Here is a 121,896-nt window from a genome sequence, read left to right on the forward strand (position 1 = left end):
TTGATCTCTATCATCTTAGTGGCATATCTGGGGCTGGAATCTGAGCAACACTCCAGTCCTCCTAGCTCAGAAGGCACTCATTACTTTCTAGAGAAGTCAGCAGTCAGGAGCAGCTGTATACTTCCTTTCATCTTATTTTGAAAAGCATTTTTAAGTCAGGCTTCCAGCCAGGTATTGGCACATAAAACAGATAATCTTTATTACAATCACTGACCAGAATTGTATACAGTTTTATAATAGGGATTACAGAGTTCAAACAGAAATACATTAAACAATCTGATTAAATTAAGAAAAAACAAAACATAGGCATAAAATACAAGTACTGAAGTGCTAAAAGGTTAAATACTGAAGATGAAATCACTAAATTATAAAACCACTTTGCAAAGATATAAAAGAAAATCTCTCCAGTCTCACTTATAGAGTAATGTACAATAAATTAATTAGATAAATTAGATAAATTGCCAGATCACATCATTTGTTTCTCATCAGATTGAACAATAATTGTCATGTTTCACTGTCTGCTTCCTAGTAATACAAGCTCTGAAACAAGATTTACAGTGATGCCAACTTTAAAGGTGAAATAACTGTTATGATCTGAAAGAAGAAATGAAATGTAGGATTGGTCTGGTCTGGATTGATCTACCAGGGAATTTACTTAGGAGTTAAGTAGAAGTGACAAACTGCATTATAAAATTGGCAGCATAACAAGACATGGCCCCAGTTCCAGCTACTCCAGAACAGCAGTGACAAAGGTTCTCTATGAAGTGAATATGTTGGTATTTTCCTTCAGGTAAGGCTTATGGCAGGGTGCTATAATGTGCTCGGGTAAAGGCCCCATAATAATTTGTCCTATAATACTTTTATAATATAAGATTGTATAGGTATTTAGCCAGGGCAGAAGGTTTACTTACATTCCCCTTCTCAAAGCAAGAGAAGTTCCTAGTGTTCTCTCTGAAAATCAGTATCCATCATTTGTGGTTTGGCAAATATTTTAGCTGTGACTAAACCCAAAGAATGCAGTACTGTTATAGAGGGACTAATATTTAATAATAATCGTTTAGACTACTGCAATGCGCTCTACATGGGGCTACCCTTGAAGAGTATCCGGAAGCTACAGCTGGTTCAAAATGCGGTTGCGTGGACAATCTTGGGTGCCCCAAGGATGGCACATATAACACCTTTACTGCAGGAGATGCACTGGGTCCCAGTCTGCTTCCGGGTCCAATTCAAGGTGTTGGTTATTACCTTTAAAGCCCTACATGGCATGGGTCCAGGCTACCTGAGGGACCGTCTCATCCCCATTACATCGTTCCATCCCACCAGGTCAGGCAGAGGGGGCATGTTATAGACCCCATCAGTGAGAGAATGTCGGCTGGTGGGGTCCAGGAAGAGAGCCTTCTCTGCCATTGCCCCTGCCCTTTGGAATATTCTCCCCCCAGAAGTGCGGCTAACCCCTTCCCTCCCAGCTTTCCGGAAAGAACTGAAGACCTGTTCTGCCAGTTTCTGTGGGGCAAGAAGAGCTTTAACCTACTCAGGGAGTGGCTGGTGCCTTGATGATATTCCCCAAGCCTTATAGTTTTAGTTACTGTCAATTATCTTGGAAGTTACTTAATATTTATTTAGGATAAATTATTAAATTCTTACATTGTATTTTAATTGGTATTTATTTTTTCTGTAAACCACCCAGATTCATTTTTTAACAAGATGGTGACAAATTTGATAAATAAATAAATAAGTAAGTAAGTAGGTAAATATTTGGTTGCTTCACCAATATTGATAGACTATTACGGATGCTTATGCCATGTTTTTACTTAAAAAAAATATTATCTTTTTCCCTAATAAAGCAGATTTATTCCAAAATCGATACATTTAGCATCAGTGTACCAAATGCCAATGCGTTCTGTGCCCTAGTTATGATTCTCCTATGATTTAAGTGGATTTAAACTATGAAACTCCTTCATCCTTTCCTTCCTACCATCTCCAGCAGGACTGATGGCAAGGGATTATGGGAATTCCCAAACTTCTGAAAGTTATCAGGTAGCCTCGGTCTCCTGAACAATGCAAGTAAACCCTGATGTTCCCTTCCGAGTCTGTCCCATTATGCAAGATAAGGTTTGACAGTCACACCATCTAAGGTCTTCTTCTACCTGTATTCCAAGATATGATACATTGGCCCATTCCCAGAGATTACCAGCAGAATCCCCCAACCTGCTGCTCTCCAAATGTACTGGAACAGCAACTTTTATTATAAATTCCAGACTGACTGTGCAATCCTGACATGAGTTCCAGTGAATCCGGAGGGCACCAAGTTTATTTCTTTTCTGTTCTGTGTAGTTTCTGTGTTGCTTTATTCCCAAAGGCTGTAAGCAACTTTCAGCAAAGTTGTGGAAAGTTGGTCTCATGACCTGGGAGATTACTAGCATCCTTACTCTGGGAGGCATGCTAGAAAAATGTGAACAGAGCCAGCTAGCTGACATCCCAACCCTAAGCCTGCTTGATCATTTAGTGAATATAACTGAGACTAGTTTTCTGAATGGATAAATGAACACAGATGTTTGGGGCATTAACATGCTTAACTTCAGTGCTATTTTCATAAGTAAGAGGTATTTTAATGACTCATTTAATCACTTCAATCACTACACCACTGTCCTAATCCAACTAGTAAAAAAGCATATAGCCATATAATTTACCACTGGGAGCTTGGAGTCCTCATTTCCAAAGGCCAGCTTTCAAACAGGCTGCCTGTGGTTGGTTGTGCAAGAGATGAAAGAACTGAGAAAAGAACTGTGAAATCTATGCAAATGTATATCGGAAGAAAGTAACTCAAACAGAAGACATGCAATGCCAGATTTCAATTGATTAAAACACACACACACACACACACACACACACACACACATAAAGCAATCACATAGTTATGTTTTGCATAGTGTCTCACAGATGGTAACATTTTTGATAAATGTTACAAAAAGTGCTGAACAGCTAAATTGGCACACTAAATTGGTGTGCGTGTGACACCCATTAGAATTGACAGAGTGAGGCTGACACTGAAAATATATCTTCCTCTTTCTCCTTCTACCTCTTTGGCACTGCCTGCAGCCCTCCTGCAAAGAAGAGGTCAAAGATGCCACCCAACAGATATGATCATCATTCCCAGTCTAGGCTGCTTTTTGTCACTGAGAGTGGGCTGGGCCAGCATCGTCTGAATCGCTCCCTCTGCCTCCCTTCCTGGTGATCTGTCCCTCCCACCTGCTCAGCGCTCCTTTTCCTTCAACATTTCAAATGCCTCCCACCCTCCAATCTCTGCCAAATTTTACCCAAATCTTCCCACTGTGGTGAGGGGAATGTCTGTACAACTGATTATGTCTCTGATTTTGCTTAATCTGTTGAAATGCAGAACCTGCCTGTAATTCTTCAGAGGTTGCATAAGACATATCCTACCCATTGGCACTCACAGCCTTGCTCCACCTGTACAGTGTAGGAGAATGAGTGATCAGGTCACCTGGGAAATGGCAGAGCCAAAAGAAGGGCTCTCCATCTAGTTCTCTGCTGGGTGATGATTAATTCCCCTTCCTGTCTGCATCAGGATCCACCTTCCAAGCACTACATTTAAAGAAAGCTGTCTTTGAGGATACTTTGATCACAGAGTCACTTGGCTAATGCAGCTCTCACTTAAGCCCTTTTGAAGTTCAGCTATTTCTTCTTCCTTGAAAAGCAAAAAAAACAAAAACAAAACCCAAACCTCAGCAGATATGTGAGGACAACTGCAAGCTCTTTTCTACCCAATTGCTCAGTAAGAAGTAAGCTTGTTCTTGATTTCCAGGGTTTAGGGCAGGGGACTTTAGGGGACTCCAAACGTTGCTGCACCACCCTTCTCCGCATCTCACCATGGGCCGTGCCTTAGAGAAATGTTGGGTTTTGTAATTCTGCAGAATCTAGACTGCCACAGGTTGCCTAATCCTGGATTAGGGTAGGGTAGGGACCATGAAAGCAGGGGGAAATGATAACTATGGACATATTCACATTTTTTATTAAAATGAAAACATACATTTAAATTACATTTATGTGGAATAGCTTCAAGCAGCTCCACATTCTGGTTTTGGGTGCTTGGCTATGATGTATCTGTTTTCATTGTTTGTAGTGGCGCCTCCTTTTGTGAACTTTTAGCATCACTCTAAGTCCTATCCTGCATAACAACATTTCTGGCTCCATGGTCTTCCTTTCCCTTCTGGTGAAGAACATTTGTCCAAAATCAGTGCCGGAAACTGACAAGTAGGTAGACAGCAACGCCAGGTATTGATTTGCGATTACTGAAAAGATCTCTCTTAGCCAGGATTGGAAGCAGGGGAAATCGAATAGGACTAATGGAAAAACAACAACAACACAATGGACATCCATTCAGAGTGTATCTGTCATTATTGGCAAGGATTTTATCAGGCCAAAACTCCCTTGTAAGACTTTGCCACTGTCCTTCTACTGACTTTTGAAAATCTTATTTGCATACAGTAGTAGCAAAGGAACAAGAGTCCAGACTTACTGTATATTTACGGGACCATATCTCCTTGGTGGTATCTACCCATCCTGTTAGATCTGGAAGAAAAGGCATGCTCTGGGTCTCATCCATCAGGGAGTGTCATCTGACAGGACCCAGGAAGACAGCATTTTCCAGTGTGGTGCCCGCCCTCTGGAACATCCTTCCCCAGGAGAACAGACTAACCACGATTCTGCTGGTCTTTTGCAAGGCCTTGAAGACTTGGTTGTGTCATTGAGCCTGGGGCTCTGGAAATGTGGGGGAGCCCATTGTATGGCTATATTAATTGTTGTGATAGGTTGGTTCTTTCCCGGCTGCTATTTTTGTTATTTATAATTTTGCTATATTGTTTTTATTTTGTTTTTAAGTATTGTTAGCCACCCTGAATCATGTATTTTGAGGTGGGCAGCCATATTAAATACATACATACATACATATATGCATACATACATACATACTATTTTCACTTCCCAATCCCTCAAAAGCAGACTGGAGATGATCCTTTATCACCTTCACTGCAGCTGACTTCAATACGTTTGCAGTGCTAAGAACAACAAGCAATAATTACTGCCCTGTCTTGATGCAGATCTTGGAGAAACAAAATTCTTTCACCTCCACCTCCACCTCTACCTCATATTGTGTGCATTTGGTCAAATGCAAAAAAAAAAAAGAAGAAGTTTTCTATGAAGAGAGCTGTGATTCCAACAAGCTTCTTTTCCTCTTGAAAGACTTGCTAAGGTGGTTGAAAGCCAGGAGCTGGGAGGAAAGTTGAGGAAAGCTCTACACAGCTGCAGTGGTTTTTTTTTAAGGTCTCATCTGGAAGTCCTTTCCCTGCACCTCCTTCTTAAGAATAAACATTTCATACTTTCAGATCCTAGAGGGTAGGAAGTTGTACTTTTGTAAGATAGGATCCTTATGAAAGTAGAATGGAGATTTAGTCATCAGATCAGCATTCCCCAACATGGTCCTTCCAGATTTTTGGGACAATACTTCCTGTCACTTCTGATGATTGATCATGCTAGCTGGGGATGATTGGAATAGTTGGCCAAAAAAATTGAAAAGGGCCCACATTGAGAAAGATTAATATAAAATAAAGAATTTTTTAAGATGTCACAATTGTCCATTTCTGTATGTCCAGGTATGAAAGAGCCTCTGTTGCTAAAGGGTGCAATTGCCTACTGTTGAAGAAATACCCAGAGAAATCACTCTAGTGCTGTTCTCCCCTTTCTGCCATCTGAATAGTGAGGTTCAGGACCATTCCTCTACTCAGTCAGGACATGGATTAAGAAGTTTCCAAAACCTTTTAAGAGTCTACAGACTCTTGGTCAGACATACAAGAACATGTTAACTCATGTTCCCAGGTGAAACTCCCCAAATACACATACAAGCAAGCTTATATAGTCAATTTCAAACGGTGCAGTGGTGTTGGTTAATCCACATTTGGTCATTCACACATTTCTAAACAAGTGGAAATTCCTCAAAAGTTTACCTTTGCACATGCATATCATAATAGTGGCATTTCCATAGCAACCTACTATAGAATTTGTCCCATTATCTATAGCAGCTGTTCTGAAAAGCACTCTTGCACCCATGTAAGATGAGCGGATGTATCAATCAAGCAAACAAGTAAACACACTTTACCTTCTGGTAACAGTATTGGGTGGAGCTGGGCTCACTGGTAGCCTCCTCCAAGTGATTCTCAAGCTGCTTCGGAACTGATGATTTCTAACAACACTAACCCATCTTAGGGCTATTAGATCTGGGTTGCAAAAATCTGGGCAACTAATCAGTGACAACAGAAAGGTAGTATTTGGCCCATCTCTTTGCTGTCATCTGGTTATGATTTGGGATTTTGCAACCCAGATAGTATGACCTGTTTCTTCCTTTTTTGATTTTGTCAGTCCATATATGAAAGTCTTCCAGAGAAGAACAATGTCACACACAGACCCCAACATTCTTCTTCCTGTTGCATCACTTTGTACCTCTCAGCTAGCTCCCTGCCAAACTTCCGTTTAAGAATATAGCCAAGGTTGTACTGTTCAAGGTGTCCTTGGAGTTAATGGAAGGTTGTGCTCACTGATTTCTAAGAGACATTCTCTGCTAACAGAAGACAGACTGGAGATTTTGAAATACTGGAAGCTTTTGCTCTTTTCTAGAAACCTCCAATAATTGTAATCAACAAACAGCCGCAGATGTCAGATCGGCCAAGATTTGAGTGTGGAAGAAACCTGTTGCTTTTTATTTCTCTGATTATGTCCTTTGTGAATGATAATAATGAACTTCAGATCTTGACTGGTTGGTAAAAATATGTTTTTAAACTAAGTTGGTTTGCTTTTTTAAAATAATCTTTTCTTATCTCCTCATCCCCCACTAAAGCCTTTGCTCTTTCAGTTAAATTACTAAGAAATAGTGCAATAATTTTCGGGGAGATCAATTGATTAGAGTATTTTTTCTACAACCTGATGCTCTCCAGATGTGTTGGATTATAAATATTAGTGCTGATAGGAGGCTGGAGAGCCTGGGATTAGGAAGTCTGGTTTAAAGGCTGGAAACCAGCAGAGAGATCTGCAACCCAAGCCTTTTCTAGTACTAGTACCTTATTGCAGTCATGGATCAGCAATAAGAAGAAAAAAAGAAAATAAATGGTAAGACAGCAAATAAAACCACAATAAAATTTGAAAATTATGACACTGGAATGGCCGAAGTATAGCATATTTTACAAACAGTAAAACAAAAGTTAGACACGTTGAGAGAAATAAAATCACAGTGGTTGGATAATAACTGTAAAGCAATTGCATCTGGGTGACTTGGAAATCTGACTAGATGGGGGATTATTAGCTGCAGCTTTATAATGAGAGCATTATAACAAAACGTGGGTTAATGTTTCAGGAACTCCTTCACCACAGAAGCAGTCTTTGTTCAAATGGGTTGCCTTGAAATTTCCCCTCAAGAACCTCTGTGGGGAGGGCATGAAATCTTGCCCAGATCAGGGCTGTTCTGACTTTGGAAACAGTTATTTGGCTTAGATATCTAGTCCGCTTGAAAAAAGATGAGTGACATGATGTTTAAGGGTGGCTGCTGCACCGTCATATCCCACCATCAGGACTGCATTAAATGAGAGTCCACAGCACTTCATGCAATGTTCTACCTCAAGATGAAACAAAACCATCACTTAAAATCAGAGGCGTCAAGCCCACAGGGAGAAAAAAATGAGTTTCAGTTTTGGTCACCCCAGCCTCATGGTATAAGACCACATTAGGAACACATTGTGTGATCTGAAATATGTTCCTTAAGTGCTTAGATTGCACCCTCTCTAAAAGGGTGAAGGAGCTGTACGGCCCAAAGTGGGCTCCAAGCAAAAGTTGTACCTGCACGCTAGCCGAAAATAACATTACTCAATAATGTACCTCTAATGTAATAAACCCCTTCATGGATCACTGCCTTGTCGTGGTGAAGGGGCTTGCGTAACTCAGTGAAGCCATGAGCTATACCGTGCAGGGCCACCCAAGACGGACAGGTCATGACAGAGAGTTCTGACAAAATGTGGTCCACTGGAGAAGAAAATGGCAACCCACTCCAGTATCCTTGCCAAGAAAACCCCATGGACAATGTTAAAAGGCTAAAAGATATGACGCCGGAAGATGAGCCCCTCAGGTCAGAAGGTGTCCAATATGCTACTGGGGAAGAGCGGAGGGCAATTCCAAGTAGCTCCAGAAAGAGTGAAGTGGCTGGGCCAAAGCCGAAAGGACGTTCAGCTGTGGATGTATCTGGAAGCGAAAAGAAGGTCCGATGCTGTAAAGAACAATATTGTATAGGTACCTGGAATGTAAGATCTATGAACCAAGGCAAGCTGGATGTGGTCAAACATGAGATGACAAGATTGAACATCGACATCTTGGGAATCAGCGAACTGAAATGGACGGGAATGGGTGAATTTAATTCGGGTGACCATTATATCTACTACTGTGGGCAAGAAACCCTTAGAAGAAATGGAGTTGCACTCATAGTCAATAAGAGAGTGGGAAAGGCAGTAATGGGGTACAACCTCAAAAACGACAGAATGATCTCACTGCGTATCCAAGGCAAACCATTCAATATCACAGTCATCCAAGTCTATGCCCCAACCACTGATGCTGAAGAAGCTGAAGTTGACCGCTTCTATGAAGACCTACAACACCTTCTAGAACTAGCACCAAAAAAAGATGTCCTTTTCATCATAGGGGATTGGAATGCTAAAGTAGGAAGTCAAGGAGTAATCGGAATAACAGGCAAGTTTGGCCTTGGAGTACAAAATGAAGCAGGGCAAAGGCTAATAGAGTTCTGTCAAGAGAACAAGCTAGTCATAGCAAACACTCTTTTCCAACAACACAAGAGACGACTCTACACATGGACATCACCAGATGGTCAATACCGAAACCAGATTGATTATATACTTTGCAGCCAAAGATGGAGAAGCTCTATACAGACAGCAAAAACAAGACCAGGAGCTGACTGTGGCTCAGATCATGAGCTTCTTACTGCAAAATTTAGGCTTAAATTGAAGAATGTAGGGAAAACCACTAGACCACTCAGGTATGACTTAGATCATATTCCTTGTGAGTACACAGTGAAGGTGATGAATAGATTTAGAGGATTAGATTTGGTAGACAGAGTGCCTGAAGAACTATGGACGGAGGTCCGTAACATTGTACAGGAGGCAGCAACTAAAACCATCCCAAAGAAAAAGAAATGCAAGAAAGCAAAATGGCTGTCTGATGAGGCTTTACAAATAGCTGTGGAAAGAAGGAATGCGAAAAGCAAGGGTGAAAGGGAAAGATATAAGCAACTGAATGCAGATTTCCAGAGAATAGCAAGGAGAGATAAGAAGGCCTTCTTAAATGAACAATGCAAAGAAATTGAGGAAAACAATAGAATGGGGAAGACTAGAGATCTTTACAAGAAAATTGGAGATATGAAAGGAACATTTAGTGCAAAGATGGGCATGATAAAGGACAAAAAAGGCAGGGACCTAACAGAAGCAGAAGAGATTAAGAAGAGGTGGCAAGAATACACAGAAGAACTATACAAGAAAGATCTTAATGTCCCTGATGTCCACGCTGGTGTGATCACTGACCTTGAGCCAGACATCCTAGAGAGTGAAGTCAAGTGGGCCTTAGGAAGCATTGCTAACAACAAAGCTAGTGGAGATGACAGTATTCCAGCTGAGTTATTTAAAATACTAAAAGATGATGGTGTTAAAGTGCTGCACTCAATATGCCAGCAAGTTTGGAAAACGCAACAGTGGCCACGGGATTGGAAAAGGTCAGTTTATGTTCCAATTCCAAAGAAGGGCAACGCCAAAGAATGCTCAAACTATCGCACAATTGCACTCATTTCACATGCTAGCAAGGTTATGCTCAAAATCCTACAAGCTAGGCTTCAGCAATACATGAACCGAGAACTACCGGATGTACAAGCTGGGTTTCGAAGAGGCAGAGGAACTAGAGATCAAATCGCCAACATTCGCTGGATCATGGAGAAAGCACGAGAGTTCCAGAAAAACATCTACTTCTGCTTCATTGACTATGCAAAAGCCTTTGATTGTGTGGATCACAACAAACTGTGGCAAATTCTTAAAGAGATGGGAGTACCAGACCACCTTACCTGTCTCCTGAGAAATCTGTATGCGGGCCAAGAAGCAACAGTCAGAACCGGTCATGGAACAACCGATTGGTTCAAAATAGGGAAAGGTGTACGACAAGGCTGTATACTGTCACCCTGCTTATTTAACCTATATGCAGAGTACATCATGAGAAATGCCAGGCTGGAAGAATCACAAGCCGGAATTAAGATTGCAGGGAGAATCATCAACAACCTCAGATATGCGGACGATACCACCCTAATGGCAGAAAGTGAAGAAGAACTAAAGAGCCTCTTGATGAGGGTGAAAGAGGAGAGTGCAAAAGCTGGCTTGAAACTCAACATTAAAAAAACTAAGATCATGGCATCTGGACCCATCAATTCCTGGCAAATAGAAGGGGTAGAAATGGAAGCAGTAACAGACTTCATTTATTTGGGCTCCAAGATCACCGCAGACGGAGACTGCAGCCATGAAATTAAAAGACGCTTGCTCCTTGGGAGGAAAGCTATGGCAAGCCTAGATAGCATATTAAAAAGCAGAGACGTCACCTTGCCGACAAAGATCCGCATAGTCAAAGCTATGGTTTTTCCAGTAGTAATGTATGGCTGTGAGAGCTGGACCATAAAAAGGCCGAGCGCCGAAGAATTGATGCCTTTGAACTGTGGTGCTGGAGAAGACTCTTGAGAGTCCCCTGGACTGCTAGGAGGTCAAACCAGTCAATCTTAAAGGAAATCAACCCTGATTGCTCATTGGAAGGATCGATAATGAAGCTCAAGCTCAGATATTTTGGTCACCTAATGCGAAGAGAGATCTCTTTGGAGAAGACCCTGATGCTGGGAAAGATTGAAGGCAAAAGGAGAAGAGGACGGCAGAGGATGAGATGGTTAGATAGCATCACTGAAGCAATGAGCATGAAACTGAGCAAACTCAGGGAGGCAGTGAAGGACAGGAAGGCCTGGTGCAATATGGTTCATGGGGTCATGAAGAGTGACGTTAAGTCGGACATGACTTAACGACTAAACAACAACAACAAAATGTAATAAAAAGACTGCAGGGATGTGCTGGGGAGTACGTGGTCTTTTGCAAGGAATGAATTACTGTTGCAACAACTGGGCCTAAAAACATTCTTCCTGCCTGCCCTGCTCTCGCCCTCCCTCCCCCACCAGGTATATAGAACTGAGAGTTGGGTATGACAGGAGAAACATAAAGTAAGCTGATACAGTGAAAATGGGATGCTTAAGAAATAAGTGTGGTAACATAAGATATGGCCATGAAAGAAGAGTTGCTGAAGGAATGTGGATTGAATACAAAAGTGAATGATCAATACAAGAGAAGAACATAGAGGTGGTTTTGTCAGAAAGAATGAATGAGGATCTGATTGCAAAACAAACATATGAAAGAAGATTGAATAGGTCAAGAGAAAGAGGCACAAGTACAGTGAATGGTGGTGATGTAAACTAATTTTAGCTATGTTTCCAATTCCTTTTTCTCCTCTCATGCCTTTAATTTTTTTGGCTTTATATTTCTTACTCCTTTTCTGCATTCTTCTTAAAAGCGCTTACCTTGAAAAGGAAGAGAATGATGGGTATGCATGTTCAAACTAATCGGATTTATGAAATTCGTATTTAATATGTATTAGTGAAATTGCACCTATTGCAACAACTACTTAGGAATGTCTTAAAGGGAGTCTATTATGTTACTACATATTTTCTACAGTGGAATTTACTTCCCAAAGAAACTGACGTCAATGGAATAAGCGAACTAAATGGAAGTAATGCAGAACTGCAGTCTATGATTGTGTAGTAGTGCCTTCTCTATTATATACATATATTGCATGCACACCCAAAAGCACAATTTGTTACTAGTGCATCCAACTGGTAAACATAATTCTACACCATGGAAGGAACAATGTCCTAGTCTCTCTGGTTGAAAACTTCCTGAACTGAAGATGGGCTAAGGAGTACCAATCATGCATGAAATGGTCTTTGCAGTTACACGTATGGCAGGAAGCAGGGGTTAGGTAAGCCCTGACTTATATAAACCTGAATTTATGCAATGAGTGTGAAAATGATGGGGAGCTTTTTGCACATATGCAAAATGGTAGTTGCTGTTTTATGCCTGTGTGAGGGATGCAATCTGAAGTACAAGGGGGAAACAAAAACTGGCTTACACAAAGATTCCTGAAACAGAACCTCTGTATAACATGGGGAATAGTTGTATATTCCTCTTTGGGCAACTGCATCTTATTCTGCACTGATTATATTTTTACAACTCATTATTTGATCAAACAAACATTTATTACACAGGTAGTCCTCACTTACCAACCATTTGTTCAGCAATTGTTTGAAGTTACCATGGTGCTGAAAAAATAACTTTATGGCCCATTTACGAGCTTTGCAGCATCCCTCAGTCACGTGATCACCATTACAGGCAGTATGTGTTGTCCTGTGACTGACCTGTGTTTTTTTCTTTCTTTCCCCCCTTGCAGAGCAGAGAGATTGGAAAGAAAGGGATTGCAAGAAAATAAGCTGTTTGTTCTTCTATAAGTCGAAAGCAATCTGATCGCTCTGGCAGCCTGGGGCTGGGAGTCGCGGGTGCGCTATGCAAACAGCTTATGGTACTCTCTTGAAATCTCTTTCTCTCCAATCTCTCTGCTCTACCGGGGGGGGGGGGGAGAGAAAAAAAGTATGCAATTTCTGTAGGCAATCTCTCCTTTGCCTGACCCTCCCCCCAACCAGAGCAAAGAAATTTGAGAGAAAGGGATTTCAAGAGAGTAAGCTGTCTGCATAACGTGCCCATGGCTCCCAGCCCTAGGCTGCCAGTGCGATAGCATTGCTTTTGAGCATTGCACTCAAGCATTCCAAAGGGTGGGGGAGTGGTTAGGAGGCAAACAAAAACTGAAAGTGTGCAACTGAGTAATCTTGTTTCTTTCCAATTGGAAAGCAGAGTCACCATCATGTGATTTCCCACTTAGTGACTGCTTCACTTAGCAGCAGAGTTGCCGGTCCCAGTTAGGGTCCTTAAGCAAGGACTACATGTAATCAATTATTATGGTTATTATCCAATGAAATAGTAAGGCTTTTATTATTCTCTCAACATTTTAACAGTTCTTTTAAAGAAGTACTATAATTCAATGAAATGACACTTCACTTTTCTGTTATAAAATACATTTTTAAAGCCAATCTAATAATTAAGAATATTCTAATATAAAAAGATTTGAAGAAGACCCTGATGCTGGGAAAGATTGAAGGCAAAAGGAGAAGAGGACGGCAGAGGATGAAATGGTTAGATAGCATCACTGAAGCAATGAGCATGAAACTGAGCAAACTCAGGGAGGCAGTGAAGGACAGGAAGGCCTGGCGCAATATGGTTCATGGGGTCACGAAGAGTCGGACACGACTTAACGACTAAACAACAACAACAAAATGTAATAAAAAGACTGCAGGGATGTTGCTAATTCCACCATGTGCATTTGTGCTCTACATTGACCAGTAGCATGAAACACTATCCCTAAATACATTAGAAGTACATTATTGAGTAATGTTTGGGGCATTTAGCAAATACTAATACCTTAGCTTCTATATACCTTCTACCTTAGCTAACACCTACTCAGACTGCCCATTGACACCCCTCCCCCAAGTATTGTTACTCTGAGCCTTACTCCAACCAAGACTCCCCAGGTGTTCTGGGACCACCACTCTGAAAATTACAGTTGTGGGAAATTCTAAGAATACTATACTACAGTAGAGCATCTGGAGGGCACCAGGTTGGTGAAGTTTGCTCAAACTGCTCATAGCTCTCCAGCAGAAATCTTTCTGGTAGATGCCAAGGACTTGGCTGGGGACCTTCTGTACACATAGCATGTAAGTAATATTATAGACCTTCTAAGCAGAAAGTAGATTTCAGCTGAAGTACATTGCCATACCATGTAGGAAAAAACTGCCCAGGCTTAGATCACTTCTTTTGCACAATTTTTAATAGCCATGTAGGGCCAATGTATCTAGTCATCCTAAGAATGTGTGAATCAGCAGGAAGTTTATGATAGGCTTCCCAAGCAGATCTCTCTCTGATTATAGGACCCATCATCCTTGCCCTTGATTAGGGTAGGTGATAGAAGCTGTAGTACCAAACAACTCGAGAGATTCAAGATGGGGGAAGAATAGTCTATAGTGTTTGGATCTGGAAATATGAATTCTAATTGTTGTTTGTGCTGAGAAAGGTTTGTAGTCTGGCTCCAATCTTCCGTTCCAATCCAAAGTGTGATTTTGTTAATAATTTACAGAAACAAGAAATGAAAAGCTTGGGAAACATGACTTTACATGTAGTTGTTTGCTTTTGAAATAATTTTCTTGATGTATTTTTAAAAAGATTTCAGAACTTTAAATAAGAGTATTTAGTTTATGAACTGGAACACAGCCTTGTTATCTTCCCTGGCAATGTGACGCCAAAAATATTTTTAGACATCCTGGATGAGCAACCACAAAAACAATGAACACAAGTTTTTCATTTATTATATTTCTGTTTGGTCTAATTAAAAAGCATTAAATATTAAAATACCAACCCACTCCATCTGCGGCTGTCATTTTTTAAAATTAAAGTTAATCAGTGTATGTCCAAGCATGCAACGTGAATGTTGATTTTTCTCAAAGATTTTTTTGAATAATTGAAATTCATGATACAACTTCCTGATTCAACTGAGTTGGCTATTTTATCATACCCTTTACATCGACTGCTGTATTTTCTAAAAGCTCTGGGACTAGGGAATATTCATCAGACCCCTTTGAACAGAAACCAATTTCAATAAAATGAACTGGGAAAGCACAAAGCATTAAAATAGCCTTTCCCTATCCAGGGCACTCCAGATCATTTGGATTTCATATTCCACAAGTCTCTATTCCATAATTCTCCAGCCTTTTTGGTCATTATTTGTTATAGCTGAGGATGATGGGAGTTACATTCCAACACATCATCAGGCTGTAGAACAAGAACTAAAAAGTGCCTGATTAATACACTGCCCTTTAAACATACTCCAATAATGCAAAACTACCATCCACTACGTAGGACCACTTATTTCTTTTCCCCCCCAACATATATCCTTTCCTCCTGCATTCAGTAGGGGGGGCCCTTAATCCCTGGGATGAGGTTTGGTGTGAAGCCGGGCTGGTTATATTATCTTCCGGACTCCCACACCTTGCCATATGTGCACCGTTCCTTATTGGGTCATTGCTACTTCTTCCAATTACTGATAGCACGTTTGTTTTTGATGGCTTCCAACGATTTCAGCAAAACTGCTATGTCCTGTATAACAGAAAACAGCAGTTATCGTTATGGTTTGCAACAGCCAAAATCTGGGACAAGCCAAAGCATTCTCCACCCAGTTGTGTATCCTCCATTCTTTTTTTAGCTCAGGTCTTCTGAGCCTTCTTTAGCTACTCCTGATTCCTGCAGGAGTTTTCTCCAAATGTTCAGTTAAAATGTTTTGGTTCCTCCTCAGGATCTCCTGAGAATTCCCATGTAATGCCTACCAATTCTCTATATGTTTTCATCTTTGTTTTCATTGCTGTAAATTAGTTTTGCTTAAGCCTTCAACTTGGTGGGCTTTAGATTCCCCATCGCTACCAAGCACCTCCAGATTTAAACCCTAATGTTGCAAGCTGAAAATAAAACACATCAATGGCACTTCCTTGTGGAAGCCTATTCGGATTAAAAACAAAATCAAAAACCTCAAGTTGTAATGAATATTCCCTTCTCTCTCTCTCTCTCTCACACACACACACACACCTCTGCATTTTAGAATAGTTGTGCCTGGTGGTTCTATCTTTGGTTTAAATTAACGAGTCACCTTCCAAGTTGTTTGACTTATGTGAGTTCTGTCTACATATCGATGGAGCCTGAACGCAACTCTTTTTTCCAATATACACAACAAGCCCTTGTTGTGTCCATTTTATTTATTTGTTTATTTGTTTATGTAATTTAAAACATCAAAACCAGAATTGTTTAACCAGTATTAAAGACCACATTCTCCTTCCAGTCAGAATACAGTTTCCTGTGCCGGTACAAGGGATCGCTTCATCAGACTCCTTGTCCCAGTCGGTGGTCAGAAAGTTCTGGGACAACTTTATTGCCCATGTTTAGGAAAATGCATTCACAAAAGTACACACTCATACAGATAAAGATCAGCAAACTGTACTCCCAGTGCACATAAGAGGAATGTTCACTTTTATAGATGAGGAGCAACAATTCAAAATATAGAGAACATGGATCTGTATATGCCATGGAAAGACTCTCTCTGGCCTCTCAGTTTGAGTTTTCTGCCATTCAGTTGTACTGGACCGTTATGCCCCCTCCCCTTCGTTGGTGCTTGCTTGCTTCCATAGCTGCTGTTACTTGGGCATGTTTTTATTTCAACTTAATATTCCTGTTGGGAATAGTAATTTCTTCCAGTTGGGAATAATAATTGTGAACGTGCTAGTTAGCTAAATGAGATCCAGTTAACGTGACAAACTCAAAAAGCCAATGAAGTAAGAGCAATTATTTCTTGGGTTCAACCTGCCCATACTCTGAGTAGGTTGACATTTTTTAAAAAACTTTTGGAGCATGGAAATGGAAAGGGAGAGGAGAGAGGAGTCCTATTTTGCCAACTGCAAAACGTTTGCATACGTGAGAGAAACTTCTTTCTGTTTGGATGGGTGTACCAAGACTGTGTCACGAATACTCATGCATGGCAAGCCAGCTCATTTGCCTTAGAAGAAGGGCTTCCTTTCCTTCAGAAAGGTTTGATCATTTGGAAGAATATTATTGGGGTCTGGTAGGTAACACGTACAACCTCAGCAACCCTGGGAAGCTCGAGGGAGGAGCAATGCCTGGCCTAAGGAGTGTGACTTTGGGGTTGGCCAAACAAAAAGATAAAAGGGGATCTCTTGGCCTTTTCTGCTGTAAGTGCACGAAGTCCCCTTTCCTTCATTTTCTCTTTGAACCTGCTCCCTATCTACAACTGCCACTGAGTTCCCCTCTTGAGATGTTAAAAGTGCAGATATATAGCCAGTATTTCTGGGTTAGCCTGCTTTATTGTGATAGCCTGATAACTTTTTTGCAGACGAAGAAAATAATCACCCTATGTAGGGATTCCCTCCTGCTCTGCCTTTCTACCCATTTTTGCACCCAGCAAATCAACTGACAGCAGGTCCATTTTATTCCTTTTACTCTTCAGGCTTTCTTCTTCTAGCCTGAATTTACACATACTTGCCTCAGCTCGTAATGGGATGTAACCCCACTGCAGAGATCCAGCAGTTAGTTACAACCACCTCAAAGAGCTATTCAGTCTATGGGGACAAACTGAAACGGTGGAATAATAGTTTTGAACAAGGGAAATAGAATTACATCTAATGTGGGCCTTGTATCCATGCAATTGCAGTTCTAGATCTGTTTGTGCTGTGTTTGCATTTTCTCCTATTCATTTTAACATAAATATATTCCAATGAGCTGCATAATGTTCAAGAAAGCTAGGATTGCCAAGGCTTCAAGCAGGGGTAAATTTCCGTAAAATGGTGGCTCTGTGCCTTAATGGTTAGATTTGCATTTGAGAGAAATGTATTTTTCAAACTCTCAATAGATGCAGAATACAGCTAGGCCTCCCCTTAGATATTGCACAACAGATTCCCATGATTGCAATGTAACCCATCTGGGGTCTGCCAGATGGGTAAGATTACAGTTTTGCCCACCCAACCTGCCATTAAGCATGCACACTGGTGATGATGGAAATTATAGCCTGAATTGTGGTGCCAGATTGTGGTGGCCTGGTGATGGTTTTGTCATGGATTGACTGAGCTGAAGCTGCTGAGGTACAAGAGCAAAGGTAACACAATGTATCCAAAGGCGATGCAGAGTTAATACTGAAAGCCTCCTGCCTTCCCTGATGCATATAGCTGGTCAGGATGAAGCCTGGTTTATTCTGGGACTGGATGTTGACTGATGGGGTGGGGCATTTTTTTTAAAAAAGGATGTGACTTAGTACACATATTATATTTCATTCTCCCCCTAACTGCAGTACAAACATGCCCTGGTAACCACTTTTTTCTGCCGCATTCATGGCATTGTCCTCATCTCATCCCTAGTCCCCAGTGGAGGCAGCTTAAAGTCATCTTTAGTTGTTCCACTTTTAAAATAGTGGTTTTCCTGATGCCATATTTGCCATGGATATGATCTTGCAGGCTTCACTGAGGGGCTATCGCAGTGAGGGGCTGGGATTTACCCAGCTCCTACTGGTCACTGTGATCCCTGAGAAGGGTCCATTGTGGTGTCATGGAGGAACTGGAGGAAGAGCCACAACCAGGACAATGGTCAGACAAAAGACATTTGAGTCTGAAGCAGAAATGTTATTAGAAAAAGCATCTCAGGTTTGACCCTCCCCTTTTTTTGTAGATAAACCGAGGGAGGGGTGAGGCACATTCAGGCTTGCAAGACTCTGTTACTGTAACTTTACAATAAAAGCAGCATGTATTAGCATTCATAACTTTGGTTTCCTAGCCAGGTCTACCTTGAAGGACTAGAAAGCACTAGTCAGACATTATGTGGGCAGATGCCTTTGCAGTGCTAGTCAGGTCTTATGTGAGCTTCATATCAACATGGGTTTAGCGTTCTTTTGAAAGAGCACAGGACTTTTCAAAAACATGGGTTAGGCACTCTTTTGAAAAACCGCTAAGCCTGTCTTTCAAAAATAGGACTAGAGAGAGTGATGGCTGGGGATAATGCTTGGGGTGGGGAAATGAAGCAATGGGAATCAATCTATTGCTTTCCTTAATCTGTCCTGTATTAAAACAGTAATAACCATACCAGTCACTGGTTTTATTATCCTAGTACAATAAGCTCTGGCAATTGAGGGGGCAAATGTTACACTGGCATATTTTTGCACTGGCTCAAGGGCTAGCACATAGCCTTTTACTGGCTGTCCCCTAAGGAACATGCAGGGCTCAAATTGAGTTGGCCAGTGTTTGGGGGGGCACTTCCATTTGGGGGAGCCATGATGCAAAATGGGAGGTCATGTTGCACATGGTAGCAGGTCCAAGATTTTCTGGCTGTTTTTTTTTTCGCTAGTGTATATAGAGGGCATATAGAGGCCTCAGGTATGGGTGTCCACAGGGTGTGGTTAAGAAAAAGTCAAGAAGGTGGCCATGACTGCAACTGAAGTTTCACCCATTTTTATGTGTATCACACGTGCAACGCACATAAAAAGGAGACAGAGCTTTGATTGCAGCATCGCAGCCGCCATCTTGACTTTTTTTCAACCATATCCTGCGGACACCCCTGGCCTCAGGTAATGCATCTTCTGGTTTAAATGACAGGAAAAGGTACAAACTTAGCTATTACTCACTGGGAACCACGCGTTGTAATAGTTAAGGAGTTGGTCTAAAACTGAGGTAACCTTGAAGTCCCCATCCTCAGCCTAGTAATTCCCTGAGTGTCTTTGATCTAGTTGCTTTCTCCCAGCCCAAACTGGGTCACAAAGTTCTTGTTGTGGGACTAAAATGAAGAGCAATCCCCAGGAAAGCTGGCTTGAGTCCCAGAGAAAAGGCAGGCTATACATTTAATAGATAAGTAAATAAAGGAACCATTCAGTGTTGCCACTGTTAATGGTGGGCACCAATGAATACTCTTGCCCCATTTCAGATTTCCCTGGATGAAACCCGTATTATGGGTGGGGAAGTGTTATGCAGAATAACAACAGCTGCTGAAATATCACTTTGCTGATCAGACAGTGGGATGGCCAATTTGAAACATTGACTTCAAAGATTTATTTCAGTAATTAAAGCTGGTAGGCTTCTGTTTTAAAGTTGAGGAGTATGCCGTGGCGGGCGAGTGAGGAACTAGTGAGGTGGCTGCACTCTGTAATTACAGTGCAGAGATGATTTCTCCAAGGACTGAAAATGAAAACCCATCTCTCATTTGGAGCTGGCATGCACCATCAGCCACATCTTCAGCATGCAATTCCTGCCTCACACTTTGTTCAAAGGCCTTGTTGGGACACGCTGCTATTTGGAGCAATGGGTTCTCCAGCTGCTTTATTGTGTCGTTCAATGGCCGTCACCCTTTGATCCAATCTGAAGGCAGCTGCTTCTGTTACAGTGCTGTGATAAAGCACATCACGTCGCCTAACTTGCGCATTCTCCCAGGGAGGTGCTATTTTTAAATGTGCTCTTGATAATATTCAAAGTGAGGTTTGTATTCCTGGGCAGCTGGGATGCAGCAGGGTTGGGGGATCCAGGCAGTTGGCTAGTGAAGTTATTCTGAGCTTCCCTTATGATGAACTCAAAAAAATCTAAAAGAAGTCCTGAAGTCAATCACAGATTCTGCTTTATGAGCTTTACCTCATTCCCAAACCCATAAAACAGACCAGTAGGGGCTGATGTAATCGTGTGAATCTGAATAATAGAACAAAACAGTGGCAGAGAACTAGATTGTACAATCATATATAAGTGAGAAGAAATCAAAGTTATGTAATATGTCAGCATGGATTGATAGAGGAGGTAGGCAGATTTCTGGATACAAGGAAGTTCAGACTTGCACAGTATCTTTTGTTAGAACAAACCACTGAATATTCTGAAATCCCAGTGGATTTTTGTATGTATCGTATTTCAGAGTGTGGATAATTTGGGGTTTAGGAAAATATAGTGAGTTCCAGAATGGTAGGAAAAAACAGGAAGTCTTACTACAGCCACAGTGAACCCCTTGATATTGTTGGACTGCAACTCCCATCATTGTTCACCATCGGTCTTGCTGGATGGGAAGGATTTGAATTGTGTTTCAACCACATCAAAGGTCTCAACTTTGAGAAAAACTAACGTATCTATCTTCTTATAAGGCCAGAGAATGGAAAATGTTTGGCATTTTGATGAAGTACATTTATAAATCAAACTGTTAGATATGGAGGAGCAGACCTTTAGCATTAGTCTGTAAAACAGCACTACTACCACTGAAAAATATGAAATATACCCTCCAGCCCATTTATCAAAACAGTCTAGACAATTGCAAGAATTAAAATTTTTGTTGGCTCTGCCTCATTCAAATATGTGCACACATATCTCACATAATGCTGGTTTCGATCCACCTTGAAGGCCACCACTGTCATTAACATCAGAAGACCATTATTCTATTAACGACCCCCTCCCAAATCCAATTAATAGATGTCAATAACTTTCCCTGAAACCAGCATGAAAGAAGTTCTTTTGTGCCACCCATTAGCAGTTCTAGCTGGGAATTTTTCCTTATTTCTAAAAGGTGAACAAGATGGGGGAAAGATATCAGAGCTATCCCACCAAAGATGTTTTGCTGCCTGAAGCAGATGCCTGGCAGTGGGGTGCAACAGGGAAATACCTTGGCTCTTCTTACTAAGCTCCCCATCCATATTCTGTTATGATAGCCAATCTCAATAAAAGTACTTTTAGTTTTCCTATGGAGCTGATTATCTGGTCTGGTCCATCTAGTGGGGCTGACACCAATGGCCCTCCAGAACCCACAGCAATTCTAGGAATTATGACTAGTGAAGAAGATACTAGAAGCAGGCCACAAGTTGCTCCCCCCTACACTACTGCCATTGTTTCAAGTCTAAATATGAAAAATATCTCCCTACATTATTAAAGGATTGGCTTGTATGAAGGTGCCAATTTATCAAACCTTTGCAACTGGTCTGCATTCAGAATTTCAATGTGTTCAGTTCAAGCATTGTACCAATTTATTGCAGGAGGTAATCAAAGAAACAAATGCCAAATGAGGAGGAGGAGGAGGAGGAGACTAAATGAACCAAAATGGACTTTAGCTGTTGCAGATTTGGTGGTTCCAGCATGGATCAAGGCCAGTGAAGGGAAGCGAAGATCCCTGGATGTGGGGAGGACCAAATTTCAGGAGATCATGCCTACCTGACCAGAGAGAAGATACAAAAAAAAAAAAAGAACAGAAGATGAGGATCAACATGTTACTAGCCCAGGAGTTTGCCAGCTAAGTAAATATAAAACCCTTAATTAACTTTATGGAGTGGTGATGGGGATTTATGGGTAGTTACCATATAGCCACAGGCTTAAATTAGGCACAGACTTGTTCCCTTCTTGCTATGTAAGGTTTGTTCTCTTACATGGCAAGAAGGGAACAAGTTAACCTAGGAATACTAGATCAAGCAATAGATGAATTTACTATTGTTTTTATTGCCTTGAATAACCAAAGCTGTAAGGTGTGATTGGGAGGAAGAGATCTGTTTGTGAATTTGCTTGAGATAAAATGCCGCTTCTGTGATTAGCCTTGCCTCACCTCTTTCCTTTCTCTAATACAAATTAAGAGAAGTTGATGCCTTTGTAAAATCTTTGTTGCTTGAAGCATAAAAGAAGGAAGGGAGGGAAGGAGGGAGGAAGGAAGGAAATATTTTCTTCCTTAACTCCTAGTTTATGTCTATCTTGTCTCATTAGGCGTTAAATAAAGAAATAGTAAAGAAAAAACTTGGTTGATTCTTAAGGTTCATGCACATAGCTTAAAGAACATGATGGGGTGTAATCTGCATGTGTGCCATGCAAGGTAAAAAGGAATATGTGTGTGAATAGGAGGTAATCCCAGACAGCAGGAACTGATAGTTCCCATTTATTAAGCAGAAGAATACGAATACCAGTCCCTTGGTGGTAGGGAAAAGTCCAGAAAATGCAAAACTGATGTCTTCAGTCAATGGGCAGAAGATCACCAGTTCCCTCTATGATCAGAGCTTTCTTAAAAGGCAGATAATTTATCACCCCCAGCAGAGCAGAAACCTCTCAGTTCTTTTGAGAGTGGGGTGTGTGAAGGTGGAAAAAAGTGAGCAGATTCATCCTAGTTAAGTTGAATATGACACAAGGAATGAGTAAGAGAAAACTTACCTAATTTAAAGGAATTCAAGTCTCCAGGGCCATATGTATTATTTCCTAGAGTACTGAAGAAACTAGTGGGGGTGACTCTTGGAGAACTGATGAGGTCCCAAAGCCTGGAGAATAGCAAGTGTAATCCCCATCTTCCAAAAGGGGAAGAATGAGCACCCTATTAAGTAACTTGCTTAGTTGGTTGAACAATGCTGTAGGCATAATGCATCTGGATCTCAGCAAAGCCTTTGACAGAATGCCTGATGATATTCTCCTCAGTGAAATAGGCCAGCTAATACTACTGATAGACAGACTTTCAGTTGGCTGAAAGATTGCATCTAAGGAATGCTTTCTAATGGCTCTACTTCAGCTTGGAGGGAAGTCTTCAGTGGAGTGCCACAAGGTTCTTTCCTGGGCTCTGCTCTGTACAGTAATTTTTATCAATTCCTTGGATGAGGGAGTTGAGGGGACAGTTTGCAGATGACATAAAATTGGGAAAGATAGGTAATTCCTTAGAGGAGAAAGAGAGGAATCAAAAATATCTAGACATATTTGAATAGTGGCCTGAAATAAATTTAACAGGGAGAAATCAGAAGTTCAGCATCTGGGTAGAAAAAAATGTAATGTAAATATAAGATGGGTGAGGCCAGCTTAGCAAAAACTGGATGTCAGAGATGCTCTAATAGATCTTGGGTTGAACAGAGAGGGTTGGATTAGATGACTTCTAAAGTATTTTTCTACATTATGGTTCTGTGAAGAGAAAGGAAGCCTTTGCTTGAAATGAAGGCTTATTTGTAGGCTCCTCTCCCACCCCTCATGCTGCCTTCTTTTTTGCCCTGAATGCTTTTATTTCCAGTGAGGGAAAATGGTCCTTCAAATGGGATCTTAGATTTGGAGGGAAACCTTGTTCATTTACCCTACTAATGCCTACATTGTGGGCTGCAAGAAAGTAATCATGGGTTCATTAAACAAAGGCTCCTATGAATCAAGAAAACTTCCCCTGTTATCTACTATGTTCAGGTGGACCCAAAGTGAGCTACAGCTCCACGTGCGAAGGCCTCCGCAGTGCAAACTCCATCCATACTCCAAACACTGATCCTCATCTTTTCACTGATTTCAGGGGGGTGACATAATGAGTAATCTATTTCCTTCCTTTTATTATATTCATCCCACTTCTCTAAGGAAAAAAATGTTGGAAGACATCATATAGATCCTACATATCAACTCTTAAATGCTGGATGTTTGATTTTCCCTTTCTCACTCATATATTTATGGAAAACCAAAATGGTCTGAATGGATAACCCTATTTGTTAACACCAAAAGTGGAAAATAAAATATATTTGTAACATTGATTTAAGCTACCTCTTTAACAGGGGACTTGACTTCTGTTCAATTTGACACTTTCATTTAGGAGGAAAAGTATAAGAAGTTTAAATGTCCACGAAAGTGTGATTTGTGAAAATTCGCATTCTGGGATACATGAAGGAAGGCAATGTTTAAGTGACAAGGGTGTCAATACATTTTTATCCTAGAATTATTCCATCAGTATAAAACTCAAGGTGTTGTACATTAATAGCTGCTTGGCACCATTAATGTGCTCGCAATCTAAGTGCTTCCCAGAATGCTAAAAAAAAAAAAAAAAAAGATTGGGCCAGGTAGTTTGCTTTACAAAGTAAAAATCCATTAACTGTGTGTTTGGCTGCATGTAATATACATACATACATACATACAGTACATACTATTGTGTCTCCCTCAATCTCGGATGCTCCACCAGAGGCCTGGGAGTTTGAGGGTTCTGCTCAGTATCTTAGCTATTCCTGGCACTGCACTCTTCTGGACAGAGAGCTCTGATGTTGTTCCTGGGATCTGTTGGAGCCATTCTCCCAGCTTAGGAGTCATAGCCCTGAGTCCTCCAACCACCACTGGGACCACTTTGGCCTTTACTTTCCACATCCTCCCTAGTTCTTCCGTTAGGTCCTGGTACTTCTCCAGCTTCTCGTACTCCTTCTTCCTGATGTTGCTGTCACTTGGCACTGCTACATCTATCACTACTGCTGTCTTCTGGTTCTTGTCTACTATCACGATGTCTGGTTGATTGGCCAGTACCTGCCTGTCCATCTGGATCTGGAAGTCCCACAGGATCTTAGCCCTGTTATTCTCCACGACCTTCTATGGAATCTCCCATCTGGACTTGGGAGGGTCTAGCCCATACACTGTGCCGATGTTCCTGTACACAATGCCAACTACTTGGTTGTGCTGTTCAGTAAATGCTGTTCCTGCCTGCATCTTACACTCTGTCACTCTGTGTTGGACTGTCTCTGAGGCTTCTCTGCAGTCTGCAACTTGGGTCCTGTCTAGTGTGGTAGACCCCTGCTTCTATGGATCTGGTGCTTACTGCCTGTTCTTGTGCTGCTATGATCAGTGCCTCAGTGCTGTCTTTTAGTCAAGCCCTTTCCAGCCACTGATAGGATTTCCCAATGTCAGCCACCTCAGCTATCTGTTGATGGTACATCCCATGCAGGGGCTAGTCTTGCCATGGTACTTCCTCCATTTGAACTTCCTGCCATGTTTGCTGCTGCCTCAGGCATTCTCTCAGCAGCTCATCTTTGGGTCCCATTTTACTGATGTACTCCTGGATGCTCATGGTTTCATCCAGGACAGTAGCTTTGCCACTCATCAGATCCCGCCCACCCTCTTTGCAGCTGGTGTACAATCTCTGAGTGTTGGACTTGGGGTGGAAACTTCCGTACATTGTGAGGAGTTTCCGTGTCTTCACATCGGCAGCCTCCATGTCCTCCTTTGGCCAGCTCACTATACCGGCAGGGTATCTGATGACTAGCAGGGCGTATGTGTTGATGGCATGGATCTTGTTCTTCCCATTGAGCTGGCTCTTCATGACCTGTCTTATCCTTTGGTGGTACTTGGATGTTGCTGTCTTCCTTGCCTCCTCCTCATGGTCCCCGTGTGACTGTAGGACACCAAGGTATTTATAGCTGGTCTCTATGTCTGCTATGTGGCCCACTGGTAGCTCCACTCCATCGGTCTTAACTAACTTCCCTCTCTTTACTATCATCCTGCCACACTTCTCCAGTCCAAATGACATCCCAATATCCTCGCTGTAGATCCGTGTCAGGTGGATCAGTGAGTCGATGTCTCGTTCACTCTTAGCATACAGCTTGATGTCATCCATGTATAGGAGGTGGATGATGGTGATTCCACTCTTGAATGTGTACCCATATCCAGTCCTTGTGATTATCTGGCTGAGGGGGTTTAAGCCTATGCAGAACAGCAGCAGGGACAGTGCATCACCTTGGTATATGCCACATTTGATGGCCACTTCCAGTCTGTCTTCCACAGTTCCATTGAGTTCTTGAGGAAGGTTTTTAGTGTCCTTTGTATAGCGACTTTGTATAGCGCCTAGCATTCACAGATCCATGTGTGTGGCATTGAGTCATAAGCTTTCCTGTAGTCCAGACTGTGCTCAGATTGGTCTGCCTAGACCTTGAGTCTTGGGCAACTGCTCTATCTATGAGCAACTGGTGTTTTGAGCCTCTAGTGTTATTCCCAATGCCCTTCTGAGCTGTGCTCATGTACTGGCCCATATGGTCTTCCAGCTTGGTGGCTATGATGCCTGACAGAACTTTCCATGTTGTAGGGAGGCAAGTTATTGTCCAGTAGTTGGATGTTGCTGTTCCCTTGTGAGGGTCTTTCATAATTAGCACTGTCCTTCCTTGTGTTAGCCAGTCTGGGTGGGAGCCTGCTGCTAGCAGCTGGTTCATCTGTGCTGCTAGCCAGTAGGTGTGGATCATGTCTGGGCCAGGTGCTTTCCAGCTCTTCATATTCTTGACCTGCTGTTGGATGTCTGCTACTGTGATGGTGACTGGTTCCTGTTCTGGGAGATTGCTGTGGTCTGCTTTCAGGTCCTGCAGCCATTTTGGACTGGTGTTATGCGTCTTCTCTTTCTCCCATATGTTCTTCCAGTACTGTTCAGTTTCTGCTGGTGGTGGCTCTGCTGTTACTGTGTGGTTGCACTGCAGTTGGGAGTATACTTTGGATAGTTCTTTGGAGAACAGGGCATTTATCTTCTTGGCCTCTGCTTCTCTAGTGAATCTCCTTAGCCTGACAGCCAGTCTGTGAGCCTTTGTTTAACAGTCTCTAGGGCTTCAGATGGAGTCAGGCCCATGTATTTTTTCAGTAGCTGAGTCTTATCCTTAATCTCCATACCCTTCTGTAGTTCCACCAGTTGACTGACTTCTCTCCAAGTTGCCTTGATCTTAGCATCCAACCTCATTTTCCATGGGGGGTATATCCTGCTGCTCTTCTTGATCATCTAGCCAAGCATTTCCAGGATTACAGCAGCTGTAGCATATACCAGTTCATTGGTTTGAGTTATGGTGATACTAGGGATTGTCTGGAGGGCTCTACTGGCATCTTCTAGCATGCTATCTGATGGTACTTCTCCTCTTGACTGCAGCTAGTTTGTCCATGATCTTATGCCTCATATCAGTTGCTGTGCTCTGTAGCAGAGGGGATGCAGTGACGTTCCAGCTTCAGGTGTTGGCTGCACATCCAGTTGTTCTCCCAGGTCTGCTTGAATCTGGGTTGTAATGTTGACATTACATTGGTCTATTTCAAGTTGTGAGAGCAGCTTCTTCTTCACTATGATGAAGCGCTGGGTAACTAGTTGTTTCTCAGTTAGTGTGGATGTAGGTCTTCTGTCTATCCATAGTTCCCCCTCATACATTTCATATACCCCCTCTCATTAGATCTACTGTTGTAGTAGCATTCCATCAATTCCAAGTTCTCTTGTCTCGTCTATGTATGGTTTGTTCCAGTAGCCCACTTATAGTCAGATTGTCCTGGTTCCCCAACATCTGAAACAAACCTTGTTAATCTGGGTGACGTCCAAGCCAGCATGACTCTCTTAGTTTGTGTCACTCTCATATTTGAGGTAGGCGGGTGAAGCGTTAGGGGGGTCTTTGCCCAAGGACCCCTGCTGGTAAGGTAGGTACCAGCTGGGATTTGAACCCCGGTCTCCTGTGTCAAAGGCGGTGGTCTAACCACTATGCTATCCAGCCGTGTGTATATATATGGGTGGTATGTGTCTTCCTCAATCTCAGGTCCTCTACCAGAAGCCTGAGAGCTTGAGGGTTCTGTGCAGTATCTTAGCTGTTCCTAGCACTGCACTCTTCTGGCCAGAGAGCTCTGATATTGTTCCTGGGATCTGTTGGAGCCACTCTCCCAGCTTAGGGTCACAACCTGAGTGTTCCTACCACCTCTGGGAGCACTTTGGCTTTTATATATATTGGTCCTTTGAGTTATTGTTGACTCCTGGCAACTGCCTGACTAGTCCCTGTTTTTTTGGCAACATTTTCAAAAGTGGTTTGTCTTTACCTTTTTCTTAGGGCTGAGAGAGAGTGACTGGCCCAAAGTCACCCAGCTGGCTTCATGCCTAAAACAGGACTAGAACTCACAGTCTCCCAGTTTCTAGCCTAGTGCCTAGTGGCTAGCTAGGATATATACATTTATGGGAGTTCAAACCCAGTGCATCTGGAGGGCACTAGACTGGGGAAAATGTAATCTCATTTCTTGGCTCATTCCTGTCAACAGAAGTAGGCAGTCCAGCCTACAGATGTGAAGGACCTCATCCTGCTTTGTCTCTGCCTTTTTTAGAAAAGCCCTTGGTCAGCACAGGATTCCTTTTCATTCTTTTTTTAAAAAAATAGCAATCCATGTGTTACACACAGTTGTATTATACATCCCATACTACTGTCCAGTGACATCTATTGCTTAGTACTATCTCTGTTCTGCTCCACGTACGCACCAGCAATTCTGTGCCTCTATATTATAGGTTACAAAACGATTCGGCTTTCTGAAAAATTTCAGCTAATGTTTTCCAAATGCAGGTTGAAAGTCTTGATAGAAATTTACTTTGCGCAAAGCATTTGCATGTCACTGAGCATATACTATAGCACAATGTGGACCAGGGCTAAACCATGTGCTTAGTCAGATTCTTTGTAAAAGGTAGAGGAAAAATCTTTCCTCAACAGACACAAACAAGCAGGGAGGGACTTGGAGACAGTTTCCCATCATAGATTGATGACCCTGAGGCTACGTAATTCCACAGAGGCAGCTGTAAACAAGTTTTACCATCCAACCTCAGCAATTTTCTGAAGTATAGCAGTCTCTAGCCTTGACACAAGGGCATGCAGTCAAGCCCAGTGTTTTTCTCCTCTTTATCTCAGTGACTTTAACAAATTCATGTGTGAGAAAGATCATATGATTTCTCTACCACAGAAGTATCTTGATAATTTTTCCAGGAAAGGAAAATTTCTAGCATCCCTTGAGAATTCCAGGTGGGTCTGGGAGAAGCTGCTTCTGATATGAGTTTCTACGAGGGGATGGTTCTCTTACTGCTGCTCTCTCCATGGCCAAAGTCCCTCAAACGATATGCCAGGGCTTGGCTGCTAAATGCTCAGCCTTATCATCATTTCTCTCTGTCACTTAAGGAGAAGTGTCATTTTAGTTCCCCCCACCTTCCAGTTTTCCTTCTATTCAAATAGAGAGTTTCTCTTCAATAGACAGTTAACTCTTGTTTCCATATCTCAAACTCTTTCCAACCTACAGTCAAAGCCTTTTGAGTGTTCTACCTTGAACCATATTTGCATACTCCTTTTGGCACATGAATGCCAGTTAAATAAGTGTGCTCCCCTTCCCTGGTATGGTGTGCCTGTATAGTTATAAACTATAACTTTGAATTTTAACAGTATCACTTCAGCACTTATGCAATTTTTTCCTTCTTGCTTGCACAGATGTGTGCCTAGCCTGAGTCAAAAGATCCCATAATAAGTGAACATTGTAGGACAGCCACGTTAACCTATGGGAATGTTTCTCAACCTTGGCAAGTTGAAGATGTGTGGACTCCCAATATAACTCCCAGTATTCCCCGGTAGCCAAGGTTGAGAAACACTGATTTATGGTGACAAAAAATCAGGAGAGAAGGAGAAACACAGTTTTATCTTCTTAGGTATTCTTCCCCCAATGATAGGTGGTATTGTTTGCAGAGTAGCTGAGACTTTTGGGCTTCCTGTTCATAAGTAGCTGTAGATTAGCCAGAAATCTGGTGCTTTCTCTCTGCTTCATTCTGCTATATAGCCCATTCTGTCCAAATCTTTGGTTTCTTTCTCGACTCACAAAGCCCCCAGAAAAGTATCCACTGACCCTCACGCCAGCTTCCATACATTGGTGTGGCATCGTGTAAATGGAGAGTGCCTTGTTTTCATTTTTCATGCCTTCCAGGTAACCAACAGCTTCAGTACAAGTTGTTTATTTAGTTAGAAGATTTACAGAGTGCCCAACTCATAATCATGGCTCTGGGCGGTGAACATCACAGAGTTGTTGGGTTTGAAGCCAAAGTGAAGTGATTTATCTGTAACTATTAATTTGAGCTCCTTCCTTACCTCTTTTCTCCACCTTACCATCATCATTTACTCTCTCTTTCTCTCCTTATTGTGGTGACAGCACAAGGAGAAGTCCCATTTTTAAGGTCCTCAAATTTAAATTTTATTTTTGTACCAAATTACTTTGGCTCCACAATCTTTAATAATATGTAAGCTTCTGTTTGATATCTCTGTCATCAGTACAAGTCCTTTCCTTGCCAGAATTGCCTTTGGCAATTCCAGGTAGTTCTAGGCGACAATATTCTCAAGAGGGTCTACACAGATTGAGGTTTTTTGAATTCATAATCAAAAGGCAAGGAATTACATGGGGAAAATGTAAGACACCTGTATAGGATGGGGGAGACCTGGCTTAGCAGCAGTACCTGTGAAAAGGAACTGGGTGATTTGCAGACCCAGTTAAACATGAGCCAACAACATGATGCTGCTGATAAAAAGGCAAATGCTATCTTGGGGGACTCTAAGAGGGTCCAGATCACAGGTAATGATTCTTTCACTTCACTTTGCCCTGGTTAGACTCCATTTGGAGTACCAGGTCAGGTTCTGCACTCCACCATTCAAAAAACTGGAACAAATTCAGAGGAGAGCTATCAAGATTGTGAGGGGTCTGAAGACCAGCCCTAGAAGGGACAGTTAAAGGATCTGGGTACATTTAGCTTACAAAAAAGAAAAGTGAGGGGTGATAAGGCAGCAGTCTTCAGATATCTGTAGGGGTCTCACAGAAGAGGAAGTGTGTTCAATGCTGCCAGTTGCAGACATGCAGCCAGCTTCTGCTATTTATTGCAGCCGTAAATCTTTCACCCAAGTAGCACAACAGACCCTGCAGACTCACTTTCTCTGTGAGGAAAACAGGCACAAGAGCTTTTTGGCAAAAGAGTCCAGAGAAACAGACCTCAAGTTCACAAACATACAGAACAATCCACTTCCATTCTAAGGTTCCGGGTAATCCAACAACAGCACACAGAGGCAGTCACTGGCAGGAAATCCAAATGTTGTTTGCCACCAAGAGCTAGTCACAAGAGCCAGCTCTTTTATCCAGTCCTGACTACCAGCTTGACTAATTGGCTGAATCATGTTTCTGTCTTTCAAAGAGGTAGCTCTTCTCTTGTTAATTTGCTATGCATTACTCAGGTCCCTGCCTTACTCAGTCTCTGGATCAGCTGTGCTCCCTTCAGCTAAATTCCTAGGCTGAGTCTCACTGGTCCAGCTTCTGAATCTGAAGACTCAGAGTGGACTTCTTCTCTGTTGCCCTGAGGATAGAACCAGAAGTAATAGGTTAACGCTACAAGAAAAGTAAATTCAGAGGAACCGCACCAGCTGCCAGGGACCGGCATAGGCTGCCCCATGAAGTGGTGAGTTCTGCTTTGCTGGAGGTCTTCAAACAGGTGCTAGAGGGTCAGCTGTCAGAGATGCTGTAGTGGATCCTGCACAGGGCAGAGGGTTGGACTAGATGACCTCTTTGCTCCCTTCCAACTCCATGTTTCTATTATGATTTTAGATGTTAGTTGTTTATATGGTATTTTCTGATTTGCAAGCAATGAGGTAGGGGCTAGTTCACTGGCAATTCCTGTTTTTCTGGAATAAGCAATTATTTTCACCATTTATTTATTTATTTATTTATTTATTTATTCATTCATTCATTCATTCATTCATTCATTCATTTAAATGTATTGGCTGCCCAACTCCAGTGGACCCTGAGCAGCATGCAAAGCTAGAGAAAACATAAAAACAGAATACTCACAGGACTCTCCATAGGTGAGAGTGGTGCTTATGGCTAGGGAATGAAGCCATTGGCCAATGGAAGAGGCCTAACTCTTTCTTCCTGAACAAAAGCCTATTTTAAGTTATTCCTAAAATAAATGAAATGAACAAAAGAGAGTCTAGGGGACTGAGCATCCTAGTGTTTTGCACTGAACACAGTATATGGTAGCTTTCCCTAACTTGGAATCCTCCGACCATGCTAATTGGAGACCAAATAGAGTTCTGGAGTCCTAGACTACAAGATGTACCATGTTACCATGAATACATACCAGGCAGAGGTTCCTACCTTTAACATGTATAAAAGTTAGTTACTTGATTAGGCTATTGATGTGGCAATTGGAGACTCATTTGCATGTTTCAGAGTTCTCATATTGGCAGGGTTGCTACTCATGATTTTGTAAGGGTAGAATTCAACAGGAGGCAGACTGCCTATACAATATCTTCCAACAAAATGGATACCCATGCAACTTTATCAAAAAGTGTCTGACCACTCAACCCACTACAGCACAACCAACACAAGCTACGAAAAGGATAACACTGTCATACATCAAAAACATCTCAGAAACGACCAACAGATTATTACAACCACACAGCATCACCATAGCACACAAACTGTGATGGAATGGAATTATGAAGGTCAAGCTCAGGGAGATAAACATTTTCTTAGCTCACCAGAACCGCATGGGAGGAACAAGAGGATGAGACTGGCACCTCCCTGAGGAATTCACACTGTTGTGGCTGGAGGACTTTGGGAACTGGGGATTTAGTCTAGATTCTTGCTAGAGGTTGTAGCTAATAAACATAGCTGGACTGAATTGGCATTGTCTCTTGGAGTTCCTTGGGCTAGGCCTGACACAAACCAACTAAAGCCCTCCAAAACTTCTTAAGTAAATCAAAAGACCCAATAGCCCAAGAAGAAAAAACAGGATTCATCTATAACATACAGTGTAAGGACTGTTAACGGCCACTATGTAGGACAGACAGAAGACTAGCAGAGCCATCCATGACAGTCAGAAGGCGCAATGAAAACTCCTTAATCTCACAACATATGGACAGACTCAACCGTAGTTTCAACTGGGAAACTGATCCTAAATCAAGCTAAATCCAAACACGCTAGGGAATTCTTGGAAGCTTGGCATTCAGACAAATCAGCCATCAGTAGACACATAGAAATAAACCACACATTTAAAAGAGACAATAAAAAGCTAAGAAGGAAACAAAAAGGCCAGAACACATCCTCTCCAGCAGCCAACACTCAGATAAGCTGGGATTAACACCAGTCAAACAAACAACCAAGCAGAAAACAATACCCTAATCAAGGAATTACCAAGGAGAAAACCACACCCCCACCAACACTGTTAGGGCAAACTACTGTATATAAACAGAGAGCAAACCCCACACTGATGATGTTACCTAATTGGGCAACGAAACATTTGCAAGCAAAAAAACCAAGCTCAGAGAGCACCAAGGACTCCACTGTTCAACCCTGAGCTAAGAACAAGGAGAGGGAAAAGAAAATGCTGCTTCATATGGAACCGGCTGTGTCACGATCTAATGGTAACCATGGACTGTGAGAGGGTTCAAAGGACATTAGGACAATTCCTGGAGGAGCTGGGAATGGAGCTGCCCATCAGTGATCACTGGCCAGGAGGACTAGGTGGAAGTTCATCTCCAGAATCAGGTTGCTACTGACACATGGAGAACAGCAGCAGGCCAGTCACCGGGAGAATAGGAGGAGAGTACGTGGATTTTTGCCATTAGCTCCTCAGGAGGGAAAAGGACAGGAACATCAGTGTGGGTTTTATCATTTCTCAGTCCTATTTTCCAATCTTCTATTAGATGTATGGCCTATATTTTATTCAGGAAGTCAAGGTAGCGTATATAGTGCTCCTTCCTCCCACTCTTCTCTACAACAACAACCCTGTGTGGTAGATTGGGCTGAGGGAGAATATGTTAGCTCTATTGGGTACACATAATTTATACAGAATTATTGTCTGAGTCACATTCGATTTATTCCCCAGGTTTCCTCACCCTGGTGCCTCTCAAGGTATGTTGGATTACAATTCTCATAATTATAAGACTTATGGGAGTTGTAATTCAACACATCTAGGAGGCTCCAGGTTGGAAAAGACTGCAGTAAAGCGAGACATTTTACAAAGTCCTGAGTTATAAAGTATGCTTATTCTGAGATCAGCTAAGTCACACTTCAGCTGCAGTCACTAAATGAGAAAACAAAAGAACATGTCGGAAACTGACTAGAGCCATGTCACTGTACCCAGTAAATGTGTGCATGTCTGGCAAATGGGATGGGAGGCTTGATTGCAAAGCAAAGTTACCCTAGGTCTGAATATGAATATATATCTAGAATGATTCAGTGCGACATTTAAAAATCTCTTAATCTACTAAATTGAGCAGGCAATCAAGAGGTACGCTGCTAAGGCTATGAAAACATTTTTGTTAATAAAATGTGCATCAATCAAGGATATTTCTATATAGCCATCAGAGGCAATGTCTCTGTTTTTTCTCACTTTCACTCTCACAGTTTTGTGTACTTACCTCCTACACTGTAAAGTGAATGAGGCACCATGTTTAGATGGGAGGGTTCTTTAGCCCACTTTTAGCCACCTAGTTTTCGATTCATTCTTAACTTCCTCAGCCCCATCACAGGCATATTCCTATAAAGGTAGTCCTTGTTTAGTGATCACAATTGGGACCCACAACTCAGTCATTAAGTGAAGCGGTCGCTAAGTGAAACTGTGACTGTGTTTATGATCTAAATTCAGCTAAATGAGGGAGTCGCTAAACGAGGACTACTTGTATAAGCAAAGAAAATTCTTCATTAGTTTCAGGAGAAAGTCACCAGGAGGAAAACAAGGCTGGTGAAGCTAAAAACTCCTGTGCTATACCCTGTGAGGAAAGAACATGGATGCAACCTGTGGTGATTTCCCTCTGGCTGAAAACAAGAGAACTTGTTTGTGGCAAAGAAGGAGTTGCACTTGAGTCCATCCAGATGTCTTCTGATTTTTTGACCTAGGAAGTTCTGCAAATGTTGGTCTGGATTGCTGAATGCATCAGCAGCACCTCTCCATTCTGGGGCCTCTTACTGCTTACAGAGCAGGTGCTCACACCCTGAGCAGCAGTCTTTTCTCTCCACTACAAGACCTGGAAAACTTTTATGGGTTATTTTAAACGTGGGGTGAACCAAGGCACTATATCTCCAAAGAAATGCATGAAATGGAAATCCTGCATGTTAAATAGCCCCATATTGAAGAAGGCTGTTCTAACTATTTCCAGCCATTATCAGCTCCGCCAAAGATGGAGGAATGGGGGAGGGGGGAGTTGGCTGCTAATCAACATATGCTAAAACTACCAATGCCACCAAATGCCAATGTTCCATGCCATCCAAAGAAGAATGAATTCTCGTCCTGCCAGAAACTGCTAGAGGTAATATAAAGCTGGCCAGTTAATTTTGGTCTTCTAAGGCCTTGTGTAAGTTACTTACATGCCATCCAAAATACAATTCCTAGAAACTGGAGAAGATTGGCCAGCTTGCTTGGAACAGGAGTTGGATTTGGTTTGGAACATTGTGATAAAGATTATCAAATGTTTTGAAGGCTGTGAGGCTTGTTTGGACTAAAAAGGAAGTTTGTGCCATTTCCAGGTGCTTGTTTTAATACAGATAGTCCTCACTTAATGTCCACTCATACAGCGACTGTTCAAAGTTACAAGGGGGAGTTACAACTATTCTTCATAGTTGTGGGCGTCCCCACATCCCTGCGGTCACATGATAGCAATTTGGGTGCTTGGCAACCAGCTTGCAATTAGAACATTGCAGTGTCCCATGGTGACATGATCGCCATTTGCGACCTTCCCTGCTGGCTTCTGACAAGCAAAGTCAATGGGGAAGCCGGCAGGAGGTCGCAAATGGTGGTCACGTCACCATGGGACACTGTGATAGCACAGGATTTGCCTAACAATAGCAACTGGGACTGCCGAAACTGCCATTGGTGCAGTCATGTGACGTTGAGCCTTACAATCGTGTCATTTAGTGATGGAGTTCCCGATCCCAATTACTGTTGGTAAGTGAGGACTACTGTAATCTTGTTGGGGGGTGGGGGGGAGAGAGAGGGAATGAGAGAGAGAGAGAGAGAGAGAGAGAAATGGCTGATTACACCCGCCAGGAGCCTGGCTTGTTGCAAGTGCCACTAGGGAACTGAAGCCACAAAGCCTACCACCGGCTAGCTGCTGCTGCTGCTGCCGCCAAAGAAATGGGAACAAACATCCCAGCGCTGGAGCTGTTCATCTGGAAGCAAACGCCAAAGAAAAGGCGGCTGGGCAGCCAGCCGTATGAAAGAGGGAAGAGAAGCTGCAATTATCGGCTGCTCCTTCCTGTCGCTAAGTAGAGGTTGTTACAAGAAATTCATTCATCCGAGATGGCTGCACAGAAGCGTTGGCTTCTTCGTGGAGAGAGGCAGCCCAAAGGTCGGGCCTGCTCTGCCCAGGATTGGTGTTCTCGCTCCCCTCCCAGCAGGAAGTGGGCTTGTCATCACACCTGTCCTAGATTTTGATGGGCGGCTCATCTTTTGGCTTGTCTGCAGCAAACAGAACATTGATCGCGGAAGGCGTTTGTCCACATTATCTCGTTAAGGCAAGAATAACCCCAAAGGGCCACAGCGCATTTCACTTGAATGGAAAATTACAGAGTGGTGGTGCAGTGCTCTCTTGCGGTGGAATTAAATGTGATTCAGATGTGACGGGATGGGGTGAGGCAGTTCCAATAAGAAAAGCGGGGAGAGTCCAGCCCTGATTACCGAATTCTTCCTCCCTGAGCATTTTCCCCACGAGGGCCACCCTGCTCAGCTGCTGCTCCTGCCCTCTCAAAACTTCCTTCGCCTCTCCCAGGCTGACTTGGGGAAAAGTGGCTGGAGGAGGAATTACTGTATAAGGCAGTGTTGTCCATACTTGGCCACTTTAAGATGAGTGGACTTCAACTCCCAGAATTCCCCAGCCAGCATGGGGAATTCTGGGAGTTGAAGTCCACTCATCTTAAAGTGGCCAAGTTTGGACAACACTGGTATAAGGAAATAATACAACTGGATGAAACGTCTTCGCCATGTGGAAACAGGGAGGCCAGCCCTGCTGTTAGGCAGAGCGAGGCATGTGTGTAGGGTTTGGCATCAGGGGGCCAGAATTGCACAAGCCATGTGACTTGCCATATGGGTACAGCAACCATATTCTCTTGGGAAAAATAAGGACAAACCTGAAAAAGGGGCATTTCTGAAAGAGGTCCATAAGGATAAAAAATAATAATAGCAATTGTTTATGTTTATAACTTTGCAGTACAAAGAAAATTCAAGACCAAAGCCAAGGAAATAAACAATTAAATTAAATAAATCTAAAGGACAGTTTCTGAAATAAAGGGCTGTCCTTTATAATAAAGGCCACATGGTCACTGTATCTATGGGCTTCCAGCCATATCTGGGCAGCACAAATTTGAACAATCACAGGTGTCTCTTTCTCTTTGCTTCTTTGCTAGCGGTCATTCAGATTCTTGCAGCCCAGACATGGTAATCCTAAAATGGCCATCTTTACTGCTTGACTATTAAAAAATCCTTTCCTGAAGGAAAGTTGCTGAAGGAGCTTTAAGGCCTAAGGGCATGTAGTTCACCTAAGGAGCTTAACAGCTTTGGAACCTAGGGCTTTGAATTCAGATTTATCCATATATGATATAATTGATATATAATGATTTCCTGCATTTATATCCTTTCTATAATGGCCACCAAATACAGGTAGTCCTTGTTTAGCGACCACAATTGGGACTGGCAACTTGGTTGTTAAGGGAAGTGGTTGCTAAGTGAAGCCACGACTATGCTTATGATCTTACTTCAGCTTTCCTTTGCATTACAAACTTGCAAAGGTCATAAATGTGAGGATTGGTTGTAAAGTTACTTTTTAGTCACCGTCATAATTGCGAACTGGTTGCTAAACAAGGCAGTTGCTGAACAAGGACTACTTGTATCAGCTGCAAAACTCTAGACAACCACCAGATGGCAATAAAGAGACATCCTATTTCTTTGCTTCTACCTAGCAATAGCTCCCTCTGCTTTCTATATTTCCTTGGGAAGCTTCATGGATATACTGTAACTGCCAGTCTGAAATACCCCACCCTGCTTTAAGGATAAAGTATTTGTTCTAAGTTCTGACAGTGCCTGCCCAGTGTTTTTTTCTCCAAGCATTAAGCCAGGAGATGCCAGAGTGAGGTGTCTGTAATGGGGACAGACATTATACAAGTAACCACAGCCAGGAATATACAAAGAATCACCTACAAAAAAGAATAATCAAACTGAGGATTGGGGAGACCTTGCACCGTTCTCTACTCCCTAAACCCTAGGAGTAAACTCTCCCCCTAAAATGTCATAAAATATTTTACTTTACCTGTAATAACTGCTATTTGGTAAACTATTTTGTAGTCAGTGATAAGAATATTTGTGCCTATTTTGTCAGTCAAGCAAATTTGCTCATCCACATGATTTATGCAGATCATGAATCCAGTTTTTCTTGGGAAAGAATGTCAATTGTCAGGGACAAATAGGAAGTTTATTTTCAGTATAAAATACCCATAGCCCTAGATGGATCTTGCAGAGCCAAAAGTAAACCAAAATGTGCATCAGAAAGCTAACTAAGGGGTTATCTTGCGACCTAACACTTTAATAATGAGGAAAAAAGGAATAATCTGATGAATGACTACTGAAAAATACCCGCTTCTGACTTTACAAGGCCATACTCTCAGTAGAAGTTTTTAGTGGTAGTGTACAGTCTGCGATGCCAAAGTCATAAACTGCCTCCCACAAAGGCTTGACGGTGATGCTCGTCCACCTTGCAAAAATTGCTGTGAAACTGGGTTTTAATATTAACGGTATTAATTTATTTAATGTCTGTTAAACTAAATTTTTTCCTCTTTCCACATGTTGGATTGTGTCCCACAACAGGCCCCTCAAAGACCAAGGGCAGCCCAGGCGTAAAGAATCACACCCTGTTACTGTAATCCTATAAACTGTCAACCGGGATGAAGCTCCTCTGGACTCACTGAAATTGGCTACTGAGTGGGTCTGGCTTGGATTGCACTGAAAATCCTCACACTCCCCCTCGGCTCTCTCTCTTCTTTCTATCTGTGCCCAAAGAAAAGCTGTTGAAATCCATTCTTGCCTATTTTATGGAAGACATTACTGTAGGTTTCCTAGTTGCTGTGTTTTAAATATGGGGTGCTGATTCTGAAGCCCCTGACTGCATGGAGGTAAACTCCAACACTTAGGGGAAAAAATCCAGGCATCCTTGACTATGCTTGAAATACTTCCAACTCAGTGCCTAAACAAGACCAGTCTACAACTGCAAGAGATAAAATGCTACATTCTTAGGTATAATTCGTGTCTTCAGGGTACTTCCAAATTTTATTTCATGATATTGTGAAGTTAATCAAATATGTGCTGTCGACGTGTTCCTCTTTTATTTTCAGCACTTTGCTCCCTTGCTGCTTTGAATGATCAGTCTGAATAATGTCTTTTCATCCTGAGCCTGGGTTAACTTAGTGATGACTCATAGGTAACCTGGCAACTTCTCCTAGAGGCTAGCGCATCTCTTAAGAAAGAGAAGCAAGTTCCTGAATAATGAAATGACCATTGAACTCTGAAGAGATGTGTTTTTTAAAATGCTGGAACAACAAACATACTTTAATCTCAGCATTTGAATAGAAATAATTCATGGCATTTAGTGCTTTCTATATCCATTCTGCTGTACAGTACAGTACTGGTAGCTATCTATCTACTGTTACCTTGGTGACAAGATCCTGTAACCTTGATTTTTTCCCTAGCATCTGAGCTATGAAAGCTTCGTACCATTATTGCTTTAGGATTTGAGCAACATAGACTTCTCACGTGTCTGAGATGACGTCAGATCACTGTTTCTCAACCTTGGCAATTTTCAGATGTGTGGACTTCAACTCCCAGAATTCCCCAGCCAGCTTGCTGCATGAGATGCTCTTTGGAAACTCAGATCCTGGTGGGCACATATGAATTTTTTTTTAAAAAAAAAATTGCTGGTACCTGGATATTAACCTAAAGAATTATCCCCAAAATGGCTCTATACCCAGTGGAAAGCTCCTTTTCCAAGCAGGAGAAAAGGCAACATGGTCAAAAGAACTGTTTTGCAGCAGCTTCTGTTTCAGCTCACTTTCTGCGTTTTTCTGGAAGCATGCTCTCCAAATGTCTGTAATCCTGATCCATAGCATTCACTAAGCACACCGTCATAAAATACAGCAGGTTTAGAATTAATTTGTGAATTACCAGCTGCGGGTTCAGATCTTTCACAAAGCAAATGAAAGTTCTCACTGATTAGTTGAGGCTATTGTGGAATGGCTATCATGATGCTCGCTCACGGGTTCCTCCTGTTGCAGTTTAATTTTATTTAGTTTATTCAATTTAGGTGCTGCCTGACTCCAAAATGACTCTGGGCAGTATACAACAAAACCAAATAAAATAGAAAATTCAGGGTATAATAACATTATGAAAGAGAAGAAGAACTGGTGGCAAGTCTGGCTAACAATACCCATACCTCAAACATATCTGACAGGGGCCCCAACCACCTTACTCCAAGGCCTGGGAGAACATCCTGGTCTCTAAGTTTGAAAATGGGCCAGATCAATCTGGGGCTGTGGAGGAAAAATAACTAATTAACTAACTAACTCCCAGTGAGTCGCTGTGGGAGGGGCAGGTGGGCAGTAATTCAGAATACTGGTGGCAATTGCTCCTGTTCCTTTTCCTCCTGGTCCTCTGACACAGAGCGACATGCGCTATTTGCAAGGCTTATAAACTGCTGCAAGCAAAGCTATCTCTGGGCAGCCCACCCTGTACTTCTCTGGGCATGCTTTCCTGCAAACGCACACAGATGTGCCATGTAAGGAGAGTACATACACACACACACACACACACACACATGCGTGCACGCAGTTACTTTGCTACACAGAAGAAAGAGAGATGTTTCCTAAAGCCAGAGTCTTTAAAGAGATTGGAAAGAATTTCAGGTCGTGTTTCACACCCTTTTCCTAACCTGTTTTATAACCTACAACACTGCCATTTACACAGCAATGAGTCCCATCGGGTTCGATGGCAGTCACTCCCAGATACACACATATAGGATTCCTATCATAAAATATAAGACTGTATTGTAAATCTTTTCTGCATGTTTTTAAACTTACTGCTTGGCCATTACACTTATGGCTTAGCTAACGACATAATTCCACTTGTGCAACTGACTTTTCTTTCTTATGTACAAAACTTTATGGCATTTCTTCAGTTGTATAATCAGCTGAGTACTTCAGTTCGCAGAGGAAAGTTTGGACGGACTTGTAAATGTGGGCCAATGAGAGACCTCTGAGGGTGGGCCACAAAATCACTCCCGAAGCCTCCTATGGAGCTGTGACTAGAAACAGTGTTAGCCTGAACATTACAGTTTTCTAAAATGGGTGCCATGTGATTGTGAGGATTAAATGATCTGTGCTGGATTTTTCACCACCCCCCAAAGCAAACATCAGTTAAGGATGGCAGGAAGTGGAAAATCAGCTGTGGCTGATTTAACCTCCCCTATTCCTCCATTCCCACACAAAGTTCTCCATAAGGTGGGGGTACCATAACTGGGCTGCAACAATCCAGACATCCACTAGATAGCAGCAGAGAGCATTCAGAGTTTTCTGCATTTCTACTGTAAGGGGAAATTATGATACTCCACAGTCCACTGGGTGAACAGTGGCATGGAAGGAGGGAAGGGACCTTGTTCAACAGCCCCTTATTTGAACTGGGGTTTCCTGGAGTAGGGGAAGTATTGATGCTTTTGAACTTTGGTATTGGAAAAGAATTCTGAGAATACCATGAAAATAAACAAATGGATCATAGAACAAATCAACAGAGTTCTCATTTAGGCAGACACAAATGACCAGGCTCAAATCATCATATTTTGGATATATTATGCAAAGACCTCATTCTCTTGAGAAGTCCATAATGCTGGGAATGGTGGAAGGAAAAAGAAGAGGACAAACAGTGGCAAGATGGATAGATTCAATTACAACATTGATGGGGGCACTGTTGGAAGACCTGAAAGACCTGAAAGACATGGTCTTTCAGGGATAGACCCAGATCATCCTGGAGAAAATCTATCAATATGGTCACTAACAGTTGACACTGATTTGATGATGCATAATCATCAAAGAACAGAAATAAAGAAGAGCTCGTATTTCATCATTAAGAAGTGGCTGGAGTGACTTGTAAAGTACAACCATTCTCACAGAGATGAGCAATGTTGGAATTGATCTTTTATTTGAACCTATCCCTTAAACTTCAGGGTCAAGGTTTATGTTGACATACAGCCAGTTCCTTGCAACTTTTAATCTTCTACCAGAAACATCAAAGGGGAGCAGGGAGAATAAAGGTAAAAAACAAAAACCAAAACCCAGATGCTAAGTTTTAGAATCTCTTTGTAGAAAAACACTCACTTAATTGACAAACATAATTTGCTAGCTCTAACTAGAAAACTTCATGGATGACGCATTTTCCTCCAACTGAAGATCTTGAGGATTTTTTGCCAGTGCTAAAAGGAGAAGAATCTTGGAGATGTTTGACAAGCAAAAACAATTAGAATGGAATTTCTCCAGCTCTGAGTTTAGCAGGAGGCTCTGCCAGGTCCATTGGCAGAAGAAGACAGAAAGATGGTGTTGGGCACCAGGGAGAAGGCTGAACTGCTTACTTCTAATTTAGCAAGTGTTTTTTTTGCAAAAAGAATAAGTGGTCCAACCTGTCAGAAGCCTTACCATGGGAAATAGAAGGGAAATGCATATCTAAATGGGTAAGAAATTGGTGAGAGAAGCTGCTTTGTATGAATTTAAATCTCCAGGACTGGATGAATTACACCCCAGAGTGCTACAGGAACTAGTGGATGTGATCTCAGAACCATAATCTTTGAGACCTCCTGAAGTACACAGGTAGTGCCAGAATATTGGAGAAGAGGTAATATTGTTCCCATCTTTTAAAAAGGGGGAAACTGGACCTAGGAAGCCCCAGATCAGTCCAGTTTGACATCAGTACCTTGGAAGATCCTGGAAAAGATCATCAAGCAATGAGTTTGCAAGCACTTAGAAAGGAACAAGGTGATTACTAGAAGTCAGCAAGGGTTTATTAAAAAGACAAATAAAACAAATACAGTATTACTGCTTCTTGCTTTTTTTTTTTTTTTGACAAAATGATGAGATTGGTAGACCAAGAGAATGCTATGGACGTAGTATACCTAGACTTCAGTAGATGAAGTTGACTATAGCCTCTGTCTTGATAGAACAATGTGGGATAGATGGTCCAACTACCCAAGGGATTCACAGCTGGTTGAACCACTGTAGCCAGTGTGTGGTCTTAATATCAACCTGGAGGGAACTAGCTAGAGGGGCACCTCAGGATGCTATCCTGGATTCAGTCCTGTTCAACATTTTCATACATTTCTTAGAAAAGGGGATAGAATGGATGCTCATCAAATTTGCAAAAAACACAAACTGGGGGAGGGGCAGATTGCTAACCCCTCAGAAGACAGGCTCAAGATTCAAAAGGATCTTGATAAACTTGAACATTGGACCCTATCCAATGAAATGCAGTCCAATGGCAAGAAATGTAGGGTTCTGCACAGGAAAAAACAGAAAAATCAGAACATCCTGATAAACCACAGATTAGGCATGACCCAGGAATGTGTTGCAGCTGCCAAGAGAGCAAATGCAGTTTTGGGCTGCCTCAGCAGAGGTCTAGTGTCAAGATCATGGAAGTGATATTCTGCTCTATGCTGCCCTGATCAGACCACACCTGGAACACTGTGTCCCATTTTGGTCATTATGATCGAAGGACTCTGAGGAACTGGAAGGAGTGCAGACAAGAATAACAGAGATGGAGAGAGGCTTGGTGACTAAATCCTATGAAGAAGATAGGAAGTTTGCAGGGAAAGACTGAACAGCCATTTGCCCCTTGTCCCACCCCCCACCTCTGAATATATATGATGTTTTAATTACTGAGTCAGGGCCAGATATTCTGGAAAAGGAAGTTAAATGAACTGCAGAAAATATATTGCTAACTACAAAACAACAAGAGCTGATGAAATATCAGCAGAACTGCTTAAAATCTTCCAAGATGCTGCAGCTAAAATGCTGCATATGGTTTGTAAGCAGGTATGGAAAATACTGCAGTAACCAAGGGACTGGAAAAGATAAATTCTTATTCTAATATCGGAAAAGGACAGTGCCAAAGTACTGCCTATAGCCTGTGCTTATCTCCCCTGCTACCGAGATTATACTCAAGCTTTTGCAATCCAGAGTTCAACAATACATGGAATGAGAACTGCTAGATGTACAAACTGGATTTGGAAGAGGCAGGGGTACCTGAGATCACATAGCTAACGTCCAACGGGGAATGTAGAAGGCAAAGAAGTTTCAAATAAATGTCTATTTTTGCTTTATGGATTATATAAAGCTTTTGATTGTTTAGATTACAGTATAACCAATTGTGGATAACCCTTAAAAATGTAGGGGTACCAGGCCACCTCTTCTGCCTACTGTAGAATACAAAATACAAATACAAATTACTTTAATGACCAAGTATAAAATATATACAAGGAATTTGTCTTCAGTGACGAACAGCAAGATCAACAGTGCGTTTGGATAGCAACAGAAAAATAATAAACAGTAACAACAACACTACACAGTAAAATAACTTTTTCAAAGGGAGAAGCCACTGTCCAGCACATATCAAGTCATGCAGTATTTAACAGAGCAATGGCACAAGGGAAAAAACTATTCCGATGTCTAGATGTTTTAACATATGGTGCTCTGTAGCGCCATCCTGAAGGAAGAAGTTGGAACAGATTATATCCAGGATGAGAAGAGTCTGCAGATATCCTCTCTGCCCTCCTTTTGACCCTCACAGTATATCGTTCTTCTATAGAAGGCAGGCGGGTTGCAATTATCCTTTCTGCAGACTTAACTATCCGTTGGAGTCTGAGTCTGTCCTGTTTGGTTGCAGAATCAAACCAGACAGTTATAGAGGGGCAGATACAGACTCAATGATTCCCCTGTAAACTGTATCAAGAGCTCCTGGGATAATTTAAACTTCCTAAGTTGCCGCAGGAAGAACATCCTTTGCTGTGCCTTTTTTGTATATGGTATTCAGGAACCAACAATCTGAACATAACAGGGGACAACTAAATAGAAAAATTGGGAAAAGAATGTGCCAAGGAGTGTGACAGTATTGTGTCACCAGTGGCGTCTGCAGGGCATGATCAACATCTGCAAAATGGCATGTCTAGCGTCTTGATACAAGCCCTGCCCTCTTTTGTACATGTGTAAATGTCACATGCATGTGTGTACAAAGGGGGCAGGGCTTGCACTGCATTCCCTCATTGCCACTTTGCAGATATCCTTCCCCCTTCTCCCCTACCCCCACCCCCAGAATGCCAATGGCATATAAGTTATTTATTTAACTTATATGCAGACTATATCATGAGCAATGCTGGATTAGAAGAAATAAAAATTAAAACATTAGCAACCTCAGGTATTCTGGTGATACCACTGTGATGGCTGGAAGCAGGGAAGACAAAAGCAATCTCCATATGCATATTGGCTGGGGGAAAAAATCATAATATGAATTTATACTAACAAAGGGAGGCAGAAAAGAATGTGCAAACTATTGAACCAACTGAACTAATTCCTCAAGCATGTGAAATCTTGTTTAAGATCTTACAAAGGAAAATAGAGTCATATATGGAGAAATGCCAGATGAATAGACAGACTTCAGAAAAGGCAGAGGGACATGAGATTATACAGCTGACATGAGATGGATAATGGAGAGAATACAAAAAGCAGCTTTACCTTTGTTTCATTAATTACAAAAAGACCTTTGACTACAAGATCATACCAGAATGTGGAACATTAAGACTAACATGAGTATCAGAAGATCTGATCAGTCTTCTAAGAAATCTTTCACAGAACAAGAAACTATTGTAAAAACGAAATTTGTAGAAACGGAATGATTCTGAATATAAAAGGGAATGAGATATACATTCTTCCCATCGTGTCTCTTTTGCTTAGACAGGAAATATATTGTATCAATGGCACGTCTGCAAAAGGTAAATGAAAATAGAAGATTGAAGGACTAAGAGCTTGAAATATGTAGGTGACCCCACTTCCTTAGCTGAAAGAAAACCCATTGTGGGGGGAAAAAAAAGGAAAATAAAAAACAGTTAATGTTAAATATTAAGAAGACAATGGTACTGTTACATATTAAGAAGACAACATACTTGTGAATTTACAATCAACTGTGAAGGAGTAAGGGTGGCAGATACCATTCTTGGGCTCAGAAATAGAGATAGGCATGTGCTGGAGAAGTAAACAGGAGATTAATTTCTAGGAAAGCTATGACAAACGTAGACAAGATTATGAAGAATAAGAACATTTCAATGATAATAAAAATGAGGATAACACCTAACTGATTTTTCTTTATAAAATGTATATGCCACTTCAGGCAAGTATTCTAAGCAGCTTACAACTAGTGCAATAAAACAAACAATTCCAATGTTCTTAGCAAAAGAACAACCAATAATTATTAAACCAGCAGGCCAAGAACCAGTATCCAAGGAAACCATAAAAACAGTTACTTCAAATATTCTCATAAAATGCTCTCACGTAATACACTCAGAGTAACATCCATTCTCCAGTATCTCAGTGGAAGAACAGCATTTTAATTGCCCTCCTGAATTTTAACGAGGAGGATCAGTGCTGGGAAGGTCGAGTATTTTAGAGGGTTGGCACCATTACAGTCATTTCTGCCCCTCCGTCCCATATCCTCCTTCTCTGCCTGTTCACACCAGGTGGGCAGATTCTACATGGAGCGGGTTGAAGTACCCAAGATCCAAGCCATATCGGGCTTCAGAGATAATAAGCAACAAATCCAGAAACAAAGTGGTAGCCAGTGCAGTTCCCACAATAAAGGTGCAAGATGGCTATATTGGTTCTTATCTGTTAAGAGGTGGGCGGCTGCATTTTGTACCAGGTACTGTAGTTTCTGAGGTTTCTTCAAAAGCAGCCCCACGTAGAGGGATTAGAATAGTCCAAGCCTGAAGTAACAAGGGGATGATTAGCTGTTACTAGCACATTTTATTCCAAGCATGGCTGCAGCTGATGGTTCAACTGAACTTGGGCAAAAGCTTTTTTGACTGCAGCTTCCACCTGTTCCTTTATGAAAAGCTGCAAGTCCAGGAGAACCCCCAGACTGCAGACTAGCTCCTTCTGGGGGAGTACAATCCCATTTCTTCTTGGAATCAGAACCCTTCTGGAATCTTAGTCTCCCAATTTAATTTCTCAAGGTCAAAACTTCTTCTACATCTCCTGCTTGGCCTGGGGTAGAGCTATATAACTGTCATCAGCATATTGATGATGCTTCACCCCATGCTAATGGATGACCTCTCCCAGCGATTTCATGTAGAACCATATGAATGAAAAGGCTGAACCCTGGGACACCCCACACTGGAGTGGCTGAGGGCTTGACTTTTCCTCCCCTATCATCACCAACAGTAGCCTCCCACTTAAGAACAATGCCTCTGACCTCCAACTCTGGCAGGCAGTTCAGAAAGATTTCATTGTTGCTGAGAGATCCAGTGAAACCAAGAAGACTGTATTCCCCTTATCCAAGTCCTGCCACATGAGCAGTGGTTTCTATCCCATGCCAGGGCCTGAATCTTGACTGAAAAGGTTCCAGAAACTCTATTTTATCCAGGCCCTTCTGTAGTTATCATTCTACACTTCTACACTTCCCTTAGAAATATGAGGTAGAAGTTGTCCACACTGGCTGCATCAAGGGTGGCTTCTTGAGGAAGGTTGCATCACCAACTTTTTTTAAGGTAGGCAATATCGCCTACTGTCTTAAAACAATATTCACTGCTTCTTGGATTTTGGCTCTTGTTCCCTCTCTGCCCACACAAAGGAAACAGGAGGGGAAAGGATTCAGTTAATGTCACAGAGGATCTGTCCATTTCATTCAAATCTACAGGCTGAAATGAATGCCTGATGACATCACAAGACAGTACCTGTACATTCACTGGGTTCCCTCCAGCCAATATCCACTCCAAGTGAATATTAATTTTATCTGCAAAATGCTTGGTAAGAAGGTCTCAGTGACCTTGGAAATTCTGGCCCATCATTCCCCAAAGGATTCAATGCCACTGGGTAGCATTCTGCACATGCAATAAGGGCAAAGTAACAATGCTTTGCCACCATTAATACTACAGTGTAGGCCTATATCTGGGCTCATACCCACAGCCAATTGTATTTGCTCATTGTTTTCTGACAGCATCATTTCAGGCATTGTTTCTTTTACTTCATCTCCTGGAGCTCCCTTGTGTACCAAGGAGATAGATGACCATTATAGCAATGGCCTTTCTAGTGGCTGAATAACAAGAAACAAGAAGAGAAAAATAGCCAGCTTTCTATTATGGATTTGAATAGAGTTTGTTAAAAGTAGAATGGACTGCAAAGAGAACCAACCAGTCAGACCTAGACCAGTTAAAGGAGGACTCCTCCCTTGATGCAAGCAGAAATTCATTTACTTTGAGGGTGGACTACAAAATAGTAATTTTGCTTGGCAAATATAAAGTAGAGGAAAGGAAAGACAACAGATAAGATGAAGGGGTGGAATTAAAGAGATTACTGGAATGTCCTAAAATGGCTGTGGGTTCACTGGGGAAAGGTTGGGATGGCAAGTGTTTTGCCATGCAGTCATCAGAACTTTGGGTTGATGATACCCAGTTTAACTAGTGGGGACTCTGGTGGTGTTCTAATCCATCCTTCCAGTGCATGGAAGAGGAATAGAAGAAGAAAAAAGAATATGGATGGTAAACTGATAGCAAATGACTAGCTACACAGATGATATCAATAGGAGCCAGGGTTTCTGGGATCATGGTCTCAGTTTGCCAAATGATGGACTGCTGGCATAGGATGGGTTTCATCTCCAAAGGACTGGTAAATATATGTTTAACTGAAGTATGAACTTGATCAGGAGGACTTTAAGCTGAATTCTTAGAGACAAAAACCCTGAAGTAAATCTCTCAAATAAAACCTTGTGTATTACAGAAGGAAGTGGGAGTGTGGAATCACTGAGTAATCTAAGAGAGTCTATTAAACTATTCAGTGAGCATTCAGAAATAACACTGGTTCTTAATGTTTGTGGCCCTCGTTGTCTATTCATTAATGCTCAAAATATTGAAAATAAAATGAGTTTATGATTTACTATATATAATGGAGACCTAGTTGGATAACTCCCATGACTGGAATATAGGAATTGAAAAAAATGATTTTCAGAAGGAACAAAGTGATAGAAAAGGAGGAGAGCATGGTATATACAAGTATTTACACCTGCTTAGAAATCCAAAGTGAATAAATGTCACTATACTGTACATAGCATCTGGTTAAAATAAGGAACAAACAAAAGCAACTTTGTTATCAATGTCTAATGTCACCCACCCACCCAAGGATATGTGGATGAAGCTGTCCAAAAGCAAACTGTAGATCTTTCAAATAGTACTGTTGGGAGGCTTTAATCACCTCCAGCCTCTGCTGGGAGACGAATTCTGTCAAGCATGATTCTTCCAAGAAATTTCCGACTTCTCTTACTGACAACTTTCCCCTTCAGAGAGTAGATTAAGATACAATAGGTTGGCTCAAGATTAACCAATAAAGATGACTTAGGCAGGGACATAGGAAGAAAGTGACCATGTAATGAGGGAGTTCCTGATTTTAAGGAAGCTAACACTGAGCGTAATCAAACATGTATTGGACTTCAAAAAAGCTGATTTTATTAAACTCAGAATAGTTTAATAAATTAATAATAATTAATACGATTCCATGGCAGGAAAAGCTAATACAAAAAGGTGCTCAAGACAGATGGGAGTTCCTAAAAAGGGTACTAAAAGTGCAATTGCAAACAATTCAAATTCAAATGAGAGAAACAAGAGAAGACAAGGCAAGGTAGTAACACAAGGTACAAGGTAGTGAAGATATGAAAGCAAAACCAGATCCAGAGTAGGAAGAAAAAGGAACAAGTCACCAAAGAAGAGTACATACAGGTAAGCCATAACTATGCAGATAGTATCAGAAAGGCTGAAGTTCAGATTAAACAGAGGTTGGCAAAGGATAAAGTTTTTTTTAGATATGTTCAAAACACAGGGGAAACAGAATTCAGGTTGCTCAGTGAAGATGGCAAACAAACATAACAAAGAAAATGCAGCTCCTACTGAGCTCAATGTTCCCTGATTTATGTAGCTTTTTCACTAGGCATTTAGGAGAAGCAGTGCACAAGGACAAGATTAAGGGTTGAGACTAATGGTAAGGGAATACAGGTAGTCCTTGACTTGCAACCACAGTAGGGACTGGAAAATTCATCATTAAGCAGTGCAGTCATTAAGTGAAATATCACATGACCGCACCTGATTTTATGGCATTTTTGTGGCAGTCGTTAAGCAAATCAGAGGTCATTAAGTGAATCATGTGGCCATTATGTGAAACACGCAGTTCCCCACTGTTTTTGCTTGTCAGAAGCCAGTTGGGAAGGTTGCAAATGGCAATTGTGACTCTGGGACGCTGCAACCATCGTAAATACATGCTGGTTGCCAAATGCCTGAATTTTGATCACAGGATGCTGCAATGGTCATAAGTGCAAGGACCAGTCATAAGTCATTTTTAGTGCCATTGCAACTTCAAACTGTCACTAAACAAATGGTCATAAGTTAAGGACTATCTGTATATTTTTATTTTGAATGCTTACATTTCCAAAATGAGATAAACTGCATCCTAGCATACTGGAGGTACTGATGGTCTGACCAAACCTTAGACATTTGAGAAATCTGGACAAAGGGTAAAGTTCCAGAGGATTCGTGGAGAGTAAATGTATTTACCTTCAAGAAGGAGAAAAAAGAGAACCTAGAGAACTACCAAGCAATCTAGTATCAATTATCCAGGAATTTTTTGAGTACACTATGAAAACATCAAGCCATAGCATCTTGAAAATAATCCAGCAATTCCTGGAATTACAGTATGAATTTGTCAAGATCAAGTCTTGCCAAGCTAACCTTATCCCATTTTTTGACTGGATATTTTCCTCAGTGAAGTTTGAGGATGCTATAAGATATAATGTATCTTGTTTTTAGCAAAGCATTTACAAAGTATTCTACAACATTCTGATTACAATCCAGTTAAATGCAAGCCAGATGGCATGACAATTAAGTGGAGACACAACCGTATTCAGAGTGCCCATCAATAGCTCCATATCAAACTGGAGTAAAATGTCATATGGGGTGCCCCAAAATTCAGTCCTGAGGCCTGTATAATTTAACATTTTTATTAATGATTTGGATAAAGAGGTGGAGAAAATAATATGAAAAGAACTGCTCTCTAATGTTTTGAAGTCCAGGGTCCAGGATACAGGATAGTCCAATTTAAGGGGTTAACATAATCTGTTAAATGGCAAGTGGTATTTTTTTAAGCCCCGAATATTCATGTGAAAAATCAACTTCACTGATAACAGTGCATATCTATTCTGGGGTGGTGGGGGTGAACGTCTGACTGATTTGCAAAGCAATAGACTTTACCTACTGCTTGGGTCAAAGTTAGTTACTGTCCAAAATTCAGACAAATCTTGGATCCAACGTATTTTGTCCTCTAAACCACGGTCCATTAAATTGAGGGTTAATGCTAATTAATTCCAGTTACAGGAAGGCAGATTGTGCTTGAATGTTCGAAAAAGCTTCCTAACAATAAAAACAGTTATCAGTGAAACCAATTAGCCAGAAATTGTTGGCTGGTCTCCTTTTCACTAGATGCATTCAAGTGGAAATTAGATAGCTATTTATTAGGAATACTTTAAATTCTCCCACTGACCAGCAGATTGAACTCAAGGGCCTAAATGGCTCCTTTCAATTCTATGATTTTATGCTATAGTAGACACTATACCATCCAAACACAGTCTGTAAGTCAGACTACATTATTTCAATAGAACCCTAAATATTTCAGCTTACATTCACTGCCTATTCCTGAAAAATAGAGCAAAGACTGGTGGGACCTCATAGCTTTTGGGACAGAGTTCTACTTTAAGGTTAGCTGTTTACACTGCTTTCTGGAGGAGGAGGCATAATGGAGCTCCCTTCTGAGCAAATAAATTGGCACAACCATGGCATTACAAAAAAGTAATCCATGAAACCAGGGAAAACCAGATGGATTTCCTGCTGAATGGTGCAGAATTTTATTGGCACCTACATTGCTAAATCAATCATTTATTTTTCTAGATTTCTTTTATTGTTCTATGATGTTTTTATTACAATAATATTAAGGCCTGAGAAACACACCACAAAATGTACAAATTATAAATACAGTGGGGCAAAAAAGTATTTAGTCAACCACCAATTGTGCAAGTTCTCCCACTTAAAAAGATGAGAAAGGCCTGTAATTTTCATCATAGGTATACCTCAACTATGAGAGACAAAATGAGGAAAAAAAATCCAGAAAATCACATTGTCTGATTTTTAAAGAATTTATTTGCAAATCATGGTGGAAAATAAGTATTTGGTCAATATCAAAAGTTCATCTCAATACTTTGTTATATATCCTTTGTTGGCAATGACAGAGGTCAAACGTTTTCTGTAAGTCTTCACAAGGTTTTCACACACTGTTGCTGGTATTTTGGCCCATTCCTCCATGCAGTTCTCCTCTAGAGCAGTGATCTTTTGGGGCTGTCGCTGGGCAACAGGGACTTTCAACTCCCTCCAAAGGTTTTCCATGGGGTTGAGATCTGGAGACTGGCTAGGCCACTCCAGGACCTTGAAATGCTTCTTACGAACCCACTCCTTCATTGCCCGGGCGGTGTGTTTGGGATCATCATGCTGAAAGACCCAGCCACGTTTCATCTTCAATGCCCTTGCTGATGGAAGGAGGTGTTCACTCAAAATCTCACGATACATGGCCCCATTCATTCTTTCCTTTACACGGATCAGTCGTCCTGGTCCCTTTGCAGAAAAACAGCCCCAAAGCATGATGTTTCCACCCCCATGCTTCACAGTAGGTATGATGTTCTTGGGATGCAACTCAGCATTCTCTCTCCTCCAAACACGAGGAGTTGAGTTTAGACCAAAACGTTCTACTTTGGTTTCATCTGACCATATGACATTCTCCCAATCCTCTTCTGGGTCATCCAAATGCTCTCTAGCAAACTTCAGACAGGCCCGGACATGTACTGGCATAAGCAGGGGGACACATCTGGCACTGCAGGATTTGAGTCCCTGGCAGCGTAGTGTGTTACTGATGGTAGTCTTTGTTACTTTGGTCCCAGCTCTCTGCAGGTCATTCACTAGGTCCCCCCATGTGGTTCTGGGATTTTTACTCACCGTTCTTGTGATCATCTTGACCCCACAGGGTGAGATCTTGCATGGAGCCCCAGATCGAGGGAGATTATCAGTGGTCTTGTATGTCTTCCATTTTCTAATTCTTGCTCCCAGAGTTAATTTCTTCATACCAAGCTGCTTGCCTATTGCAGATTCAGTCTTCCCAGCCTGGTGCAGGTCTACAATTTTGTTTCTGGTGTCCTTCAACAGCTCTTTGGTCTTGGCCATAGTGGAGTTTGGAGTGTGACTGTTTGAGGTTGTGGACAGGTGTCTTTTATACTGATAACAAGGTCAAACAGGTGCCATTACTACAGGTAACAAGTGGAGGACAGAGGAGCCTCTTAAAGAAGTAGTTACAGGTCTGTGAGAGCCAGACATCTTGCTTGTTTGTAGGTGACCAAATACTTATTTTCCACCATGATTTGCAAATAAATTCTTTAAAAATCAGACAATGTGATTTTCTGGATTTTTTTTCTCATTTTGTCTCTCTCTCATCTTTTTAAGTGGGAGAACTTGCACAATTGGTGGCTGACTAAATACTTTTTTGCCCCACTGTATCTCTGCTTAATATCGATGCTAAAATATTAACTGCAATGTTAGCTAGGAAGCTATAGAAAGTAATATTATCTGTAATTCACCCTTCTCAAATGGTTTTTTTTTAAATAGACATCTGACAATATTCACCTAGTGATTGATATTATGGATATTGCTGCAAATAAATTGGAATCAGCCACTCTAGTTTCATTGGATGCTGAAAAAGTCCTTGAAATGATATAGATTGAATTTACAAAGTATGTGCTAAGAATATAAGGGTTTCTCCCATCTTTTGTTCATTGGATTATACTTCAGTATCTTCATTCAGTGGCTAGACTTATTACAAATGGATTCATCTCTGTATCAAGTTATATTGTGGTACACAACAAGGATGCCCTTAATTTCCGTTAATTTTCAATTTAGTTCATGAACCATTGGCTTCTTTCATTACACAATCTCAAGATATTAAAGGTGTGGTGGTATTCACCACTGAATATAAATTGTTTTTATACGGGCTGACAATACGATGGCTATCCTTAATAATTATGCAGTGTAATCACCAAAGCTGGTTGAAGTCATGTAGCAATATGATTTATATTCTGGTCATAGCATTAACTGGAAGAAGTCTGATTTGTGGCCTTTGGGATCTACTATACTTTTAGAACAGTGTAAGAGATTCAGATTTATAATTTGTATAGGCTCTATAAAATTCTTGGTTTTACATATTTATTGAAATATATACAATATGTTCAATTAAATATATTTAAATGTACAGATGCAATTTCAGTAGATGTAACTTGATGGTTAAAACTCCTATTAAATCTTTGGGGCAAGATTAACATAATCAAAATCAAGATTAATATATATTTTAAAAGTGATTCCAGCGTTAGATATTTTACACAGATATATAAGTTAATGAGAAGGGCAGGACAAATTCTCTAGGATATCTTTAGCTAAACTAAGGCTATATTATGTTGGCAGCTTTAACCTTCCAGATTCTCAACTATATCATTGGGCTTTTTTTTTTTTACATTTGCGTTTTTTTGAATGAGACTTTTTATAATTATTCTCCTTCTTAGGCTTATCTGGAGAACAAGTGTCTAACACCTTTGAAATACTGATAAATTTTAGGATCCAGTTATACTAAACTGAGACCTACATTTCCTGTCTTGAAAGTTGCCAGACCCATTTGATTATTAATAGGTAAGTAGTTATGTTTTTATCTTGAATTACATAAGAAATTGACATTGTGGAATAACACAAATTTGGTAACTGCAAGGAAGATATTTCTTTGGAGTGCTTGGGCTAAACAAGGGGCCAATGATTTAAATAAACTAATTTCTAATAGTTGTTTTAAAGATATTGAAAGATTGCGTGTTGAGTATGATTTATCTACACTATTCAATTGGAAATATAGAAAATTGAAATATATATTAGCTTAGCAGTATGTCCCAGATGCTCTAGCAGCCACCAAGGTGTTTGAAATTAGGTTCTTTAGGAAATACAGTGCTTGAACAGAAATCAAAAATTTAATTTTATAAGAAATTAAAAGGTAAAAGGAAAGTTAATATTAGTTATATATCTGAATTGTGGAAGGAAGAATTGGAATATCAGTTCTGGAGAACAATAGGTTCAGGTGTTAAGAAATGTAAAATATATTTATTTAAAAATGAAATTAATCAGAAAATATTATTTTGTGTTTATTGGACCCTTCAAAGAATTTTAAAAAGGGATGGACATTGGATTTCTCATACTGATATTGTAAGAGATTTGGAGGTTCTTTAACTCATATGGTTTGGTCTTGTCCAGCTATAGTCTTGTTTTGGTTTCAGATACAGGTAGTCCCGTTTAAGAATGAGTTCTGTTCCCTAGGTCTGTCCTTAAGTTGAATTTGTATGTAAGCTGGAACAGTATTATTGTATAATACTGTATAAGTAATATTGTATCATTAACTCAAACTATTGGGTATTTAACTCAAATTTTGCTACAATGAGCTCCGTTCTTAACTATGGGTCATCTGTAACCCAGGTGTTCTTAACCCAGGGACTACCTGTATAATTCTGGGAACGGATATTATAATTAAGGATCTCAATGTGATGTCAAATTTATATTCCTAAAACATAGAATTTGTCATTATTGGCTCGGTAGGACACAGCAAAGAAAGTTACTCTCCTGATTTTAAGGAATGGATCCAGGATATGAATTCACTATTGAATTTTAAAGTCTCTGAGTTCTAAAGATGAGAAGATGATGTAACATTGAGATTTAATGATAAATTTTAGGTTTGAATTAACTTCATATTGTTATTTATAGTTACTGTATGGGTCTTTTTTCTGTGAATTCTTTTTTTTGGCAGTCATGTTTATTTTAATCACTATAATATTTCTAGGTTTTCTTTTTTCATTGTACATTCATCTTTTTCTTTTGGTGATGTGTGGGGGTTGCATTTCACTATTTTAAAATTAAAATATGTTATTTGAGTATCAGAATTAATGCTCAGAGCATTAAAAAATCAGCAATAACATTTAGAGTTCAAGGCCTGAGATATATGAGCTTTGTAATCTGTATAATAAAATATTCTTCAAGTAAATGAATATGATGCAGATAACAATTGTTTTGGGGCCTTATCTCTCTGTTCTCCCTAGGGTGCTCCCTTGAATGTCTTTGTTATCTCATGTGAAAAATGCATTACTTAGTTCAGCACTACAGCCAAGGAGCAAATTTATGTTTCAAAAGCATGGCAAACAAATATTGTGCCATAATGAACACTTGCTGCACATTTGGGAATATCCAGGTGAATGTTAAACTGACTTGTGAATAAATAAGGGGGCTACTTAGCTCCAACTAAAACCAATTTGATCTGACCACAGCAATAGACTGATGGTAATACCCTCCATTTTCAAATCATGTGCCGTCTACTCCAAAGTAAAAAAAAAAAAGGGTCTAGGATGTATCCTTCTAAGTGAATCAGGGTTGAGATCACTGGGGACAAGCCCTTGGTTGCCATGGTAGCCATGAAAATCTGAACCCCCTCAGACCTTACCTCCATAGAAATTGAAGACCCACAGCACTAAAAGCCAGGGAGATTCCAACTCCAGCCCTGAATGCAGTCCAGCAGCTCAAAAAAGGACAGTGGGGGAGAGTAGATGGTACACCCACATCAGCTTTAATTTGTTCCTACAATCCAGTCTCAACTAAAGGCCCTTATTCCCAATCAACTCTGGGATAGTCATTGCTTAGTCCTCCCAAATAATCACAGCCACTACCACCATCCTGCCTTGTTAGACTGCTGAAGGACTTGCAACTTACATCCCATCATCGGCCCACCAGATTTCAGTAATGCACTCTAGATCTGCACGTTCCTCTGCCACCAAGTCATAGTTGGATAAGTCATCTTCTGTACAGATTTACCAGCAGCAACCCAAGGCCAAGGTGCCCAATGATCTACCGGGGCCCAGGGAAGAGGCCACTGGACCAGAAGCTGCACACAGGTGTGATTTTCCCTTCTCCTTTAAGGGCCCACCTTGTGCCCCCTCCATGCCTCCCTCTGCCAGTCACTCAAAATGTATGCCCTTACTTTGCCACTCTCAGCTGAATTACCTCACTCCCTCTCCCCAGCATTTTATCACTCACCCCACTCAACATCCCATATACACCACCACCTCTGGGGACCATAGCCTGCAGTCCCCACCAGCCATATACTTCCTACCCACCAACATGCTACCACTTCACGGGGAGAAGCCACTGCTTCTGAGGGAGTTGCCTTCTCCGTGTCAGCTCCATGACCGTGTCAGCTCCACCACCACCACCTCCTCATTACATCTCTCTTTTCCCATCAGAATAAAACCTGCTGTTGTGAGGGGAGGGAAATTTGGGTGGAGAAGGACTCCTTTTACATGTGTGACTGCCTCATATTCAGTTTAACTACCATTCCTGTCTTGTAGGCTTCCCCCACACACACTTTTCCCCTCCAATTCATAATTCTTTGGGTGCTTCCTTCTGTTCCAACGCACCTGAAATCCCTTTTCCTCTTCTGTTTTTTCACCACCATCTAATAGACAATCCTTTTGCCACCACCTTCCAACTCTGAACTCCATGTCCTTTTCAAGGTTACCACAGGCTTGAAAGGCTTGCTCTTCTCCAAGGGTGCTTCCCATGGGATTCTTTCCTCTCATCCAGCAGGACAGCCATTTTTGACAGTTAACAGAAGATTTCTGAACAACTTGCCACATCAAAACCATGTTACGCCTTAACACAATGTGTGAATCCAGGCTTTGTAAGTGGGTTGACATGATGTTCCTGGAAGACTTCTCCAGTGTTATAAAATTGGAGCAATGGGGGCTTATCATAAGAGTAAGGGTACTAAGCAGCATAACGTAGCTTGTTTGAAAAGCTTAATGCAATGTGTGGACCCACCCACTAGGGTGTGCTATATGTAAAGGAGGTGATTGTGATTTTTTCAACAAATCATGACTAAAATATTCTTAATATTATAAGTGATAGTGAATCTACAGGGATCACGGCATACAACAGTCTGATAGGAATTCATAACAGTAAATTTATTTGTCTCTATATACAAATACAGCCACAGGCTGCCACATTAAATTACTTTACAGCCCTTAGTAAAAACACATTCCAACACACAAATCACCAAGTATTCTGAAAGTATCTCTTTCCTAACGCTGTAGGGAACCTGCCCCACCTCTTACAGAAGGAATGAATTTATCTCTACCTTTTTCTGAGCCTTGCTGCAGGATCCAGGTCATAGAAGACCTCAGATTGCAGCTTTCATGAATTAACCAGATCGGCAAAATCCATATGGAAGTTCTAAAGCCTGAACAGCCAAACCCCAGGAATACACGCCTATGAAGCATCATGTTTAACACCCAGCAACGTACATCCTGACCTGTGTGTGGTATCATTTAACACACAGAAGCATCCTCTTCCTCCCTCAATCCATTGGAATCAATCTCTTCCTCCCGACTAATTGAAGGGGGAAAGGGATGGCCTTGATCAAGGTTGACGTAAGTGACATTGAGGTTAATGTAATGGTCTCCCTTTAGACAGACTACAATGTGCTCCACCTCTGTGATCAGGCTGGAAAAAGTTGGCCGCTCCTCAGGATTTGGTGTCCAGCAGTTAAGCATTATGGTGTACCTGTCCAAAATAAGCAGAGTGAATTAGAGCTGTAAAAATATCAGACTTGGCCCTGTACCTTCACATCACAGAATACCGCAGTCACGTTCACCCAGGATCTACTTCCTCAACATTCTCAGAGTATCTAAGGGCAGAGACTCTCTTCGGTTCTGCACTCTATTCTTATCTCTTCAGTTTTCATTCCTAAAGACCCTGGTCAGAGGCTTTATATACCAGCTCCTTTCTGCTGTTCCTAAGAACCCCAGACACAGCAGGTGAACATGGGCCAGGTGGAGGTGGAAGCATAATGACGCTATGCTGGAACTGGGAGCCCAATGGGAAACACTGGCATTGGAACATATGGAAAATGGGCCCAACAGATTGTAATGGGGAGTGCAAAAAGGGGAAGAATATGGTGAGATCATGATGATCATAAGAACTCCATGCAATGTTGCAGCTTTTCCTAAGTTAGTCCAGATGTGGCTGGAATTTAAGAGATACAGCATTAGTACTTCAGTAGGCTAATAGTTTGGGGAAAGCTGCAGTAAGAGCACAAGTTTGGATTTTAGGGAACTAAGACTGAAGAACTATTAACTTTCCCACTATGCTTTCTTTTTCTTTTTTTAGTTAATGAATTGCAGTATTTAATTGAAATTTACAAATTAGTTTATCAATTAAAGTTCAGGAATCAGAGACCTTCTCCAGTGAGTCCCATACAGCTTCATCTCTTTCACAGTTCTCTCCTTTGCTAGGGTAGCAGAAGGGTCTTATTGAATACTCACAGAGAATCTGGGCAGTACTCAGGCTGGGGCAACCTTCTTCCTTGCAACAAGTAGCAGGTAATATCATAGGGATCCACCTCAGGGTATGGAGAGGCCCCTCGTGTCATCAGTTCCCACATGAGGACCCCGAAGGACCACTGGGTAAGACAGCAGAACAGATCAATGGAGAAAGTACAAATGTCAGTATGAATTGGACACAGAGAAAGTACAAGCAGTCACTAAGGCAGGTGAAATCTTCTCCAGTCAGACTGTTCCTTCTCTGCAAATTGCATAGTGGAAAGGACCCTATTGAATATGCATGTTTTTCTGAGATTAACATAAATTGGAGTCCAAGTAGATTCTCATACTGAGAAATGAGCGCTAAGTTCCTGGTTAGAAAGCTTACACAGCAGATGCTTTCATAATGGCCTTTTTTGCATATCCCTCACATGAAATTATGGCTGTGTTGTCACAACACATTAACGAATCATGGCATATCCAATTAATCCCATTTTGTGGGCTGCACAACACTACAAACCATCATCTACTTACAACATCTGGGTTCACACAAAACACTAACATGGGGTTGGCTAATTTGTGGTTCATTGTTTCCTGAGAATCCAGCCAACGTGGCCAGGACAAGAAGAGCTGGAGGCAACGGTTTAGCATCCTGGCCTTCAGATGCCCTTGCTTGCACTTACTACATCAGACTTGGTGGTAAATTTTTGGGTTTGCAGGCTCTCAAGGGCCATCCATTTGACAGGCAGCTTTGCCCCGCGGTGTTGCCGGATGCTGTAATATTCCTTGTCAAAGATATCTCTGGCCAGCCCAAAGTCTGCCACCTTCACTGTAAAGGTCTCATCAAGCCTGGATTAAAAAAAGAAGACAGAGATTAGGAGCAACACAGCAGTCTTGTGAACTCATCTCGTTTGGCACCACAAGGAAGCATGCTACAAAAACCAGGCTGTCCCAGTAAGCCATAATAGAGATTATTGCTTGGGCATAGCATGTCATGTGAACACGGCAATTATATCTGTTAACCCAGATTTAGGCTTTAACTTGTTATATGCATTCAGACAGTGGCTGTTTGTACAACTTATTTAACCACATCGGCTACAACCCTAGCATATATGCATCAAGCTAAGCTTGGTTAATTTTAACCTTAGTTTGTTCTTTGTGGCTCAACATACTGTGTAGACCAAACCCTTTTGGTTAACTTATTGATCAGTGTCTTGTTCAAAATCACAGAATTGGAGATTCTGAAGGAGGCATTTAATCCTTCAAGTCCAGTTGCCTGTTTAGTGCTGGAGGGTAGAGGGGTACCACATTGCTGGGTCAGTAGTTCCACTGTCAAACTGCAGGACATTTTTCCTAATATTCTGGTGTCTTGTCACCTCAATCCATTATTCAGCGTATTACTCTATAAGGGTATAAGAAAACCGGTCTTGACCCTTTTCTGTGTTATGCTGTCTCAGATACTGGAAAAGTGTTAGCATATCATCCCCGTCCCCCCCAGACTAAACATCTCCAGTTCCTTCAAGCACTCTTCACAGGATTTTCTTTCTATTTATCAGAAGATAAATTAATTTGGTCAGAAGATTAAGCATCTTGTATGAATGCAACGTATCTGAAGGAAAACAAACTGACACAAGGGAGGAGTGGAAACAAACTAGCTCGAAAGCTATTTCTGATAGACTGTTCCCATGGCTAGTCCTATGGCCAGGGATCTTTCCACACTGGCACCTGCTCCCAGCACAAACAAGCCTCAGCGACCTCTTTTGCTTGTCCTTGCCCAATTCCCCATGTTTTATGATTCTGTGCAGACCCACCCGTGCTCATACTTACATGCAGTTTCTAGCTGCAAGATCTCTGTGCACAAACTTCTTCTGGGCCAGATATTCCATCCCCCGAGCCACTTGCAGCCCAAAGCCTATTAAATCCTTCACAGTGGGGTTCTGATGGAAAAAAGAAACAGACAAAACTGCTTGACACTGAGGAAACTCACAATGAGATTTCCATCTGGCTTTGAAGTTTATGCACCTCGAGGGAGCTGAACTGCCTGCTTGTGGTTCCCACAAGCCAACCCAGCTGAAGTTAATTTCAAGGCTGCTTCATATATTGGACAAATCTTCTAAGAAATTTGGCTAAGAAACTGAGTGTATCCCATTCACATATTATGACAGATGACAAAGAACCCATGGCTAGAAATATAAACAGTGGAATTGGGGCCAGGGGAGTCTTCTCTGCTTTGTACGCACATGGCAGAACAGACACTTGCTCACTGCTTGGCAAGACAGGCATAGGACATGCATAATAGAGTACCCAGAATTGATACTGGTGCAGAAGGGCCTCCTGAAGTTTCCGCTGTAGCTTACAACCCTCTATTTCACGGTGTGCCTGCATGGCCCCCTAGTGGCCAGAGGCATTCACTGCCTTGCCATATACTTAAAGGAATTTATGTCCCATGTTTAACATATCATACTGCCCTTTTTCCATTTAACGTGATCTTGGATTTGCACATAATAGCTGCGAGGAAAAGTGGGGAGAAACCTTGCTGTTATCAGCTAAACGTTTTGTTTTTTTTTAATGTTGCACTCCTCTGAAAAGGGTGGCTGATGTGTAAACGCTCAAAGCCACCTGCAAGGGAAAATATCCATTTTTATCAAGCAAGGGGGAGGCATTTTTGAGCTGATTGGCAGTACATCACAAGTGGCAACTGACAACTGCCTAATATTTCACACTATGTTTACAACAGGAATGAAATGAGCTGGTTGGGGCTGAGGAGCAGAAGAGTTAAGTTGGGAATTATTCCTTTTTCTAATGCCCAACTGCAATAAAAATAATATGAGGGAAGGCTTATATGGACAATATGGACAATTGTTTGAAAATACCTTTGTGAGAAAAACATTGCCTCCCCTCTGAAGTCTAGCTCCTGGAAGCTAGCTGGAAAGGGCCTAACAGCTTGGACTCTGCTAAAAGAATTTCAGATCCTGTGTACTATCATTTGCTACATTTATAAGATAATTTTGCTACAGCCACAGCAAGCTTTGACAGATATAACTGCTCAGATTACAGATTCAGTAAGGATAGCCACTTTCTGACAATCTGGTATTTCAGACCTCTGAAAACCCTGCCGTGAAAGATCTGCATCCATCAAACATTATATTGTACGTTATACTACATGTCACGTAAATAAAGAAAAAATCACTCCCCCATAGAAAATAGCAAGACGTTGTGGATGATAAAAATTAACTTATTTGATTAGAGAAAGATCAATAACTACAGTTACTAGTGATTGGAAACCCCGTATGGACTTTTTGCTGAAAAAAGAGAAAAATGAACTTGTGATTTATGGGTCTGAAGATTAGAAAGAGTAGCTTATGGAAAGAAGGAAATTATGATGTAACCTTAGAGAGAGAGGGCAAGATATAAATGTATCTATAACCACTGTCAAGATCAGAAGCCACTTCTTTAGAATTTCTCTTTTCCTTTCCTTTCCTTTCCTTTCCTTTCCTTTCCTTTCCTTTCCTTTCCTTTCCTTTCCTTTCCTTTCCTTTCCTTTCCTTTCCTTTCCTTTCCTATATTTCTTTTTCACTTTCTTATTACTTTATTCTTCTTTAATTCACAATTTGTACTGTTTTTAATTCTGTTGAAAAACTTCAATAAAAATTATTTTAAAAAAAGAAAATAAAATAGCAAGACATTTGCAATGTAACTCTGTGTGGATACCCATGACTTACTCATATACAAGGTTCACACATCATGCTAAGCCATGCTCTGCCCAAATCAATTATAATTGGTTGGATTCACACTAAGCCAAGACCACGTTAACCACATTTTGGGCTTGGCATGATGTGCGAACCAAGCCACAATCACTTGTCACACACTTGACAAGTGGCATGAGAGTTTCCTGCTTTCTCTCACATCGACTCTTTGATGGCCACACCACAGGCAGTGAAAATATTAAACTGGGACCCACCACTTCCCTTAGATAAAGGCACTTTTCGAGGAGGTGATCTGCAATGGAGAATGTGCCCTTTCCCCTGCTTCTTCTTAGCTCCAAGCTCAGGAAGGCAGGATGTGTCTCAAACATCCACACACCCTTAGAAAGCACTTAATCCTAAATGGATATTAGCCATCATGAGCCATTGTTGGATCTCACAGAATAAAAATAATTAGCAAAATTGCAGGGAGGGGCTGGGGTGGGGTCAATCCAGAAAGCTGCACTGGCCAGGAGGAATCTTTTTCTGGAATATTAACAGAAATCTTGGTTTTTCTGCCTCATTCATTATATCAATAAACTCTGTGTACATAGAAGTTAGATTGGGGGCAGAAGAGAAGCCTGCCAACAGTAAGAATGCTACCTCTGTTTGTTTCCCCAGAGGAAAAAGAAGAGACTGTAAGATCCCAGCAACGTTCAGCCACTAGTTCTGTGCTGACTAAGACGGAGGAAGCTGCATCAGACATCTGCTCACGTTCCTACTGTTCTAGCAGTCTCAGAGTCAGCAGAAAGACCCAAAGCAAAACAATCTCTCTTCTGAGAGCCTGAAGCCCCCATATCTTGTTTCATCGGCAGAAAGTACCACTGATAAGAAGGCTGGTTTGCTTGTGTGAAATGCCTTGGCTGAAACCTGACCTAAAAGATTTAGCTAACAAAGTCTAGAACGCTGCAGGATAGATGTAGGCATTTTCTGTCCGCTGCACCCAGAAGCCAGCCCCACTATTCGTATCAGTATGGTGAGTTTTAACAGGAAGAATGTGCAAAGCCTGTACTGATTCACTAGAAGGCTCAATGAACTGGGTATGTGCGCAGGGAGGAGTATGTCACAAACAAAACAAAAACACACCGCAGCTGAAAGAGAAAAGAAAGGGCTGAATGCATCATCTCTGGGTAAGCCCTTCCTTAAAACCAAGGTTGTTTTGCCAAGATGAGACAAATGACTCCAGCTCAAGGGGAGATTCAGAAAGAGGAATGTGGCTGGTATAGAGTAGACTGTCTCTCAAAGCAAGGACCCCAAGAGCTGGCACCACATACCCTCTGCTCTGAACGGATAAAATGTCGGAGGTCTCCATGCTTCATGTAAGGTAGCACCACCAGGGGGAGACCCTCCTTAGGCAAGGTGATCCCAATGAGAGAGAGGACATGGAGGTGATGGAAGCTCTTCATCAGAATCCCCTCCTTCAGGAATTCTTCCACTTCCTCCAAGTCAGTAATTCCTAAGAGGAAACAATGAAGAAATTGGAGCAATATTCTCATTTGCAACTGTTTTTCTTCTCCAAGACTCAAGGAATTGTGAAACTGCAGGCAAAAGTATCCCAGAAGTGATCTTGCAAGCATACAAGCTGGAGCATCCAATCCTAGGACAAAACAGTGCGTTGGGTCTTATGGGAAGGAGAGAGACACTGTAAGCTGACTTTCCTCACTTCCACCAAGTGGAGAATGTCTGCTGATGTGAATAAGGATGGAAGGTATTGCCAGAGTGAAAAACAAACAAACATTATAATGTTGAATTGGGTTGGCTCATAGGCATCTCTACTTTCTAAGTCTGAAGGAACCAACAAAGGATGAATGGCTCCAGGGATTGCCTTGTGTTGATTTAAGCAATTCAGATTATTAGAAACAGCATATCCTTTCCTTTCCTAGGCCAACCCTTAATTTAGAACTAGTTCCTTCTCTCCTTAAGAGCTTCCCCAGAGAAAGTCCTCCTCCTGCCCCCTTTCTGGTCAGCTGGCTACACTGCCACCAGCAGCTACAAAGTGTGGCAGAGCCTGAAACTGCCACTGATTGTTGCTGGCTGAAGGAGAAAACACTACTTTAATACTGGCACATCTAAGCATGACTTAAGGCTGCCTCAGACATGAACTGAGGATGAGCTGAAGACAACCCCAGGGGGACATGGAGGAATACTGTTATTGCCAAGAGATGTTTGTACAGTGACAAGACAAAGTGGGGATAGGCCCTAAAGCTGTCTTATCGTACTGCGGTACAGAACAAGCTGAAGAAGAATGCATACAATCACAGTGCTCTCCAGCATCACTTTTCCCTCCTCAAAAGTCATCTCAGGGTTTATCTGGTAATAAAACTGCCAGACTTTACCTTTCATACAGCATGTGCACTAGCTCCAGATGCATGATGCCTCTTTGTTCAGAGTAGTGGTACTGACTTCTCATTGGATAAAACAAGCAAGCAAGCAAACAGGACAGCACTGACGTTTGTGGAAGTCATGTATGCCAAGATGGAAGAGACCGTCTTTATAGAATTTATTTATTTATGCATGCATGCCTTTGAGTTAGTGTTGACTCCTGGCAACTGCCTGGACAAGTCCCTGCAGTTTTCTTGGGAAGATTTCAGAAGTGGTTTGTCCTTGCCTCCTTCCCAGGGCTGAGAGAGAGTGACTGGCCCAAGGTCACCCAGCTGGCTTTGTGCCTAAGGTGGGGCTAGAACTCAGGGTCTCTAGCCTGGTGCCTTAATCATTACACCAAACTGGCTCTTTACAGATTATGAAATACTATTTTTTGAACACACAAGACATTATCATGTCTCATACTATCATGAGGCTCTGTTCCCTTGATCTCTTTTCCAGGCCAATAATCAGAGCCACAGTTTCATGAAAGGAAGAGGAATTACTTACGGTTTAGAGATTTAACAGCACACCGTATCTCTCTCTGGGACGAATCTATGTAAGTACCATGATAAACACTCCCAAAATGCCCTGGATGGAAAAAAGAACAAGCTTTACACATAATGCACAAGCACCAGTATGGACATTAGGAAACTCAGCACAACCTGCTGGATGCAACATGGATGCTATACAGCCTCTTTCTGTGCTGGTAATGTCTTAAGATCAAACAATTACACTGTAGGACTACCAAAATACAATTGTTTTAAGCTTTAAAAATAAATGTGAAATAAAAGATATTAGATTTTTCTTACTGTCAGGGAAGAAAAGCACTGCACTAACCAACAGAGAACCCAGTGCTAACACAATTTATACCCAGTTATATTTATACCCAATCATATTATTTGACTTAACAATACAAATTTATTGTCTCAGTTTTAAGGTATCTAATTTGTTTCAAAAAATTTCCAATTTAGTATGCCTATACACCATCATGCTTTTGCCTAATCCTAAGTGTTTGTATAGCCACGTGCAGTTGCACACAAAAGTTTAGGTACTTTTAAACACATCTTTGTGTATACGGGTAGTCCGCAGTTTAAGAATGAGTTCCGTTCCCAAGGTCTATCCTTAAGTTGAATGTGCATGTAAGCCGGAATTATTATTGTATAATACTGTATAAGTAGTATTGTGTAATGAACTCGCACCATTGAGTATTTAACTCGAATCATTGTGTATTTAACTTGAATTCTGCTACAATAGGCTCTGCTGTTAACTATGGGTTGTCTGTAAACTGAGCGTTCTTAACCTGGGGACTACCTGTATTTGAATGCATACTTATTATTTATGCACAGTTATTTACCGATTCAAAATAAGAAAATAGAGAATATGGTAAGTGCAGAAGTCTGGGCACCCTTCCAGTTGATTTGATGCTACTTTTTCTTTTTTTTCTGTACTGTAAACCTGTTAATAAGGTTAAAAAGGTGATTGATTTTTTTAGGCTAACAATTAGCCAGGTGAAGACAGTTGCACAGGTAAACAAATTCTCTGCCCCTTCTAACCTTTCAGATTGTGACTGTAATTGTTATTCTGCCTACTTTCAACAACTGTGGGCTCTTCTAATCAGTTCTCAGTGCATTTGCAAATGAAGATAATTCATTCTTACAAAGCAAAGGAAAACTGTAAAAAAAAAACCTCTAAGCACTTCCAGCTAGCAATTCCCACTGTCAAAACCATTGTTAGGCAATGGAAATTACATGGAATAGATGTAAGGCAAGGCAAGATCTGGAAGACCAAGAAAATATCTGCTAGAAATGAACGAAGATTTTGTCATATTTAAAACCAAGTAATAGGAATGGAATGGGAATACTTGAAATAAAAATAGGAATTTAGGAAGTATAGTCATTTTAATCATTTCTGTCCAATGAAAGCTATTACCCTGACTTAAATTCCATTCTAATCTTGGGGAGAAGAGATCATAATTATTTTTTAAAACTGATGTCAATGTTTTGTAATATTTACTAATTAGATACTTTTATCATTTTTTTCTACATGATGGAACCTAAACTCTGTGAAGTGCTACACTCCTGTTAACAACCATTACTTAACATAATTTCTGTTCTTAAAGTTTTGACCTGGGACGTGGATTAAAATGATGTGCTGTAAAAAGAGACATTTAATTCAAAGAGATATGATATTCTAAATTTGATATGAACTGAAGTTTAAACAGTCCAGGATTATCTTCTGTAACTTCACAGGCCTATAATGATCTACAGACTGAAGGAATGAGAAACTTTAAAAGATAGAAGGACTAGGCATTCCTTGACATGATGACGCAGTGGAATTAACGGAGTGGCTGGAATGTATGTGAAATGAAGAGAAATGAAAGAACTGAGGCCTAGTTTAACTAAGCAAATCCATCTGTCTTCAAAGAAGCCACTTTGGAAATGGCTTCTAAAATGAAAAACAGTAAACAAATTTGGTCTGTTTAAAAATAACAAATAATTAAAAACAATGAGAAAAGAGTTGAGTCTGACAAACATTTCCCGATCCTGATGCTTAATCTTGTTGGGCTGAACTGAAAAATAGATATTTGTGCTTAAGAGCAGTGAGATATACTGTACTGCCTTTCAAGTTAATTTAGATGGCAGTGAAGTCCTCTTTTGGACAAATCAGAGCCAGGGGGAACAGCCCCCAAACATTTCTCTGAGCACCTTGGAATATAGCACAAAATGGTCCAGTTTGGTGCAGTGGTGAAGGCACCAGGCTAGAAAACAGGAGACTGTGAGTTCTAGTCCTGCCTTAGGCATGAAAGCCGGCTGGGTGACTTTGGGCCAGTCACTCTCTCTCAGCCCAACCCACCTCACAGGGCTGTTATTGTGGGAAAAACAGGAGGAAGAAGGAGTACAGTGGAACCTCAGTTTACGAACTTAATTCGTTCCATGACTCTGGTCGCGACCCAAATTGGTCGCGACCCGAAGGAAATTTTCCCATAAGGTTCAATGTAATTACCGTTAATCCGTTCTGGAGTGGAGGACAGGGAGGCGGCTATCGCTTGGAGGGAGAGTTCCCCTCCCTACGACCACGTGTCAGGGGCGGAAAATGGCCGCGGACCACGTGTCTGGGGCGGAAAAATGGCCGCGGACCACGTGTCCGGGGCGGAAAAATGGCCGCGGACCACGTGTCAGGGGCGGAAAATGGCTGCGGACCACGTGTCACAGGCGGGAAAATGGCCGCGGACCGGGTCACGGGCGGGAAAATGGCCGCGGATCCTGTTCGTAACCCGAGGCGGAGTTCGTGAACCGAAGCAAAATTTTGCGGCTGGAGCTGGTCATCACCTGAAAAGTTCATGAACAGAAGTGTTCGTAACCCAAGGTTCCACTGTATTAGGTATGCTCCTGAGTTATTTCTAAAAAATAATAAAGATTACCACATGTGGATGACTCTACTCTAGAGTTCTTCTTTCAGAATTACCTGACCCTTTTTGCTAGGTTGTCCTGTGGGAAAGAGGTATTACTAACCTACTCTGAATAGCATGCCTGCACATTACTTAGCTTGTTGGTTTTTTTTACTTGTTCTTCAAATGTTCCTTATTCCTTGTGTCAATGGCAATCCTCTCTTCTCTTCTCACTGCTTTCCTGCCTAAACAGGGAAGAACGAAGTCCTGCCCAATTGGCCCAAAAAGGCTCAGACACTAATGAAGAGCAACAGGAAATAACCAAAGAAACATCTGGCAGGGGGAAAGTACCATTCTTTCAGCACAGACAGTAGAAAACAACTGGTAACAAAGTTTTGTGTATTACAGCTGTAAATGATACTGGCCTTTGCCAATGATCTGATCCTTGTGCAAAATCAGCTCCTTTTCTGGAATGAGGACATCCTTCACTTCTTCCAACAATTCTGGCCGAAAATTGTTAATGGAGTACGAAGGCACCCGCATGAAAGGCACAGCAGACCCATCACTGCTGGCTGTGTAGGAGACACTTCCAAGTCGCGCTCTAGAAGAGCCACTATTTGGGGTCCCTGCCAGGGAAATTTCATTAAGAGAAGGTGGAGAGGATATTAAAGTCAGACAGAGCTTTTACTTATACTGACCACTAGAAGGCAGTACACGACCAGTTTCATTCTATTTGGAATTCATCAGGTGTACATAGTCACTTGATCTTACTATGGGGCTCAAATCCCCTATTGGGAATCAGAACTTTAGTATATATGCCTGACGAGTTCCAAGTTGTTATACACTATGTAAAAAAAACAGAGAAATCCCCCTGCCCCCATGAGGGCATGACATAATATAACATTTGTACCTCTCTGAGAGCTTAAAAGTGGGCGTTAAATGAGGGCAGTGTGATAGATACCAGAAGGCCATCAGCATGTGTAGTTTTTATATTTATTTATTTATATTTCAAATTTGGACACCGCCCATCTCACGAGGAAGTGACTCTTGAGCAATGTATTTTTATTTATAGAAACATTTAGAAGGAACTATTCCATCTAGGGAAATGCCAGTCCTGGTAAAAAAAAATAAAATTAAATCAAAACAAAAAAACCTCCCAATGAAGCATGTCTGGGCATCAGCACATCAGACTGATGACTAACAAATTTTTCTGCCTCATTGGCTCCAAAATACTGGTTACAAGTCTTGTTATGCATCCTTACCAGAAGGACCCACGTAGCCAGTGTTAGAAGGAAGAAGAGGAATTCCGATTGTGCTCCTGTTGAAGCTAGAGAGTCTTTCTAAATTCTCAGTTCCTGCAAGAAAAAAACAAAAGGCCTATCCAGCAGCATTCCTCTCATCACTATCCTAGCCGTTGGTCCACTATCCACCCTTGCCTTATTCACCTTGTGAATCCAGTGATTAAACCACATTTGATACATGCCATTTTCTGATGAGGTGTCATAATTAAATGCAAGCTAGTACTGCTATTACTGTGAAGAATTTACACTGAATAAATGAACACCTCTCTTGACTATACTTTTCTGGCAGGAAAGTATAATGAGAAACTTGCAGTTACCTGTCTTCTTCTTGTGTTGAATATATCTCAAAGGCAGAAACACCAGAGAGGAAAGGAAGAGAATGCCTACAAGAGCTCCCAGTACAACAGCAACAGGAGAGACCAGGGAGACTGTAATCACAAATCCTACGTCTATGCAGTTTTCATTCACACAAATCTAAAAGAAAGAAAAGACATGTGATTATTAGCACTGAACAATAGCAGAACCTGGGGCTGCGAGAGTAGAAGGAAAGGAGGACATGGGAAATGAACAGTAGAAGTTTCCAACTTTGCAAAAGAGTTTTTAAACTTAGGCAGAAACCATACAACTTTGCTCATATTGTGATGGTCTTAAAAGATGAGGTTGGTGCTGGCAAATAATGGGAAGCTTACATATTGGAAGTAGGATATACAGTATTTTTGGGAAATAAGTGCAGTCAAAGAGTTCATTTGAGTGGACAAACTAGTGGTAAGGATTTTGGGAATGGTGAGAGGTAAAATAATTTCAAGTGTTAAAGATAAACACTTTATCTAGTGGACTTGTGAGAAAGCAAAAAAAAAAATAAAAATTGGGTGCAAATCCATACAATGATGCAAAAGATACTGTGGATTAATATTACGATGAAACCAGAATTATTCCTACTGGGTTTTATGGACAAAAAAATTAGAAAAGAAATATGGGAAATTAATACTGCATATGATAACTGAGGCAAGATGCAAAAAGTTGGAAAAGCAATGAAATACCTACAGCGGAAGATTGGATTATAAAATTAACTGAACTTGCAGAAATGGCAAAGCTGACCAGTTTGATCAGGGAAAAAACAATAAAGATTTTTTTGAAAGACCAGAATCCTTATATGGACTTTTTGTTGAAAGAAGAAAAAATTGAATTGATTTCAGGATTTGGGGATTAAAAAGGGACAAAGAGGTTGGGGGGGGGAGATTAAGATGACACTTGATAGAAAGAAGGGCGGAAGGTATAATTGTGTGGGGTTTTTTTCTTTTTCTTATTTCTTTTCTTTTTCTCTATTTCTTATTTTCTATCTTTGTTTGTTATGTATATTTTTACTATACTGAATATATATATATTCAAAGAAATATATATATTTCTTTTATATATATAGAAATGAAGATAGTTTTGCACTGTTTCATCTAGAGCATGGAATGGGTGTTTTTTTCATTCTTAGGAAGTCATGCCTTGTCCTGCTTCCCAGCTCTTCAGGGTTCACCTCTCAAAAGTGAGGGTGCCACTGTGCCTTGCAACCATCCCCCATCCTTCCCAGATGATCTGAGGGGTGAGCTTGCAACTCCCCCAACAGTGGGGGTTAAGAAAGGACAAGAGCACTGGGGTGCAGTGCGTCTGGAGTGTTTTTCTGCACTACCCCACAGCCCACCTGGAACGGTGATCTACTCAGAGTTAACTCCCCAGCAAGGAAAGGACAATGGTAGGGTGGAATGACTATAATTATAAAGTTTGGCTGTAAAAAATGGTAGTTTGGGGGAGATACCCAACATCAAAAGAATGTCATTTGATAGACTGTGGCAATTATCTGAGAGCAGGAAACACTATGCTAGCAAAGATTAATCCAGAGGAAATCAAACTGGGTTGCCAGCTGGGCCATCTGGGATGTGGGTAATGAGGTGATGCAAGCATGAGCACTGACAGTTTTTCAGCATGTGGGGAAAACCAGAGCGCTGGAACTGATTGTGTAACTGAAGGCTTTAGAACCCTATGGAGATTTTCAGGGTATTGTCTCCTGACTTGCATCTGTCTAAACTCACACTGCTTGGGAATGTTTTGGATACAAAGTAAATAGAATACAGGAAAGGACTGTAAAGATCCTTGGTGAATCCAGGCTGGAAAAACACTTCCTTTGTGACAAACGAATCTAAGAATCAATGCCAAATGAAGTCAGGAACTTTTCCCAATATTCTGCCATCAAAATGTCCATTTGGCTTGTCTTTATTTGAACTTAACAGTCCTTCTTTAAATACTTGATTATTGATCTTAATAATCAAAATTAAGCCTGCCCTGAGCTCACAAGCTGTTAAAAAGATCAGACTATACAGTACTCACCAAATTCACCCTGACATGACTCTACATAACCTGGCTTTGACGCTATGTCACTTTTAGCAATTGGCATCTCTCCTTATTAAACAGAATGGCCTCTACACTTATAAGGAAGACAGAAATAGATGCAAGTGGGCAGGAAGGAAATTGGGTGGAAATTGTTGTTGTTCAGTCGTTAAGTCGTGTCCGACTCTTCGTGACCCCATGAACCATATTGCGCCAGGCCTTCCTGTCCTTCACTGCCTCCCTGAGTTTGCTCAGTTTCATGCTCATTGCTTCAGTGATGCTATCTAACCATCTCATCCTCTGCCGTCCTCTTCTCCTTTTGCCTTCAATCTTTCCCAGCATCAGGGTCTTCTCCAAAGAGATCTCTCTTCGCATTAGGTGACCAAAATATCTGAGCTTGAGCTTCATTATCGATCCTTCCAATGAGCAATCAGGGTTGATTTCCTTTAAGATTGACTGGTTTGACCTCCTAGCAGTCCAGGGGACTCTCAAGAGTCTTCTCCAGCACCACAGTTCAAAGGCATCAATTCTTCGGCGCTCGGCCTTTTTTATGGTCCAGCTCTCACAGCCATACATTACTACTGGAAAAACCATAGCTTTGACTATGCGGATCTTTGTCGGCAAGGTGACATCTCTGCTTTTTAATATGCTATCTAGGCTTGCCATAGCTTTCCTCCCAAGGAGCAAGCGTCTTTTAATTTCATGGCTGCAGTCTCCGTCTGCGGTGATCTTGGAGCCCAAATAAATGAAGTCTGTTACTGCTTCCATTTCTACCCCTTCCATTTGCCAGGAATTGATGGGTCCAGATACCATGATCTTAGTTTTTTTAATGTTGAGTTTCAAGCCAGCTTTCGCACTCTCCTCTTTCACCCTCATCAAGAGGCTCTTTAGTTCTTCTTCACTTTCTGTCATTAGGGTGGTATCGTCTGCATATCTGAAGTTATTGATGATTCTCCCTGCAATCTTAATTCCGCCTTGTGATTCTTCCAGCCTGGCATTTCTCATGATGTACTCTGCATATAGGTTAAATAAGCAGGGTGACAGTATACAGCCTTGTCGTATTCCTTTCCCTATTTTGAACCAATCAGTTGTTCCGTGACTGGTTCTAACTGTTGCTTCTTGGCCCGCATACAGATTTCTCAGGAGACAGGTAAGATGGTCTGGTACCCCCATCTCTTTAAGAATTTGCCACAGTTTGTTGTGATCCACACAATCGAAGGCTTTTGCATAGTCAATGAAGCAGAAGTAGATGTTTTTCTGGAACTCTCATGCTTTCTCCATGATCCAGCGAATGTTGGCGATTTGATCTCTAGTTCCTCTGCCTCTTCGAAACCCAGCTTGTACATCCGGTAGTTCTCGGTTCACGTACTGAAGCCTAGCTTGTAGGATTTTGATCATAACCTTGCTAGCATGTGAAATGAGTGCAATTGTGTGATAGTTTGAGCATTCTTTGGCATTGCCCTTCTTTGGAATTGGAACGTAAACTGATCTTTTCCAATCCCGGGGCCACTGTTGCGTTTTCCAGACTTGCTGGCATATTAAGTGCAGCACTTTAACACCATCATCTTTTAGTATTTTAAATAACTCAGCTGGAATACTGTCATCTCCACTAGCTTTGTTGTTAGCAATGCTTCCTAAGGCCCACTTGACTTCACTCTCTAGGATGTCTGGCTCAAGGTCAGTGATCACACCAGCGTGGACATCAGGGACATTAAGATCTTTCTTGTATAGTTCTTCTGTGTATTCTTGCCACCTCTTCTTAATCTCTTCTGCTTCTGTTAGGTCCCTGCCTTTTTTGTCCTTTATCATGCCCATCTTTGCACTAAACGTTCCTTTCATATCTCCAATTTTCTTGAAGAGATCTCTAGTCTTCCCCATTCTATTGTTTTCCTCAATTTCTTTGCACTGTTCATTTAAGAAGGCCTTCTTATCTCTCCTTGCTATTCTCTGGAAATCTGCATTTAGTTGCTTATATCTTTCCCTTTCACCCTTGCTTTTCACATTCCTTTTTTCCACAGCTATTTGTAATGCCTCATCAGACAGCCATTTTGCTTTCTTGCATTTCTTTTTCCTTGGGATGGTTTTAGTTGCTGCCTCCTGTACAAAGTTACAGACCTCCGTCCATAGTTCTTCAGGCACTCTGTCTACCAAATCTAATCCTCTAAATCTATTCATCACCTTCACTGTGTACTTACAAGGAATATGATCTAAGTCATACCTGAGTGGTCTAGTGGTTTTCCCTACATTCTTCAATTTAAGCCTAAATTTTGCAGTAAGAAACTCATGATCTGAGCCACAGTCAGCTCCTGGTCTTGTTTTTGCTGTCTGTATAGAGCTTCTCCATCTTTGACTGCAAAGTATGTAATCAATCTGGTTTCGGTATTGACCATCTGGTGATGTCCATGTGTAGAGTCGTCTCTTGTGTTGTTGGAAAAGAGTGTTTGCTATGACTAGCTTGTTCTCTTGACAGAATTCTATTAGCCTTTGCCCTGCTTCATTTTGTGCTCCAAGGCCAAACTTGCCTATTATTCCGATTACTCCTTGACTTCCTACTTTAGCATTCCAATCCCCTATGATGAAAAGGACATCTTTTTGGTGCTAGTTCTAGAAGGTGTTGTAGGTCTTCATAGAACCGGTCAACTTCAGCTTCTTCAGCATCAGTGGTTGGGGCATAGACTTGGATTACTGTGATGTTGAATGGTTTGCCTTGGATTCGCACTGAGATCATTCTGTCGTTTTTGAGGTTGTACCCCATTACTGCCTTTCCCACTCTCTTATTGACTATGAGTGCAACTCCATTTCTTCTAAGGGTTTCTTGCCCACAGTAGTAGATATAATGGTCACCTGAATTAAATTCACCCATTCCCGTCCATTTCAATTCGCTGATTCCCAAGATGTCGACGTTCAATCTTGTCATCTCATGTTTGACCACATCCAGCTTGCCTTGGTTCATAGATCTTACATTCCAGGTACCTATACAATATTGTTCTTTACAGCATCGGACCTTCTTTTCGCTTCCAGGTACATCCACAGCTGAACGTCCTTTCGGCTTTGGCCCAGCCGCTTCACTCTTTCTGGAGCTACTTGGAAATGCCCTCCACTCTTCCCCAGTAGCATATTGGACACCTTCCGACCTGAGGGGCTCATCTTCCGGCGTCATATCTTTTAGCCTTTTAACATTGTCCATGGGGTTTTCTTGGCAAGGATACTGGAGTGGGTTGCTATTTCCTTCTCCAGTGGACCACATTTTGTCAGAACTCTCTGTCATGACCTGTCCGTCTTGGGTGGCCCTGCACGGTATAGCTCATGGCTTCACTGAGTTATGCAAGCCCCTTCGCCACGACAAGGCAGTGATCCATGAAGGGGTGGGTGGAAATACCAATTCGCATATGGATAGTTTCTAGCATGCTTGATTGCCCAGGATTTTTGAAGCTAGTTATCCCAAAGTGGGTAAGAGGACAACCAGGTGGGATGGACTGGCTGAGAAGGGCTAGGCTGGGGTTCAAATGGAGGAAGTTAAGTCATGCCATTAGCTCTGGCTGCAAAGAACTTTTTCTGTACCTGTACTGGCAAACCATCCCCAGGGATTTTCAGGTGGTTGGGTATTCGGCAGATCACCTTGTTCTTCTGTATAATGGGGTGGCAATCCATACCAGCCACTGTCACAGAAATTGTCATGCAGCCTGCCAGAGCATCTAGTCCTTTATGCTGTGGAAAGAAATATAGAATATTTGATTATGGCCAAAGATCAACCGTACTTATCAGCATTTTCTGTTGGGTTTATATCTCAGCCCCACCCTGTGTTCCAAATAACCCCGTGCTGAATTCCACATGCACATGTCTTTATCCAGAGGGAACAACTGGTCTGCTATATTCTCAAAGTACCTTAACTCCCTGCCTCCATTTCCTTGTTTTGTACGTGAAGCATTTTCTCACCGCAATTCTTTCCCATTAGTATTCAGCCCGTGGAGGACTATAAACTACAGTTCTTTCACATTTTATTTAATTGGTTACTCTTAACGGTGTACATTAGGGCTGTGCAGGTCTCAAAAATGATTCAAAAGAAGTGCTTCCGATCTCAGAGTGCCCCTCTGCTATTCATTAAAGCAGCCCAACCTCTTTCAGACTTTCTTATTAATTTTAATGACTTCATGCTTAAAACAGCCCCATCTTTTTTTCAAGCATGCATACATGTCTGAAAAGTCAGGGGCGCTCTGTTCATGAAAGGCCTGGAATACCTCTTCCAAGTAATTTTTGAAAGACACCGAGTTCTAATATACTTTCCTTGCATTTATGTGCCAGTTTATACATTGTGAATTGGCTCTAATTTGAGTTAATATATGCTTACAGAAAAGCATATGCATGCCAACAGTGAAATACTGGAGAGGATTATTGGCTCTGAAGCAGCATGCATGAGCAAAGACTTTCACATTCACCCAGAAGAACTTTCTGCTATGATTAAAGGGAGATAACCAGCATAGCCCAAGTTACTGGTGCTACAATGCTCGTGCAAGTATACCACTCAAGTGGACAAAGGTTCATACATATCACACCAGTTTAACAGAATATGGAATTAGCTTTCATCCTCCCAGGCTGCAGAGCCTTCCTTGCTAAATTTCTTGGATAGGGAAGCCCCGCACTTACACTGATCTCAATCCTGTCCTCTCCTCGTTGGAGTATATATGAGTGACCTTCATGGTCAAAGGGATCAATGACCGGCTTAGGGTAGTAGCGGATACGAAATGTCTTCTGCCCCAGAACTCCATCCATCAAGACACTCAGGTTCCCGTAAATACTCTCCATTTTGTTTTCAGATGGATAATCAGGACTTTGACACACCAACCTATCTGTGGACAGCGGCCCATCACATACCTGAAGTGATAGAAATCAGAACACTTTCATTGGGCTTCATTTCATCAACTTAATCCATGCCACTATACCAGCTCATTCAGGAGTTCAATTGTTGGAACAAGCATATACAAAACGGGAAAGATGGTAAGAGGACTGCTGTAGGAAGGCATTCAGAGCTTGGGAATACACCTGAATGTGAAAAATGGCGGCACATACATCCTATAGATTAAAGGAAAATTTTGTGACAGAGTTTCCTTTCCTCTTTCCATATTGCTGATTGAGTTTGTTGCCATCCTTGAAGCAGTTATTTAACTACATTGGCAAGTTCAAGTGATTGAAAGGAGGCAATTAAAACCATAATTTAAATTTGCCAAGAGAGAAAAAAATAAGCCTTATATTTCATACAAATTTATCACGTATGTATCATATGCTACTTAAACTCATAGAATCACCAAGCTGGAAGAGACCTAAAACGACATTTAATCCAGCTCCTCCTCAGTTCAGGATTCACTAATGCATCTCTGAGAGATGACCATCCAGTCTCTGAAGACCTCCAGTGAAGGAGAGCTCTTTAAATTTTTCCTATACAACAATGGAAAGCCAAAGTCCATAAATCATTTAAATACTGATACTTTAGAAAAGCCTCCTTAAATCAATGTATCTGACAAGGACAATGTTTAGGATTATTATGCTGTTATTTGGATTATTTGATACTGGTTACTTTTAAGAGAAATTTAGCATTTACAATGTATACAAACTGATTTAATATGTAAACATCAGACTATAAAAATGTGATGCATCTTTTTAACAGTATCTTGTACTTTGGCAACTTCATGGATGTGTAGGTATCTTTTCAAATCTGTGATATGGATTTTGTCTTTCATATAATGGCTGAAAATAATTTCGACCTTCTTAAAAAGGATTTTCTTTAAGGTCTCTCCTCCAGCTGTGAAATTTTCTTCTGAATTTAAATATGAATCACAGAATCATAGAATTGAAGGGTTGGAAGTGTATACATATTGTACATATAATTGTAGAATTATAGAATTAGAAGGAGGCACTGTCCATCAAAGTTTTTGAAACAGCCAAGTCACAGCTGGATTTCTTATACCCCAAAAGCATTCTGTGTCCATGCCAAATTCAGTTCTTTTCTCCTAGTTCCAAACCAAAAGATTTGTAATGTGTCACAAAGAATGCTACAACGATACAGAACATCAATTTTACATCCAGTGAGTTATGTTATCTGCTGAACAGCTTACTCACAATTCCCACCATTTTGATGCTACAAAATGAAGCCAAATCATTTTATAATGAGAAGAATAAAAGCAAATTCACATGAAGTAAAAAGAATTTTAGAAACAGCTACAAGAATGAAAATAAAGATGAAATCAAACTAAATGAGGATGAGGAAAAAGATAAGCCACAAAAATAATTGTACTAAAAACTGTAGAACTTTTAAAAGAAATGTTAACACTAAAGATAAAACCAAACATAATCTGTACATGGACTGTCAGTTACAGCAAGATAACCTTCCAAGTCGTTAAAAACTATTTAAGGATCGCCTTTATCTTGTACATTCACACATATACAAAAATGGATTCAAAGCTAGAGGAAAATATTTCCTTGAGCAAACTTGCTCTTTTCATATTCAGTTACTGAGTGAAATTGTTCGTATCTCTGCACATCTTGAACTCTACATGACTAGAGTCAAGTGAAGAGAACAACTGTGCAAACTCTGATTCTTCCATCAGTCAGAGAGCAATTCTCTGCAAGTGAAATCATGTTCCACTTCTCTAGGCTCCTGGCTTGTTTTGGAGACCTGGACAATTAGGATTCTTAATTGTACACATCTGTACATTCACAGAAAACAACGGCAAGGAAAATGGGAATGGAGCCAAGCTTGCCTTCATCGTCACTCTTTCATACAATTTCAATCTCAGGCCAGATTAGAATGGCCAACTAGTTCTCTAGACATGCTGGCTGGAGAATTCTATGATTTGGTCCACACATCTTACAGTTCTTGAGGTTGAGAAACACTGATCAATACTGCTTTCCTCCCTATGTATATTGTAATTTCTTAGGCACAAGAATACAAATTCTTCACCAATCAATCTCTAAAGCCTGAACCAAGTTACTACTACAAGAGCATACTAGGCCATTTTCTAACTAGCTTTCCCATGTGTAATGGAATTCTTTACTTCCAGAAAATGTAATAGTGGCTACAATGCAGAAAGTCTTTAAAATACTATAAGCCCTTCTTGAATATTTGGACGACGGGTTGAATGCTATGGGGAATGTTGGCTTCTCATAATATTTTATATATGCAAAGCAGTACATTTCCCCAGGCATTTGCCACAGCATCCATAGGGAGTCTCTTTTGAGCAAATAGCTAAAGCCTTTGCAAATAAATATTTACAATTCTTCTTCTCTCTTCTGAGAATACTCACTTTAGCTTTGGTCTGCACTCCAGCAGACTCAAACTGCAGCCTCGTGTTATACACTGAATCCAAATTGGCACCATAGATGTAGATACTGGAGCCCCTGCAAGGAATTGGAAGGCTGTGACACAAGAGCAAAGATGTTCCATTTGAAGAGGCATACTGGTGATGTGTGTGGATCTGGACATTATACTGTAACTTGAGAAATTGTAATGCTGCATCTAGTTCCCATGTCCTAACGCTACAAACATTCAGCTCCCACCTTGCTAAAAATTGGATGCATTCCTAACTGAATTCAAGGGAAATTACCCCTGAGCTGATGTACACAGGACTGAGCTGCTGGGAAAACTCCCCTGGTTTCATTGAATGAGACAGCTGCAGGGCAATCTTATCGATTTTTATTATCCATAAATGTTTATCAGACTGCAGTCTTAAAGGCTCAGGACACTAGAAACTTTATTTAATGAACAGTATGCTACATGACCACAGAACAAGATGTGGAGATACAAGAAGAAGAAAGGATGTGCAGTTTCTACACAAGCACGTAATTATAATAGTCTGCAGTTTATTTTTATGGAGTTTTAAAAAATAATCCATATCTGGATTTAATTTATATGGGAGCTTTGCATGTAACTTTCTGTAATACACATTCATTTGTAATGTAAATGTTCCAGGTGGTCTTTTAATTCATAATGTATAAGTCTTCTCAATGTATGCTTTTAAATATAAATTTATACACTCCACTATATGATTTTTTGTATGCAACTTCCCCAAATACACATTCTTTTTTGAAACATCTTTTATAAATAAATATTGCTTTGTACCCATTTTTTTCCAGAGAAAAGCAAAAACTAGCAGATTCTGTTCATTGTGGCTATATCATACCAGAGTCAGGTTTGATGGACTGAGCCAACTCTCTCCCTTAAAAATCTATGGCAGATTTCTTTTATATTTTTAATGGGGAAAGTAGGATGTTCCTTCAGAAATCTGGATACAGAAGCAAAAGGAGACTCACTCATAACTGCAGCTGGGAGAAATATTATATATCTGGGGGTCTTCTCGATACCAGAAAAGCTGAGGAGAAAGAAATTGCTCTTCATCTATTATTACAGTCACGGATGCATTGGTCAAGTTGCTTGAAGGTGGGGTGGTACAAATTATGGCCTCCTCTCTCTGGCTAGGGAGAAGGGAAAAAAAAAACATGACAGAACTCTCCTTACCAATAGAACATTTAGCCCTTTGCTCTGCATTCAGTCTTTTCCAGCAAGCCACCTTCCACATGTCTTCAAACTGCCAGTCTGGAATTCCCAGCAAAAGCAGCCAAAGTTCATCCAGTTGGAAATTCTGGGACTTGCTATTCTAATACACATCTGGAGGCTCTGTGTTAGAGAATGTTGTTCTACAGCGTCAACTTTAAGAATGTATTGCCCTGCATAATTACATTCATGTTCACTGCACATTAACAGGGCTGGCCAGCTCTATAAATTGTTGCCTTAGCTGAGTAAGTTTAATGGCATTTACTACCCAATGAAGACAGAGGGATTTGAGGGTTCAGTGTCAGATTTAAGGAACTTGACAAAGCTAATGCCACAATGACAACAACACTAACCACATAATTACTGGGATGATGAGATCTGTCACATGTCCCCTACATACTTTGTCTTGTCCTATGATACCATCTAGTCTGGGAAGCACTCTACATGTTTCTATCTAACCAGTGTAATAGTGTTAGAGGGCATTATCCAATAAACTTTGGGTACTGCACAGAACTTAGAAAGCTGTGGTAGTTGGCAAGCCTGTATAGAATGGCTTGCTTTGCAACGCTGCCTTCTCCTCGTCTCCTGTGAACGCAAGGTCAGACTGCCATCTTCACGAGAGTAGCAAGACCCACATTCTTTATTATACAGCATCCTCCTTGTGTCCAAGGAAGCTTTGAAATGTATCAGCTCAATGCTGATTCACTCAAGGATAAAATCATCAACTCATTCAGGCTCCCCCATAATTCTAGAATAAGAAGAGTTGCACTGTTACAATAACATGAAGGATTAATTTACAGGGTATCTGTGCCTTTGATAAGATAATACCTATATGTAAATGTACTTGGTATTTGTGCCTTTGATGAGCTATTGTCTATGTGTTACACTTTCCCCCACAATTAGCCTAGGCAATAGATCATCAAAGGCACAGATACCAAGTACATTTATCTGTGCCTTCCCTCCACCCCCCACAATTAGCCTATGTTCTTAGAATAGGGATGGAATTAGAATAGGGATGGAATCTATATAAGATCTGTGTTGCCCTGACATCTGGGCTCCTGGCCTTGTCTGCTAAGAACCTGTTGATCATTGGATTTCTTTCCTAGTTTAATAACGAAAGCAGTACCTGTAACTCTCCAGATGTTTGACTCTTTAGAGAAGAGTTTTTCCACTGCACCAGACATGTTGGGAGCTAGATCCCTAGAAAATCTTCATTCCTACTGAAGAACTTACAAAACTAGGGAATTAAATTCAGGCTATATTCCATTCAGTATGGGGAGGCAGAAGTTTGGTAATGGAGAAGTAGCTACTCTAATTTTCCCCATACCTCACCACATAGAGTAAGTCTTAGCTTATGATTCCGAGTGGTCAAAATTCAATTCATCATTTAAAAACTGAGCTGTACCAATTCTTATATAGATGTAATTATTATTATATTATTAATCTTAGAGCTAGAGTTTTTCTTTTTTGTTTTGTTTTCTGTATCTTGTTTCAGCTCCATTCATTTTGTTTTTTCTTTCCTCTTCATAGCTGTATTAAGGCAATACTTAAAAAAAGCAAACAACTCTGGTTGCAGGAAACATTCTGAGTAACGGATGATTTCTAATTGGTATGAATGATTACTTCCTCACCACAACAAACACTGTGACATTCACTTGCTTTCCTACCAGAAACTGAGACAATGACTTATTTGGAAAGTATGAGAAATGTAGGAGCAGTCAGTAATTTTATGTATAAAAATCCAGAAAAGAGTATATTGCTCCATCAACAGATGCTTGAAGGATATTTTTAAGTATCTTAAAAACTGCCTGCATTTAGGTATTCAAAAAATGCAATCATGTACTGCAGCTATTTCCTTTCCCCGAATAACGTAAATACAGTTTAGAGAGAAAAGAATCCTGATCATTTGCATCATTACTGCCCCAACCTAGCGTAGATAATGTCTCGATTAGGGCTTCCATATCTAATAGTTATGTTTTACCTGGAATTGCCAGGAAGTTATTCAGGCCTAGCATCTTTACAAAAAGATGTCATACCAACCAGCTGGGTTTTAAAATCTAACATAATTCAAAATTATAGCTACAGCCTTTATAACTCATTCTTTTATACTTAATATCCCGAAGCCTTTCAATCCAACTCCCAGCTTGATAAGCTGAAGCAAGAAGGCGCTCCATTTGTCATACCTTTTCTCACTGTCCACAGGACACTCTAGACTGTTAATCATCACTGTCCTTGTACCTCCCACCAGAAGGCTTTGTCCTTGGATAAAGATCTCTGTTCCTCCAGCCATTGGACCATAGGCAGGGTGAATGGAAGTTATGTTTGGCAGCTGTTGATGGTGAACAGAACAAATAGCAACTCAGTGCTCATTGCTTTGGTGAAGCCAAATATTAGCACATATCCTGGCTATTAACATTATTATTGTTGTTGTTGTTGTTGGTCACACACAGCCAGATGTTTAGACTGGATTTGGCATTTTTATCCACCTATTATTATTATTATTATTATTATTATTTTATCCATGTATGTATTTTATCCATGTATTTTATCCATGTATACACAGACACATGCACACATACATATACACACACATACACACACTCAACTCAAGGCAGCGGACATACCCAATACTCCCACCTCTTATTTTCCCCACAACAACAACCCTGTGATGTGGTTTGGGCTAAGAGAGAGTGACTGGCCCAAAGTCACCCAGCCGGCTTTCATGCCAAAGGGAGGCCTAGAACTCACAGTCTCCTGGCTTCTAGGTCAGCACCTTCACCACTACACCAAATTGGTTCTCAAAACAACAAAACAACAGAACAAAACAGGAGGTTGCGCGATCTACTTCTGGATGTCTGTCTACCTAGACTATCAATCCTGACATACCACAAGAATTTAGTCCATATGAATTTGCAACTTGCTTGCAGCCTTCTGTGAAAGAAACAGACTTCATATTTAGCAAAAAAGTGGGGTGAGCCACTCTTGAGTGGTTAGGGGCCATAATTTGACTTCCCAACCTTCCAGAAGGTTCTAGAAAGACTCAGTGACAATGATTTTATTGGAAGTGGCAGAACTGATTTTTTGGATCCCATTTTTTTCAGTTTTAGGAATTTTAATGGGGGATTGGAAGTGTGAAGCTTTAGGCAACTTTTGGGGCTAGTTTCAGGCCATTTGGATAGCGTAAGGGGTTAATACAGAACAGTTTTGATGGAAATTAAAACGTGTTTTGGTAATAGTAAAAAGGGCTAAATAAGGAGCTTTCAGCAGATTAAACGGAATTAAAAATAAAAGTGATGAACATATTTGGGATGACACTAAAGTGGAGGAACACTGCAATTAGAATTTTACAAATTTGTATGGGACTAGGTAGAGATACGTCAAATGTCATAAACATTAAGCATCCGAGAAAATAATGATGAAAAGGAATTCAAAAAGATTGTGAAAATGTTGAAAACTAACAAGACTCTAGATATAGATTATGAAGCTATAGAAATGTTACAATATGGATATGGTCGTTTATGGAGTTATTGTAAAATTTGTTTAATGTGTATGTTAAGACTTCGTCTCAAATGACTGGCAGAATGCTCTTATTGTTCTCCTATAAGGAAAAAGTAGCAAGAGTAAATATAAAAACTAGAGGAAGATTAGTTTGTTAAAAGAGTTGAGAAGGTATTTGGCAGGATTCTGATTGAAATGAGGGGTGACTGTGAACAAAAGTTGGGAAGCGCAGCGTGATTATGTCAGGCAGGGGGTGTGCAGAAGAGATTTTTGCTCTTCAGCAGGTGATTTAAAAATGTATGATGGTGAGAAACTTTATTGCATGCTGTTGACTTAGAGAAAGTGTATGATAAAGGCTGGGACTAGGTAATGTTTTGTGTGAATATGGAATTCACACAAATTAAGAGCAGTATACAGGAAGATGGAAGTTAAACATGCATGAGAAAATTGAATTTAGAAAACAGTTCCACATTGTATAAGGAATGCTTGTCATGACATTAGAGGGATGGGATGTGGTTATGTAAAGTTTGAATACGGATGATGCTGTACTGCTGGGTGAGAACCTCAATGAACTGCAGCAAATGTAAGATTATATGATCTAAACATTAATGTACAGTAACAAGGACCATGTGGCTATGTTCAGTGAAGAAAATGAGGTAAATGAAGGCAAATTATACATAAATGGAGAAAAACTGGAGCAAAGGAAATGGATGTGTGTACCTTGGTAGAATGTTTACTAAAGATAGAAAACTGGATGGAGAAATTTTAAGATGTGCAAATGCTGGCAAAAGGTGACATAGTATGTTGTCTGTTAACAGGAACAACTGTAAATTCAAAGAGGTGAAAATGGTTGGGTATAAGAATGTTGTTCTTTTCACTCTATTTTATGGAATGTGGGTATGTCATGGAAAACTTAAAAGTAAGTTGAATACAATGGAAAAGGGATACTTAAGAAGCATGTTCAATAAAACAAGAAGAGTCATGAATGAACAGGTGCTGAATAATTGTGGACTAAATACAAAAGTCTGTTGGCCTTCTGGAAGGCCTTTAAAGCTGTAGTTCTGCTATTGGGCCTGAGGATCCCATCTCTCTCCTGGGGTTCCAGAAAGCTTGAAAACCTGGCTCTGGTCCAAGACTTGGGGTTGATGTTTCCATTTTATATGTCTAAAGACTGATTCCAAAGCAGCTGCTGAAGGAATAGAAGAACACACGTTTGCCTCACTTAAGTTCAATAATGCAGATGACAAACGGAACTTTTCTGTATCCTATCCTTGTTAAGACAATCCAGGACTGCCAAGGCTAAAGTTGGCCTTGTTTTAAAGAGAGTTTAGAAGTCCCAAATTCCCACCAAATTCTAATATGTACAAATCAAAAATCTTATTTGAATAAACAAATTCTGTTAAAGTTTGCAGAAACCAAGTAAAGTTACATTAAATCTTCTGCACATTTCCAATTCTGGATTACAGCCAAGAAGCTACAGTTGAACAGTTTTGGATAAAATTGCAAGTAATATGTAATCTGCCAGAAATTCTGTGATGCCAACTCCCATCATTCCCAGTCAGCATGTCTAATAGGAACTATGGAAATGATAGTTTAACATGTTGGGGCCAGAAGTTCCATCCATTTTTACTCCACTGGCCTGTATCAAACATTTGCCACAGAGTATAACAATATCCATCACTGGCTGTCAGCGCCTATTAGGAAGTATTTACTACATCAATGGTGGTGATTTATTGTAAGAAAATTAGCAGGAGCTCAAGGAGTAGAAATATTAAACTCACCATAAATACAAAGCCACTGAGGATTGAGGAGCCAGTGATATGAAATGGGGTTGCTTTATTCTCTATAATTGTCAGATTAATCTGTTGTGGTTCCATGATCTTCTCAACCCCCTTTGGTGACAATGTGCAGACAAGAACTTCAGCAAAATCCTTCCACTTTGGCACCTGGCTATACCTGGAAAGTAGGTAGTGTGATGAAAGGACAAGTAAAACGCTGATTATGACAGCCTACTACAATCTAAGGATTCTTCAGCATCAAGCAATAATACCCTTTTCATAAATAGTTTACTTGCACATGACTAACTTTGGATCTACCGTGCTCTAATCAGATAGCAGAAATAGTGAAAAGGCCACCTCTTTCTATTCCCAAGAATGTAAGACTTGACTGCTGTGGAAAGTAACAGCTTCACAAAAGATTAAAGCCTTACTGTAGGGGTGGACAGCATTTGGGGGGCTAAGAATCCAGTTTCATGTGATGTGTCAAGGGTCACATACCAAATGTAGGCTGAGCCAGAAGAAAACTCAGATATCTGAGTTTTCTTCTGGCTCAGCCTACATTTGGTATGTGTGTGTCAGTACACAGCACATACCTCCTAGCTGATGGGTTTTAGGCAACAGTATGCTAGCTTGTAAGGTGCAGATCCTAGCTTGTACAGAATAACGTGAGCACATTTGGAGTAAAATTGGGTTGTGGCTGCACTTGCAGCGTTCTGTCCAAAATGTCAAAACCAATCAGTACTATCCTTACCATTAGCAGGGAATTCTGCATATGACATGGATATGACCAGGGCTGGTAACTTAGCCTATCTTACTAAAAAGCATTATGGGAAAGCCTTGACTGACCAAAGCCACAATAGATAGTGGAGGTCAATATTTATGGGCCTATCTGGTTACAACCCTAGCATATGGATATCGTGATTTGGATTGTAAGAGGTGATTATGGTAAAGAGCATGAATTAATTAAAGGCAAGAAGGCAAGAAGGCAAGAAGGCAGGAAGGTTGGTCTTGTTCTGTGACAATAAGAAAAAGTTGAAGGCTATAATAGATCTGAATAAAGGTAGTCTGATCTTCTGGAGTGATGCTGATAAATAAATGCAGGGAAGTGAGGGATGATGATGATGATGATGGCTAAAATGTATTGCAGACAATATGAATTGGAGCTATATAAGTTGTCATAGCCACTGAATGGAATTAAAAATAATTGTGACTAACTGATTTGGGATGAAACAGAAATGAAAGAAGGCTATATTTTAGAGATTTCTATGGGAATGACAGAGATATGCTGAAGAGTAGAACTGAAACAAATGTTATCAATGTTACTGTTCAAGGAAAACATGCTGAAAAGGAAGTCATGAGTGCTGTAAGTATGTCGAAAAGCAATAAGGCTGTTAAGGGTGCAAGGGAAGGTGGCTTTTTAAAATAATTTTTATTAAAAAAGTTTTCAGCAGAATAAACACAATACAAATTTTGAATTGAAGGGAAAAAGAATAGGAAAAAGGAATAAGAAAGTGAAAAAGGAATAAAGCAAAAGAAATAGAAAAGAAAAAGAAAAAAGGTAATGAAGAAGTGGCTTCTGATCTTAACAGCAGCTATAACTACATTTATATTTTACCCTCTCCATCTATGGTTACATCATAATTTCCTTCTTTCCTTAAGCTACCCTTCCTAATCATCAAATTGAAAAATCACCAGATCGTATTTTTTCTTTTTTCAGCAAAAAGTCCATAAGGACTTCCAGTCACTAATAAATATAGTAACTGATCTTTCTCTAAGCAAACAAGTTAATTCTGCCATCTCTGCTAGTTCTGTCATGTTCACCAACCATCCCTCCGTTGTGGGTATTTCAAAGGGAAGGTGTTTGTCCAAATTATGGCTGAAAGAGTGTAAGGTGATAATGAGCAAAATTTGGGATGTATGCTGGGCAGAGAGTGAGCAAACCAGATTTTTTACTCTTCAGCAGGTCAGTGAGAAGTTATTAATGTGAAAAATAAAGTTTAAATGTGCTGCTTTAGACAAAGCTTATGATGAAGTGAATAGGCTTGAACTATGAAATATTTTGCATAAATATGGAATTGAAAGTGGGTTGCAACTTTCAATAAGAACAATAAGACCAGCATATGATGGAAGCAAAAGATGTGTGACATTAAATGCAATGCTTAGCAAAGGAAGTAAAACAGGATGTGTGATGTCTTGTTTGTTTAATGTATTTATGCATATGTGGATAAGGAATTATTGTGGCAACATCAGTGATGTGAACCTATGTGTATTTTTGTATGCAGATGATGCCATGATGTTGGTTGAGAACCTGAATGATGCCCTTCAAATGTTAGATTGTATGATGCAACAAGGAGTATGAATCTGAAAATTAATGGATTAAAGACCTAGATAGGTGTGTTCAACAGCAAAAATGGAACAGATCATGACAAGTTATACATAATTGGAGAAAAAGTAGAGCAAGTAGATGAATGTATGGACCTTGATAGAAAGTTTATTAAAGATGGGAAAATTGATGGCAAAATGTAAAGGTTTGCAAATGTTGGCACAAAGGTAATAGTTAGTGTGTGGTCTGTTGTGAGGTATAAATGTTAAAAAGCAAAAATGGCTGTGTATATGAGTGAGTCTCTGCCCACTTTGTTTTTATAGAAGTGAGAGATGCCTATGTGAAGACCAACATAAAAGTAACTTGAGTGCAGTGGGAATGGGTTACTTAAGAAGTACATGTGGTAAAACAGGAAGAGGTAGGATCAAGAATGAACAGATGCTGAAGGAATCTGGACTGAATACCACAGATTGAAATCAGAATGGAGAGACACTGAAGTGGTTTGGTCATAAAGAGAAAATGAATAAAGTTCAAATCGCAAAACAAATATATGAAGAATGAAGAGGAAGCAGAAGATTAAGTCATTTTTTTAAATGGAGCTGATGAGATCCTCAAAGAGAAGTAAGTAATACATTTAAAGCAGGAAAAACAATGTTTGAAATGATGGGTGCATACGGAAGGAACATGGATGAAGCCACATGTAACCAGTGCCCTAGATAATAGAATTAAATCTTTTGATGGTGAAGAAGTTGATATGGAATGGTATTTATTTGTTATGGCTTCATTCTGCTTCCATCTCCAAAGGAATCAGAAAAGTATGTCTGGAATCACCAAACCTTTTCTCTTCAAAAACTTACATGATGTAGGCCCATTTAGCTTTAAAGATTAAATGACATTAGGCACCTTTCAGTAGGAAACTGCTAAGAGTTGGAAATAAATTTTCACAGTAACTGACTTAGATTCACACTAGCAGATGGCGAGATTTCTGAAATAGTCCCATCTCCAGGTCTAGGTCTCCAATGTTCTACAACTGATGCCATTTCCATCTTTTACATTGAAAAACAAAGGACCACAGTGGGAATAGCAGTGATGGACTTCTATTCCAGCCCAGGCTTAACAGGAATTCCCAAATTTGGAAATAATCTATGGGATTATTTGTTGATTATAAAGCAGTTGACCAATTCCAAGTTTTTTTAAAGCATTTGTGATCAATGCTGGATATGGAAAACTGAACAGCCTATAGCAGAGCATGACAAGTGTAAGCTGTTCTTTCTTCGAAGAGTCTGTTGGCCCATCTAACCCATTATCATCAATCCTGAGTGACAATGGTTTTCCATATAAAACACGCCTTGGCTATAGAGCCATGGATCCACCCATTAAAACTCTAAATGTCATATTTAGATGTACATTGTCTCTTTTGAAAGAAGGCATGCAGGTCTGCTTCATCGCTGTTTTTTTGTTTTTGTTTTGTGGTTTTTCATTGCAGGTCAACATTTCGTACAATGAATATGTACTGGGTGAAGGTCACAGAGGTTCACCTCTAACAACGCTTTGCAATTTTAGGGAACAGTAAAAGCTGCTACTCATTTCCGCTCTGGGAAAGCTGCCAGTGTGTAAACTCTGACACACAGAAACGTCTCCTGGCCGGATTTCCACATAAGGAACGTATGGCTGCCCTTGCACTGCAGCATAAAGCTTGCGAAATCAACTCAGAACCTTCCGCAGGCAGAAATATTTAAGAGAACAAATTCCAGAAAATTCCTTTTCCTAATCCCAATTTTGTCTTTTGTATTTGTGCACATAAATACATCGAAATGAGCAAAACTGCACACTTGTTTTAAAAAGCATATTCTTAAATGGGCACATACTCATTCTTTTGAAATGTTTTGATTTATAAGTGAAAGGATACAGATATACTGGAAGAGACAAGAAACAAAAAACAGTGTATCAGACAAAAGAGAGAAGATGCAAGACTGTGCTAACTGAAGGGAGCTGTATGTAATACTCCCTCCTCTCATTTTCTCCCTCAGCAACAATCCTAGGAGGTAGGTTGGGATGAGTGACTGGCCCTAATTCACCGAATGAGCTTCCATGGCTGAGGCAGGACTAAAACCTGGGTCTCCCTGGTCCTAGTCCAACACTATACCACACTGGCTCTCTCGCTGGCTTTTATATTCCACACTCTGCAGTTTAGTCGATGAGATCCTGCACATTTTAGATTAATACATTTTAAAAAACAGCTATGTTTTATTTATACTGCACTTCTTGTCTAATGATGCTCAGGGAGTTGTGAAGAAAACACCACAGGCCCAATAAAAGCCCATTAAAGATGAGTAGCTCCAAAATGTTCATGCTGAGTGGAAGGACAGACTCGTACCCCCTGGCACATCTGCGCAGCTCTGCCTTTTCCAGAACCTGTCCCTTTGCAGAGAATCCAGGGGCTGAAGACAGCATCAGGTCACTTCTGGCTTTATTTTCTCAAGCGAAATAGGCAGACTCCTCACAGCCGTGGTAACACGCATTCCTCTAGACCATGAGTTAGCAGAAAAGTATTGTGGCACAAGTCACTCTGCCATGACTTCTGAGTCTGAGCATCCACAAGGGAGGCAAGTGAAGGCCAGTGATAACATACATATCGTGACACCATCACGCAAATGGTGCTACTTTTGTACTTGCATCAGATATCAAGATGAAAACACACAATTGCGTGGTTTGTCCAATGATGTCACTATACACCCCTTGTTATTATGACAGCATTGTGGCTTGTTATGGATGCCACTGTACCAAACTCTATTCTGAGCCAGTGACAAGGCCTGTGACAGATGCTGTCCTTGGAGATTTAATGTGAAAAAGTTAAGAAAGGGGATTGATGGATACCCTGGGTTCATTTCTCCTCCTGCCAGGTGAAGAAGTTGTATAATTGAAAAACAATGCCCATCCCCATGTTATGTTTTCCCTCTTCTCCTACGTATGCATACATGAAGTTAATTTATAGGAAACTCTTTTGTGAATGTTGCTGTATGAACATATACATGGGGCAGAGTTAGGAAAAAAGCGAGCTGGGGAGAAAGAAGGGAGGCACATTTTCTTCTTACCGGTTTGCCAGGCTCTCTTCAAATAGCACCGAGCATGTCCTCTGTCCTACTGTAATGGAGTAGTCACCAGGGCTTGAGTGTGAGCCAGCAGTGCCAGAAAAATATGGACGAGACTGAAATCCCCTGCCACAGAGAGTCAGCTTGGTGCTACCATGTAGTGGTGCATTTCTGGGATGAAACTGGGAAAGCAGATCATAATTACCATCAAGATTATCAGCGACCAGCAGAAACTGAATAGCCCTAAGATCTCACTATCTCCGGCTGAAACGTGGAATAGGGATCTAATTCAGTAATTAGCACCAGCCAAAAGGGCAGGCATATTTCTGCACAGAGAGAATGTCCAGGGGAAATGACAAACTTTCTCCATGCACCCTGCCTATCCAGCTGTTGCGAAACCTGGGCTGATTATGCAGTTCACTGGAGGAAACTGTCATATCACTTGCAATGGGTAAGTTTTTATTAGGAAGAAAAGAAAAAAAACAGAAAGATTCAAGTTGATGCAGATAAAAGTTATGACCTAATTTATTTCTGGCCATATCCCAGTTAGCTACAATGACAAACATGTATTTTTAACAACTGGCTAGAATCACTGCTGCTGTGGATCAAATCAGCAAGAAATGACTAGGCAAAGGAACCGCTGATTAGTCCCAGGACAGACTCTAAACAAGGGCGTTTCTCTCTGCACATGCATGAATACCAACATAGCCCCAGCTGAATTTGAATCTGTTGCTATATTCAAAATAAAATAGTTCTAGTTCTACATAAAAGCACTATTTGTCTTTAGTTGTATATAAAAAGTTTAGCTGTACAAAGGAACAGAAAGTATAAATCACGTGCTATAGTATTTTCTTCTTTTTATCATTATAGTTTAAGAAGTCATCTAGACATTTAAATGGTTTCCCTCTATTGTACAGTTTAAATAATTTAGCTAATGGCTCCTTCATGATTACTGTATATGGTACATGAAGGTTAAAGTTTACTTGACTGAAGTTTGTTTTGCTAAATATTAACTCACTACAGATTAGGACTCATGGCGCGGACAAACAAAGCTGCAGAGAAATTGCTTGAAACTGCTCCAGCAATGGCTGTGTCCATGTAGCAATCTGTTATTACCCAGTACCTCTCTGTTGGTGCGAGGAAACATTTTTGAGGCTCCTAGTAGTGCACCTAGTTTCAACTAGCCACTGAGCCCTGATTTTTTTGCACTTGGAAAAACAGCAACTTAAGAGAACAGTTATAATTTCCTATTCACTATTGCCTGCCAAGAGAAAGTCAACACTGAGAGTCCTCCATTTTTATGACTGCAGCCCATTGGCAGGAATGAACATTTCCTGTTAACAGACAGATCATAAAAGCTTCTCAAAAGATGTAAAGATTGTGAATGTAACTTCGGGATAAGCAGACAGCTGGCCAAGTTTGTGGATGAAACTATACTATTCCAATGTCAAAAAACACATCTGCTTATGAAAAGATCCAAGAAGGATCTCTTTAAAAAAAAACAAATGCACTGATGGGATCTGAGTTGTCTGTAAATATCCAGGAAAAGGATCTTGGAAGTCAAGGTGGATTTTGTAATGAAGATGCCAATTCCATGTGCAGCAGCTGTGAAAAAAGCAAATTTCATGCCCCTGATTATAAGAAAAAAGTTTGAAAATAGAAATGTCAACAGTGTAAAGCCCTTATAGAAATCTATAGTATGCCCATATCGGAGATACTGTGTATAGTTCTAGTGGTAGGTTTTGAAAAACATTGTAAAAGAGCTGGAAAAAAGTGCAGAAGAGGGCAATCAGAATGATTGTCTTCCTTAGAGAAGAGATAAGAGGTTGGGACTCTGTGGCTTTAGAAAATAGTGAACTGAGTGAGGACATGATTGAAATATAGAAAATACACTCTCTCTTAAAACATTAGACCAAGGTCTCCCAATGAAATTGACTGAAAGATTTAGAACATCACAAAAAAACATTTTTTCAGACTGCATTTTTCCCACCACAAGACATGGTGATGGCCACTAACTTGAATTGGATAAATTCACAGAGGACTAGTCTATCAAGAGTTCAAGACTAAGACATCAATGTTACTTCCGGGTTGGAGGCAGCATACTTCCAAATGCCAAATAACAGTGGGAGAGGAATATGTCTCCATCTCCTGTCTGTGAACATCTCACGGGATGGACAAAGTTGGGCAGACCTTGGATTGATTTTGTTGTATATTCTATTATGATATTAAGACAAGCTTAATTTGTACTAAGCTTGTGAATTTTTATACCTTACATTAATGCAAGGTACATTACATTGCATTTCATACCTTACATTATTTATTTATGTTATTTTATACCTTACATTTAGAAAAATAAAATCTGTCCCTTTACAGAGAAGAACTATAGTGTACTAGAGCCGACTGTAGCAGAAACGGAAGTGGGGGGAATACAGAGAGAAGAGAAAGGTTCCTTACCCTGATCCCAAGAGGGAGAAAGAAACAGGAAAGCAATAAGTAATAATGCAACATTCAAGCTGTGCAGTTAAAAAGAAAAGCAATTATCAAAAAATACAGGCAGTATAGCTGTCAAGATGTGCTTTAGGCCTTTAAAAAGAACATTTAACAGAAATATTGAAACAGACATTTACCAAGAAAAGTTAATTAAGATAAACCCCCAGTACCAAATGGCTTCATTAAGCATGGCTGAAATGGGCACTGGTCACTGTCTTGGCTTACTATCGGCCAATCTCATATAGTGAGAAAGTTGCATACGTCTGTGAGGACTGGAGGGCAGCTCTCCTGGTTCCACTCTTTCTTGCATTCCTCCTGACGGGTACACGAATTTCCACACCAGCCGCATTGCATGAAATGCTCCGCCTTCAGGCAGCTGAGGCACGTTAGGAAATGGAGGCAGCCTGGACCAGTTTGGTTCACCTGGAACACCTGCAAAATGGACAAAGGATATCAAGTTGAGTGACAAAGGGACAATCAGCACTAACTGGGGCTCATGCCCTAATCTATGAAAATATTTTTATACCTTCCATCAGCCATATTCATAGAAAGATTTACAGCAGGAATAAAATAATTAAAATGTAAATACAATTTACCTCCACGGAAACATGCCTTAATTATACATCTGCCACGCTCCCTGCCTGTAGCTTGAATCTAGACAGTGTAGACACTGCATGGGACTCAAGATAGTCGAGACTTCAGTAAAAATTGGTCACGGGCTCTCTACAAATCTACCCAGAACATGGCCAGAAAATTAGTTGGCAGTAGATCTACAATGGACATGGTGCTCTGGATGAAACTGATCTGTTTGGGGCCACGTCATCACTAGAACACTTCATGCCCCTTTCAGTTCAGAAGATTTATTTCCACAAACTTCCAAACTACCTCTAGAATGGCCTGGTTTAGAAGGAGGTTCTGCATGGCCTGGAGGGAAATGGAATGTTCTGGAATTCTCTGGGATGCTCCATCCTTGAACCAGACCAACCATATCACAATTTAGCATGTGCAAATTCAGTTGTTGTGATCCTGAGGTGGAAGACACCAACTATCCTAATGTAACAAAGAAGGTCCTTTTCTTTTTGAAAAGGTCACATCAAGCAGGACAACAACAACAGCAACAACAAAAGCTTAGGGTAGATTCAGGAAGCATTCCAATGAGATTTTCCTGAAGTACATTCTGAACTTGTACAGAAAACCTCTGTTACTAGGTTTTGCTGAACTTACACATTAGGCACTGAATCTAGACTCTAACAGCTTCACTATTTGCTTGTGATGTAAAATCAATGCAGCTTTTGAATAACCCTCCTCCTCCCAGAAATAAAGGGATCGATAATCCTACACGGTATGTCTCAGTCCCAAGCGGACTCAGTCTGCCTTGAGAACTCAATCTGCCTCACCTCATTTCCTGTGGCAAAGAACAAAGAGTGGCGTAGCTTGCCAACTTCTCTCAGCACTGGCAGTCGCTCTCCCAAGGAGAAGTTGGCCATTTCGGCCTTGTAGAAAGTGGATCCATCAAGCACCATCTAGGAATACCCAGACATAAACATGTACACACACAGAGAAATTCCCTTCAAGAGTTGTCCATTAGAGATCGTGATTATAAAAGAATGTTGTGACTACATTTCCCAATTTATCTGTGGTCTCTGTTCAGAAGCATGAGAAAGTGAAAATATAATTGCTCCTGTCACCTGCAAATTCCATTTCCAACAACCCCAGTGTAATTGCTAGCAACCATTTCAAAAGGATGAATCTTTAACAGATGAATCCTTCTAAATGTTTATTAAGCACAAATCCCACATTTCCATTAAAAAACCAGCACTAACACTGGCTGCAATTAACATTATAATCATTCAACTGCCTGAATGAATTTTTGTGAAAATGCTGAGAATTCCCTGTTTAAGATCCCTAGATCCTTACAGAGGTAAGCTAAAATTCATGCTCACCTTCAGCATACACATCTATTGTATGCAGTTTTCTTGGCAACAGTGCAGAAGTAGGATTTCCTAGTGGATTCCCACTTAAGGATTAACCAGGATCAATTCTGCTTAGTTTTTGAGACCAACCAAGGTCAGCTAGAGTTGCTGCCACTTAGTTGGGTAGGCACTTACATTCAGACTTATCAAACCTTCTTCTAGGAATGGAGAAAAACAACAGCAGTGACAAACCAGTTTTACATTTGCAGCATAAACATTTGCTCATTAAAATAGATTGATTTTTATCTGCATACTATTAAAACTTCTACAAAACAGACCTTTAAAAAGAAAAATGAATTTTAACAAGAATTAAATTTGCATAATTTTCCAGGCTGAGGGATACATGTTGGAGGCTTCTGAACAGGCTACAGGGACCACAAGCTAGGATTATAGAGATGACATGTGCAACCTGGGAATTTCAGACTGTGCACTTCTAATATACACATTTGTGGTAGACCCCTTGTATATGGCAAAGAGCTACAGCTTTAACTAACCTGTAAAACACGACCTTCGGATGTGCCTAAATGAGCCACAGTAAGTTCCCCTATTGGAGTTACAAAGATAGAGGTCAGCAATACATCAGACATACGTCCTTGCAGGAGGTCCAACTTGAAGCCATCCATAGCAATAAAAGTGGGTTTATTCATGCAGCTGAAGTCCTCCACTGGGGCTGAGAAATTAATCTGGCATGACAAAGATTAGAAATGGTTTCAAATACCAAAGAAAGGATATCAAGAGTTCAAACAGACCGTTAACATATAAAAAGAAACAGGGCCCATGCAGTGTTGATTGTGTGTAGAAGAGGGTGTGAGATTCAGAGTCTTCTGTAGCTTGCTCTGTGAAAGAAGGACACCTCCTAGATATGGGATTCCCAACTTTTTATCTGTTGTGATTCCCAACTTTTTATCTGTTGTACTCCAGTGCCATTCCTGTAAAGGTCAGAGATGGTACAAAGACTTGATCAGGCCAATCATTCAGACAGGTATACCAGTGGGGAAGTAATAAAGGTCAGGTTTGGAGTTTTTCAAATTGGGTTCCATGGAACCACACTGTTCCATGAGGACTTGAACAGATTCCACAAGAGACTAAAAACAACTTCAAATATACCAGTCTTGGATGCATACTCAGTCATCTGCTCCCACCTCAATGCTGCTCTTCCCCTTCCACTGGTTGTACGTCATCAGCCTTTGCAAGCAGTCCATGCAAGAGGCACTGGCTACCTTTCCCTCACCACCAGTCTAATCTTTTACCTTCCTGAGTGCACACACCCAAAACCCAAGTTCCTGCCTACCTCCCAACTCCAACAAACATTTCCCCAGGCAGCCCCTAAAGCTGAAGGGCAGCTGAGGGAGCTGAAAGCAGAGAGAGCTAAAAATCTGGTAGGGGTTTCTAACTTGCTTAGCAGCACCAAAACAATCATGGCGAGTCCCTCCCTCCACATTTCACACTGTGGTCCATATATGCATGTACACATGTCCATGTCCCTAAGAGGTCAGCTCAATTATCAGGATGGCATCCTGTGCACATCTACTTAGGAGTTAGTCCTACTGAGCTGGGTAGGCATTAATAAAGACATGTAGGATTGCCTTGCTTGGCTGCAGTGCATATGTGCCTCTGGAGTGGGAGTTCCTCTGAAGTATATGTACATGAGAATTGTGTTTACAGTATGCAGGCAGGCAAATACGAGGAAGTTGGGTGCTGAAGAAGCTTCAGCCAGGCATTCATAATGGAAAAAATCCATGCCTTCAACACCTATCCTAGTTTTATACCCCTCAGCATATACATATTTTGGTTTTCAATTAGGCCTAAAAATATTTTTCCAGATATGAATCACTAAAACTGGTACAACTGCATAGACCAAAAGAGAGAGAGAGAGAGGGAGAGAGAGAAGGGAAAAATAGAGAAAGGTAAACAAGTTCTAGTGCTGTTGGCATTGCTGCTGCTTCTCACAGCAGAAGTTTTAAGAAAAGAAGCTCAAGCACAAACAAGAAACAGAAACATGACCAGAGCTCTATCAATTTGGATTTTACATGGACCGCCAAGAAAGATGAATCAAATGTATAATGTGTTGAATGTGAGCAAGTATTGGCTAACAGTAATCCAAATCCTACAGAATTCAAAGACAACTGGAAACCAAGCATTCCCAAACATTCCCAAAATAAAAGTACAGAGTATTTAAAAAGGACATGTGCAGAACTCCATAAAAAACAAACAAATGGCATTTTGTATATTTTTTGTAACAACAAGAAAAATGCCCAAAGCATTTGTTTGGTTACAACTTCAACCTTCCAAATAATTGTGAAATTCACCTTTTATTTTTGTGCATTGGAAATGTCAATTTTGCATTTGCAATAAAAATCTACTTCTCATTCTATTGCCAATTTTCTAACACTAGTGTTCTTCTTTTGGATCATGGGCTACAGGATTTTTTTTTAATTAATAGCCATGGCCTGAAAAAGTTTCAAAAACCCCTATGCATTTTTTAAAATTTCCTAGGTAAAAAAAGTTCAAGAATGAAGAACCTGTCACTCTCCAGATGTGCCTGACAGCATCCTTCATTAATGGCAATGCTGGATGAAACAACTGGAAGTTGCAGTTCACCAGCATCCGGACTACTACTGGTTCCCACTTTTGTTTGCCGGCTTTATTTATGTTTAACCTTACAGACCAATTAAAAAAACAGTCCCTGCCCTTAGATTTACAATCTAAAAAGATATCACACACACATACACACAAGGGTGTGGAAAGTTGCTCTGTCTACTACAGCCTGGTACAATGGCTGCTGGTGTCCTTCATGCATTGTGCTAAACAATTTGGTTTAGTAACTGCTGCTCAATCAACTAGCTTCACACAACCTACTGAGGCATAAATCATGATCTACAAACCACATTGGCTGGACTCACACAGTATGCTAAACCAAACTCAAACCACCAAGAAACACAGTGTGGCTTAGCACAATGTGAGAACCCAATCGAAGCCTGATGTTACTGAAATCAACCACATACAAATACTTCTAATGAAAGGAAGTCTTATTATGGCACTTCTCTAGTGTTATGAGGTATTTTGAGAAACCCAGCCTTCCCATCCCCTGAGTTCTTGCTAGTAGCACTCTCTCTGAACATAGAATATGCCAGGCATAGCCAGATTACAATCTACCTGAAGAAATGTCCCAGACTGAATATTCTATGACTCAGACTTATACTGAACAGCACTGAAGGAGTATCAACCTGGGAGCGGCTGATGAGATCATCTACAGTACTGATAGCTACTGTGAGTTCCCCTCTGTGGAACTTACACCAACCGGAAGAATTCCTCTGTAGAAACTGTCCCCCCCCCCCCCCGCTTCAAGTGGCTACCAAAAAGTAAAGCCTATTATGCCTCACGGAAGCTGCTTTGTAAGATGAGCTAATCAAATAACCTCAGCAACCAATATACCGTGTTAGTTCATACAGTATTTCCTCTGACAACTCTTGCTTTCTCTTCATTTCACTCTTCAGGAAAAGTACTCAGTAGGAAAAGGTTTTAACTTTTTGCCTTGCTTGTGGAATGGACTTGATTGCTAGGTGTACTGATTCTCCTGATTGTTCAGCAGATTAATGGGAAAACTCTGAAAAACGTCCTTTCCTAATACAGTATTTACAGATGCAATCCTCATGTGTTCAGGCAGAGGACTGCTCATTATTATTTCTGACACAAGCGATGATGCTACAGATCACCTTGAAATATACAAACTGGTGTTTGTGTTTAACAACTTAAACTTCCCTGCAGGAATGTGTCAAATTATTTGTTTTGCAAATATTTTCCCTTGTTATCCAGTTGACAGTTCCAAAAATGCTGCTAAGTGTGTCCCAGGGACATTTTCTCCATCGTGCATTTTCTTAGGCAGCTAAAACCACACACTGATGTTAGTCTCCTAACTTATTCCTGGGTTAATGTTTGTTACTCCTAGCACAAAACTAACAGATGCAGAGAACCCAGCATACTTTAGTCACTGGGCATGCCTGCAAACCTTTAAGTACATCAGCAACTGCTTGCTACATAAGATCAGGCAGTTACTGGATACACAGTATGCAAATCTTAAAGTGATGCAAGATCCTATTATGAAATGGAAAAGATATCTGGAATTAATTCATTCAGATTAATGAGATGCAAGGACCAAAGCAAACAGTAAATACTGTATATCCAACCCAGAAAAAGTGAGAAGTTCAGCCATCCATTAAACAAGGAAGTAACACAGTGCAGAGCCATTAAGGATAAAAGTCAAATGGGATACGGTGCAGTGCTAATGAAAAACAGACATTGCAGAAGTATCCCACGAAGACCATTATTCAAGTGCAATAGGAGCCACAGCTTCCTACTATAGGAAGTAGCTGAGGCAAACCTCTTGCTTAGACATTTCTGCTCCACCCATTGGGCCCTCCTGTTTCAAACCCATAAAAAGAGCTCTAAAAGCATCCACTACTGGATTTAAATTAAGCACAGTTCTCCAAGATGCTAAAATTTGGGCATGTGTAGTTTGTTTAACTCAGGTTTACACAAACCATGGTTTAATCCCAGTTTGCCCAAAACATGGTTTGTTGTGGGAAAACAAACAAATACTTCCAGCTTCTTTTGCATGGATGAATAAAGGATATGGAACGTGCACTGCCCCAAGGCTTGTTGGAAGATATTTATAATTACTTCACTAGCATTTTCTGTTATGGCTGAATCATCATGTAGGTGGACATGAATTTTCAGATGATCTGCAAAAAGTCCCTAATCTATAGGAGCCACTAGTCTTTCATCCCTGTTTTTCCTCACAATAGAAACAGAAAGATTTCTTCCTGTGTATCTGATTTTATTTTTTTTTAAAAGCTATGCTTTTGACAAAACCGTACGCAAGAAACGTTTTTAGGGTTCTTCATCCAATATCAAAACAAATTATATCAAAGTTTCATATAATGGAATCATTTCAGGAGGAAATTCTTTCAATATTTACTCTAATAACTTTCCTCATTACAGCATGTAGTTTAATAGCATTACATGAGGCAACCATGTTAAAATCACTAAAAGCTGCGAATAATTTGATGTTTTGATAAGGTTGTCTTGAGAAAGAATTATGGGATAAAATTATTTGTGAAAGCCTCTGTTTTTGTGAATGAGTTTCTTAGAGGGTAATAAGTCTCCTCTGCTAGCGATCATTTCACAAAAGTGCTCAGAAGGAGAAGGAGAAGGAGAAGGAGAAGATGAAGTTACGCTTGGCCATGTAGCCTTTAGTTAGTAGCCCTGCTCTGTTGACTCAACAGCCTCACCTTTTTCTTTGGCTTCTGGAAGGTATGTGCTCTGGCTCTTTCTTTGATTTGTTTTACACCCACTTGTAAACTTTCTGTTTTGTTCTGCTACCAGTTCTAATGACTCAGAATTGATTGTCTGAGAGAGGCAGCTCAAATGAGGAGCCAGAAATCTCTCTCTTCCTCCAATTTCTTCAAAACATAATGGAGGGCAAACTTCTGCTTGGTAGTCCTGACCCTCCAAATGAAGCAGTGAATCTGACTCTGGATTCTCTGCACTAATGCTCTTAAGGCTCCAGAAAGGAAAAAGAAAAGTGGGCTTGAAGAGGAAAGGCAGAGAGAGATAAAAGAATCATCCCCCCCAAAGATCACCTTTGTTCAAGGCTTTGGGGTTTTGTTTCAATTACTTCAGCACATGTTGCAACATGAGCTTTGCATCTCAGAATGGCAGTTATAACCATGAAGGTCAGGGGAAAGGAACTGGGTGGATCGGGGAGCACATACCATACTGTAGTTATAAAACTTGCTGCTGCCATTTCTTTACCCACAATCTAGTTAATGCTACTGCTCCCCTGTCCTTAAATTAGGCTGTCATCTATCTGCTTCTTGTTGTTTTGAGGCCTTGTTCACAAATTGCACTAAGCTGTAATATGGTTTCTTTATATGGGGCTTAGGATGACATATACATCCCACCAATGATTAAGAAGACTGGCTTAGCATACTCTGTCAGCTCAGTCGTTAACTGCTTCTCACTTGCTTCCTCCACATCATATCACATTTTCCATTTTTAGGCTTCTGATCTCTTGTTTTTCTTAGAAGGAAGATGCTGTTTCAATTAATTGATCACTTTTGTTGCCCTTTGTTACGTCTTTTGTTATTCTTACTGGGTGCTTCTAAAACTTGGTTCCTAGTGCTATCAATTGAAATAGGTTGTTTCTTAATTTTTTCTTAAAATCTATTTCAATTGTTAGGACTAGGAACCAAGCTTTAGAAGCACTCAGTAAGAATGACAGTGCTCTAAACCTATATGAGATCATTGCTATTCTTCCTTCAAAAACTAAATCAAAACTTATTTTGTTTTACATGTATCTCACAGGTGTTTGCAACTCCCAACAGTACACCGTTTATACATGTAAACCCTATTCAGATACGCAGCTTCATTCTGGGGGGATGACTGATCAAACCAGCAATGATATATCACTGCAAGATCACAAGAGCTCGGCTAATGGCTACAGTGAACTAGCAAGTGACAGCAATAATCAGTTTTTAGTGTATTTATAAAAACACATGCCAAACATTTATGTGAATCAAATGGGATAATCCTCGCTCAAACAAAGCTACTATGTATGAATACATGAATGGAGGATTCTTCCTCTATTTACTGAGTGTAGATATGTAGATGTAGATGTGCACTGATCTTAAATGTCGAGTCTCAACAACTACAGAATTGCTACTAATACAGATCCAAAATCTAGTTCCAGGCTGTTCTGACACCAGCCTGTCCTTTCTCGGCGTGTCAGGCAGCTGCCAAATTAGTTAACTGGAGTGGAGGTCACATGAATGTATAACTTCCCAATGCTGCCGTTTCTGAAGATTACAAGAGGAAGTTGAGCAAAGTAATAAAAACGTGTCTAAATCCCTTTTCTAAGTGCTTTCTTCCTTCTTTCTGAAAATCAAGTTGTGAAGAGTGATCTTCATAACCATTTCACAAGACTGCGGTCAGGGAAAGGGTAGGGTAGGTGAAGAAACCCCGGTCATGTCTGAAGGAACTCTCAGTGTAGGCCTGAGCAGCACCTGATAACGTCCACTGGTGTGGAAGAAACTATACACTGAGATATCAAGGCACATGTGATATAAGGCAAAGTCTCTCTTGAATTAAACTCTACCCCCCAAGAATTCAGGGACATATTCACACAGTTGTCTTGGCAACAGTACAGAAGTACTTTGCCACTGTCTACTTCTGAGATATTTTCATCAATTTCCTAGTTAAGCCTATAGCCCTAGGACAATAGAAGCAGATAGAAAAGCACAGTTATTCAAAGTTTACAATTGTTCAAAAGAACTTTGACCACAAACAAATCAACAATTTTACCAAGGCACACAGAAAACCCCTTCACATTTTATTTAGCTTTGCCAAGGTCATCCAGCCTGTCCTCTTCTGGATATAATACAGCAGGCCAAGTAACACAACACAGCATAGCTGGCCAATTAATCTAACAGTTATTATTGTTGATTTTCTATCCTTCCTCTGTTAACTGCACAAAACTAACATCAGCATTCCAAAAGGTCTGTCATCAGAACAAACATTTGGATAGATATAATTCAGAGTTACAGGAAAACAATAAAAAAAACCCACAAGTTTATAAGTCCAAAGTTCCCAGAAATAGTAAATCTGTTGATACTTGAAGGAGTAAAGCTTTTATGAAGAATATGTACTAACATGCATATACCTCATACCCAAATACAAGTATGTGCAAAAGAGGTTGCGAGAAAGATAACAACATATGTTCAGATACCAAGCAGGCCTCTGACATCATCTCCTATTCTGAAAAACAAAACAAAAAACACCGTAGATCTACAAAATCTAAATCTGTAAAATACCTATGCCAAGTAAAATAAAACTGCGCCCTGGAAGCTAGACCTCTCTAAACCCCGTAAGAGGTTTAAGGGTTTTAAAAAATATATTTTTTTCATTTAGAATAATATTATATCTTCAGGGAGAACATCTTTGCATTTGGACATGTGCCATAGGTAAAGGTAAAGCACATTCATCAGGAGATACTACAAGGCTTTGAGTTCCTTACTCTGCCACAAATGCAGAGCTTGGAAGTTTCTCTGTTGAGGCCCAACCAAGGTTCAAACAAATTGATGGGGGCAAGTCCTTAATCCAATTTAAATTGATATATTGCTATAATCCCCAGTGGAGGAAGCAAATAACATCTGGTCTGGTCCCTTGTGGACTCATTCCCCATTATCTAGCTACCCTGGGCTAAAACAAAGCCTGGAGGGAGGCTGAGCAGAGATTTTTGATCTTGATGTGCAAAGGGACAGATTTAACACCTCTCCTATAAAAAGTTCATGTATCCAATTTTAATTACTCCCAAGTACTTTTACTATATACTTCTATCCTCACATAGGAGGGCACTCACACTGGCACATTTAGATGCTTTGTCCTCAATAGTATTTACCAGGAGACTAAATACTATTCTCCATTTAGAATGCTTATGTCTATTTTCAGCCAGTGACATTGAGAACTCTTGAAATGCTCTATCCATCACCCTTAGAGGATGGAGGTAATCTCTCCTCTAATCACAAATTACTGGGACTGATTCCAACAGGCAATTCTCTATTTCCTAGTAAATGGCCAAGCCTGCAAAGTCTCCAAGAAGGTAGCTAAATTTTGGGCCATACCAATGGTGGTCAGAAACTGTTGGGTTCAAAACTGACAGAGATACACTTAACTCTTGCTGTTAATCGGCTTTTTATCCAGGATATTTTGTATTTTAACATTTTTTTCCTTTTTTCAGTCTACAACTGCATATTCTTTTATAAAATATTTCTAAAGAGCTCCCAGTGGTTTATCCTGCAAAACATATTACAGTTGTTAACTCTTAATTGCTTTTAAAGTAGGCTGCTGATGGACAACAGAGGCTGAGAAACTTTTCCAAAGCCATAAATTTAATGAGCAGGTATTAACATTTGAAAAGGGACAAATATAAGCTTTTGTAACACATGGAGATAATACAAACACTCATTTGTGTCTTTTTTACAAGAGGCACAGATTACAGCAGGAACCTGGAAGCACACATTACTATAGCTTCTTTGAGTTCCTTTGTATATCAAGAAAATAATGCACAGATAATAAATCCAAGGAAAACAGTAACTTATTTTGTAGGGATTAAAACTGCAATGCAAGAACACTAAGCCTTTAAGTAAACTTTCTTTGCATTTTATCTTGAAAACAAAGTTCTGACTATGCCAATATTTTTCAGCTTTTAGAAATGTGAGTTTAGGCCAATGTTATAGAACAAAGCAATCCTAACTAAAGAAATAGAAAATATTTATTTTCAATATTTTTATATTGCCAAATTACAAAAACCATAAGGGCTATCAAAAATAGTATATTAAACCATAACTTAAATCCCAAACTCAGAAAATTAAAAATAAAATTACAAATTAAAAACAGAATTAAAATGGCAACACAAAATGCAAGATAGCGCTTAGCAGAAAACCTGAGTTTTTAACAACTGTCCTCAAGTTGACAGATCCACCTGGATCTCAAGTGACAAATGTGTGCTTTACTTGTGTAAGTTTCAGATTTTAGGAGGAAGAATATTACAGTCAGGTCTTGGGTAGCCCAGATCCTTCTTCAAAATGCTATATGTTCCCTTTTGTACAGTACAGGTAGTCCTTCCTATCTGACCACAATAGGGACTGCAATTTAGGTCGCTAAGCAATTTGGTCATTAAGCAAATTGGAGCTGATTTTATGACCTTTTTACAATGGTCATTAAATGAATCACTGCGGTCATTAAGCAAAAGACATGGTCATTAAGCAAATCCAGCTCCCCAATGGATTTTTTTGCTGGAATTCGCTTAACAACCACGTGATTATATTTTTTTATATTTTTATAGTTTATATTTCCTTTAACAACTCCTGCTTCCTCTTCATTTCACTCTTCAAGAAAAGTACTCAGTAGGAAAAAAATCAACTTTTTGCCTTGCTTGTGGAATGGACTTGATTACTAGGTATACTGATTCTCCCAATTATTCAACAGAGAAAACTCGGAAAAATGTCCTATCCTAATATTCACAGGTGTAATCCTCATGTGTTCAGGCAGAGGACTGTTAGTTATTATTTCTCACACAAGCAATGGTGCTACAGATCCCCTTGAAATATACAAACTGGTGTTAAGCAAATCACATGGTCGTTAAGCGAATCCAGCTCCCCCAATGGGCATTTTTTGCTGGAATTTGCTTAACAACCACATGATTCGCTTAACCACAGTGATTCACTTAACACCCGTGATGATTCGCTTAACGACCATTGTAAAAAAGGTTGCAAATCACAATTACATGACTGTGGGGTTGTAAAGTACTTTTCTCAAGGCCGTTGTAACTCCAGACCATCATTAAACAAATGGTCATTAAGCGAGGACTACCTATAAGTTTACATATCTGAAGCACCTTCTCAAATTCAAAGTATTATGCTGTAACCTTTTTTTTTCCCAAGTGGAACCCTGTATTGGCTCATGGAAACTAAGTCACACTATTTCTGCAGTGATTTAAATTTAGGATCTTTCCACATGTCTCCATTCAGAAGCCAGCCATGTTGTCTTGATTGCTGCTGTTCCTGAAACTCAGAAAACATGCTCAGCCAATCAACCTTTCCTTACGGTTGACCAATAGAAAAAATGTTATCTGTCCCACCCCTGAGCTACTGCAGAACCTGCCAAAACAATGTTCCCCTGCCAAAACTCCATAATGCATGAAGTTAAAAAAACAAAATGCTAGCAATCTCTCCCTGGCAGGTTTTCAATGCATGCTTGCTTGTTTGGTACCAGGAGAAGCTATCTGGGTATCATGCTGTCACTCCTTGTGGGTTTATAGTCCTCCTTAGAGCTATGTTGAAAAATGACAAGTACAGGAGGGCTACAGTCCAAGAACAGGTAATAATTCTTATTTAAAGAAGTCCTAGGAGGCCTATGAACAACATACATTTTCATCAGTATTTTAATTTACTCTCTGTTCCCATTCCTTTTGAGAGTACAAGATGCAATAGATTGTTAGGCAGACACTCCCAGGAAAGCCTATATGGGCATGACAGGAATAGGATTTATACAGTCCTGGAAAAAATGCAGCATATTTAAAGCATATTCTTCAAGACCAAAGCCAGCTGGAAAAGAATGGGCTAAACTCTCTTTTGTTTTCCAATTTGCTATTGTAACAGTTTACAAAAGCCATGGGTCTCAGATCAGACAGTCATCCAAAAACAACTGATTTAAATATTTGAAATTCTCGCTGGAATAAAATGTTTGTTTTTCCTCTCTGATCTTGTGGGGTAGTATAATTTGAAAGTTAATTTCTTGCTTCATTTATTCCTATTACTTCAGCAGAATTTTATATGAAAACACATAAGGCAAAACACAATATTAAAAGTTGAAACTGTATAAAAATGTTAAAAGTATTTATCAAAACCCAACTTTTAAAAATATTTATTTCAAGTATTTCCCCTGCTCTGCGCAGATTTAGTTTATGTGTTTCGGGTAACTACTTTCTTCACTCAACAGGAGGCTCAAATCTGGACAAAAGGTAAACCAGGATCTGGCAGATTTCCTCTCTGGCTCTTTTCATAATTGTTATATAGAACCTGGGCTTTTGGAAATGGGAATAAAAATTAGCTGAGATCCCAGAATTCTTGGGTCAATCACTGTTCCATACCCACAAACAGATCACCTCTGCAGGAAAAGAAGAGGCCAGAAGTGGTATGTGAATCAGCTTTCATCTCTGGGCTGACACTACATTCATATTTGTCACCAAGCCTATTTCTGGTACCAAAGTAAATTGCAGTATAGGTTGAGTATCAGGGAGAAAGTAGCAAATGTGCCTTTTAAAATTTCTGTTTTTCTCATCTCTCTGTTCAGTCCAAAGAGCCCAAAGTAGAAGCAGAAGTATACTGTAGAAGCAAAAGTCTGGAACAAAAGATTGCACAAGAGGAGTCAATTTTCCAACCACCTACCAGGGTAGGAATAGGTATGGGCCTGGATTCCAGCCACCAGCTTGCTTCATATGCCCACTGAATTCATAATGTTATCTCCATATATATTAAAGTTTTACAAAAGTGATAACATTATTATCAGGCATGCATTTAGCATCAATTAACATCAACTGATCTTTTTTTAAAGAAACATTAGTATATATTATACCAAGGTGTCACTAAAAGATGAGACAGATATACTGTACGCACAGAGCACAGGGTGTGGAAGGGATTCAGATGAATGGAAAAGAAATTCAAAGACCAATAGAAGAGAAATTCAAAGACATTGTAAGAAGACTATCTATCTATCTATCTATCTATCTATCTATCTATCTATCTATCTATCTATCTATCTTTAATAAGATATATTATCTTATATAATCACCCATCTCACAATATATTTTCTTTATAATAGGAGCCTGAAAATAAGTTAACTCCCAATAATTATATAATTACAGTATTATACCCTTTCTGTGAAAATTTAACACGTCCTTTCATATTTTATTATTATTTCAGTAGCAACCCATCCTCCATTCATTTATGCAAGTGTTTGAATGACTTGTCTTTTCTGATGAATGATGAGCAGCAATTGCATTTATGAAATTATAAATCTTCCTCTGGTCTAGAAATAATATCACACAAGGACTCCCAATGTTTCTTAACAATTTCCAGTAATCATATTAATCTCTCACAGCAAAATTATCTGTGTGACATCTTAAAGTACAATAAAAACAGATTTATCTTAGCATATGCTTTCTTGAGTAGAGGCCATGAAATTACCGCATTAATATAAGCCCCTTGGAATATTTTATGGAAAATCAGCATAGGAGGGAAGGTTTTTTTTTTTTAACTGAAAATTAAATACTTTAATTTAGAAGAAGATATTTAGGAAAGGTTTGATATATTGGCACTCATAGTCCCCCAGCATACAAGGGTTCACTCAGAAAAATGAGAAGAAATTATACTTTACTCACAACAGAGGATGTTGCTATGAATGGCAACTCAAGGTCACATTCGCTCTTTTTTTCTCTGTAATTGTAGGACCATACCCCTTTATTGTGATGTTGTCAAATGACACAAATTGGCTGGAAATTAGTCCTGTCATATCTGGAAAGTACCAAGTTGGCAAAACTTGGGAGAAACAGGTCTTCATATGGGAATGATATTTTTGGCAGTGCTACCACATTACATGTAATGTGTAGGTTCAATGTTACGACTTGCAGATGTTATCCAAAGAAAGCAGGGATCAGCAGAAAGATCACTTTGGGCTATACATAAGGTCAAATTATGTCATTTAAGAAGTGTGCTATGGTAGATAAAGGTCAAATTTGTACCTGAGTTCAAAACTGACCTCACCTGTACTACTAATGCTCAGATAATCTCTCTACTGCTTCTGTGATGCCTGCTTTGAAGTTCTGGTACCAACAACATGACTATTTTTATTTATAAAAAGAATATGGCATATTTTCATTGGTTTTTTATTTTAAACCTGTAAAAACTCTATTAAAATAGTTATCTCAACTAGCCTTAAGAAATTCGTGAAATCACATATGACTATACCCTTATATTTATTTTTATATTTCAAATTTAGATACTGCCCATCTCACAAAAAAGTGACTCTGGGCGGTTCACAATAAAACAGCAATAAATATTAATTAAAATACAATAAAAACAATATAAAATACAATAAAAATAGAATAAAACCATAAGAAAGCAGAAAATACTTGATGAGGACTCACATTATGTGGGCAGTACTCAGTAGCTTGATAAAACGTTAGTCCTCGAGGCATCTTGTCATGAACAGTCAGACTGCAACACTTCTCCATCCCTGTATCAATAGCTTTGTTAATCATGTGCAGAGGGAAAGCACACACTCCTGAATACTTCTGTGGCATCGTGCAGTCTGGCTGGCTTTCGGCAAACACGCCAAAGAGAACCAGTTCTGTCTCACTGGTCCCGATTGCTTGAGCCAGCTTGGAACCAGGACTGGTAGCATGAGCTGCCTGCAAGACATTGAAAACTACAGCTTTAGGCATTGCGCTAAGACTCCTCTTCCGCTTAGACTGAATGCGACAATCCAAATTCAGCTCTCGGTACTTGCGAAGCTCAGTCTCTTCAGTGCTGAGCCGCACTATCCTAGTGTGGTATGATTTAGAGCTAGGATCTTCTCTTTGGACTGTCAAAAAGTATACAAACTGCTGGTGATTAAAGGAATACACATAGTCAATAAGGTATGTGCCTTGATACTTGGGCAGCACAGTTAAGGAGTGGAAAGGATAAGCAAACCCATCCAAGGTACTCTTCAGTCTCCGTATAGACACCGATTTGGGGCCGTATGTGTCCGCTATGGTTGCGCCGATGGTAGATGCAATATAAAAGTATGAAGCAGATGCCATTTCAACAACTACAGTTCTTGTGCCTAAGGGACTGGCCACACAGTCTGGACACTCAGAAGGTCTGTCCTGCTGAGATGAATACAAGCATGAGGTTTTCTCAATGAAAGCAACATCACCCTGTATCTTAATCTCATGCTGGAAACAGATGCCATGTTGAGAACTTCCACAACTGTAAAGCCAAGGTTCAAAAGGATCCATCACCAAAACTTTGTTGTCTGTGTTTTCAAAATCCACTGGTCCTTTCACTGGACAGAGAGTACAGATCTCACACTCAGTGCTGCCCCAGGGTCCAGTTACTAGAGTAGACAGAATTTTCAGTTCTGGGCTCAGCATGTAAATCTTGTTCTGAGCTGCAACAAAGATAACATTACCAGGCTCATATGTAACTATATTCTGGATAGCAGATGTTGCTCTGAATGTAGGGAAGTCATATTTCACTGTATAATCTCGAGTCAGGTTATAGGAGATATGTGGGCATTGCCAAGCCTTCCCAATGATTCTGATGGGCAACAGTCCGAGTGTGAAGCAAACAAGAAATGATATGCCCATACTAAGGAGGTAGAAGTAAAGCAGAATCCTGTTTTCAGAAGCTACCTCAGTTCTTCAGTTCTATGTGGCTCTGCAACCCATCCAGAATACTCTACCATTGCATTACAGCTGAAAAGGGGGAGAGAGAACATGGATGAGACAGAAATACAGAAATAAAAAGATAACATTTGTCTTTTCCCTTCGCTGAGCCTTTCCAAGAATTTTTTCCTAGCTATCATTGCATGGCTGAGGTTTCATACTGCAAAGCAATCCACCCCTAAAGATTTTCCTGCATGGAGGACTTGCTCCTAAAGGCTCACCACTCTTGGGTAAGACCTATGTAGATGTATGCTATCAGTAAGCAGTCATGTAGGGAGAAGCCCTGCTGATGTCAGAAAAGGAACTGCACTCTATGCAAGTTTGCATATCATACCATCTCTTATTTTTAGGTTGGTTCCAATGCCCTCCAGGCAATCTATGTCCACAATGTGGGATATATACAGTACTGTGCAAATGTTTTAGGCAGGTGTGAAAAAATGCTGTAAAGTAAGAATGCTTTCAAAAAGATATATTGTAATTGTTTATGTTTATCAATTTACAAAATGCAAAGTGAGCGAACAGAAGAGAAATCCAAATCAAATCGATATTTGGTGTGACCACCCTTTGGCTTCAAACCAGCATCAATTCTTACACTCGCACACTTTGTACACTTGCACAAAGTCAGGGATCTTGTAGGATTAGAGGCAGGTGTATGATTAACCAATTATACCAAGCAGGTGCTAATGATCATCAAATCCATATGTAGGTTGAAACACAGTCATTAACTGAAACAGAAACCGCTGTGTAGGAGGCTTAAAACTGGGTGAGGAACAGCCAAACTCTGCTACTAGGGTGAGGTTGTGGAAGACAGTTTCATGTCACAGGTCATCCACCATGGCAAGACTGAGCACAGCAACAAGACACAAGGTAGTTACACTACATCAGCAAGGTCTCTCCCAGGCAAAAATTGCAAAGCAGACTGGGGTTTCAAGATGCGCTGTTCAAGCTCTTTTGAAGAAGCACAAAGAAACAGGCAATGTTGAGGACCGTAGATGCAGTGGTTGGCCAAGGAAATTTAATGCAGCAGATGGAAGACACATCATGCTTACTTCCCTTTGACATCGGAAGATGTCTAGCAGTGCCATCAGCACAGAACTGGCAGAAACCAGTGGAACCCAGGTACACCCATCTACTGTCCGGAGACGTCTGGCCAGAACTGGTCTTCATAGAAGAATTGTGGCCAAAAAGCCATACCTCTGACATGGAAACAAGGCTAAGCGACTCAACTCTGCACAAAAACATAGGAACTGGGGTGCAGAAAAATGGCAGCAGGTGCTCTGGACTGATGAGTCAAAATGTGAAATATTTGGCTGTAGCAGGAGGCAGTTTGTTCACCGAAGGGCAGGAGAGTGGTACAGTAATGACTGTCTGCAGGCAACAGTGAAGCATGGTGGAGGTTCCTTGCAAGTTTGGGGCTGCATTTCTGCAAATGGAGTTGGAGATTTGGTCAGGATCAATGGTGTCCTCAATGCTGAGAAATACAGGCAGATACTTATTCATCATGCCATACCGTCAGGGAGGCGTGTGATTGGCCCCAAATTTATCCTGCGCAGGACAACGACCCCAAACATACAGCCAATGTCATTAAGAACTATCTTCAGCATCAAGAAGAACAAGGAGTCCTGGAAGTGATGGTTTGGCCCCTAGAGAGCCCTGATCTCAACATCAAGTCTGTCTGGGATTACATGAAGAGACAGAAGGATTTGAGGCAGCTTACATCCACAGGAGATCCGTGGTTAGTTTTCCAAGATGTCTGGAACAACCTACCTGCCGAGTTCCTTCAAAAACTGTGTGCAAGTGTACCTAGAAGAATTGATGCTGTTTTGAAGCCAAAGGGTGGTCACACCAAATATTGATTTGATTTGGATTTCTCTTCTGTTTGCTCACTTTGCATTTTGTGAATTGATAAACATAAACAATTACAATATATATTTTTGAAAGCACTCTTACTTTACAGCATTTTTTCACACCTGCCTAAAACTTTTGCACAGTACTGTAAAGTAATCTAGGTCATACAACCTGTCCAGAGATAGCTTGAGATAGAGATGTATATCAAAGGAGAAAAGGGTCTGGCCTCTTGTATTCATTGCACAAAGGGAAAAAAACTGGTTTAAATAGGGACTAATAGGCTGAATATTAGTTCATTGTTCAGGGTAGGAATCTGAGCTACAGGCAGAGCTGGATTAAGAGGTATGGCTGAGTCTTGTAGCTTATTCTACATGCATCTCAAGCATTTTATTTTTTTTAAATAACAAGCTAGTATGTTGAGCAGAATGAAAACTTGGTTTATGTTCTAATTAGGAAAAAAAAGTATAGTTGCAAGCCATTGGGAATTTGGGGTTATTGTTATATCTAGCGCTTCTCTAGAGCTTTGATTATACCAATAGAAATTGAATTCATTACCAGAGAATTTTTTACAGTTTTGAGGCTACTAAAACCAGCAGCCTGTGGGGCCGCTGAATACGTCTCTGGCTGCTGAGGTTTTCCTCCTGAGAATTTATCTCTGTCCATGAACCATGGCCGGGAGAGAGAAAAATAGGCAGCATGTGAGTGTGAAAGATCCTGACAGTAAATGCTATTTGAAAATTTGAAGTTCAGATGTTTTTCATTTTTAAATGGTTGAAATCTGCCTAGTCTAGGAATATAGGAAGATCCTCTCCAGCCCAACATCCTGATTCCCTAGCAGCCAACCAGATGCTTTTGGGAATCCCATAAAGGCAACAATCTCCTCTCCCTCCCAGCAATAAGCATTCATATTCATGCTGCCTCTGATCCTGCAGGTAACACTGACACTTGAACTATCAATTAATTTTCATTTTTCGAATCCTTTCTAAGCACCATCTTAATTAATAGTCACACTCACCTCCTCTACTTGAACATATTCTTTGTATCATCTCATTCATATATAAGCCTATATCCTATCATTTTTATCTTACCATCTAGGGCTAGCAAGCCTAGCTCATGGGTGAAAAATCTCTTGGACTATTAAAAAATAGTCCTTCTATTCTTAGTGATAATTACACTAGGAGGAGGAGGAGGTTGTAGGTTGAAAATTACAAACATTTTATCAATATTTATGTTTGCAAATGGACTTTTAAGAAATAGCTCATAAATAATCAGGATCCCTGGCACAGATTCTCTTTGTACAACATGCTTACTATCCATGGGCAGGTTAATTATTTTGTAGGGTTGCATGTCACGCTGAACCATAACTAACCACTTAGGTGGTGTTCAGATAATGCACTAGGCTAAAATGTGACTGGCTAGTTTGTAAGTCAATGTCTCGTGCGAATACAACCAGGGTATTACTTATAAATATGCATTGTGTTAACATGCACATATATGTGTGCATGAGAGGGAATCTCCACCCCTGTGTAAATATATATTCCCAAGTGCTGCTGAAAGGTAAAAATAGAACACGCAGATATTTTAAGTTCTTACTCTTTTTCTAGATACATTTCCATTAATTGTAAGATTCTATGCATATTAGAGAGTAAAGGATCTTGCAATTTTACCAGAATTTTCATCTTATTGTGAGTTCAATTTAGTCCAACTGTTTATGAATTTGGCAAATAAAGTACATGTACACATTTGTATTCAACTTCATGTATACTTTTAACATATGCACCTTTGCATGCACTTTTTGCAAGCAATATTCCCAAATGAAAATGTCCTATTTAGCATATTGTTCCATAATGTACACATCTTTGCATATATTATGAGTTTCACACTGTACTGCAGAATGTTATAAGAAATTAATTTTGGCATGCAAATGTGCTTAGGTACACCTATATCTTCATTGAAAAGATTTTTCATTGTCATTTCCCCCCCCCCAAAAGATTTAAAATTGGCATATGTTTCTAAAAGGTCGGATGACTTTATTTCTCATTTCTTCTTGACACATGTTTACTTTAAATGCCATGAAATTTACTCTCCACTTGATATAGTCTGAATCACTCAACAGTTTTCTTTCCGTACAGAACCAAAGAGTTAGAACTTGGGGCTGGGGCAGTGGGGTTACCTCTTCTCACATTATATAGCAGCATGTGTCTATTTGCCAAACAAACATATGTGTTGGGAAGCCACAACCTACCAGGGTCCCTTACAAGCCATACCTATGGAATATTCATCAGTGCAAACAGGCTGTTTGTATTTATGAAATATTTCTACCTTAAGACAGCTTACATAAACTTTGCTTATATAACCAACCTTTTAAAAACTAAAGATTCAACATCACAGCAAAACATCATCAGAGAACACAGCCAGTAATCCATACTTCTGTAAAGGGAATGCCAAGCAGTAAAGAGCAGGCTTGTTGTACTTGCCACCTGAATGACAGCCAGCAGGGCTCCCAATCCAATTTCCCAAATCCCACATGATTTTCAAATATCGATTGTCACGTGCACACAAAACTCTCTTAAACAATGAGGCTAAAACATGGAATATATGGACAGCACTGGTAAAAGTTCAGCCTCCCCTGTTTGGAAGAAGTGAGGAACTGAATCAGTGACTCTGATAAATAATAATATCTAATCGGAGGGCTCTTCATGCCACTTATCAAAGGATTTTACACTTTCTAGCCTAAGTGTTTATTTTTCCTGTTGAAAAACAGGAAAAAATGGTGGGAGGCAAAGATAGCCGCAACAGCCCTCCCGCCGAATCCAGTAAAACGAGCAAGAGCGATCTGGTAGTAAGACGCTCGCTTGAAGATCCCTAATAAGGGTTCCACCAGAAGGGAAGCCAGACTGGGATTACTCAGGCGCCGTCTTCTCTAGAAAGGCGACGGAGTAGAAAACTTCACCCTTTGGCGGGCAAGGGGCAGCGGGGACTTCGTTAACTTCACCAGGCTTGGGCACTTTTGGGAAGCTTTTCTGGTGCAACTGCCTGGTGTAGAGGAGCGTCGTCCTCCGATTTGCGCGCCCTTCGATTTTGCCCCCCGCTTCTTTCGTCTTTTTCCTCACCAAAGAAAACCCATAAATCAGAGAAAGCGATAGCCTTTTAAGTGGAAAGGCACCAACTTCTTTCTCTTTCTTGCACAGAAGTTTTACAGCTTTTAAGGTCAGAGTCTTCTAAAAGAGAGAACCAGCCTCGTCGCGAAGACGCAAGCCCAGAGCAACGTGCGCTCGCAGCTACGGCCAGCCTCGCCCACCGACAGGCAGCCCCCATCGACACTCCCTCGCCCGAGGACTCACCCGTCCACTACCGTCGAGGCGGACTCGAGCACTTCAGCGCTTGGCAGATACCTGGCCGGGAAGCTCCTAGGAGAGGAGGCAGAATCGCGACGGAATCGGGCGGAGACACAAACCGCCGGGCGGGGCCAAGGTCGTTTCCCCTCCTCCTCCGCCTCCTCCTCCTCCTGAACAGCGCAGGCTGTCCCCATTGCGTTGCCTGTCTTCTGCTGGAGGTAGCCTGGGACAACCTGATTTAAAAGCGCCCTGCTTTTGCTTAGAAAGCCGTTGCTTGCCCCCCTAACTCGGACCCGCTAGGGCTGTGAGCGGGAGTTCTTTCTCCCTCGGTTCGGGGCCAACCCGAGGTCCAGCCAGCACTCGTGTCTCTCGCCCGAGGCACGATTCTGACGTCAGCAAGAGAATGTGCCATTAAATCCGAGATAAGTATTTAGGCGCTGGGATTTCTTCAGACTTTCGGCACGCTCCCCCCCACCCCCAGTACGCACAGCCATATTTCTCTTTCTGAGAAGAGAATTGTTCTCTGGAGATGTATACTGAGGCTCTAATTTCTACCGACTTCCTGGAATTGAGAGTTGGAGGAAACAAGCTAATTAATCCTTGCTCCTTTCTAGCCCAAAATTGCTCTATCGAGATTACTCTTCAGAGGCGGGGGGAGTAATGCACTTTCTTACCTTGCAGTTCACATGAGCATCAGAATACCCTGGTAACCCCAAGATTTCCCCTTGAACACGCTAATTCCCGGCCCGCATTTTCGCCAACCCTTTGAATTCCAGAAAATAGTCAGGTTTTCCTGCTTGATTAGTGATAGAAGCGAAGCGTGTATACTTTATTCCACTTCACATGCTGTTTGGAAGGACCCCAAAATTGCATATGTTGACTCTTCATTTCATCAGTGTCCTCAAAATTGATTTTCTCTTCTCCCCCCCATACATTTTGTTAGCCAGCTGGGTCAGGAAGGGTATTGTTACCCCATCAAAAGATTGTGGTGATGCAGCTAAGGGTCCTTCGTGGAAAATGATGACAGGACAGGATTTGTCACTGCCTGCCGTGAACAGCCAATATTAGTCTTCCCCTGTGGTTAAGATGAGCAGGAAGAAAGCTGAAACAATGCTGCAGCTCATCTCTGATTACAGAAGCCCATTAAGATCAGTAAGTAAGAACTTCCTGCCCTTTCATGAAGCCCAAAATTATCTGCTTAAATCAGGAAGTGAACTGAAAGTGTTCTGAATCTCCTAGTAAATCTGACTGAATGATTTGCAGATTGACAATGATTTCAAATTCCATCTGATTTTAGGGACAGCAACAACAGGAGTTCAATAAGGCTGCTGTAATTTTTTGAAGAAAATCAGAAGCAGTTTTTTCCCCCCTGGGAAAACTATGAGTTCTGTTTGGAAATTCCTAGGCATGCATCCTCAGTGGTCCTCTTGTCTCAATTTCCAGTCAAGGCTGCAGCTGAATGTTTCCTGGACCTTTTTTTTGTTGCTGTTTTTGGTGCCTTTGAGTGCCGTTGACTCCTGGCGACTGCCTGATTGGCAACATTTCCAGAAGTGGTTTGCCCTTGCCCGCTTCCCAGGGCTGAGAGAGAGTGACTGGCCCAAGGTCACCGAGCCGGCTTTCATGCCTAAGGTGGGACTAGAACTCACGGTCTCCTAGCGTGATGCTTTAACCACTACACCAGACTAGCTCTCTTCCTGGAACTTGCTACCTACTGAACCCTTTCAGAAGTGTGCTACAAGTGGATGGCATATTCCCTGTTTTGGATACCCTTTATTCTTATAGTGGAACTCAAAGCTAAGCCTGGTAGCCTGAAAACTGCCAGCACCTTGCTCTGGGCAGCCTAAGTTGCTTTTCTGCCTGGTACCGCTGGCCATGTTAATATTATTGGAAAAAGGATGGGGGGAGGATCCTAGGGTTGGAAGGACCTTGGAGGTCATTTAGTCCAAACCCCTGCCCAGGGCAGGAATCCTCAGACCTTCCTGGACTAATGGCTGCCCACCCTTTCCTTGAAAGCCTCCAGTGACGGAGCACCCACAGTTCCAGGAGGCCGGCTGCTCTGTTGCATAATGGCTGTCACAGTCAGGAAATTCCTCCTTAGTTCAAGTTTGGGTCTCCCCATTTAAAGCTTCTACCTGTTGGTTCTTGCCTTACCCTGGGGAGCTATGAAACTAAAGCTACTCCCTCTTCCCTGTTACAGCCCTTTTTGTATCCGAAGACGGCTATCATGTCTAGCCTTCTCTTCCTTAGGCTAAACACGCCCTGTTTGTTTAATCATTCTTAATAGGATTTAGTCTCCAAGTCCAAGAAGGAGTTAAACAATTTTTTCTACTCTTATCTTTTCCACCCTGGCACAGCCTAGCACAGAACTGTGACAGCAGCCAAAGTTTAAACCTGAGAATCTGACTCCATATGGCAGATGCTTGATGTGGGACAACCGTACCGTGTCGCCAGGCAAACACTGTCATATTCAAAAAGGAAACAATTTGCAGCAATGGATTGTTAACATTTATCATTTCCAACAACTGAATTAGGGTGGTTGTTTTACAAAGGGGCAAGCAAGCAACATGGCCAATTTGAGGGGAATTATTCTGTTTATAATATAATTCTCCATGCCTTCTTTTTTTCTCCTTTTCTTCTTTATTTGTATTATTATTAATGCTGATGTATACCTACTGTGTGTATGCATATAAGTACTTTGTATTTTGTGTCCTGTTAATTAATTTGATATAGTAAGTAATGTTTGAAAGGGAAATGTGCCTAAAAGGATATGAACAATAAAGGCAATCACTACTTCTTCAGCCCAAATACTTACAGGTTCTCTTTCAGATGTGGAGCTGATTGGAGTGTATGCAATACTATGCAGTAGTAAGGTAGGGAACATTGGCCTCCCACCAGGTAGCACACAAAAAAAAATAGAAGAAACTTTTTCTTGAAGTTCTTTCACATTTCCCTGAGAAGCATGGGTGTGCATTTTTCAACTGAGGTTTGAACATAGCCAGAATCGTATGACATCTAAAAAACCAATGTTTTGTTATATAAGGCAAAAATGGGAACCCATTTTCTCCAGATGTTGATGAATTAAATGTTCCAGCATTGGCCAGCAACATTCAAAGTTCTTTATCCTACCACTAGCATAACCTGCCATGGATTGAACTCCACTTGATCAGATGCATGGACTGTTGTCCTCTGATATAGTTATATATAGCCGTGGGTTGTGAGGAAGAGGAAGATAGCACGTAATGGAAAAGAGCAAAAGGTATTGTGGAAAGTATGGATAATGGCTTGGTGCATCTATCATACTAGGCCATAATGTAGTTTCTTTGTGTTCTAGGTTGTTGTATGTGTTGGAAAATATGGGGTTGCAATCAAGCTTGTCACAAAGGGAGGGGCAGCTTCGCTGCAGCCTAGCTTTGCTGCTTTGCGTGGGAGGGGCTCGGAGCCTGCCTTTTTTATTTATTTATTTTTATTTATTTTATCAAATTTCTCCCCCCGCCCATCTCCCCCCAATGGGGGACTCTGAGCGACTTACAAAAACATTAAAACCATAAATATATATAAAATACATAATACATCTAAAATTTAAAAACAGTACTAAAAAAGGAAAATCCAAGAAGATGGAAAATCGGACTGAGGACAGCCGGCCACTATGGGGCTAGCCATCCCCCTGCTTCAAGTATTCCCTCCCCATTCCAGGCCAAGTGACAGAGCCAGGTCTTCAAGGCCCTTCGGAAGGCCAGGAGTGAGGGGGCCAGTCACACCTCCGGGGACAGAATGTTCCAAAGAGCGGGGGCTACCACAGAGAAGGCCCACCTTCTGGACTCCGCTAATCGAAGTTCTTTTACTGAGGGTGTCCAAAGCATGCCCCCTCTGTGTGATCAGGTGGGACGGGTTGAAGTCATAGGGGAGAGGCGGTCCCTTAGGTAACCTGGTCCCATGCCATGTAGGGCTTTAAAGGTAATAACCAACACCTTGAATTGGACCCAGAAGCAAACTGGTACCCAATGCAGCTCGCGGAGCAACGGTGTTACATGGGCCCTTCTTGGGGCTCCAAAAATAGCCTGCGCGGCCGCATTCTGGACCAGCTGTAGCTTCCGGATACTCTTCAAGGGTAGCCCCACGTAGAGCGCATTGCAGTAGTCTATCTGGGAGATAACAAGGGCATGAGTGACTGTTCGAAGGGCATCCCGATCCAGGAAAGGGCGTAACTGATGCACAACCCGAAGTTGTGCAAAGGCCCTCCTTGCCACAGCTGCCACCTGCTCTTCAAGCAGGAGCCGTGAGTCTAGGAGGACCCCCAGATTACGCACTGGGTCTGTCTGGGGCAGTGGTACCCCATCCAGCACCAAAGATGACAAAGTCCTGGATACACAGGAGCCATTAACCCACAGCCACTCCATCTTACCAGGGTTCAGCTGAAGCCTGTTGTTCCCCATCCAGACCCTTACAGCCTCCAGGCACCGAGAAAGGGCAGTCACGGCATCACTTAATTCACCTGGGATGGAGATGTATAACTGTGTATCATCAGTGTAGTAATGATACCTCATCTCATGGTGGCAGATGATCTCACCCAGTGGTTTCATGTAGATGTTGAAAAAGAGCAGGGAGAGAACCGAA

The 121,896-nt window shown here is 40.7% G+C and overlaps 1 protein-coding gene across 1 annotated transcript; it reads right to left on the bottom strand.

The window, feature by feature from the left end:
* Positions 1–58,808: 58,808 nt before the first annotated feature.
* On the bottom strand, positions 58,809–117,429 carry MST1R (macrophage stimulating 1 receptor). The gene is made up of 21 exons (XM_088133992.1): positions 117,289–117,429; positions 110,813–112,126; positions 97,542–97,730; positions 96,472–96,597; positions 95,336–95,506; positions 92,588–92,766; positions 87,173–87,347; positions 84,077–84,222; positions 81,653–81,814; positions 80,647–80,740; positions 77,993–78,220; positions 76,910–77,056; positions 71,293–71,449; positions 70,937–71,029; positions 70,100–70,300; positions 66,794–66,874; positions 65,197–65,378; positions 62,007–62,116; positions 60,863–61,028; positions 60,183–60,319; positions 58,809–59,421 (listed from the first exon to the last, which is right to left on the bottom strand). The coding sequence occupies exons 2-21, from the start codon at positions 112,016–112,018 to the stop codon at positions 59,187–59,189; spliced, it is 4,185 nt and encodes a 1,394-aa protein (XP_087990118.1). The 5' UTR covers positions 112,019–112,126; positions 117,289–117,429; the 3' UTR covers positions 58,809–59,186.
* Positions 117,430–121,896: the final 4,467 nt, after the last annotated feature.

This window comes from Python bivittatus, unplaced genomic scaffold (assembly GCF_059951505.1).
Source record: "Python bivittatus isolate LINGU-HERP-01145 unplaced genomic scaffold, Pbiv_v1 ctg000080_np1212, whole genome shotgun sequence".
NCBI lineage: Eukaryota > Metazoa > Chordata > Lepidosauria > Squamata > Pythonidae > Python > Python bivittatus.

Bases quoted from the DNA above. Each gene is read 5' to 3' on its own strand.
- MST1R (XM_088133992.1), bottom strand. From the start codon at position 112,018: ATGGGCATATCATTTCTTGTTTGCTTCACACTCGGACTGTTGCCCATC. The intron at 96,598-97,541 runs GTTAGTTAAAGC...GGGTATTCCTAG, and splicing joins CCGAAGGTCGTGTTTTACAG to ATGGTGCTTGATGGATCCAC. The intron at 71,030-71,292 runs GTAACTGCAAGT...TTTTTCTTGCAG, and splicing joins TCAACACAAGAAGAAGACAG to GAACTGAGAATTTAGAAAGA.